The sequence below is a fragment of the Melanotaenia boesemani genome, chromosome 17 (assembly GCF_017639745.1).
Source record: "Melanotaenia boesemani isolate fMelBoe1 chromosome 17, fMelBoe1.pri, whole genome shotgun sequence".
In the NCBI taxonomy this organism is placed as follows: domain Eukaryota; kingdom Metazoa; phylum Chordata; class Actinopteri; order Atheriniformes; family Melanotaeniidae; genus Melanotaenia; species Melanotaenia boesemani.
The window spans coordinates 28,552,006-28,693,998 of NC_055698.1; the positions used below are offsets into that span (position 1 = coordinate 28,552,006).

The following is a 141,993-nucleotide window of genomic DNA, read 5'->3' on the forward strand; positions in this document are numbered from 1 at the left end:
CTTGTACTTTTACCCAAACCCTTACCATTTGGAGACTCATTTTAGCGCCAAAACATGTCAAAGGAAAATATTTAAATATGCCTTAATGACAAGAAAAAGTATCCCTGAAGTGGCTTGATGAATACATATCGCCATGAGAATGTGTTGGATATTTCTGAATATTGTTAGATTGTGCCAGCTGTGCAAACGGAAGCTACATTTCGCTGCATTATGCTGCAATGTCAGTTGCCAAGCTCTATTCTGTTCAACCTAAAGCTCTACTGTAAAGCAAGTACGCAGCCTCTCAAAGCTACTAGCATGACTTTCAGTTTTGTTTACACATAGTAGCTCTGATCCGAAACACTTGAAGTATTTTGGGGCTGATTTGGTGCGCTGTTTACAGGAGATTTCTCTTTCATCAGGTTTTCATATAGACTTCTATTTAAATAAAATTCAGAATGTATTATGTTTTTTTCACTTGTGATTTTGCGATAAGAAATGTATGCCACAATTTATATGTAGCCTTTTGAAATGTACTAATACACTGTGTTGATGAACTGTCACCTGTTAGCATCTCCCTATGAGACTGTTTACACTCATAGTGCCTGCAGTGTTGGCCGGCTCGATGAGCTAAATGTCAAGACAACATTTGGAAACATTTTTTCTATTTAGGATGCTAATTATGAGCTTTTTATATTTAAAACATGTTTAGTTTAAGATGCTGGCATCTGACATTTTCTACGCATATTGTGATGTTTAATAATATTAATATAATATAAAAGTGACTTATACAGCCTTATTTATGCATTTTGTATGTCTTTGTTATTGTATGTTTTACATTTTTTTAACTTAAATAAATTTTAGTTTGAAACAGATGTGACTGCTTCATGTGGTTCAACTTTTACTTCTACATTGATCAATAATTTCCTGCCAACTGGAGCCAAGAGAGGCCATGTTTTTAAAAAAAATGGCATTTTCAAAATTAACCTCTTGTCATCTCAAGAGAACAAAATTGATTTTCAAAAGCTAAAACATGTTATGAGAATAGACACATTTTTATCATTTGTGTGTATTTTATCTTGAACTTGCTGAACTCATCTAGTGATGTTGGAAGGAAATATGTTTTATTGCTTGGCCAGGAATTATTTATATCTAGAACGAGATAGTTAGCCTTTTAAAACCTTAGTTCCCCAAACTGGGGGATGTTTAGATAGAATGGTGCCCAAATGGCCATTTTTGAGAACTTGCCTGAACTGTCTGAACGAAAACCTCTTTTTGTTTTGTTCTGCTTCACTTTATCAGATTTGGCCTGAGCAGCAATAATGTTCACGTACTCCACTATGATTTGATAATGGTTTAAAGCTAGAGCTGCATCATTACAATGGGATGTTCATATTCATCCTAAAAAGGTTTGTATTTATTTAATTTTTTTATTTATTTTGTAACACATATACTGATATTTACACATCTTAACAATCTCAGAAGTTTTAACTTGATGCTCCAAAAGTATTATAAATGGACCTTGTCATTGCAGATATTTTTTTATTTCATTATGGGTATGCACTTGTTGTTTTTGTTGTAAACTGTACATCTTTAAATCAGCAGCACTACTGAACTTTGGCACCCCCTAACGACAGCTAATTCAGCCAATTGCTAATTACATCCTGTCTCATCTCTGAGCGCTCCCCAGCGAGGAAAATGCTAGTCCAGCGTTGACTCTTGTCTCACCTCTTTCTCTCTTTCCTCTCCGTGCTTCTCCCAATAATGTCATCATAGGTTTCTTTGCTGAGTCAGCCATGGTCACAATATGCTGTCAGGTGAATTTCAGGGCTGGAACACTAAGATGTGAAGTCTGGATTCTCAGTCCCAGGACATTACAGAACAGTCCCAGGAATGTGGATAAATGCCAGAGTGCTATCAAAACAAAGCATAGAGTTGTAAGGTTAGAAAATGATATAGTTTTGCTTTAAGACCCAGAATTAAATGTTTCTCTCTAATTATAGTCCTGTGCTTGATTGCATATTTTGGGGTTATTGGGTAGGACATAATGTATATATGGTGAGAACTGTAGTTTTTGGGGAACAATAAAGCACTGAAGCTGCCATTAAATGGCATTATCTGTTAGTCATTTTGTTACAAACTATTCAGTTAGGCAAATCCAGCATTATTCATCCCAAAATTAAAATTAAATTAAATTTAATCAAAATTTTCCATGTTACATACATAACATATTTTCTATCTATATCAATAGACAGGCTCAGTTTAAACTCAATAAAACAGCAACAGAAACTGCTGGTAGTTTACTAGGAAATAACACCCGTTATGCTTCAGTGTTACTGTAAATGTCAACATCTAGTTGCTGAAACTGGAAATCCGCACAGCTCACAGGATTACACAGGACCCATCACACATTCTACACTCTGCTTTTGAGTGGCTGTCTTCAGTCTGCAGGCTGTGTTGTCCATGCAGCAGACCACAGAAGAGAAGGTCCGCCTTTTCTCCCCAACGCAGTCCAACTTGAACACTGACTGCACTCTGTTCAGATATCACACTCCGGTACATAGTACGTCATCTTAAGCACAGAGTGCTCTCATACTGACAGCTGCTGGCATGGTTTTATTCTGATTTTAGCACTTTCTTTATGCTTTAAGCACTGTGTATCTCCTTATGTTGTCTGTGCTTTTAAGGATGCCGCTCCTTATGACTTATAAAATTGCCCCTCTGGGATAAAAGAAATATTGAGCTGAAATTGAAATGCAAACACAACTCTGTCCAAGCACAGCTTAGAAACACACAAGCAGGACGTACAGGCCGCTGCTGTTCACATGTGAACTTGAGTAACACAGAGTCACTTGCATAATGTCGGCTTGTTGACATGTGGCCTCAGACAAATGTTCTCACACACAGACAGATTTTTTTATCCTAACTAATGCCGACCTCTGGGGAAAGACTTGTACAGTATGTGTGGACTGTGGTCACTGTTCCTCTGGGTGTGAGAGGAAAATCCTTTGACTGATTGTTGAGTGAAAGTGGGATAGAAGGACTGAAAGATCAACAGCTTAAAACCGATTACATAAGTGGCACCGTGGCATTTTAAAACCTTCCATTCGAGAAAAACCAATCTAATAATAGACTAAAATGAATTCTTGAAGTTTAAATTTGCATCATTAACCGACGCTACTTTTTTTTAGTTGCTCATAGAGTTTCAATTAACTGGACTTCTTCCTGTTGCAGATTACACTGTTTACTGGAGTTTACTGGTGCCTGTTCTACTATAACTGCAGAAAAAAGTAACAATCAAGAATAAAAAAGATATTATGCTTTACATGAGTCACTATTAAAGATTTGTGTGTATGCTAAACAATTAATATCTGGTAACTATGCGCTGCACCAACTTAACAGAAAGACAAAAATATTACAAACTAGAAGAACTTGGAGATGCAGACTCTGCCAAAGCCATTGTACTTTATTTTGCCAGTGATTGTGGGCATTTTTTTAAGTTAGAAACTCTAATGGCAAAATCATACCTATCTCCTCATAGTAAAGCATTCTTAAAAAGAATCCTGGATCCAGGTGGTAATCTGGATCACCCCCAAAATCTAATCACATGTTCCTTATTCTATTTCTGATATTCCTGAAATTTTCATTAAAATCCATCCATAACATTTTAAATTAGACAGGCTTTATTTCTGGGCAAAGAATGTATTCAAACATCTGAAAGTACACATTAAAAAAACCAACATAAGTATGCTCATATGTATTTTAATGAAAGTAACAACACATGGAGAAGACTACACGCGCCAGCAGATTGCTAATGCACTGCACTGTTGATTGTTGTGAGTGTGGGTGCTGTTTGTAGCTGCTTGTGGCATAGCCTTGTTAGCAAGGACCACAGCGTTGTCAAGGGCAGGCAGAAAGCTCTGGTGCAGGTTATAGCATCTCTGCTGCACCTGCAGGGTACGATCATTTTGGACTAGTTTGTTGTCCAGAATTACCAGGTGCTTCTGTTCAAGCTCAAGATCTTTTCTACAAATTAAAAACAACAGGGATCAGTCAGTGGGGTGAAAGTCTACAGCCATAGCTAGTCTAGAGTGCAAACAGTGTGACCCTTTATGTAAGTGGGCAGACTTACTGGGCGCGCTTCAGCGCAGAGAAAAATCTGTCTGTCATTTTTGCCAGGTCCCATCTCTCTCGGGTGAGACTGATATGAGGCTGTAGAAGCAACACAAAAAAAGTTAGACCATGGTAGATTTCTGTGATCACTCAGAACACTGTTTTTGTTTTTGTTGTTGTTTTTTTTTGTGTGTGTTTTTGTTTTTTTTTAACTTTCAAACACTAAATGGATGTCTGCTGCATCCCCCCTGAAGTGCTCCAGTCCAGTTGCAACCATATTCATTGTAGGACTTACGTGGTCCCGGCAGAGCTCATATCTGGGTCTCTGGTTGAGCATTTCCAGGCAGTGGGTGGCCTGATCCAACCTGGAATCACAGTTCCTGATCTGACTTGTCATTATCTGTATGTATTTTGTCAGATCAGATATCTCATTCTGGATCTGAGGGTTTGAAAACACATACTAAATGAATAATCAGAATTAAAAGTCATTCTAAAGCTAGAAACTGTGTAAAGCGTTGTTTAATCCAGTGGACTGACCCTTTGCCTCTCCCAGTTCAGTGTTTCATTGTCCCTGGTCAGCTCATGGATCTTCCTCCTCAGAGAGCTCTGTGTGCTGCGGCGTAGGTTCTCTTGGGTGTTTTTTAGCTGTAGTGGTAAATTAGAAAAGCATACAAGTGTGGAAATGTTGATATATTCAGTAGTGATTGCCCAAAAATAGATTAAAAACCCAAATCTTGGAATACAGAAAAGCATTGCCTTACATTAACCAGAAATAATTGCAAGTTCCTCCTGAACAATGACGACCCCTTAAATAGGTCATTCGCTGTCAGCCTCAGGGTTTTGCAGTGAGAGTGCCAATCATCATGGCTTACATGGGTGGGCTTGCTTTGAGTAGCAGGCAGCTGGAAACATGGCATGTTAGGGCCATCAGTGATGCATTTCTTGGTGAGTTTGATGGTTTCACATTTGTCCTGAAAATCTCCCAGAAGCTGATGGCGGATTTTCTGCAGAGAACTGGACAAAGGCAGATTATATGTTAATGTGGAATGTTTTCATGTCACAAAATATTATTTAGCAACATCTGATCATCTGCTGGATCCATATGGGCTTTCGTTTAACACACTTCAGTTAAAGTAGCCTAAAACCAAAAATGGTAAATGAAATATCATCACATTGTTCAGGATGATTCTATGAGAAATAAACAATGATCTAGACATTTATTTGTCTGCCAGACCTTAGCTTGTCAAGCAGGACATAAGTATGGTTTTGAAGCAGCTCTCTGCTCTCGCTGGTCAACTGCTCTTCTTTCTTCAGGTCAGAAAGGACCGGGTCTTGTCTCGGGCCAAGACTTGATGAGCTCAAGCTGCCACTGAGTGCCACACAGTCACTCATGAGGTGACTGTACACCTGCGTCTCATGAAGACAGTGCTCAACAACATCTTTCATCTGCAGATAAAAAACAGTAGCAATGAAGTCAAAATTAACAAATTGAAAAAGGTGTTTACTTTTCTAAAAATTAACCTTTAAATGTTAATGCATGTACCTGTTCCACAGCAGAAATTTCTTGGTCCACTTGGCTAATGCACTCAGAGATGTGGGTCTTCCACTGACTGACCTCCATGAGTCGAGATCTGAGGTGCCCCACGGTGTGGTGAATGACAGAAGGGATCTGCATGAAAGAGGCAAAACTTAATTTACCAGAAATCCCTCACAGAGAATAGATCTAACAAATGTAGTAAAAAGACAAAGAAATAGTAATTAAATCAAATGGATGGATCCCCAAATCAAACCTTTCATTTAAAGATATTGTATTAGAAATTGGGTGTTAGGATCAGTAGATGAGAAATACCTGAGAATCATCATAAATAAAGGCAGAGACGATTTTGTTATCGACCGTCTGCACTTGGTTTCTCTGACGCTTTGGCCTGTTGGGCAGTAGATATTGGTCTGGCAGGGCAGTCGGGGTCAGTCTGTTCCTTGACTTCAGCAGGTCCTCATGAATTACACAACCTTGCCTGACAGTACAACAAAACATTTAAGATGCAATGAAAGGAATTAGAATAATTATCTTTTGATATTTTTGATTTTACAATACCGTGAATGTTTTCTTAATAGCTCCATGAAAAAATTAGAAGCACTCACAGAGTGCAGACCTCTGCCAAGAACCAACCCCCCCAAATATTTGGAAGGACTCTGAGTTCTTTGACACGTATGATGGCTGCTACCCAGCTTCACACCTTTCTGTGCTTTTGTGTCTTTTTGATAGCGTGAAGATCAATCTCTCGTTATCTGTGGAACAACCATGTTCATGGCAGCCACCCACAACACAACTTTTCAGCATATTTAGAGGAAACTACGAAAATCAAAGAAAAATCAATGAGGATCAACGGTAAAAATTCAGTGGTGTTACACTTTAGCATTGATTTGTTCTCACTGCTGAAAGACCCGGACGTGGCAAAGTTTATCAATTTTTCTGGATGTTTGCACCTGCCCTGCACCTGTAAGGAATACTTAAAAAAATCCAGGATCCCCTCAGTGACCAAGATCATCCCCAAACTCTAATCATTGTCCCATTTTGACTTCCTGAAGATTTTATCAAAATGCAACCGTTACTTTTTGAGTTATCTTGCTAACAAACAGACAAACAAACCAACACTGCCGAGGTTATGTTTAAGATATATAGTACATATACACACACACACACATATATATTTATATATATATAGATATATATATATATCTATATATATATATGTTTGTGTGTGCGTGTGTGTGTGTGCGTGTGTATACATTTGTACATATCTTTGTCTAAAGACATTAATTCATTTATAAGCCTCGATATTGATACTGAATACTTTTACTCACCACATTTTTGTTGTTTGAAATGAGTTGGATCAAAATTAATGAGGTTAGAGTAGGTAGAAACAAAAACTGGCTCTCAGCTCAAGTGACAGGAGAAAAGAGAAATCTTTTCGAGAAGTTAACTGAATATATAGAATGTGTTGGCTGTCACCGAGGCAGCTGGAATTATATTAACAACCAGCTCAATTACACAAAGAACATGGAACCCTAATGCAGTCACCATGGATACTCTTCTATTTACATACAAATATACATACATGACTTGATATAACATCACAGCCCTTTAGCCTTTACATAACATAACTAAAACTAGAAGCTAAGCCATTGTACATTTTTTTTTTTTTTTTTTTTTTTTGCCAATGACTGTCGGCATGATGCCCCATTTTATTGATTTATGTTTGTTTCCTCTGCATTTTGTAGAAAATGGTTGAACGAACAGAAAAAGTTTATGTAGCCTATTACTGAAAGAAAACTGCAACAGACACTTCATCCTATTCTACATGGGGGCTGTATATTCCAGCTAGACCCAGCACAAGGCATTAGCTAACTAAATCCCCATTTTCACCAACAGGCCCAGATTGTGTTTTTTTTTTTTTTTTTTTTTTTTTTTCAGAGGAAAAAATTGGGAAGTGTACCAGAATGTCCTACCTGAACCGTCCCACTTTTATGGAACCCTTACGCTGGGGTCTCAATCTTACCAACCCAACATAAAAGTTCGGAACTTGACTTATTGCAGTCCATTGATTGGTTGAAAAAGTCATCACTTCCTGTTTGACTGTGCACTAAGAACAAAGCAGCAAAAGCTTCATGTTTAAATACACGATGGATTTAATGTTGTTTAAAGATACATGCCAAGAAGAAAGAAAACAAACTGCTGGATGTCCACCATTCTGCTCCCTGGTTTCTGTGTCACATTCTTCATTATAGTTCATGGCAGGTGTTGCACCACTCTGACATCACGTTATTATGCATCTATTGTTATACAGCTTATACGCTGTCTACTGGGTAAAGGAATGACTGGCTGTGAAAACATAGCAGAGATCACGATTTACTGAACGAAACTGCACCCAAACCATTCCATACCAACCCGGATCTGCTGGTGGAAACGGGGCTTGCGGAGCTGCTTGGGGCCCCAACATCACCAGGAAGCCCTAAGAGTGCTTAAAATGTCAAGTTACCTTAATTTTTTTTTTAAATATTACAAAAATATAATTGAATAATATAGACAAAATGATAATACACACAATAACTTAATTTTTTTTACTCTTCTTACTATTGTTATTTCAACCAGTGGTCGACTTTTCTGACAAATTCTGCTAAGGACCCCAGAAAGGCTTGGGCCCGCCCTGACAACAACCTCTGCAAAAGACCCAATTGTGTTGCAAGCCCCAAAGAAAAAAAATAAATGTCAAACTATTTTATCCATTAGCACAAATTTGTTGACTTGCTTCTGCTTTGGCCCCATAAAGGTTTAGGCCAGTGTTGATTTCAGCTCCCAGAGGGTAAGAGGTGGGGTACACATTAGCCAGGTCACCAGTCAATCACGGGGCAAACATAAAGAAAAATCTGACAAACAAAGATGCATGCTCAATCAATAGAGTAAATTAAGAATTTAATCTAACATGCATGTTCTGCTGTTTTGCTATTTTAACTCCTTTTATTGTGACGTTGAAACTCAATGTTCAAAACACTCACTGTGGGAACTGAAAATAGAGAAGTAACTAATAAAGAAGTGGGGATGCCTCACATCAGTCAGAGACACATGAAACTGAACCCAAATGAAAGACCTACTGTAACACAAACTCTCTTACACACACACACATAAACATGAATGACAGCCTCTGCCCTGCAAGACAGCAGCAGCATGGGGAGGAGTGGAAGTGAGGACAGAACATTTTGGGATCAAAGCTGCAGCTGCAGAAGACATGAAATCCTGCGCTGAGTTGGTCGGACGATCTGGAAGCTGCAGACCACATCAGAACCCCGACTGTAGCGGAGTCAGAGCTCACACTTCTGTACTGCAGGTGGAAAGAAGACTCGGTGAGGAGGATTTTCTGACCTGGGCACCTGCTGAATGAAGAGTAGGACAGAGATTTATGACAAACTTCTAACTGAGGAAAAACACCTCCGACCTGCAACAAAATGACAGTAGGTTGAAGCAGGAATTCCCTCACTGATCCAAAACCAGCATGAGGAATGTTTTCACAAGCTTAAGGGACATTTCATCAATTTTATTTAAAGATATTACATTATTTGTCTCACTGTTTCTGTAATAAGGATGCTAATAGTTTGGGTTTATTCTGAATTAAGTCTTTACGCGTTTACAAAGTTTAGTGAAATATAATTTGTTGACTTTTTAGTTTTGCCAACATTTAGAAATGGGGAGTGTTTATCCGGATAATCAAAACAAACTTTGAAGACAAGAATTTCTGCATATTGCATTAACTAATTATAGTTATTTGTGTGTGTGTGTGTGTGTGTGTGTGTGTGTGTGTGTGTGTGTGTGTGTGTGTGTGTGTGTGTGTGTGTGTGTGTGTGTGTGTGTGTGTGTGTGTGTGAAATAAAATCTAAAAACATCTTATTGCTTTCGCACATATTAACTGTAATAATCTAATAATTGGATACTATGGGAAAAAGGTTCCTATCAAAAACAACAGGAATAACTGTTATTATATAATTAAATAGAAAGAATTTTAGATCTTGGTCAGAAGCTTTTTATTTACTAAAAATAATATATTTTTTTCTTTCTTTTTGAGCCGGGTTGACTTCTTGATGAATGCTGCTGCAGAAAGGAGGGCGTATGTTCAAAACAAACCTCTGAGTTCATGACACACTCGCATAGACAAAACATCTTGTCATTCATCACTCCAGCATTTGTGGCCTGAGAGATTCATTCCCATGTAGAGAACCAGACTATTAATCACTGACAAACACACACCGGTTAACTCCAGTGTTGTGTGTCTAATGTAATATGGGCATTCAGCTGCTCTCCCAGTTGATGGTGTTAGAGAGTTTGATCTTATATAGCTGAGACTAGTGCCTCCTCAGCCTCGTCGTCTCACACTACTAAATCTGACCAAGTGTGAGCATGTCAGCTATGCAGCTCACTGAATATCCTCCCAGTCGTACTACATGGCTCTGGGGATTTCACTGTCGCTGTTTACTAACTTTTCATTTTCTTTCCACTTATCTCTGCAACCCCTAAAGCCAATGTTCACTTGAAATGTTCAGAATATAAATTAAACCATGACAAAATAACCTCATTGAAGCTACAGCTGTGTTTCTACTATTATATTTAAGATTGCCTACAACTTGGGCCAATAATTACTATGAAACACCCTTTAGATATAATAATAGTAATAATAGATGACTGTAGTAGCTTAGGAGGAAGAGCAGTTGTCTTCCAGCCCGAAGGTTGGTGGATCAATTCCAGGCTGCCCTGACTACATGCCAAAGTGTCCTTGCAAGACACTTAACCCCAAGTTACCTCTCGATGTGTGTGAATGTAACAGGTAGTGTAAGACAAGAACCTTAATCTCAGGCCCTGAGCATGCAACAACTGGTATTTTGATAACTGCTGGTGTTTATATATATATATATATATATATATATATATATAGACAGTCCAGATTTCATGCATGGACACATGAGAAAAAAAATACTTTAAACCTAGATTTAAAAGTTTAATCTTCCCCTTGTTTACTTGATTATCACCTTGGTTTAGCACCATAAATATGACCAAAATCAATTATTTACATTGGAATGGCAGCCAAGATAACACTAGAGCTTTATATGCTAACAGCACTTCTTACATAAACGTGCACTTAAGCAGTGAGTAATGCAGAAATCAGAACATGTTTTATAGAGAACAGTGCTGCAAGTAACACTCCAGCAACAGAAAGTCCAGTGTCAGAATCACCAACTTTGAACCAGACCTGGTCAGATATTGAATTGGTGCACTGAGGAATGATGAGAAGGCCATCGTTGTTGGCGACCACTAAAAGGAAGAAACTGTGTGTGATGTGTGTGTGTCGGGTGGGGGGGGACATATAAACTGTGTTTATATGTTTTCATGTGGGCAGATAATTTTGTGTACAAAGCACTGCAATGAATAAGATTTTCTTTTGAGGGACAGAGAAGGGAAAACCCCCTTTTCAAAAATATCTATGTTAGTGTACTTACCCTTGGTCAGTTCTAAGTAACTCAGTAATTAGAGCATGAAAGACTTCAGTTTCCACTTGGAGCAGCCATTGTACATACATTATACTGTGTCTGCTCACACAGGATGGTGCAGAAGGAGGAGGAGGAGGGTGCAATGTCCAAAACAGTAACAGAAAATCTAAAGCCGTTGCCAGAACCAGCAAAAGAGTTAATATAAAACCTTTGTTCATTAACATTTGCAAACTAACTTGTTTAATTCTAGCCAGAAACATTTTTAAGAGATTACAGTAATATTTAATGGCAAAAAAATCCAGACAGATGGTCAGAAAATCCAAAATGCTGTGAGTCAGTACTTTAGAAGCTTGTGTGAACAAAGACTGACTGAGGACTTCATTGTCTGTGTGCACCCTGTTCATCGCTCCAGAACAGCTCTACAGCTCATTAGGGTTGTTCTCTAATGAGCTGAGCTGCCGCCTGTCTGGATCTATAAGGCGACACCTAATCCCCGCTCGGGTCCAGCTGTAGTGGAAACATCAACAGACGACACAAAGATCGACGTGTGTGTGTGTGTGACAGGATTTCACGAGGCTATTAACAGACATGTTTATTTCTGCGGCTAAGTGTTGTCAGCGTTGCCTTGGCGACAATAATTGATGCAACAGTTGTGTTACATTCTCAAACGCAACAAGGGATTAAATTCAGATGGTAAACATGGTAATAAAAACAACATCAGCATCCTGGTTCTGAGTCTTAATGATGTCTCTTTTAAAGAGAGTTAGGGATTATTGTTTAGTGATTGATGTCAGTAAGAGACAGGCCAGTAAACCTGCACACCTGACCCTGCCACGATACCAGCAGGTTCAGTAACCAGGTAACAGGTGTTTTTACATTTCAAACCAAAAAATGTGATGCCAGTTTCTGGGTCACTAGAACCGTGTCGTGTTTTACACGTGTTTGACTACCAAAACTTGCAAGATTATATAAATTGTTTGTTTTTCTACATCCATGCTTCGGATTTTTAGGTTTAGTTTGATTCATGGTAGAATAACAGAGAGTTGCATGTAATTCAATCATGATTCACTCTTTATCTTTAAAAATCTGTAAAAGGCTCCACGTGACCATTATGAAGGATTCTATCAAAGCTATTTCTAAACAGTCTTGTGCCAAATTTTCGTCACCCGCATCTGCATCTGCAGACCGATCGATTCTGTTTTTATTGCGCTTTGAGTCTGTTGTGCAACCAGTTCTTACATATCTCCATTTAATCAGCCTTCCGTCCTGTTACTTTTCCACTTTTGACTGAACTGTGTGTTTCATGTGAGATTGGTCGTAGTCACAAATTGTTTCTTTAATAAATGACGCTCTTATAACAGTGGGAACTTGTGTTATATGAGGAGTTGTTTTCTCAGAAAACATTCCAGGAATTAGTTGAAATGACAGAATGTTATTTTTATTAATAATATGCAACTATAATAAAGATAATTATCAGAATTTATTGGGTTATGGAGAAGGGAAGATTTGTTGTATTTCTTTCTTTTTCTTGTTGCCCTTTGTTCAAATAAACTGTCAAATCAAATTAAAGTTATTACACCACTTCCTGCCACTAATTCAAATAGCTACAGCCACTAATATTGTATGAGTTATTGTGGTTAGTACTTTGTTATGATTAGAACAGCTGTGTACAGAACTGCGCTGGACACATGCCCATCCAAGCAAGCTGCTGAGAGAAATAAAGCTCACATGTTGCTGAAGCAGGAAGTCAAAAGTAAACGATGGTTTTTCAGGATAACTAAAATTAAAAAAGACAGAAGGATGTGTTTTATTATTATTCACAGCAGTTTGGTAGTATAAAAACTCCCAAAAGATTTAACTATTTCTGTCTGGCTAGTACAGAAACACAGAAGCTACACAGATGATTTCAGAGGGGATGAACATTTAGAAGTTACTCTTGTGGGCGAGACCTGTGGTAGGTGCACATAAATGGCCAAACTTAATAAAACCATGTTAGAAGTCCAACATAAAATCTGTTAATTTGAAGAGGTGGAGCTATGGGGAAGAAAGAAGCAGGCCAAGCAGGTTTGAGGTGAACTGTTGTTTGTGTACTTTGAATATTTCTTTCCCAGATCTATCAAGTCTTGTACTCCACGCAAACCCTAATCAGACTTGTGCAACATTGTGTGTCCAGGCTGCCACAAAGCTTCTGGATGAGATGTGCCATTTGACGGCCCAATCTCTAACACAGATGGACACATCGGAGCACTTCAAGCTCATTAAACTGCTAGGTGAAGGCTCATATGGAAAAGTCATGCTGGCTGTACACAAGAAGAGAGGTAAGGAAGTTAATGTGACCTTTGTGGCCAAATGGGGCCAAAATAAAACCAAAAATTGCACATTATCATCTTTCCTTCTGATTCATCAGGGACTCCAATGGCTTTAAAGTTCTTCCCTCGTGAATCCACCTCACTTTTCTCCTTCCTGAGGGAGTATAACCTCTCTCTGTCGTTCTGCACCCACCCATCCCTGACCAGAGCTCTGGGAATCGTCTACTCAACACCTTCACACTACATTTTCGCTCAGCAAGCCAGCCTCTTTGGTGATCTCTACGATGTCATCATACCTGAGGTCTGCAGACATGTGGGCTGAGGTGTTCTGAATAATGTTGCTTAGTTAGATAATGATGAAGTGTAAAGACTAATCAATTACATTTCTTCTGCAGGTGGGTGTGGAGGAGAACTGTTGCCAACGGGTGGTGTCCCAGTTGTGTGGTGCTCTGTCCCACTTACACTCCCTCGGATTTGTCCACAGAGATCTCAAACCAGAGAACGTCTTCCTGTGTGACTCAGCTTGCCGATGGGTCAAACTGGGAGACTTTGGCATGGTCAGCATAAAAAACTTTAATTCAGCAGTCAAAATATGGCATCTCTGAGTTTACAGCAATAACATTTTTTTTACCTTGAGATAAAGTGGTGCACTGATTAATATTTACCCCCAGGTGAAAGCCAAAGGAACCAGGATCCCAGAGGTCTGGTACAGCTCCCCTTACTGCACCCCTGAGGCTGAGATGGCTCGAGGAAATGAGGACAGCTGGAGCGGCAATAATGATGACAATTGTTGCTTTAATCATGACAGGGAGAAGAAGAAGAGAGTTTGGGTGTTTGTGGAGCCCAGTACAGACAGCTGGGCGCTGGGCGTCCTGACGTACGCCATGCTGACCGGCAGTCACCCCTGGGCGGAGACAGCCAGCGACTGCCACGCATACCTGAAATACCAAGAATGGTTTGACCAGGCCAATGGCCCCAAAGACGAACTAGATGTGTGGATGGACCCACACACAGAGAACACAAAGGATGTCACTGATCTACATGAAGCAGGACAAAAGGGCTGCCCCCCCGTAGCGCCTCAGTTTGCGTGTTTCACTGAGTTGGCCTGCTCCTTCTTCCAGTCACTCCTCAACCCGAGACCACAACTTCGAGGACGGCCTGAAGATGCACTGAGTTACCTCGGAGGGGACTGGATAATAGAGAAAGAGAGGGTGAGGCTGGAGGAGGAGAGGAACAAGAGTAGCAGGAAGGGTGCTTTCAGATGCATGAAAGAGATGGAGGGGAGAGGAGAGCGATGAGCAAAGATAGGCTCAGTAAGCACACCCTGCAGCCCATCCTGATAAAAAAAAAGAAAAAAAAAAACACATATTCAAGATGTATTTGCACATACTAAAACTGGTTTCGAGTCTTGTCATTTTCAGTTTTGTTTTTATTTTACTTCCTGTTCCCTACTTCCAGTAATCATTTGTCACACCTGCTTCTCGTTTTGTAATCAGTCCCTCAGATGCTCCAGCTTTTACTTTGTCCTCTGCTAGCTCCTTGTGTGGGTTAGCTGTGTCATCTTTAGTTGTGTCTTTTGTTTAATTAAATCTTTGTACTACCTTCACCTGCCTCCAGTGTTTGTCAGTCCTCCACTTGAGTCACATTCCCTTGTTTCCTGCTGCCTTGATCCATGACAGTAACATGTAGACATTTCTTTGGAGCCAAAAATAAATATTATACCGTTGTTTTTATCAGGTATGACAGGTACAGTTCATAAAAACTATCACATGATTTTCTAAGGCAGTCATATGAAACAATGTTAAAATAATTTTACCATTTTTGAGCCTTTATTACAGCTACATGTTCTACCATACCAACCTACAGTATGCATTACACACTGTAAAGTTTATCTTGATGCTTTTTATAATGCTTATGAGGTCATAGCACACAAATATCGGATGGAAATTAAAGTTTGCAAAGCCTATTTCCAAAATATCAGCATCATTTTATACCTTAATGTAATATATGATTTGGTCTCAGATTTTTTTAAAATTTCATACTATTTTAAAATCATACACAGTAGCCCATAAAGTTAAAATTCAACTTTTTTAACCTCTTTTCATTAAATTATTGTGAGAATGGGATTTGTTCCTGATTGATAAAGCATATGTCTTCTCAAATGTTTCTCATTGCAACGGTCTCAACGGTGACTTTTTTTTTTCATTTGAGAGTTATCTCGAAAGTTCAGAGAATGTTGTTAAAATGATCATTTATGCTTTTATCTCATCTCATATTGATTATTGTAATTCTATTTTCACTTGTTTTGTTAAGACTCTGAACAGACTTCAGTTACTGCGGAGCTCTGTCACCAGACTATACGTCCAGAACAGCCAACATCCCCCCTATTTTATCAAGACCTCACTGGCTTCCCATCAAATTTTGTATTTAGTTTTGATTTTCCGGACGTTACATGTTCAGGCCCCCAGTATATTGCCAACTTGCTGTGTCCCTACTCCTCAGGACGCATCCTTCAGTCTTCAAACCAGAGCCTCCTGAAGGTCCCAAAGACCCATTTTAAAATCCAGGGAGACCTGGTTCTCAAGCTGTAGCTTCCAGACTCTGGAATGACTTGCCCCTGTTCCTGCATGTGGTCGACTCCCTGGACTCTTTTAAAAAGCAGTTGAAGACTATTTTATTCAGGAAGGCTTTCAGTTGATGGTTGTTTTTTATTTCATGGTGTTGTTTGATTGCACCTGTTTTATGTTCAGCACTTTTTGATTTTTAATCTGTGAAAAGTGCTTTATTAATAAACTGTATTTACTACTGATGACTTCAATTAGGCATAAAAACAGGAACGTTTCTAAAAGCAGAATCCTTACAACCTAATGGGTGACTGTGATTTTAGGTTTATATGTTTCTCAGACAAGAAAATAGATTAACTTGCTGCTATGAGCTTCTTTTTTTTCATTCACACCTTCTGTCTTTTTAGTTTTCTTTCTTCTTCTTAATTACTTAAAAATGCTTTTACCAAAGATGGATTTGGCCTCAGGTAAAGAAAAGTCCCAAGATATTCCACTTTCTCCCTATTAACCCAGGTATGATGGCCTTGTTGCATGTTGGTGAGGAAACAGATCAGAATGAAGACTGAAGTTATTGTTGGTATCTAATGCAGCTGATGTATCAGAAACATTAAAACAACTTGCACTTATATTAGAGATGCTTTGTTAAAGTGGCAGTACTGAGGCCCCGCTCATGAGAGGGGCTGTGTTGATGGTCTCTGCATCACTTTTTACTGAATGAACCATCACTTTTTTTATTGTAAATTCCACAGAGATGGCAGGGGGTGATTGAGTACAACACTGATGAAAACAAACATCTCCCACAAGTACCACAACTCTAGAAAAACTCCCTTGTTAAATGGAAATAACATGGTTTATGGGAAATTTGTGTTTTGGAAACCGCAGGAGGCTTACAGCTGTTTCCATCACTTTGAATAATTTAAACCATTAGCTCTGACAGTAACTGGGTCTTTAATCTCTGATTGAAAATGACTAGAAAACAGTGCAACAGTTGTGGTTCTGAGGATTATTTGTGTTTAGTTGTGTAAATTGCTGTAATGCTACCATGTCCATGTAAAAGATATTGTCTGTGGTACACTGCAGCTATATTTGGGCCCAGATAAAGAAGGCTAAAATACATGAAGGGTGCAGTAATGCCCCGCCATAAACATGTCTGAGGTCCAGTTCAGACGCAGACTCAGAGGGTTTTCTGACTTGGCTTTGAGGATTTAAAATATATGTATATATATTTGATTTTCTTCTTCTTTTTTTACTAATGCATACATACTAAACTTTTAGTTGTGGTTTAATATTTTGTTTTAATGCTCTATTTATGCAATGAGTGTATTATATTTAATGCATTATTTCTTAACTAAGTAAATTTGCACTCTGGCCACTTTATCACATCCACCCTGCTAATAACAGGTTGGACCCCCTGTTTCCTTTAGAACTTCTATAATTCTTGGTGGCATTCAACAAGATCTTGGAAACATTTCTCAGAGGTTTTGATCCATATTGACATGACAGCATCACACAGTTGCTGCAGGTTTGTCAGCTGCATCCATGATGAGAATCTCCCGTTCCACCACATCCCAAAGCTGCTCTATTGCAGGGATTCCTCAACTCTGGTACTCAAGGCCCACCGTCCTGCAGACCTTTTATGTTTCCCTGCTGCAACACACCTGACTCAAATTTCCCAGTCAATAGCAGACTGTCTAGATCTTGTCAGAGATCTATTTAATTTGAATCAGATGTGCTGCAGCAGGGAAACATCTACCTGCAGGACAGTGGGCCTTGAGGACCAGAGTTGGGGATTACTTGGATTGAGATCAGGTGACTGTGGAATACAGTGAACTCATTGACATGTTCAAGAAACCTTTTAGAGATTATTTGAGTCAAATATACCAAGAAAACATCTCCCACACTATTACACCACCGGTAGCCTGAAGCCATGACACAAGGCAGGATGGATCTATGCTTTCATGATGTTTCCACCAGACTCTGAGCCTGGCATCTGAATGTGGAGCTGAAATGGAGACTCATCAGACCAGGCAACGCTTTTCCATCTTCTATTGTCCAGTGTTGGTGAGTCTGCGTGAATTGTAGCCTCTGTTTCCTGTTCTCAGCTGACAGGAGGTACCCGGTGTGGTCTTATTGTTGTCCTGTACATGAAATGTGCTATACAAATAAACTGCCTTGCCTTGCCTTATGCTGCTGTAGCCCATCTGCTTCAAAGTTGGATGTGTTGTGTGTTCAGCGATGATATTCTTGGTTGGAACCAGTGTTATTTGAGTTCCTGTTGTCTTTCTATCATCGCCAACCAGATTGCCCATTCTCTTCTGACATCAACCAGACATTTTGGTCCAGACAGCTGCTGCTCGCTGGATAATTTCTCTTTTTCAGATCATTCTCTGTAAACCTTAGAGATGGTTGTGTCTGAAAATCCCAGTAGACAAGCAGTTTATAAAATTCTCAAACCAACAAGTATGCCACTTTTAAAGTCACTTAAAATCCCTTTCTTCCCCATTCTGATGCTCAGTTTGAACTTCAGCAAGGCATCTTCACTTTGTCTGCATGACTGGATGTTATGTGTTGCTGACAATTGATTGGCTGATTAGATATTTGTGTTAACAAGCAATGGTTCAGGTGGACCTAATAAAGTGGCTGGTGAGTGACCATAGCAGTAATATTCCAACCTCCTTAATGTATAGATTGGAAAAACCTTCATGTTTGTATATAATCTATACTTTCAGGACTTTTTAATGCATTAAAATTATGGGTTTTTTTTCCTAACACATCTTTGTCCTTAAAATCATGTTTTTAACACCCGAATCGTACATCTTGACCTTAAGCAACATAATCTGCCTTGATAATATCTCATTAATGTCCTTGTAAGATTATACACCAACGCAAACATAAGTGCAAACACATTCACATGCAAAGACACACACTGCAAGGACCATTAGTAGATATTCCCCAGGTGTTTTCTAAAATAGACGCACGGTTGTAAATATGACACTGCAACCTTTCAGCACCACAAATATGGCGCAGCCAAATGTCCGGCCAAGTCACAAACCAAACACATCTTCTCATGGAACTCCAAACAGCTGGGTACAAGTGGATCAGTAACAAGCAATGGTCAAAGGTTTATTGAATTTTAGTTGAAGTACAGCTGGTAGAAGCATTACAGGACTCCAGCACAACAAGAAAAGAAGAGACAAAATACATCTTACTGAAGCCACTGATGATGATAATGATATCTTCAGTATTTAAATACACTGTTAAAATAAAAACAATTTTTTCTTCTGTTTGTCAGCTAGGTTTGTGTTTTCACACACTAACTTCCAGCCTCTGTTTCTCAGGGTAAGAAGGTAGCAGAGCCAACTACTGTATGATTAATTTGCCAGAAAATATTTGATCTTCAACACTCGCGTGGAAAAAGGAAAGTCAGCAGAGAGGAGGGTGAGGTCAGAAGGAGCGCAGGAGAAGCGGCTGACCACAGAATGCTGAACTCCTGCCCAGTGTAATAAAAACAGCAGAGGTAAAGACAAAAACAAACCCTTACTCTACTCAGCCCCTTTTCAGGATGAAAAAGTGAACTAAGATTCCCTTAGACATAAAAATCTAGCACAGATTCTTAAAAACACTAAACAACATAACCCTTTGTGCTCTTATTCTTATATGTTTATATCTACAGAATTCATTTAGAAGATTAAATTATTAAGAAAACTTCACAGTTTAAAAATAACAACTGCCACTTGATGTTCATTTGTCCATTTAGGTGCTGATTCAAGCTTCACAGTTCCCTTCCTATTCCACCGAAAAGCTTAGGAAAGCTAGGAGTGACATCTCCCAAACCAGGCAATTACAACACAGCTGTCACCCCTAGTTTCCTCTTTTATAAATCACGAGATTCTTTAAAGTGACTTAAAGCATTTAGAAATCGTTTCCGTTTATGTTTGACTGAATTAAAACCTCATGGAAGCTCACTGGTTTCAGACAGTTTCAGAGGAGGTTGAAAAAAGCCCAGTCTGTAATGCTAATAGGGCTGTAAATTGTATTTAAGTGGTTGACATAGTTCAATGTGTAAAGTAAACCCCGGGAACACTTATATTAAATTGGATTCTCTAATATATTTTGACTGTAATTTGTGGGAGAAAGCAGAGCTGGGATTAAAGGGGTGAACGATGGTTACTCCATCCCTCCTTCTGAGGCCTCCTCATTTACAGTATCATACAAACATAAGCAAATATGTTTGTTCTTTTATTTTTTGTTTAGTTTTCTCAAACATGCCTTGTAAATCAGTTTCATTTGGTGTCATATATTTGGTTTCAAGATCAATTTGCTTGCAGAACTCTATGTTGAGTCAAACACACGAGACTGGTCATGAAAAGTTGAGACTATGAAGCATTAAACAGCCATAAGTCCAAACACAAGTAAGCACAAGCCTGGGTTTGCATGCATGTACAAAGAGATACTAATGAGGAATTTTAAAAGGTGCATACAAACATACTAACAAGCCTTTACACACCGACAGACAAGCTGCTTCCCCCTGACACATACACCTGCAGTAAATCATCCCATCAAGCGTTTGCTTCAGGTTACCTGTGAAACTAAAGCGCAATCCTGAGTTACTCTAACCTTTGACCTTTTCGTTCTCTGTCCTCATTTCCCTTTTGCTTACGCTTGCTATGCCTGAATCATCCAAAACTGTCATGAGTCTACACACAATAGGGCTTCTTCCGCCTCTATTCCTTGTAAGTATGAAAGGCGGATTTGAGGATTAAGTCAGCGAAACTGAGGAGAATCTGAGTCATCAGTCCTCTGTATGAAGACTGCTGGATGAGCCCTGGTCTTCGCTGGATCGTATTACTTCTTGTGCTCCCTGTCCTTGAGATTTACCTCACCCGTGAGATCCTGTCTGCCCCCTCCTCACCTAACCTGCCAGCCTGCTCCTCGCCCTGTCCCTTACTAGAATCAGCGACCAAACATCATTGATTCATAATAAATCACTCACTGAGGCTTCTCGTGTGAGCTCTTCCTTGGGTTCTAATCCTGACCGTGACAAAAACAACCAGAGTTTTAAAGTTTGTCAGCTCCTGGTTTGACCCAACAGCTAATTCTTCACTTAATAAACAGGCATATTTTAATGAAGACATCATCTGAGAGGATGAACACCTCCAAGTCATTTCACAAACCACCTTGAGCCAAAACTCATGAATTAGCTAGCTTGTTATGGGGAGACCGTTTAGTTTTTGTGTGACATCTATGCTGGTCTGAGGCGGGGGAAAGGGGCTTTGGCAGGGAGCTGAAGAGACTATTCCGATCCAAACTTTCCTTCTGACATTTCATCTGATATGTTGCGTTAACACTATGTGCCTGAAGTATGCTGGGACTGTGTAATAGTCAGTGCAACTTGAATAATTGGTCTAACAAGCAGACCAGGGGCAGCTATATCAAATAATTATAAGAAACTTAAAAACAAAAGATAAAAGATATCACAAAAACTCCTCGGATTGCTCCAACACCATGTAGCTGCAAACACAAGCTGCTATTCGTATTACTGGAATTGTAAATAAAAGTACTGTGAATAGACTGCATTTATATAGTGCTTTTTAACTCTTCCTAAACACTTCACATTACAACACATTTTTAAGCAGGAAACTTGACATTTAAATTGGAAAACCTTGGGATCAAACCATCTGCTTTCTGAAAGGTGAATGAATCCGATTTTGAATCAGTTGGTTTTGCTTGACTTTATGGGGAAAGTTTTGCTTAAAACCCTGTTAAACACAATCTGATACTTGTGTTTTCCCCCCTGGTGAATACCTTTTCCACTAAAATCCTTTTGACATCTGGACCTTCAGATTCATCTACATTTGTCCAAAAGCCTCATCAGAAATAGTCTCCATGGAAGAGTAGCAATCAAAAGGTCATTTTTAAAGAAAGGAAATAGAGAGACAAAGGAAAAGGGAGACAAGAACTGCAGTGAAAATCGTTAGCAACAGGTCTGATGCAGGGATGAATCCTCCCCAGGCAGACCTCAACATCACTGAAGCAGTGTGGGATCGTCTGGACAGATAACAGAACAAGAAGCAGCCAACATCCGAAGGAGAGTTTCAGAAAGTTCTTTATAAATCCTGGAGAGCTGGGTTTGTCTCAGAGTGTTCAGAATGTGTTTAACAATAAAGCTTCTCAGACCAAATATCGATTTTCATGCTTGATAAAACTGAAACCTTTTGATTTTATATATATATATGTATTTATTGGATGGATGGATGGATGGATGGATGGATGGATGGATGGATGGATGGATGGATGGATGGATGGATGGAATAAGGTATACAATTATATGTAAGTTTGCAGCCATGTTTTTAATGATATTTTATTATGAACTAAAGGAAACTGACCAACCTGCTGATATTGTTTTTTACGTACCTGAAGAGTAAATGACTGCAGCAATATGTCTGTATAAAAGGAACATTTCTGGTGGTGGAGCTCCACAGCTGCATGTGGAAACACACTGGAGCCTCATTTGGATCTGAAGGAGGGAAAACGGATCTCCAGGAATGTGAACATGTCGTTTTCTAACTGCAACACCGTCTCTGGGCACCAGCTCAAAACCTTGTCATCACAACACGGTGCCAATATGAAGATATACTCGTCCATATTTCATGCCGTGCTGAGGTATGTGGCTGTGAAGGTGATGCTAACATTAGATTGACCTCAATCCTGTGTTTGCCATGTTGTCTGGTGTCTAACTGACCTGTACCAGACTAGTGCAACAGATTAGCTGTGAAAGCAACAGCAAGGTCTGATTTTTGAGCGTTGCAGTGTTCCTGTTGTGTCACCAGCACTTCCTCAGGTGATTTGGTATAGAATCTGAAACAGATATTCCCAATTCCCAGATGATGTCAGAATGATATCTTGATGATATTTTTAGTGTAAAGTGAGGTTAATTGTTCCTGGGTGGATTGTTATAAAGCTTCAGTCCATGGAAATAATGCATTAATAAAACTACATGAAACTGAATGAATGGCACATTCTTTCAATATAATGAAGTAATGATAATCACCATAGCTGTTTGGACAACTCAGAAGACCTAAAATCTGGGATAGTAACCCTTTCTCTAGTCTGTTATTTCCTTTCTGAAGTCCACATAGTTTTGTTTCCGGTGTTTGCTGCACATCTGTTCTGAATCTTGCTGATTGCCTCTCACACATCTGCTTCTCCTCACTCATAATTCCCCCGGTACATAAACTCCCTGACATTGGCTCTCACTTGTCAGGTCTTTGTCTTACTTACCATCCCAGTAAATTTTATTGGTTCCCTGTTTGTGACTCCTGCCCCTAAAACATGCTTATTTGAGGTTTGGCTTTTGAGGTTTCTTTCCTGTAAGTTTTATTAAAGACCTGTTGCTTCTGTGCCAAACCCTGAGTCAAGCCACTGCTACAGAAACAACTCCATCCAAGCATTTTGTGAAACTATTATGAAATAATAAACAACTCATAAGCTGGATTTTTATTTTCTTGTGAAACCACAAAAAGAAACGACACACAAATTTATATTAACTAGTTTAAAGGAAATTAACTAGGCTGAGGGGATTAGCGGGTGACAGTACAGGTTACATTGCTCTTGTTTGTTATTCAGCAGTTCTTACTGGAAGTGGACCCTGAGGAGAAAAAAAACTATAGCTGACACCTACAAGAGGGGAAATGAAGAGAGATCATCTATAGGAATTAAATCTGTGACATACTTTGCAAGACCAGAAATATGTTAATTTTCCTGGTGGTAAGAACAAGAACAAAGTTTGTTGTAGCCTGGTTTTTTTATACTAGACAAGAAATCTCCAAAGTCTGTCTCTTTAAACGCCACATGAAGATATTTTCATAAGATAAGTTTTTCACAGCCTCAACCAGCTGTTCCTTAAAACTGTCCCTTCAACTTTGTTGCAGCTTTTACATTAAAAAGTACATAAAAGAACTTAAAAATAAACTAAATCTTTCTAAGACACAATTAAAAGGGTGGAAAAAAAACATAATAAAATTGTAATAAAATCATGTTAAATAAACAAATTAAATCAAAACAATTAAAAGCAGAACGAGAAAAAGTTCTGCTGTGAGAACAAAATGTCTTTTCTTATTCATCATCTCAGTGATGCTGGAAGTAAAAATTTAGCTGTTATCCAACATTTTTAAGTTGCACCTTTCTGGTGTCATTTTAATTTTCCTTATTTGAAACTTCAGGTTCTTTTTTGCAACATGCTTTACTTGTTCAAGGCACCTTTGTTGGCTTAAAGTTGATGACTCTTTTTGATATTCAAGGCCCAACAAATGCATCCTGCCTAAAACTAACAAAACTGGGTTCTTCTCCAGGTTCTCAGGTGTGAGAATTTTAATTGTAAAAAGTGAGGATCCAAAGTTTCAATTTATGAGTTGAACCATTAAATTTGACTCCTAATCCTGGTGTTTATGATTGACGGAAAAGTTCTCTGGAAAGGGAAGCTAACTCCTCAGAGCATGCAGGGGTGTCGAGTGTATTAAAAGTCGTTCATGCTTTGCTGATTAAAAACGACACGTGACAGTGTGTGAGAGAAATGTGCTGCTCTGTGGGTAAGAGAGAAAGAAGTGACCCAGATCAGAAGAGGAATGCAAACTGCAGACACAAATTAGTCTTCTGAGGACACACAAAAAAATTTAATCCATCCTAAAATTCTGAATCTCACACTAAAACTTGTAAAGACATGTCTCTTGTCAGGGCTAAGATTTCCTTTCTGACCTTAAGGACACCAAAGCTCGGCACTTTTTGCATATTTAGTTCATGTAAGCTAACACCAAAAAGCTAAAGATGCCAGAGAAGTGAGGTGATAACAAACTCAGAGCAAGATGAATCGTGGTCTTGATGAAGTTCGAAGAAGACCCTCACTCTCTGTTTCTGTCTGTCAGCAGAGCTAGAAGCTCAATGAAGTCGCGTCCTGACCACCCACAAATTTCCCACTTCTCCGGTGACCATCTCCGTTTCCTCACAAACAAGCTTCATATAGACTGTTTAATGCCAGGATGGAGTCGTAGAGGAAGAATATGAATCATTTTAAAATGTGTGGCTAATGGGAAAGTGTCCATGAGCTCTCTCCCATCCATCTCAAACAGTGTGTCTTAGAACTGGGATTTCCCACTTTTATCAGAATAGTTATTTTTCAGCTGATGACATTCTGTGGTTTAAATGAAGATAATAAGTCCAGTGGATTCATTGTGGTTAACACATGTTTTTGTGTTGCAGATTTAATATCAGTGGATAAAACTGCCAAGTTTGTTCATCGCCCCTCAGTCGTTAATAGAAAAAATTCTCAAAATAAAAATGTAAAATAAAATGTCTTAAGCACATAATTCAGTTTAGTACAGCTGGCTCTTACTGGGTTGGACTTCCTTTTGTCTTCAGAAGATGGATTCAACAAGGTGGTGCAAACCTTCCTCAGAGGTTTTGCACCATATTGACATGACAGCATCACACAGTTGCTGCAGGTTTGTCGGCTGCTTCCATGATGAGAATCTCCGTTCCACCACATCCTAAAGCTGCTCTTCTGGACTGAGATCTGATGGCTGTGGAGACCGTTGGAGTCCAGTGAACTCAATGTCATGTTCAAGAAAGAATCTGATGATCTGAGCTTTGTGTCATGGTGCATTATCCTGCTGGATGTAGCATCAAGAGGTGCTACACTGGTCATAAAGGGGTGGACAAGGTCAGCAAAAACACTCAGGCTGTGGTGGTTAAACCACAACTCATGACTAAACCACAAAGACATGAAACCCCAGCGAAATCTCACTTTCCTTGAGTTGCCTTTTTTTCATCCCCAGCCTCCAACATGATCCATGGTCAGTGACCCTGTTTTGTGTGACTCAGTTAAACTGATCACTCTGTGAAACCTGTGGTGTGTGTAACAGCTTGTGTTACTCATAACGTTTAGTCACAGCTTCTAATTTCCACTCTTACCTGTAGTAAATTTGTAATTTTAAAAGAGCTACTTGGTATTTGCACCAGATTCTAGTTTGGTGTCACCATTTATCACAATCTGCCAGAAAAGGAGTGCTTCACATTTACTGGATTAAATGTGAAAGCATCATTTGAACAAGTAAAGAACAAGACTCCATGTGTCCTTGGAAAGGTTTTATTGCCTCTTTCTCAATAAATTGGTCATAAATCAAGTGTTAGTCCAGTGATTTTACAGCCAAAGGGAAATAAGTGAGAAAAGGGAGACACACTATTTTAGCCAACAGCACGAGCAATGTAAACACAACACATTAGTCAGCAGAAATCAAGTCAGCCCTGTATCTCAGTTCCAGTTAAATACAGTTCATGTGATTCGATCACAGCCAACTTTAAAAATATATGCTGACAAGAAAGTCCCGTAAACGCAGTCTGAATTCACAGTCTTTCAGCACAAAGATGAACATTTCATTTGCTGCCATTAGCACATTCAGTATGAAGCAACACAATCATTTGTTTCTCAGGCTGTCAGTCCTCAGACTGCTACCATTAAATCTCTAACAGCAAACCAATCACTTCAGAAAAAGAGCATTTCTTTTTGCAAACAGGCTACAGGAATCTATTCTTTACAGCATAGTGTCACCCTGTGTTATGATGTAAAGAGATACACAACTGAGGAGCTATAAAGGTCCTGGCTGTCACATTTTGTCATCTTAGATTAGTGTAAGGAGTCAAAGTCAAAGAGAACTGGCTGCAAGAAAGCCAAAAAGTACATTTTCCAGCTTGCCAGACTATAACTTGTCAAAATAAGGCTGATTTTGCTAATAAACTGCAGTTTGCTTGATATTTTCCTCTTTAAAATGTGTCATGATCATCCACTACAGACATGAAACTAATTGCATGTGTAATTTTGCAGCAATTACTCTATTGCACAGCCCAAAATTAGCATTTTTTATTCAGACAAAACCTCAGTTTTGGTGCTGAAACAGACGTTTGACTTTTTGTTGATTCCCTTTATTTTAAGACTTATGGGTTGAGAGGGAATGCTGGGAAGATAAAGCAACATTTCTTCCTCAAACTGATAAGCTTTGTGCTGAAATGGAAACAAAGCAGTGTTTACTTGCCAACTATTTCCACCGTAGAGCTTCCCTACAGTCATCTAAAAGTGAAGTCACTGCTTCTAAGGTCAAAACAGAAGATACCGATGTTGACGCCCACGCCACTACGCAGACATCTTATTTTAAGTTGACAAAAAAAAGATATTAAATTAATCACAATGAGATGCCGTTTACAGAAAAAGTAAAGGTGATCACAACGAAGAACGCCTGCAATTGTTTAAATAGATTTAATCTACAGTTTAATAGAAACTTTGCAGGATATGAAATATTCCTCTTAGCTTATATAAGAATGCTATAAATGTGTTTAAAATAGAAATAAATGATAATAAAAAAAGCTTGTAGGTGTTTGGCAACTGATTTGTGTTGCAATGAAATGTGGCTGATAAGTTCCCCATGGTAAACGTTTCACTGTAAACATAAATCTGCACGTTTAATATACCCAAAAATAAGATTAATTCTTCACAATAATGTCTATGAAAATACTTGACCGTACATATGCCACCCAACTATGAAGGAGTTCAGTAAACCCAGAAAAGCCTGTGATGGTTAGCGGATGATATGATAAAAGGCAATCTGAGCAGGTGGCTGCATCTGCATGTACAAAACATTTAAATGTAACCTCAGTCTCTTTGTTAAGCCCTATGCTTGGAAATAATTTTGTTCTCAAAACACACATTTGGTATAATACATTAATATTTGCATGAATAAGTTTTGAACCAGTTGTGAGCCTGAACATCAGGCTGTAACAGGCCACATTTCAGTGTGTAGGTAGAAACATATCTCACCCACAGCTCTGTCTAATAATCTCATGTTTTATGTAAAGAATTCCAATCACATATTCATTTGCATGATTTATATGACAGCTGTTTAGACAGGCCATTGCTTTCATTTTCACACTATTCATTTAAAAAATAAGGTTGACAAAATGAAAAAAAAATTAATTGCCAATCCTAACATATAATAGACAGAGCCTGACCTTCTCCTTTAACTTATGTTTTATATTTGAACTTTTTCGCTCTATAAGTGCAATTCTTGAACAGCTTATGGAAAGCACTGGTGCGTTGTCTTCAGATGTAGTACTCTACTGGTCCTGTAGGGGGAGCTGTGGCAGACAACCAACCTCAGCCCAGATAAAACAAAGCTCTGCTTAGTTAAAGCGCCACCTGCTGGGAAGCCGATGCAAACACAGAAAAAGAGAAGCTACTCAGGACATTACACATAGCCCTTAAATATCACCAGAGATGGCTCATGTCATTTGATGGCTTTGACTTATTAATGCTTTGTGTTGCCGTCAGGAGGATTTCAGAGAAATGATAAATCTCAGCACGGTGTTGTTTCTTGTCTCTGCTTTGGGATGAGTGTGCGGGAGTTAACTCTCAGTGTGATGGACAGGAAGCAACAGACACGGATGCAGGTGAGGTGAAAATCGCAAGCGACATATCCAACGACGACTCAAAACTGGATCCAGTTGGAGGTGTTCTGAGGTTGTGGTGGAGGTGGGACAGAGCTGAAAACATATAAACTGTGTTAGCTGTGTTTTTACATATTCTGATTATATTTATTCAAAGGAGCAGTTTCAGGTTTAATTTAAAATTGGTTTAATTAAAAGCACTGCTCTGTCAAGACATAAAATCCTTTGGAAAAAATGTTTAAAAGACAGAATAACTGTCATTTTGTGCAACTTATGAGAAAAACTGAAAGCCATTCAAGTTAAAACATGCAGTATTGATCCAAAATATTCTTCATTGAGTGGTGGGCGATATCGTTGTAAAAGGAGGTTTATCACCATGACTAACATTCAACGTTTGTCACACAACCCCAGGAAGGTCCATGTAACCCTGAGGGGTCTAAATCTATTTGGGTTGTTCGATTACTTTTGATTTGGCCTTTTTATAACAACTGTTTGTGTAACAAGTGTGTTTGCCACACCCATGCTCAGTATCCCCTTATTCAGTAAAGCTTCAAATCAATAATCTAACAAGTATTCTTTCACTTTAACCTATTTTATTAACATACTGGGCCCAAAAAATACACAAAAATGATCAAATCTAACAATTTGTTAAAATAAAAACACCACTTTTCCCCCCTTTTAGTTAAACTACAAGATAGAAATTGCAAAGAAATTCAGCACCTGTCCATCCTAGTTTTATTTTTGTATTAAATGAAAACTCTTGCATCTCTGGTTGTACAAGGTCTATCAACGTCAAACAAAAACTGAACTGGCTGTAAGCTACTTAACTCAGACCTATGAATCATTTAAGCACAACAAAGCACCTAACTCACAGGATGAACCAGTGTTGTGTCTACACATAACAATTTAGCAAAGAATTTTAAACTAGATCTTTAGGCAACATTTTACAAGCAGCCTGTCCCTAAAACTACTAGTTTTTCCAATTTCTTACGAGCATCTATAAGAAGATGCCAAAGATACAATTACACATCAAAATACATTAAAAACAATTACTGAAGACAAAAAAGCTTGAATGCAAGGTGCACATACCAAATACTGACCCTCCCATTTCCCTTTCTCCTGGAAGCACATAAATAAATTAGGAGTGGTTTCAGACATTATCAGATGGACGACTAACTCCACACTTACAATTTATCATCACTGTTAGATCCACCTCTCTCGCTTTACATATTAACATTCTTTTTTTCCATTTTATTATAACTATATTTGTCTTTGCAGGACTTTTGCCCAATTTAAACCGGGTGCATGTGCGCCGTGTTATGGCTGTGCCGCAGCTTCCGCTGCTTTTCGTGGCTGTTTTAGTCGATGATTTTGTTCACACTGAGTGTGCTGCAGTGTCAGAAGCACCTTGTCGCAGCTGTACGCTAAACATACACAGCAAGTCCAGTTCCAGAATGCATCAAACTCAGCAGTTCCAATAGTGCTAGACAGGAAATTAGACACAGGAGCAGTGTAAAAGCTTCTGTAATTTTCAAAATAAAAGCCCCCATGCAGATTTGTGCTTCTTGAACCATGAAAACATTATGCCATTAATCAGGCAGGGGGTCTCAATGTTTTTGTTTTGTTTTGTTTTTTTCATCATGGCCGGTGAGATGTTTATCCTTGAAAAGGATAATCACAATATTCTTCATTTCCTGTGATTGCCCTCCACACCTGAGACGCTCCAGGTGTGAACTGACCCGCCACGGAGGTCGGAATGAAACCGTGGCACACAGACTAGGCAGAAAATGTCCGTTATGACTCATTAATGTTGGTCCTTAAAGTCTCTCGTGCTTAATGGGAGAAAATTCTTCTAGCTACGTCGTAAAACCTTCCTGAAGGTCATCACATTGTTACTGGGTGATCATGAACACTTGGTCATGTGAACATGGAAAACACAAGAAATTTGTCCCCTACCTTGCAGGTGCAGAGAAGTCTCCCCAAAGAAGATCTGAACTAGGGTTTGACTGAACCATCGTGTTAGAGTTACTACTGTCCAGCTCCAACAGGCAGCCTGACAGACAGAAAAACAGTCAGAAAAACACAGCTCACAGGCTGACACACTTTCTGCAGCTGGAAGGCTGAAGAGGAAACGCTGCTAATTACCCCAGAAAATGGGTCAGCTGGGCAGGTTAAAGCTGCACAAGGCAGAAAAAACAGCGTTGACACAAAAGAGGGGCTGAAACAGACTCAAATCTCATCACAAGGATTGAAATTAAAATTTTATGCTGCTCATAAAGTCTTGAAAAGCAGAAGTGATTTCTCTGTTGTGTCAGTCTGGTGCAGGTGGATAAGTGTGGTTTCATCTACCTGTCACTGTGCCGCCTGTCTGTGGGACTATGTTGTGATTAGAGGAGCCCGATGAAGGAGGCGGAGCTATTTTGCCTCCTGGTGGTGGTGGGAGGAGTCCAAACCCACCTGAGCCTTGTGGACGGGGCTTGTCCCTCTTTTTACCTTGCTGCAGATGCAAAAAAAGAAAACTTGAGATTTTAAGATAATGAAGAGATGTTGTTACGCAAAGTATTTTACATGTAGATTAAACATTATTTCATGTGTGATTTATCTTGGATTACAACAGGACACTAAACAAAATGGCTTTAAATCCACTTTACTGACGAGAATTCAGAAAAAAAATCTTGATATTTAATGTCTGACAAACTTGCTCCTACTCCTAGATTAAGTGTGATGGTCTGCCCCTCCTTAAAGCCCAAGTCCAGCTTTGGTCCTGAATCTCCAAACTGGGCACTTTTGCGAAGTTCATCCTCCTGTTTCACCCATCTGGAGGTAGCCAGAAACACACACGTACAAACACACACTATCAGCACAGATACATAAATAAACAATCCACCACAGCAGTTTGCAGGACAAAGGCAGCAAGCAGTTTTCTGTAAGCAAATTTTACAAGCTGGTACAGACAATCTACTGCAGACCGTTGCAGTAAACAGTTAACACTCAACTAAAATTACACGAATATGCCGTTTATCTACTGTTTGAAACTATAATGCATTTCTGGAAAAAAGAGCAGCTGTTACAAATTAAATCTAAAGAAAAAAAAGCACAAGCCTGGAGATTTCATTGATTACATTAATGGAAAAAAGTTAACTCTGAAAGTGATTCTGTTTCCCTTTCATTTTTCCAAGTAAAGAAAGTAATCACCATTTTACATTAACCCCCCCCCCCCCCCCCCTTGCTTACTTGAAATGATCCTGCAAAGCCACATTGAAGTCAAAGGCGTCGCCTCGGTCCCCAAAGCCAACTCCAATAAATGCACTACGACCTACACACAAGAAATGAAGGCTGACATGAAAACCAGAGAACTGGATGATGGATTTCAAGGTCTTCAAATGGGAATAAAAACAGAAAACTTTTCTAATATTCACATACTGACCGTTCTCATCCTGTATCCTCAGAACAAAGTATCGGCTGGAGTCACTGACGGTCTCCACTGCAACACCGGGGTACTCCTTCACCGGTGCCTGGGCAAACAGCTCCCCTGCAGACCCGCAGGGTACAGCAAACAGGTTACTAAATAGTTAAACATGTATAAAAACAGAAGACATTGCACTATGTGAAGAGTAATGTGAACTCAGCAGAGATCTGCTAACTCTCAGTGGAAAAGTCAGCATATGCAGTGCTCTCACAGTGTCTGAACCAGTGTTTTAATAAAAAAAGGAAAGCATCAAGCTTTATGTACAGAAAGCAGAAAAGTTCAACCTGAAACTTTGTCCTCCAGTTTAATGTATGCCACTTTGCCCTTTGCTGTTATCCTCATTCGACCGGACCAGTCTGGAGTGTCCAGCTTCCAGTCAGCTGCCCTGGAGACACAAGTTGATGCCAACCATTTCAGAGCTAAGTAATGATCAGTCTGATATCATTATAAGAGGTCCTAAAACTTAAAGTAACTTCTTTAAATAGCTCCTTCTGTCCAGCCAAAAGTCCACAGATTACTGATTTATGATCAAATTAAACAAGAAAAAGCTAAATAATGCTTGCAGGATCTTAAGTAGAACTTAGCAATGATTGTCTGACCTCCTAAGTAAATATATAAAACCCAAGGGGTCAGCGTGGGGGTTAATTGTCTTGCTCAAAGACACTTGGCTGGTAATCAAACCAACAATCTTTGGATTAGAATATAAAAGCTATAGCACCTGAGCTAAGGCCGCATGGTGTCACCAGGAGATGTTGCTATTAAAACACTGGTCGCTAACCAGAACTTAAAAGTCATACTTTTATTGACCTCAACCAGCAACTTCATGCTATGGTTATCCTGGTGACAAAATCATTTGTACAACCAGCTATACGTGTTTTCAAAGAGTAAACATGACCAATTGTCACAGATGTGAGTGAATAAATCAAATCATTTAACAATTCTCTTCAGTTAAGTCTCATAAAACTGGGGCAACTGTTTATTTTCGTCCTTTGCTTCAGTTGATGACCATGCTTCTTTAATGGCAGCAAAGTACAAACTAAAGGTAACAGAGTCTTTGCAACAGTCTGTACTCTCTGGAACTTCCTCTGAGCTTTAGATCCGTGGACTCTGTCATCTAATTTAAAAAGCGGCTAAAAAACATCTTTTTAAACCTGCTTTTGCTTAGCTTTTGTTGTGTTTTTTTTCTTGTTTCTTGTATTTCTTTTGTAAAGCACCTTGATTTTTATCTTCCTAGGTGGTACATTTAAAAAAAAAATTCTTACAATACTATACACGACACTGATATCAAGGGCAGAGGCAGATAAAACACATACTACAAATTAAAATAATATTTTTTAAAAGACAACATGAAAACAGACCATCTCCACAAAGTTGGGTTATTATGAATCAAAATGTTCTTACTCCTGTTTAGACAGTTCAAAGGATGTACAAGTTCCTAACATTTAATATAAAAACATATGGCTGTCATTAAAAAATTAGCAACATTATCAACTGAAATCATAACTGAAGTAAACCTGACATTTGCTAAAGCTGTATCATTAAACATGGGGCTTTAAATGATCCAGCTTTACTGAGGGTTGTTAATGATATTTTCCTGCCTACTGACGCTGGAGATTATGTGGTCCTGGTCTTGCTCGATTTAACAGCCGCATTTGACACAGTGGACCACAGGATCCTGTTGCCACGGCTCCAGAACTTAGTAGGGATCCAAGGTGCTCCATTAGACTGGTTCAGGTCTTATTTGGTGGGTAGAACCATGTGTGTCAGCATAGCTGGCTCTGAGTCTGTTACGGCTCTGGTGTCCTATGGGGTTCCAAAGCTCAGTTTTGGGGCCCTTCCTGTTTTCACTATATCTGCTATATTTTTCCTTCCTATGGCATTTGTATGTCAATTATTGCCTGATTTATCTACCCCTAAAAAAAAAGATGCCTTTTCTCTTACGCCTCTTGTGCCATACCTCCATGACATCAAGGAGTAGATGGCCCTGAGTTTCCTGAATTTTAATGAGAAAAAAACAGAAGCTGTAGTGTTTGGACCGAATGGCTCCAGTGGCCTTCCCCAGTTGATCCGGGCCCCTTGTCTAGCTTTTTAAACCAACTGTCACTAATTTGGGTTTTAAATTGGATAGTGATTTTAAACTATATCGCAAGATTAGATCTGTGATAAAGTCTAGCTTTTTTAACCTTTGTCAACTCGCTAAGGCAAAATCATTTTTAACTGCTCTGCACTTTGAAACAATAATTCATGCCTTCATCACTTCCCAGCTGGATTACTGTAACGCTGGATTACTGTAACGCTCTTGCAGTCTGCCAGTCATCTCTCATTCATCTCTCTAACTCGTCCCAAATGCCGCTGCTCATATTCTGGTTGGAGCGCGTGAGAGAAACCACATTAGGCCTATTTTAGCATCGCTTCACTGGCTGCCTGTGCATTTTAGAGTTCGTTTTAAGATTTTTTCATTTGTTTTTAAATCCTTAAATGGTCTGGCCCCACTGTACCTCTCTGAGCTGCTTTTCCTATATTCACCAGTCCAGCGCCTCAGATCAACCGATCAGCTCATTTTGGAGGTATCGAGGTCTAGCCAGAAGCTCAGCAGGGATAGGGCCTTTGCGGTCACTGCTCCTAAACTGTGGAACTCTTTGCCGCTACAAGTTAGAGAAGCCCCATCACTGTCCATTTTTAAAACCCGCCTAAAGACCCATTTTTATGATCTGGCCTTTGATCTAGCACGAGACTCTTGCTTTCTTGCTTTTATTGTTTTATCATTTTACTGCTATTGTTTGTTTTTACTTTGCATTTTATTTTACTTTAATTAGTTTTTTTTTTCTCTCCTATGATGTTCAGCACTTTTTTCAACTAATGTTAAAACGCTCTATAAATAAAGTTCAGTGAGATGGGGCAGATGGGGGGGGCCCTTATCCATTTTTGCCCCGAGGCTTTTCAGAAGGGGATTCCGGCCCTGCAGTGGCCCACATGGTGGTCATTTTTGGTTTTACTGATAGCAAGTCTGGAGAGCAAAAACGTAAAGTAAAATTACGTTTGAAATTATTCTGCGTTGATTCTCAGTTTAACCGCGTGTAACATCCCAGCTGCTGTCACGCATGGAGAGTGTGGGGCAGAGCTGGCAAATCGCCCATATCGACCCGGCATGATGCCAAATATCCCGGTCACATTTCTGACAGCTGAACAAAGCACCACAGATAAACACACAAGGGAATAAACAGTCTGTCGAAATAAAAACTGGATGGATTTGTTTGTATGTAGTGATGAAGACAACAGAACGTCAAGACAGCGGTGTCACTCCGGGGTTGTACCGACGCACGGGCAGTCCAGCTGAATGCCCGAACCGAACCACACCGAACACTGTTAGACCACACAACACAGCTCCGTTGGCGACCTGCAGGTGTTTCGTTACCTGTATGCGCGGTTTGAAGCTCGTGGTGGGATGCGATAAACGCTGACATCTGGTTTAACGCACAGGATTGACTCGTAGTCTCCCTCGGCCGCCATCTTGATCCCACTGTTATTGATGTGGGAGTTGTGCTTGTGAGTCATTTATTCAGTTCATTTCCAAGGGGGCACTGTGTGTGTGTGTGTGTGTGTGTGTGTGTGTGTGTGTGTGTGTGTGTGTGTGTGTGTGTGTGTGTGTGTGTGTGTGTGTGTGTGTGTGTTTTACGACATAAAAACCACCAGACGGCATTCAAAATGTTATTCATATTTAATGGAAAGAGAGAGAGAGAGAGAGAGAGAGAGAGAGAGAGAGAGAGAGAGAGAGAAGTTTCCTGACATTTCTTTTTCTGTTTTAGAATCATAAATGCATAGATGGTTTACTGATAATCGCAGCGGAAGAAAATTAAATGTGTAAATAAATTAATTAATTAACAGATAAATAAATAAAATGTAAATCGTCAGGGGGCGTGGAAAAGCAGGTGTTGAAAACTGCGGAAGCGGAAACTGTTGTGTCGTGTCGTCTGTTTCCACGAAGATTCCCGAAAGCTACCCATGGTTAGTGCTGCATTTTTACCCTAAATATGCCTGTTTGATAGACGAAACAACACAAGACCAATTATTGGCAGTTTGAGCTACAAGCAGTGGTAGTTGCATGATTAAATAACCCTTCCGTTGGTCCATAATGCGTGCTGTTTAAGCTGACTTTTGCTTGCTTGATAACATCGCTTGGCCGTCAGCCATGTTGACGGCTGCTAGCTGTCTTCGGTCGCTCTCCGAGGTCCTGAAACGCGTATATTGACTCGCCATTGATTTGATACTTGATACCAAAACAACATACAATTAATATGGGTGACACTCAGCATCATGTTGCACTCTAAGTAAGATTTTCCTTTATGTTTTCTAACCCCAGCACCAGCATACTGGCAGCTAACTAGCATGTAGCTTAGCCAAACATAGCTAACTTAGGTGAGGATCTGTTTGTCGCAGTGATAACGTCAAAGTAAAAAGGAGAAACAAGCTGACACCTAGGTGTAGTTTAGCTTTGCGGTCACGCATTTATAATTGTCTGGAGATTGTTGCTCATTGTCAACCGTTGCCTCAGCATCTTTTTATGTTGACTTGTTCCTCCCTGCAGCTGTAGGATCTGATTTCTGACACCCTGACACAAACAAGAGCAGTCAGGAGGGACAGGGAGCAGCAGGATGGACGCTCACTGAGCCACAAATTGCACTCAAGCAACTAAAAATTCGACTTTTACTGAACAGAGGCAGATTTATTTGAAGGTATGTGCATGTGTTTTTATATGTGAACATATATTTGTTAATTGTTTTGTCCCATCACATTACGCTAGCAGTATTGTGTTTTTCTTTACATCAGATTGCGGTGGTTTGATTCTCCACCTCACAGCTGGAAATCATGACTACCTCTATGCTCCGACGGCAACTGAAGAACCTGGTCCAGAACTACTCTGAGGCTGAGGTCAAGGTACAAGGAACTGTTAGGGCTAACTTAGACTGCAGGGAAGTCAGATTGTTTCTTAAATCAGGTCTTTTGGACAGACTCCAGACATCACCAATTTTAATCAGCTGTTGTGGTAATTGCATTAGCATCTGTTACCATTGCTACACAGGTGATGTGACTTTCAAGGAAAAGCCGGAGGCTTCCTCCAGCTTTTCTGATTTGCTAAATTAGGTTTCAAGTTTTTATTCTACAGGCCGTTCTTTATAAAGTTTATCTGGTTAAAATCAGGACATGGCAAAAGTCTTATACTAATCAGCATATTTATTTGATATTACCTCAATTCAATTAAATATTTCACATCTAGCTTCTGTAAGTTCAATTAAGAACAATTGTGGAAATGATAGTCCCACTAAAGTATTGATAGAGTGAAGAGGCTGAAGATCAACTAAAGAAAAAAACATTTTTACAGTATTTTAATGTCACAGTGAGACATTCTTGACATTTGGTTTTTAGTTCTGGATGGGAAGGAATAGATGTCTTTTGCTGATCTAACAAGACATAATATTATTTACCATGATGAAATACTACCCTTCTTCCTCTTTCTCAAACTGCTGCAGTCATCTTTTTTCAGGCTGCCACTACTTAACACTTTCTGTACCTGCATTAGACAGCAGCAGTTATCTGTTTGCTTCTTTTGCAGGTGAGAGAAGCAACATCCAATGACCCATGGGGTCCATCCAGCTCTCAGATGGCTGACATTTCTGATCTTACTTACAATGCTGTTGCCTGCAACGAAATCATGACAATGCTCTGGAAACGGCTGAAAGATGACAGGAACTGGAGACATATTCACAAGGTGAGGGATGGAATGAGATACACTCAGAAAAATGCTAAACTCTGCTCAGATATTGTCTTGAGTAATTTTATCACTGTGGCTATAGATGGTAAAACTTTATGTATCAGTGTGTTAGTTATAACAGATAATTTTCAGATAAATTTGCTCTCAATCTGTTTTTTATTATAAACAAACTGCATGCATGGGCTCAACAATACAAGCTGACAATCCAATGTGTCTGTCTTTTCTTTTTGCTGAGTTAGTCCATCATTCATAAACCACATTCATGCCAGCATTTAGCTGCTGTGACATTTTATTTGTAATTCGTGAGAATGGGTAAAAAATAGCAATGTTCTCTATCAAACAGGGAAATTTTGCATTTACTGTGCTGGAGTTTGCTATATTTAAGAATTTAAATCGCATTTGGTACAGTTCAGTCAGGCATAGAAGTTGTTAAAGCTTAACTAAAATGTACAGTTAACTTCCTCATTGTTCAGGGGGCAGCATGAGATATGTGCAGTACTAAAGATCTTTGCACATGATGGGTAGCATCAATCCTAACATGTAGCACGCCAAAACCACAGGGAGACCATAACTAAAAGACTTAACCAAGCCTTGGTAAAAAACAAAACACAATTCAGACCTCAAGCAATTAAATGAACATGGAACAAAAACATGAGAACAGCACTGTCCACTTTAGAGCGTCTGATAATTTCTCCACTTCATGCAAACCACACACACAAGTCATCATATGAAAGCAGAGATTCTGTTAATTACAAAGATGTCTGTATCATCACTGTGGAGCAAAACCTCAGTGAGCTAGCAGCCAGGCAGCAGCAAACAAAAACAAATCACAACGCATGTCTTGCCTTTGCTGTTCTGTGGTTAAAAGTTATATTCCAGCTCTAAAAACCTCTGCTGCTGTGTTTCCAACAACTCAGTCTTTGTTTGAAATGGTCCATGAAGGTCCTGGTAGTTTCTTTAAAAATGTAGGTTGAATAGTATTTATAGTATTCACTCTTCCTATAATATAAAATCCTGCTGTTCACTCTTTCTAGAACCTCATGGTGTTTCTAAGGTGCATTTGGGGGCTATCCCTCCATTCTCCTGACTCTGACAATTGATAGAGGGTTCAGTTATCAAAATCAGTTGGTGGGTTTCCAAGATATCAACACCTTTATTAAAATATCTGTAAAACTGCTCGGGTTCACATTTTTTAGCTTTTACTTTTGCACAGTTGCTCATCAAACATCACTAATTGGCTGCTGGCTGTACAAGAATTTACCCTCACGGGATAATAAAGATACCTTGAATTCCTAGATGAATCAAGCTGCTATCCTCCAGTTGTGGAGTAATGTGGTGAGATAACCATTTGAATTTTCTACACTGTTCCAGGTGAATTTACTCTGACAGAGTAACACTTGATCTTGATTTTGATATATCTGTAGTACTTGTAAAGACATACTATATATGTTTATTTTGGGTAAAGGAGACAAAAAATAGGCCTTGTGATCCAAATGATCCATTTGCAGATTACATAAATTTTTTAAGGTTATTTTATGAGGTTACAGTTATCAGTGATCAGTTCCACCAATGTTATTACCATCTTTATCTTTTTTACATGAATCATTACTTCATACTGACACAAAGTTTTATTCATTTCATCACTTGTACTGAGTGAATTCCTGAATAACATGGAAATTTAAAGTGAAGTTGTAGCAGTTTTAAGAAGACTTTATGAATTGCCTGTGTAGTTTGTCCTGCTATACTATTTTTTTCTGATCATCTGCTTCATCCCAGTCTCTGACACTGCTGGAGTACATATTGAAAACCGGTGATGATCGTGTGCTGCTGAAAATGAAAGACAACGTTTACATCGTCAAGGCTCTCACAGAGTATCGCTTTGTGGAAAAGGATGGCAAAGATCAGGTGATACTTACCTTCAGATAATGTCCAAGGCAGTCAGCCTTTTAGCTTCCATTAAATGGCTGCACACAATATACATAAAGGTTATCCATTACTGGCACTAAAACATTAATGTCATCACACTTATTTCTAAACTCCAGGTCCGGTTCAAAACAAAAGCAAAAACCGTTTATGCTTTTTAGATTCACAAACACAGGAAACATACAGTTTTGACAACATTTGCAGGGTTCAAGTGAGATTTTTTTTATATTCTACTGAATATAATTATTGTTTTTGTTTAAATATTAGACATAAATATTATTTTACAAGACCTGTATCATTTGGTTGTTTTTTTTGTAAAAGTACGTTTGCCAAGGGGGGAGCTTTCTGAAATAGTTGAGGCCAATTTCCAGTCTAATGTAGCCATCTTTATCTTAGGGTGCAAATGTAAGGGAGAAGGCCAAAGTTGTTCTTGTTCTAATGGAGGATGATGACAAACTGAAGGCAGAGAGAGAATTTGCTGTAAAGACCAGAGAAAAGACATCAAAAGGTGCTGCTGGTAAGCCATTTTTTTTCCTTAAAGGATCACTGCTTAATATTTGTCATTGTTCTAGTTTACCTGTCTAACATAAATCTCTTTTAATTTCCTTCATATCCGTTATGACCAGGCTCATCTGCAGATGATGTAAAGGATCCCAACTACAAGCCATGCTATGTTGCTGGGGCTACAGGACTTCCATCATTGTCCAACATACCTTCTGTGGCTGACCTGACCGCTTCCTTCGAAGCCCGCAAAGAGGAGCGTCTTCGAGAGGAATCTGAAAAGAAAGAGGTGGCGAGAAGGGTGAGTGTATTGCAAGTACAAAACACAGCAATAGCAAATTTACATGGAAGCAGCAATTTCACCAGTATTATCCTACACTGCTGCAGTACTGTTAAATGTTGACTCACATGTATTATGATCAATATTTACTTTAATCTTGTATATCAACACAATAGTTTTGTCATCACAAAAGTGTGTTGCATTGACCAGTTCTCAATTTTTGTATTCTAGGCCAAGATGAGTGAAGATGAGCTTAAATGGGAGGATGCAGGTAAAGGTGCTGACACGAAAGTTGATGCTTGGGGAGGAGAGAAAGAAGAAGAAGAGGAGGAGGAAGGGAAATCGGACGCATGGGGAGCTCCCAAGGAGCCGAGGAGTGATGCTTGGGGAGCTCCTGCCAGAACTGAAGATGCATTTGCAGCAGCAAAAACTGATGAGGACCCCTTTGCAGCTCCAAAGAATGGAGAAGACCCCTTTGCAGCTCCAAAGAATGGAGAAGACCCCTTTGCAGCTCCAAAGAATGGAGAAGACCCCTTTGCAGCTCCAAAGAATGGACAAGACCCCTTTGCAGCTCCAAAGAATGGACAAGACCCCTTTGCAGCAGCAAAAACTGACAAAGATCCATTTGCGGCACCAAAGAGTGAAGAGGATCCATTTGCAACACCAAAAGGCAAATCTGATCCCTTTACTGCATCAAAAGATGACCCTTTCAGTGCACCTAAAGATGCCACAGACCCCTTCAGTGCACCCAAAAACAAAGATGATCCATTTGCTGCACCAAAAGATAAACCAGATCCCTTTAGTTCTTCGAACAATGATCCATTTAATGCTCCCAAGGATGATCCGTTTAATACACCAAAAGATGATCCATTCAATGCGCCCAAGGACGATCCATTCACTGCACCTAAAGATGATCCATTCAATGCTCCCAAGGACGATCCATTCACTGCACCTAAAGATGATCCTTTTAATGCCCCCCAAAACAACGCTTTTACCACCTCATCTGAAGATCCTTTTAACACCCCAAAAGATGACCCTTTCACTGCTCCAACATCAGCTGCCCCTAAACAAGAACCAACATTATCTAAAGATGATCCTTTCACCACTCCCACAACACCACCTAAAGACCTTGTTTCAACACCAACCAAACCTGTTCAAGATGATCCTTTTACTTCACCGACAACACCACCAAAGGAGGATCTTTTATCTACATCATCCATGCCTACAAAAGGCGACCCCTTTGCTGCACCAACAACACCCCCTCAAGAGGATCCTTTCTCTGTAACATCTAAACCTACAAAGGATGATCCCTTTGCTTCACCGTCAACACCCCCTAAAGAGGACCCATTCACAGTGCCAGCAAGCCCACCAAAAGATGATGCCTCAGATCCCTTTAATGCCCCTCCAGAGGCATTGCCCCAAGATGGTGCAGATGCCTGGGGGGCAACTTCTGCTCCAAAGGAAACAAAGAGTGGAGATCCCTGGGGGGATGGAGCAAGTGCCTCTTCACCTCTTGATAATTCTGACCCATTCGGGGATTCAAGCGCGCCAGACAACGACCCATGGGGAGCCCCAGGTAAGAAACAAATGAAAAAACTCTGAAGCATCGTTGCTAATTCTTGTAACATAAGAATGCATCTTTATATTCACATAGTCCATGATCAGTTTTTTTCAACAAGTAGTTATAACAGAGTTTCAGATATAATAACAGCTTAGAAGTTTAATTCAGCTTTAAATACCAATTCATAACAACGTCATCTCAAGGCACTTTAAAGATATAATCAATTCAAGCCAAGTCATTGTGATCCAATTAAAACAAATCTACATTAGTCTGATTAATATGTTCCAACAAGCCAATTCAGGAAAAAAATATTCATCTAAGGAAATTTAGGGGATTGCATTGAATCTTGCCTTTGATTAAACTCCTCATCCTGAGCATGCACACGGCGGCAGGTGACGGTGGGAAAGGGGAAAAAATAGCTTTTTAACAACAAGGAAAAGCTTTGGACAGAACTCAGTTTAGGGAAGGCAGCCATCTGCCTCGACCAGCTGGGGAGACAGGAAAGAGGGATCATCAAGCACCACAACGTTTAGCCAGGGTGACTTGCAGAGAGAGATAAGAGGGTTGCAAGTGACAAACAAAATCAAAAGGATCACAAACAGAAGGAAAAAAAGCAATGTGGCATTTTTATTATGGTGTCTCTGCATGGACAAACAACTCTGTGTGAAGTTTAAAACTGCAGTGCTGGCTTTGTTTGATGGATGCTAGAGAACCGTTTGGGATAGGTAACACCTTCATAGCCACATGGAAGAAGACAGTACACATGGACACAAGTAGTTACCTGTAGTGCAGTCTTTGCTACATATGGGGCCAATGAATCCACTCCAAGATGAAAACAGGTTTATGTCTGGAATTTTGGCCAATGACAGCCACTGTCCATTCACAGCTGTGCTTGGCATTTCGATACCCATCTTTACCACCAGATGGCAGTAAATTTTGTAATTTCAAATTCTTCTATCAGCAGGTGCTAGGTTAGATCAGCAGGAAGGTAACTAAAAACTGCATTTACAGCTGCCTCTGTCGGATCTTGTAATCTATTTACATTTCTAAGAGCAAACAGTTTTGTGGGTGTTGTTAAAAAATTGTTTGTACAGGAACATAATCTGAAACCGCTCTGCATAATAGCAGAAAATCAGAAGCAACAACCAGTCAACTTGATTGCGAGATCAGTTTCTCATACTATCTGAGTTTCAGTGGTTCCCAAACTTTTTGAGCCACGACCCCCAAGATAACATGTCTTAAAAAGTCTTTTTCTCACTGAATAATAAGTAACACGAAATTTAGATTTTTAAAATATGCTCTAGATCAGTGGTTCCCAACCTGGGGTCCGGCCCCCCAGAGAGCACCGGGGGTCCCCTGAGGCTTTGAACATTTAGAGCCATTGTGATCAATGTCCACACATTGTCCCTTTCTTAAGAAAAAGAGTAAGGCTATATTGTTGTACATTTAACTTCGGCTTTATCAAAGGACCGACCTCAGACAAAATACATTACTTGTGGTGACAATCTCACTTTCAAACCATAAAACCAAGCATGGTTGCAGCACAGCGTGGGGCAGGGGGACCCATGGCTTTTTAGTATGAAGTTTGGGGGGGTCCCCAAAGAAAATAGGTTGGGAACCACTGCTTTAGATCATTTAGTCAGTGCAGAATATCTGCCTAGTTCTTGGATGGCAGGAGGGATTGTTAAATGAACATATAGTTAAATGCAAATAATAAAACATCTCTTTCCATAAAAGGAGTTGGTGCTACCTGTGAAAGACTAACAAATAGAGGACAGTTACGCATTAACCCACTGATCTGATGCAACATGTGCATGCTTTTACCTGCTGATCATTTTCAAACACATCAATATTTTTCTTTCTCCTATTAAACATCAAGATAAAGTAAATAAATTAGAAAAATAACTTTTTTGTTTCAGGTCGACATATTAAAATTCCATTTTTGTTTTCTCCTGTTTGAGACTGTTTTATGCTTCATTTAACAATTTAGCTTCAGCTCCAGTCAATGCAGACGATGCATGGGGTGCAACTGCTCCACCTTCAGACTCCTCCCCATCTGGAGACCCCTTTGGAGATGGAGCATCTAAGAACAATGATCCCTGGGGTGCACCAAGCAACACAGGTGGCAGCGGTGCAGGTAAATTCTATATGACTGCCTGAACATATATTTCTGTGATCCATCAATCATTCATATTAACATCCTCTGACTGTCTGCTTCTCATTAGGCCGTCTAAAGCCCCACTATGATTCAGCTCATTAAATTCTGAGTAGACTGCTGACATGTAGGCTTAAACTGTGTGCTTTTGTCTGTGCTTACGTTAACTTTTTAACTGTGCAAAAAGTGACTTGCATGTCTAATTTTCCTCCATTTTTATCTTCATTTCATTTCCATCTTCCCATCAATCAGCAGGCAGCTAACAATCTTAATCAATTAACTTTCTCTCCCGCTTTGCTTTCTCTTCCTCCCTGGCCTGTCCCCCAAAAGAAAACACCTTTTAGAGTAGCATTGGACCTTTATTTTTTTGCAGGAAAGCAAATGTTGCAGGAGGACGATAAATACAGAAAGGCCGCTTCCTTCCTGGGTTCTGCTGGGGCATCACTGGTTGACTTGGACGATCTGTTTTCTTCTAACCCCAAACCCGGACAACGCCCCCTCATCAGCACGCTCTCTGCCCAAACACAAGCCATCGGTAAGGACAGAAAGAGAGCTTCACTCTGGGTGACAGATACCATTTTTGACTTTATGTGGAAGTACTTGTGGCTCACTTGACTCAAAAGGATGCCCAATCAGCTTCGTTGGCTGAGATGCTAAATGTAAGTCGCTCAGTGGGGGACGTTTCAAATGCATTCCACTACAGCTCAGCTGAAGTCTTCAGTCCAGAGAGAGACAGGTACACAGAGAGGGGGGTGCAGACAGTTTTGACATTAGTATAGTATTAGTTTGTATGGAAAAGCTTATTGTGATTGTGATGTTCCTCCCCCTGTGGTCTTGCTGTCATGTATAGATGTTATGTATGTGTGTGTATGAGCATTAGTGACCTATTGTGAAGTAACTAGTGTATATTAACAAGCAACAATTGTCTCACCCCCTCTCTCTGCTCTGGTGCATTTTCTCTTTGCTGAAATACTTCAAACTGTAAATCCCTCCTTCACCCTTTCCCCTCATTTCCCTACCATCCTGTTACTGTCTTCATTTCCCAGGCAATTTCAAAGCTAAGGACATAGCAGCTGCTCCTATGGCCACATCTGGAGCTTTTGCTGAAACATCAGCTTATTATTCCAGCCTAGCACCCCCAAGTGCTGCAATTTCACCTGCTTTTGGTGCTACCAATCCTACAGGTGAAACTCCCCTGTTCCTGCAACCATCATATGCTCTAGGATATGCTGCCAGTATGCTCCAGGCGGTTCCAGAAATTAGAATGGTACAACCTCCATATCCACAAATAGGACTGGGAATGGCGCAATCTGGGAGTAATCCTTTAGGAACTGGACATGCTCTATCCAGTTTCATAGGAGAGAACAACCCAGCAGGAGCAGGTATCTTTAGATCTTCCAGTCCACAAACCACAGGTGGTAGTCTCGTAGGCAGTGGGCTGGATGAGACAATCAACAAAAACAACAATCCATTCCTGTTCTGACAGGTGGACATGTAAAGCTTCTTTCATATATCCAAACTGAATTTTTGTTTTTGAACAAATCAGCAAAGCACTACAGAGGGTACTTCTGCATGTTGTAGCTAGAAGATTACAGATTTCCTTCATGTTGACTGCACAGGTAGCCTCTGGTTTCTGTTCACCATGTAATGAAAATCAAGCCTTTCATTTCCACCTTTTTCTTAATTTCCCATTTATTGGGACGGTGTGTAGCTTGGAGAAACACTTGAAAAGAGATTGATTTTGTCAGTTGTGCATACTTTGACAAGCTCAGCTGTTGCCATGTCCTTCAGTGCACACAAAAAAGCATTTTGAAAACTAATAATTCACTTCCGTGTCTTCCCAGTTGAGATGAGTTTAAGGTTGCTTGTTCTGTCCCAGCTTTTAACTTGAAAGACACTAAAATTACAGATGTGAAATCAGGGGCTACCTGGAAGGTATAAAATATAATCCTTCAGCCCCCCCCCCCCCATGCTTGCATCCCCTCTGTGAAATCTCCTCACATTTATTTAATAAAACATCCATTAATTAGATAGACGGAGCTCATCATGTTATCAAAAATCCACAAAGAAAATCTGCAAACTCCAACAAATCTGTTGGATTTATTTTCCGTGCACAAGTCTGAGAAACAGAGAGCGCCTAAGAGTGAGTGTCTTTGTGAAACCACTGAAGAATTACTGTGTATGTGAGTGTTGTATGGTTCTTTGATGGGACATGTGAAACATTAATGGAAAAACATCACTGTAGGTTTTCATTGAGCGTGCATGTATTTATACAACACGGCCCGTGTGTGTGTGAAGTGTGTGCACGCGGTGTGGATGTGCAGTATTTATCGTGCTGATGTAAATAGTGGAAATAATTACAGATAAAACCTTGAAGTATACTGTATATCGGAGTGTTAGAATCTATTTATTGATCTATTTAGTGATTGAGTTATTGCTTGATTAATTATCGATGCAGCAGCGGCCTCCAGCTCAAATTCAGGTGAACTTTGATGATGGTGTAACTAGCGGGCAGGTTGGCCTGATGTGATTTGGATCAGATTATAACTTCACTTGGTAACCAGCAGTGGCTTTAACTTCCTGGTTTAGGTTTGTCATTCTGGATTCATCGTTATGGAAATGCATCTTATGTGTATGTCCCAACATTAACAAAGAAACAAACTTTTAGCTGCAGCGTTGGCTAAATAAAACCCAAATTTGAAAACTTCTTTATGTGCATGCTGTCTGACTATACACCGTAATGTGTGTGTGTGTGTGTGTGTGTCTGCCCTTCAGTTATTTGATGTATGAGTGAATGATAATGTATTTCAGCACACGCTTCGTTTATGTGATTTCAGACAGCAACGTGAAGCTGATTTAACATTTCATTTTGAGAGTGCGAAGAGTAGCAGGACAAGTTAATAAGCTATGAAAACATCCGCCAATTAAAGCCACTCTGAGAGCAGTCAGGGCCGATGACATTTAAGAGGTCACTTTAGAGTTGTTAGCATTATTTGTGTTTACCAGGGTCATATGTGTCCTGCTAAACGTGGACATTTGTGTAAATTGGACTGAAACACATTAGAGAAGTGTTAGAGTAAAGAGGTGTCAGGATGGCTACACGTCCATGTGACTTATTATTTTTCTGATTTAATTTTGTATTAAATGAATTTATTTTGCTGTGTATTTAAATTAAAAGCTGTGTTGTAAACTGTGACAGTATACAGTACATTTGAGAAATAAAATTATACACAAAGTTGTCAGTTTCATTTTTCTGTTGCAAATTATCTGAATTTTTCTCTCAATTTATTTAATAATATTTTCTTTAAACTTGATTTTAGATAGATGCTGTTTTCTTCATATTCAGCTTTTTTCTGTAGCAAAAGGATCCTGCCTCACGCCGCCACAAGAGGGCCATAAATGCATTCAGATTTGCAAAAGCTTGCATTTGCTGTCTGGACGCTTCATACCAGGGACCCCTTAATCCTGGTCCTTGACGGCTGGCGTCCTGCGGGTTTTAGAAGTTTCCGTTCTGCAACACACCTGATTTCTGCTCAAGCTCTGCACAAGTCTGCTAATTGCAGCCTCTAAAACCTGCAGGACACCGGCCCTAAAGAACCAGGATTGAGGATTCATGTTGTATACAATCCAGAATATCCTGCTAAAACTACATTTTCCTAGTTTCTTTTTTTATGTGCATTACAGCACTTAAAAGATTTCTTTCCTTAGTGAATATTTAACATGCACTGTGAAGACTGTTGAAAACTGAGTTGCACATTAGATTTAATCCTATTTATTTGGTCAATTTCTCCCTTTATCATCTTCAGTTTCATCTATCAATGTTTCAGCATTTTGGTCACGAAGCTGTTTTAGAAACTCATACGTTTGCACAATGTACATTAAATGGAGCTTAAAGACATTTACAATCCACTACAAATATTTGCATATTCACATATTCTGCACTTTTTAGTGATATTGGAAATGAAATTATGAGCATTTGTAGCCACTTGAGATTTTTTGTGTACAATATGATGGACAAAAACTAGTTATTTAACCATTCCATTAATTCACTCATTCAGTTATTTCCTGATTAATTTAGAAGTGTGAGATAAGTGGAAGCCATTACAGAATTGGTAGAGATGTAGGATAAACAGCTGAGCCGGATCTGAGTCTTTCCATTCACTGAGAGAGGAGCTTAGTGTCTAAAAACAGAGAGGAGAGATTGTGAATTTGACAGTTTGTCAGCATATGTGTTACATTAGGACATAATGGTTAGCTGAGTCTTTATGTTGCTTCTTTTTTTTTAACACGTGCAAGTCAGGTTAGATAATCCTGAACAAAAGCTTCTTATTTATAGCATTCCAGTTCCCAAATAATTAAAATAACTAATGAATATTTTTCCCCTTGAGCATGAACCACTTAAGTGATTAAAACCTCTGTAAGCTTGCATGAAATCTAAATGTGTAGCACAAAGGTGACACCAGCCATGGTTGCTGACTTGTAGGCTAAGCCTGTGTACTACAGAATCACAATTTAACCTACAACAAGAAGGTGTTCATAGTAACTATAGTTGTTACTTTCAGCCATGAAAGTCCTACAGTACAAATATAAACAGCACAAATGTTATTTGATTCCACGCTGATAAGGTAACAAAACACTGTGGCTTTGAAATGCTTAACAAGCTCAGTAAGTTGGCATCTATGTTAGCAGCGAGCTTAGCGCCACCACAGCAATGTTAGCTCATTACTACCTTTGTAATAAAATAATGTTAACTCCATCAGATTGGCTCCATTGAACATTTACTGAACATAGTTTACATAAACTGTTGAGTTTGCCATGATAACAAACTAGGACCAAACTGTGATCAGATGTCCTGTAAATAACAGTTTTACCGGGTCAAGTGCATCTGTGCTGATTTAAGAATGTAAGGAATTATCACCGGGCCTGCAAGTATTGGATATAACTTAATTAAAATATCGAGTTTTAAAATATTTAAAATGAATGTTTTCTGTCCTCCTCTCAGTTATTTCAAACCCTTTAGGATTTTTCTGATGCACTAGTGCAGGGATCACCAACTATAGTCCTGTGGATTTTACATGTTTACTTCCTGCAATGCACTTGAGTCAAATTTTCACGAGGTCATTAAGAGGCTTGTGAACTTGACAATAAGCTGTCATTTGAGTCAGGTGTGGTGCTGCAGGGAAACGTCTGAAACCTGCAGCAAAGTTGGTTATCCTGCAGTAGAGTGCAGCACATTGGCCTACCACTCTATATTCAGGAAGAAAATGTACGTACTGTAGTATTAGTTTGGAAAATTTCTCCATGGGTCCAGATGGATTTTTATACAGATTAGAAACCGTTATAATGAGAGCTGTTTGATAAATTTCCATGTTAATCTACAGGTTTTCCAAATTCAGTGAAACAAATAAAGTGTCCAGAACAGAGGGACAGAGCATTTGTCAGTTTAAGCTAAAGATCAGATCTGTTACTAATAAAAAGTGAGTACAGATTTTAAATTCCTTGGATATTATAATGCAGTCTTCTAAGCAGACCTAAGAACTTGAGGTCAAAGACTTGACTTGGCTTGGCATAAAAGGACTTGTGAACATCTATGCTGAATGCCCACAACTCCGTGTGCGAGGTGACAACCCTCTGAACTTTAAAACTGCTGCCCCAGCCTTGTTTGATAGGTGATAGAACTACAAGAAATGCCTAAAAAGCATGGTTGGAATTACGAGAGAGCTAAGGGGAACCTGGTGGAAGCTCTAAAAATAGTTCACTTTAGGGTTACATTTAATTTTTCCATAAGTTTAATATTGTTTCTTTAAAAGAAAGCGTTAATTTGTCAGCATTCTGTGTTAAGTAATTTATTTAATTTATTAAATAAATTTCCAAACAACACAGGTGATCCATTCTTTTTCTCTTATCGTGGGCAGCAGCTTTGTTTGTTAGCTGAATACTTTAAGACACCAAAACAACAACATCTCAATTTGCTGCTTTTTATGGTTTAAAGAACTTTTTGTTATATGAGATGTTCCAGATCGAACAAGCTGCATACAGCAGTAGCACAATGTTTTTGGAAGTAGCCATGTTGTTGACCACATTACATGCACTAATGTATTTGTGCATTCATGTGACTTGTGAAGTTGCAGTGCACGCCTGAAGCTAAGGCTACCCCGAAAGCCCCTGTGTAATTCAAGCCCTGTAAAGCAGTCATTGCTGCACCTGAACCCACTGGATCCACGTCCAGATGAAACCGCATTTATGTCTGGAAGACTTTTTGGCCACTGATGGCCACCGTCCATTCACAACTGGCTTTGGCATTTAAACTAATTTCTATGTCCATCTTTACCACTGAATGTCAGTAATTCATACAAACTGTGCCTTTAAGTTTAATTTGGATTCCAACAAAATAATACAAAAAGTCTCAGAACAATCAGTTTTTCTTTTTTCCAATCGATAACAATATATTAATCACAAATGTTTTAGGCCTCAATAATCATGCAGTGAAAATCTGATACAAGCCACGGTAATTGTAAGTTTTATGTGTGTTGTATATAATGTTTTCAGCAAGTACACCAGAAAAAGAACAGTTCAAAGAAAAATCATCCAAGCAACCCACATTATTACGTTCATGATTGCATGGGCATGGGGGTGTTAAAGCCCATCCCAGCTGTCTTTTAGGGAAATGATAGGCTGCCAGTCCATCAGAGTGGAAACAGTGGCATACACTCAAGCCTACAATCAATTTTAGGGTCACCAGTTAATACAACGTGCCTGTTTTGGGGCCATGGAAGTGATGCAGGCTTAAAAGAAATCATAGAAAGTGTAATTATGCCATGACATTCATGTCCCTGACAAGTGTATGTAAACATCTGACCACAACTGTACAGCTGAGCTGGATTATGTTAAGAAGGTTCAAAAGTCTAAAGAGCAGCATGTACCATGAGATTACAACACTATCACAGTCATCTCAATCCAAGCAGTTCTATACCATGGTGTCAAATTAATCATTATGGGTCAGGAGAGAAGAAAGAAAAAGACCACAGAGATGGAGAAAAAGCTGCGGGGATGAAGGAATGGACACAGTTTGAGGAGCGAAGGGGAGGGAAAGTAACAGATGGACTTATGAGGATTAGAGGAAATCTGGGTGGGTTTCTGATGGAAGCTCACCCAAGACAGCGGAGAGAGTGATGAGAATGATGAAGGATGCTGAATCCATGCTTTAGGGACGCTGGAAGAATCCCAAACTGAACCTCTCCTGGGTTCCCTGATGTGGTAGGTGTGTTTTTCTTTCTTTTTAAATGATTCTTTATCTTGCAATACAAACAGTATCTAGCTAGAAGTTGGACTCTGTAAGCTGCTGCTGGATTTTCTAATCACACGCTTGGGCTGAAAGATTTTGGGCTCATCCTGATGAGATGATATCTCACACGGAAAGAGCAGCAAAGCACATTTTTAGATTTAATTTAGTTGGGATCTTAATATTCTGCTGTTCTTCCATTTTGTATCAGAACTAAAACTAACCCCAAAAATCACCAGCAATATATGTTTAAATGTTTAAGACTAAATTGTCTTAAAGCTGTTTTCCTTCATTATCAAGACTAAAGATTAATTTAAAATGACCCCGTTCATAATGGGAGTTTAGCTAAATCATGTTTAAATTTAGTAAATCAAGATTTGCAATTAACTCTGTTGCACAGTGAAAGACTTATTTTAATTTAAAACATGAATGATTATTTATTTTAACCAAAATTAAAGAGTGTGATCATCATGGAAATGTTTGGGAACCTCAGAACCACCATAAAACTAAATAGGTATGCATTTAATTCATTTTTTGTATCCGAATTAAATTTATCAAATCTCAAATTTAAAGGTGTCTAAAAACTAAAAGCAGCCTCTCCATGTTTGCTCCTAACTCTGGGAATAGAAAGCAAGCCTAACTTGCCTGGAGGGTTCATAGTATACCTGAAGGTTTGAGATGTACTGTGTTAAAGATTTATTAAACAGCAGCAGAATTTTTAAATCAACTCTTTAGGGAGCCAGAATAAAGACCTCAAAACAGGTCTTGGTATGCACCAGAAATGGTCTGAATTTTTTACATACTCAAAGAAGTACAGATATTTAAGGATTCTGGCCCTTTTCCTGCAGCGAGGAGGGATATGATCCACCTTTCTGGTGAGAACCTGAGCAACAGCATTCTGGATCAGCTGCAACTGTCCGACCAACTTTTGTAGTAAACCTGTTAATAAACTGTTCCAGTGGTCCAGTCTGCTGAAATTTAATGCATGGACCAGTTTTTCCAAGTCACTCTGACACATCCATCCTTTAATCCTAGCAATGCTCTCCAGGTGATAAAAGGCCGTTTTTCTCAGAGATTACTGCTAAAAATTCAGCTCAGAATCCAAGATAACGCCCAGATTTCTGGCTTGGTTTGTGTTACTTAACAAAGTAGATTTAAGCAGGGTGCTGATTTTTAGTCGTTCCTCTACTGATCCAAAAAAGAGCAGAATAAAGTAACTACTCATTTATTCCTGCCCTATTTACTAGTCATAACTTGCTTTGTCTATAGTTGTCATACTACATCAAATAAATGTCAGATTCAGGTTTATTTGTCAGCAGTGTCAAAAGCGATGCAAAGCAGAATGAAATAACAAGCATGGCTCCACTAAAAAAGACAGGAATATCTGACTAGTATATACATGTACAAACACACAAATAGGTTAAAAAGCACTTAAAACTTATAAATATCAAGACTATGTAAAATAAATCCCTCTCCCATCTCTCCTGAGAAAAATAAAAGCAGAAAATTAAATAAATAAGCATATATACCTCTGTATAGTCCTTAAAAATACACAGATGTACTATATTCTAGGTATACTCCAAACTTATCTATATTTCCATACATACATACAGTGTACATACATATACACACACACACACACACACACATATATATATATCAACATACAAACATTACATATGTTGTTTGTCCTACACAATTCATATGTGTGCAAAAATATGAGCATGATTGCAAAAAAAGCCATCTGTACTTGGCTAGTGGTGTCCTCACTTTGCACCATGAGCTGATCTGATGGACTGAATTAATCCATCCAAAATTAGTCACTGGTTACTCATGACAAGTTATGAGGGGGGGTTCCAGGCATTTAAACTCGTTTGTGGTCATGTTGTTGCCCCATGCCACCATCACATGAAATGGTGGTGAAATCATCTGGAGAGGAACCTCAATATATATACCACATGTTCCTTATATGTTACATGCAGGTAGAATGCTGAGTTTTAACTGGAGGAGCTGGCTGTTGTCTTTTGGCATCACCATTGAGCTACACATTATTCTATTCAGACATCCCTCTTTGGATAAATGAGCAGATAGGTCAACAACATGATAAACTCAACATGGTCCAACAAGAGGTTAAATACCTGGAACTCTCATCGGTCACTTAAAGCAGAACCTTTTGGAGGAGAGGTTAAATGTCTTCAAAAACCAAAGAATACATCCTGATGCTGATTAAGATTTTAGAATTACCATGACATGGATGACATTGTAAACAAACGTGTCTCAGCCTTTCTTAATGGCTTTATCCAGATGTTTGCCTCTGTCCTACTTTTTTTTTCTTTCTTTTTTTTCTTTTTTAGGTGGTCGTTCAGACTAAGACAGCATGAGAGTTACGGAGCAGTAATCTCGTCCACCTTACACTAGATTAACAGAGATTACCAAACCCAGAGGTGGGTCTGAGATACCAGACTAATCACTCCTCCGCAAGCTCAATCCCTCCCGAAGAAGTGAAGCAGCAGGTTGAAGAACCACGTGTGCTGTGAGGCTGGAAACGATTAGTTGCAAAATCCGCAGGATAAGATTTATAAATCTGTCTCCATCTGAAACGGAGGAAGGGTCATCGAAAGAGAGACTGATATGAAAAGTGACTGATGATGGCGACGTGAAACATGGGCTAAATCCGATGAACCAAACATCTTGGCTTGCTTGCATCCCGAAGAAACAAAGATCTCAAATTGAAATCTTTTAACCTGCTTTGCTTGTCTTTGTGTAAGTGACACTGAGCTGGAGTCCCTCGTGCAACCTTTGGCCTGCACATCTGTCTCCATGTTCGCTATCATTAGAAGTGATTAAAGCCCAGTTATTCATCTTTCTCTTCTCTGCTTCGCTTTGAACTTCGCTTATCGCCTGTTCTCCTTCTTCAAACCCCACCCTCCATCTCTCCACATCTTCCTCTCTGACCTTTGTTCTACTTCTCAAATATCCCTAATCTCTTGCTTTTCTCTTTTTTCTTCCATCATCCATGAATCAATCTCAATCAGCGATTCATCTGACTTATTCCATGTTTGTTATTGGGGTGTGATAGAAAACCCCTCGCTCCTCTGAACCTCATCCTGATTGGTCACCAGTCTGTCAGACTGTTTCCACAACTTTTTGGACAAAACTCAACCTCAAAGTAAAGCTGAAGGACATCCATCAATACTCATCCCCCCCTGCCTAAATTCTCATTCGGCTTTCACCAAATCAAAACGCAAAGATGTTGGAGAACATGTCCAGGAGTAACCGAACCCTCTTGTCCCTGGGCCTCACCTCTTTAGCCCTCACCCTCTCTGTCTGGGCCTTCTGCACCTCCTACTGGTGTGAAGGGACACACAAGGTGGTGAAGCCGGTCTGCATGTCAGCAGTTAAGATGAAAAACTGTGGGAAGAACAACAGCCAGCCATACACCACAGGTGAGGGTGGCCAATGCTGTCAACACAAATCTTCAGCTTAAAGAGAAAAACTTTGCTGCACAGAATATCTTGTGGGAAAATCTCAACTATTTAGCACAGATATTTGCACAATTTTACTTTAAGATCTGTGTCACTGACTTGTTACATGTGAGAACTGTCTGTTTACTTTAATAGGGAAACTAATATCAAGTAATGCGATGCAATGCAGTGTGTTACGAGGCGATATGATATGATGCCATGTGATACTATATGATGTGATCTGGTGGAGTATGACGTGATACATTACAATACTACATGAAACAATACAATACAAAATGAAATGATAAACACAGGTGAGGTATCAGATATGCTTCTGGTCTTAACCCATCACTAAAACACATATATGAACATTAACAGAATTGACTCTTTACATTATTTTTTCATGAGATAATTATTTCAGTCAAAGATGTGAGATAAATGTCCTACTTTTATACCATAGAGCAAATCTGACACTAGATGCAGATCTGTTAATAAGCTGTAATATTATTTTGGCTGTTTAAGGTCCTCACTAAGAAAATAAATAAATAAAAAAAGACTATGGTAGAAAATTTATGGATCAGCATTTGTGCTGTTTTTGTGCCACAATAGATGCATAAACAGCCAAAATATTGTTGTTTTTTTTATCTCAGATTAAGCCACTCTGCAATTATTTGTTGACTTTGTTAAGAGTAAAAGTATCAGTCCTGATAAAAGTGGTATAAATGCACAAATCTAAATTATATAGATAAATAAACAATGAAATAAAGTGCTAAAAAAATCGGGAGATTGATTGTAATAAGCTATTGTAGAAGTTGTTTAACCACCATAGCTTTTAGATTTTCACGTGTTCTTCAACAACTATTAGGATTTTTCTTCTGTTTTAGAAGAGTCACAATATTAGACTAAATACTTGAAAATTCACAAGTCTTTGTGAAAAAAAAAAAAATAAATAAAATAAAAAAACAGTCCATCTTATGGGTTAAATTAGAGTAAAAAGGGGATGCCTAGACCTAAGTCAAATATTTTTTATTGTAAATGTCAATATAATTTAAGGCCAAAATTGTTATTTTTCCTTGTTTTTACACCACATATTTTTAGTCTTTCCATGAAACAGGAAGTTGTTTTTTGTATTTGACAAATTTCAACCAGTCCCAGCATCAGCATAACTGAAATGAATTGTGAGTTATATTCAAGCAGCAGAATGGTGAATAATAAGTGTATATTCTCGAATGCCAAACATAGGATGCAGAAGTACCGTAATCTGATAAGAGTCCAGGCCTGAACACATCTACATGCCCTGCTATAAATCCCCTCAACATCATTCATGAAAGTGTAAGGGGTCAGTCAGTGGTGCTTAAAACTTTAACGTCTATACATTTTTCATGATAGATTTACATAATCCCAGCTTTGTTCTAATCTCAGCGCTTTATGTCTGCAGCTGCATTTTATCTGGATTCAGGGTGCTGCCTTTCGCTCAGTGTTAAGCCTGTTTGTTTCCCTTGTAGTAAATTAATAAATCAAAGATTACTTAAAGAACGTTGTTTAAAGGCTGTGAACCAGATCAGACTTATTTCAGGTATTGTTTTAGGGTTTCTTTGCCCACTTTTCTCATTTTCATTCAACTCTGCTTTTTTAATTTCTTCTCTAAATAGCTTAAAAGTAATCCAGCCATAACAGAAATGGTCCCCTTAAACTAATAAGTGATTCAGCCCAATTATCTCGTTTGGTTCCCTCTTTTACTTCCTACCATTTGACCCATTTTTCTTTGTCCAGAGGCCCCCACTCCAGACCCCAACAACCCAACCTCCAACGTGACGCTGTCTCCGCAGCAGAAGGAAGAACTGGCCCAGATAAGGAAGAGGCAGCTGGCCAACGCCGTCCAGTACATCTGGGAGACGGGCGAGGACAAGTACATGCTGAGATACTTCCACACCGGCTTCTGGCTCTCCTGTGAGAAACACAACGAAGGTTGGTGGCTGAGGGAGCAGATGGTCCACAAGAAAATTGAACTGAACTGAGCTGAATAATACTTTATTAATCTCCAGAGGGGGGTTACATCATGCCAGTAGAAATTCTTAGAAAATATCTGTTGTTAACTAAAAGAAAAGATAGATAGATAGATAGATAGATAGATAGATAGATAGATAGATAGATAGATAGATAGATAGATAGATAGATAGATAGATAGATAGATAGATAGATAGATAGATAGATAGATAGATAGATAGATAGATAGATAGATAGATAGACATTCTTTCATGAAAATATTGCCAGGGCTTAAGGAGTTAATCGACAAAAATATATAATGTCTATATGACATGTGCTAATTATAATTTTAAAATTTAATTTTTATCTTTCAGAGTCAAATTACTTTTTTTATATTTTGCATTTTACATTTACTTAAAAAAAAAAACTGTTTATTCTGCGTCATGTTTGGCACAACACATCTTTACCCCCTTCAATGTAAACTTTTCAGTGCATAAGGATTTGCAGCATAATCCAGTTATAGTACTGCTTATAGCATTGGTTGCATCAAGAATAAATTAGAGTTGACACAGATGGAAATTTCTCATTTTATGGTGCTGAGTTATTATCAAACACAGAGAGCGTGAAGGCAAGAGAGGCTCTATAAACATGACTGCCCGACTGTGTTTGTGTCCATCACAATACTGTCGTCTTCCACTTCCTGTTCAATTTCTAATTTGACTCCTTTCACTACATTTTATTGTTTTCCAATCGTCAAAGACTTTGTCAGGATTTGAAAACACCATGGTTAGGCAGTTAAACACACCATAAAATACTTTTTATGCGAAGGTGCCAGCTGCGCTCAAAAGAGCCTGAAAGGGCTCCTGACCAGGCAGGGAGCGAAAACAGGTTGGGCCTAAATCCTTCATCCTTTTCATGAATGTTTAACCATCATTTCAAGTTTTTTCTTATGTTTTTTACTTGTAAATTGAGGCCAAACAGCCCACCTTTTACATATTTACTAAACTGAAGCGTATGTTTGCTACAGTCCTTGTGAAGCTTGATATCCATCTTTAATTCTGCTTCTCTGAGAGCACAGTGCAGTGCATTATAAATCAAACGTAATATAAGAGATAGAAGAAAATTTAGGGGGGAAAAAAATCCCACACAATTTTATAATGAATCATGGGAATCCCTGCACAGAGTGATCAAAAACCAAAAGCAATCAGTGGCTTGTATCAGTCCAGTTAAAGACTGTGGCCGTGGTTGGCCGATAGGCAGCTGTTCAAAACACATTTTCAGTCCCAAGTTTGATCTTAAATTCATCCCCTCATGGGAAGATGAGTTAAAGGGGTCAAAGCCGGTCTCAGTCATATTTCCAGGATTTATATTCGATACAAACTTCCTAGAATTTAGAGATTACAGCACATGTGCTGATTGTTCATGTTGCCTGAGGAAGCTGATGACTCGAGATGTTTCTATCGGATTGATCTTATTTTCAGGTGACGATCAGGAAGAAAAGTGTCGCAGCTTCATTGAATTGACACCAGGAGAGACGCAAGGTTGGTGCTGTATCAGTTCCTCTCGTCACAAACAAAAACTAAATGTAGAAAATTCAACTTATATTCCAGCAAATATCTCCACATTCAAAGACAGTTAAGTTCAAATTCAAGTGCTTTTTATTTTTTCTTTCCTGATCTGCGCTCCAGGCGTGCTGTGGCTGTCTGTCATCAGTGAGTTCATGTACATCGGTCTCTTGGCGATGGGTTTCCTGCTGATGTGTGTGGAAGCGATGTGCCTCTGTGCCAAGAGGGAAATGAGCTCCCTGAAGATCAACGCCTTCGCCGCCATGTGCACTGTCCTGTCAGGTGAGGAAAGACAATGCAAGTTTTTACAAAATGTTGCTCTTTAAAGATGCACTACAGAACTTTTGAAGATTTTCTCCCCCTATCGATGATTAATTCAGCATCCATATTGCATCCTACCTGTATTCTGAACGCTCTCCAGTCTTAGCTCTTGCTCTGGCCCTTTCTCTCTCTTTTTTCCCCTCCCTTTCTGAATCAACCACACTCAGAACGGCCAGTGTGATGATGTCTGCTTGATGGCCTGTGATGCATTGTATAAAGCTGGATTTATACTTGCGTCTGCTTACGGTATTACGGTAGGGCTGGCTAGCTGACGCTGGTGAAGTGTGCTCTGGCACTTGAGCATATTGTTATAGCGCCTTGTTGCAGTTTCTCTTCCAACTCTGAAAGTGGCAGTAGGGCTGATATCGGCTGGTAAACATCAAACCATAACTTCAGTTCCAGCAGGCATTTCCTATTTTAGAACAACAATGGCGGCCGGCATGGTGCAGTGTTTTCACAAGCTCATGGAAGCAAATGAAGAAATAAGTACAAATGGCTTGTTGTTTTTTAAAAAGGCCAAAAATTCAGCAAGAAGCCCCAAAATCCGAAAAACATATAATCACAATCACAAGGGAGTACTTCCACCTGACAGTGCTTGGTAGCAGAGGTGCACATCAAGCTGCGGACCTGTGCAGTGACTCGCATTACGCAGATGCCATGCGAGTATAAATCTAGCTTGATGTGAAACTCAGTTGCAATGTTACATGGTGTTCTGGGAAAAAATGTTGTGAAGTGCGATTTCTCAGCTTTGGGATGCTTCTGGGTAGCAACGGCTCCAGAAATGTACATAAAAAATGTCATTGTGCCATCAAACAAGTCAGGAATGCAAAGTTTTAAGGTTGGAAAGTTACGTAGTGTGTCTTTAAAGTGGACATCTTTTAGTTTTCTCTGTGATATGTTGTTTTCGGTGAATAAAAAGTTCTCCAAAGCAACAAAGTCTCATGTACAGCAGAGGAAGTTATTTTCTCCCCAAAACTATCCTCTGAAGGGCAATCTAAGTCCTCCAACAGAACCAATCATCATTTGTAAATAACCCTAAATATACCTCATTATTCTGTTCTGTAAAGTACCTTTTCTCCAAATGAAGGAAATGGCCTTTGTTAAGTCTTTTCAAATCATACCAGATGTCGGACAAGTCTATCACTTAACAAAGTCTGCATCATTCGCAGGGAGGGGTGCAGCTGTGGCTATGCAACAGCTAATGCAACAACAAGACTAAAACACATTTCCTGGTTGGGATGAGACAAAAACTTTACAGTCAAATTACAACATGTTATGACAAAAATTGGTTTAAGGTTGTTGCATCACTGGGTTAGGGTTAGGGCTAAAATATATTTGTTTTACAACAAAACTATTAATGTCATGGATGCCATTTTTTATCCTTCACATGCAGTTTCTTTCATGAACATTAAAAGTGACGAATCCTTTCTTATCATTTAGAGTTTATTCTTTGGAGATTTTCAAAATATTGACTGGCCGTTTTGCAGGTAATCCTCATCCGCATTGAATGACAACATGCATAAAAATAACTGTTTTGTTTAGACCAGTATCATTCAAAGAATAGGTATAATAAGTACATTTGTATTAAACTGGCAGAGCTTACTGCTTACTTTAGGATGTTGCTTTATATATAGAGTATCCACATGGCATCACAGAATTTGCAACCCATAAATAGTAAAATCCTGAACCATGTACAATCTTTTCTAACCCTAATGATTCAGTAATGTTGTATAAGTCTTGAAGGTAAAACTGCAATGTTTTGCTTGGTGGACCGGAGTAACCACATGAGCTCCTCAAGCTCTAAATAGTTATATAGTTTTAAATATTGTGGAGTCTTTGCCTTATAATCAAAATAGGTTGATTTCTTTTACTTTCCTCTGCCAGGCATGATGGGGATGGTGGCACACATGATGTACACCACAGTGTTTCAAATGACTGTGAGCATTGGGCCTAAAGACTGGAGGCCACAGTCCTGGGACTACGGATGGTCTTTTGCGTAAGTCGGATTCTGTAAATCCAAAGCAACTGTCCTGTGTGAACTCGAATGTCCCTAACCTCTGTTCATTATACTTTTTATTAAACTAAATTATTTTGTTTAACTTTATTTAGTTTTACTCATTCTTATTTATGTATTTATCTTATTAAACTTATTGTTTATCTCTATTTATTAATTGGTATTAATTAATGTAATATTTAATTGTATTTTCCTTTATTCCAATAATTTTTTTTTTCATGTTTTTTTTTCCTACATTTACTCTGTTTTTATATAATTGTAAATAAATTCAGACATTAAGTGGTGTAAACTTGGGATGCATCAACATTTAAAGTAGCTGATATAAATAAAAAAAATTAATAACAATAAAATAAATAGCTGTTAATAGATTCTGTGAAAGGACAAACTGTAAATATTTTATAAAAAAAAAGAAAAGAGTATTTGGGCTGAAGTTGATTTAAGTATTACTCGTCACAACTTACTTTTATTAATTTAATTGTAGAATCAAGTTAAATGAATTGATTCCATTTGTAACAAGATATTAAAATAAGTTAATCCAAGATCATTTATCAGATTAGTTCAACTCAACAGTCAAACCTACTCAAATACTTTAGTACCAGTTTTATAAATACTACTGGGAAATTCACATTCAGGATAAACTGAAACTTTTGTAATTGCTACCCTATAAACTGAGTTATGTGCTTCACAGCCGGTGTCGTTTACATTTAGACAATGTTGTCTAAGGTTTTGTTCTGAGGGCTGGGAGATAGCTGCTGTACGCAAACATGCTCATCAGCTTTCTGCACCATCTGTGTCTTTACTTGCTGCAGCGCGATGCAGCCAAACACTCGATACTGGAGGTCACCGCTAGGGGCAGTATGCAGCACACGACTCTGGAACAGTGAAAAGACCATCTGCTGGTCACGTTATATTTCCTGTACACTTTTTTGGTAATTCTCAGCATCAGCCATGGAAACGCTTCCAAACTGATGCCAACTGTAAAGGCAGGAGTCACTGTACAGCTGGGAAGAAACATCATAAACAAGCCGGTAGTTGCGGACAAGGTCCAAGAGACATGCTTGAACACTATCTGCACTTGTGTTTACCTCTGACCTTGTGTTCATACTCTTGTTCACACTCTTGTCTAGTGTTCAAGTCAGTGTTGCAACACGACACGTTACCTCGCATCAACATGAGCGGCCTTCATGTTTACCGAATACTAGGAACGTATGGCAGCCATGATACGTACGCAGGCGCATTGCTAACAGCAAGTATATCCCAGCGCTAAGTGCGAACGGTTCAGAGAGAGACAACCACCACCTGAAACTAGTGTTTGTGTTATTCTGGCAGCAGAAATAAAACTGTTGACAATCATCTATTGTTGATGTTTTGTCTCAACACTTTTTGCTGCTGTAAATGTAAAAGCATAGAATTAAAATACTCTATTTCCATGCTACATTATTCTGTTTCATTTCTTCTTTATTAAAGTAGATAAAACCTTCATTGAGTTTAGAAATTTCTTTTTTTGGCCAAGAAAGCATCACAACCACATGTTTGTGATATACCACAAAACAAACACACATTGAAAAACAGTCACATTGACCAAGGGAGTTTTCCAGATTCTTCACGCCATTATACTCAACTTAAACTCCCAGAGATCAGTTTTCTTAATTTCAAATCATTTTGTAAATTATTCCAAGTGAAAGCAGCAGCATATTTAAAAGACGTTTTCCCCAACTTCTGTTCTCACTCTCAGTACCACCATTTATAGACCAGATTGAGCACGAAGGCCATATTGAGTCTGGTGCATTGACTGTGTATAAAAGATGGACAGAGCCTCCGTGACATCACCCGTAGGTTTCTGAAGAGCTGAACTGAATCTCATTGGGTGGTTCCCATCATTGCCATCTTGGCAGCGTCACGCGTGTGTCATTCCCGGAAAATTAAAAAATGGGCAAAGAGGTCGAGCTGAGAGAGGGACTGTAAAGGTGGGGATGAATGATTGACACCCATCAAACTCTGAGCTGCCTGTAGCTAATGGCTAACCGAGCTAACCCGGAGCTAACGGTTGCTAATCAGCTAAAGGAGGTAGGTAGGCTAAAATGATAGAACACTGGCCGAGGTTGCCACTTGTTCTGGTGTCTTGACATGCAGGCAGAGAGATATAAAGGAACTAGGCCAAGGCTAGTTTTATATATTGTTAGCCTCATAGTATAAATGCTTAAGTCATATTTTAAGACTTTGTAGGCAATGATGCACAGTAAATCAACAATATTAGGATTGTTTCACTCAATTCCTCCCCCCCTCCCTCTCTTTCCTTTTAGCCTGGCATGGCTTTCATTCAGTTGTTGCATGGCAGCCGCTGTGGCAACGCTCAACTCCTACACCAAAACCATCATTGAGATGAAGCACCGAGCCAGGATGAGGTTGGAAGAGGCCCGAGCTATCACCAGTGCCCCCTCCTACGAGGAGGTTGTCCAAGCTGGAGGAGGAGGGCTTTACTCAGTCAGCCAGCTGATTCAGCTCGGCCAGCATGGGGCTCTCATGGATCCACTGTGGCCTAGAGGAGTAGGACCAGCCGTTGGACCTCTGACATGCAGTGCTGGGGGAGCGCTGATGGTTGGAGGAGGAGGAATTGGAGTGGGCGGCATGGGAATGGGAGGAGTTGGAGTGGGAGGAATGGCTGCCGTGGCAGGAGTGGGAGGAATGGGAGTTGGAGGAAATGGACCTGGAATGGGAATGGAAGGAGTTGGTGGAGCAATGGGAGGACATGGAATGGGGGCAGGAGGGATGGTTGACCCACATGGCATGGTAGTGGTAGAGGGATGTGGCACTGAAGGATGTGAAGAGTGTGAACGGGAGATGGATGAGATTGATTACGCTCTGCAGGAGGAAGGAGAGGATTCACTCTGTTAAGACTTTTCGCTCTAAAATCACAAGACTTGCACAAACCTTCAAAGATCTTCATTAGTTGTTGTAAATATGAGCCAAAAATGAAAACATTTAAACTCTTTTCAGGAATGCAGAAGTTAGTGGTATCATTTGGTTTCATGAAAGAAATAAGCTAAACCAGGTAAATGAACTAAATTATTTATTAGATCAAGAATAACAACTGAAATATTGTATAATGTACCTTGTAAGCTGTCTTTGGAAATGAGGGAAAAAGGCAGAAGCGAAGTCAAAGAATGAGAAACTGGAGATCTTCCACCATTTTCCAAGCTCAGATATCTCAAGTTTCCCCGTGGTCAGTGAACGCAGCATTAGATAAAGCAGCTGAAGAGTCTCCTTGTTTGTCAGAAGCAAGTGAACTAAAGAAAAAAACTCATTTTAAAAGGTTCATGTACATAAAGAATGTATCAAAGATTATTGTCAGAGCTCGGATGTTTGGACTCAGAAATACTCAGGTTCCCAGGGATAGGTATAAGATCTTTATTGTACAGAGATGAATAATGAGATTGTGCAATCCGGTTTTTTCTCCGCTCAGGGGTCTGTGAACACACAATGTAGAAGTTAGGAGGCAGGCAGCTGAGGAGAACTCTGAGAGGGATTGAGAGTTCACGTACCAGCAGTGGGAATTCAACGGGCGCAGGGTGTGGAATCCAGGGGTTGGAGAAGGTCCGCCAGGGGGAAGACTGCGGAAGGAAAGCTGCTGAACAGAGGAGAGGTAATGGAGGGATACAGGTTGCTGCAGAAGCACCTGAATGAAAGGACCGCAGAGGCAGGGTGTGAATGGTCCGATTGGGGGCAGATATATCAGTCCGTGATCCGAAATCCAATCCTGTTAGACAAGCCAGGGGTCAGAAAGCCAAGTGATCCAATATAACAACCAAAGCAGAGTACCAGACAGGGAGCAGGCAGAATCAGAGTCCAGGTCCAAAGTCAGATCAGCGTCAGGCGGGCAGGCAGGCAGGATAATTCAGGCGGGATACGTGCAGGGAAGAACCAAGACGATCTGGCACTGGAGGAATGTTGCAGAGCTGTATAAATAGGGCTTGGGACAGGTGAAGCGCATCAGCCCTAATCAAGAGCTGGTGGAGCTGAGGCGTTCAGGGCGGCTGGAAAAACTGAGCCACATACCACAGATCATGACAATTATACTTTATTTCACTCAGCAGAATAAATGTTATTTTAACCAGCCTGCATTTTGTTTACTCTGTGACCTTGCAGTGGATAACAGAGCAGCCAAGCTTCCCATGTGAGTTTGGACAAAGAAAGAAATTGATGGACAATTAATAAAAAATAAAAATAAAAATCTTAGAGAATTTTCAACCAATTTTCAAATAGTTTGGTTTGGTAAAAAAAAAAAGAAAAAAAGTCAAGTATACGGTATTCTCATAACAAAAATACTGAAACTAATGCAAAGACACAAAGATAAGAACTAACAGCTCCAGTAGGTCAGTGGCTGTCACAAGACCCTGAAGACATCACTTGCTATACTAGCATGCACCGAGTGTGTGAGGAGAAAAGAGAGGACGTCTTGAGGTTGATGTCAGACTTATCATCCAGTGACCAGCAATCAATGCAAGACCATTCGTTGCTGCAGGTGAAGAAACGGTGACTGAAAGACATTTTGAAGCCGACATGATTGAAAAGTAAACATAACAGTAGCTTGAGCTTGGTTTAAAGGTGAGTATGCTGTGTGCTGCATGCTTTTTAATTTCTGATGAGTGAGTTGCTGAAAAGGATTATCTTCTTTGTGAAAAGATAGCTTTTCACCTTTTATTTTTCAGCCAGCTGCAGAGTGGTCATTAGCTCTGTCGTTTCATTGCAAGAAGATTCTCTGTGTTCTGCAGGTTGTAGATATTTCCCTTCTGCAACACACCTGATTCAAATTAAATGGTTCTCCAACAGCTTATCAACAAGCTCCACACAAGCCTATTAAACACCCAGTGATTTGAGTCAGGTGTATAGCAGCAGGGAAACATGTAAAACCTGCAGAACACAAGCCAAGAGGTGTTAGTGATACCAGGTATAGACAATCGATAGATGGACTTTTCAATCTATGGATATTTTTCCTATGTCATTAAAACCATGCATTTTCACCATTCACTTTTCAGCCAAATCATAATGTTGACTGGACTTCGGGCAAAGTCGTCTTTCAACGTCTTTTCAGCAGAATTGTGCTGAATGGAAAAAGTCTTTTGTAACAGCTTCCTAAGAAAAGTTACAAATAAATAGGAATGTGTGCAGTTATGATATTGTTGAGATAGGAAACTAAACGTGGTGCAGATTTTAAAGCATTGATCTGTTTGATTCTGAGTTTGCATGCCTTTGCCAGTAAAAGTATCTGTATTAGGAGTTTTGCTATTTGCACTGATGACATTTTTAAAAATGTTAAAACTAGGTAAGAAAACATAAGTTTTAGACACACTTTGGTAAATGAACTAAAAATAAACTCAATTTATCTTCTGTGCATGTACAGGAGCATCATTGGGAGCTTTTCACTCGTTTCCACTCACCTCTATTTGCACCTGCTTGTTCTTTACCAACTGGTTCTTCTTCTTCTTCTTCTTCTTCTTCTTCTTCTTCTTCTTCTGCTGCTGCTGCTAATTCATTCAACAAATGAGACATGAAAGTTTATCACAGCCCATCTAGTACTAGAAAGTGGTTTTTCTCAGCTGCTGAGTAAATGTGTCACATAGATGTTTTGTTTTTCCATTTTGCTGATATATGCAGGTGAATTTTGGATATTTAAACAGGAAGAGATTATTTGAGTTTTATTCTTAAAGATGAGAATGTTTATCTGACTAATTTTGGATTGTTTAACATCAGTTCTATCCCAGCCAAGGCAACTTATTTAATTTTTTTATTTATCTAAAGTTTAATTATATGTTTGACTAGAGTTTTAGTCAAGAGATACTTCTAAAACAGCTGTATGTGACTTCCAGCAGGATTTATTGGTGGTCATCCCGTGACATGCCTGCAGCATTTGGTCAAAAACCAGTCATCAGCCCCAGTTGTACTCACCTCTACATTGATTATTTGGGAACCCAAGACTGCCACAGTACATCTGGTAATAAGTACATCTAGGAATAAAAGAAAAAGTGAGGATCAAAGAGGACAGCAGTAGATAGATTTGGATGTTTAGACAGATGTTTTCAGATGCTGGACAGAAGATTATGTCAGTAATCTCCCCAGTCATGGGAATGAGACAGAGAGAGGGGGATTGACATAATACAGGCAGTGAGGCAGAGATAAAGCGACTGTGAGGTCACCGCTCAGTGCAGTGTGTGAACAGTAATTAAAAATGTAATTTAAGACCTTAGATGATACAGAAGTTATACAACAGTCACCATATGGAGAATGAAGGGCTTTATTATCAGTCATAAGTAGGTAAATGTTTGTTTTTAAATGGCAGTCTCTAAATTTGTTTATTTCACTTTCATTTATTTTTCTTTATATTTTGAGTATTATAGAGGATGCAATTTGCTATTAATTAACTTATGTGGTAAGTTACTTAGTAATATTCTGCAATGTAATAAAACAATTCGGTGTTTGTAAGTACTTCTAAGATATTTTAGTCCAGTATAACTTAGTTTAAGTATTGATTAGGTTTGTAACCCTGCAAAATAAAATCTACATCAGAAAGGGATGGCATGAAAAATATTTTATGCCAATTAATGGCATAAAATGTAAATGTAAAAGGATGATTTGTATATTCATTTTCACTTTTATATATCAGGTTTTGTCTAATCAACTAAATGTCATTTGTTAATTTACATACTTTTTTTCATAACAGGCAACACACCAACATGACTTTGGATCAGTGAATTTAGGCCTGCAAATCTGATACTATTTCAGTATTTAATTGCAATTATCCATCTATTATCTATACCACTTTGTCGGTTAAGGGTAGTGGGGAAGCTGGAGTCTATCTCAGCAATTAGGCGAGAGGCAGGGACAGGCCAGCACAGAGAAACAAACAACCATTCAAGCTCACTCCTAGGGAGAATTTAGAGAGACCAATAAACCTAACAGGCATGTCTTTGGACTGTGGGAGGAAGCTGGAGTACCCAGATAGAACCCATGCATACATGGGAAGAACATGCAAACTCCACACAGAAAGACCAACGTTCATACCCCCACACTAAGGTTTAAACTAGTGATCTTCTTGCTGTGAGGCCGCGGTGCTAACCACCATAGGATCAGTCAGAGATCACACTCTGAATAAACAATGAAAAACCAGAAGGCTCAGTTTTATTACAATTCCTTTTGTTTTATTTAATGAATTTACTATAAAGGAAAATCCAGGACCAACACTCCTCGCAATATTCATCACCTAAATATAACATCAACATGCAACACATGGATGAAGTACAGATTCTAAAACACAAAAATAGACAAATATGATGAAAACCATATTGCATATTTTTCAAGGGTTAAAGAGGGAACATCTCTAACAGTTAAACTTAAACTACTGCACATGACCAAGTCATATAAAAACACACGTCCATCGTTCTTGTTTTATATCAACCAAATTTTGAACATTTTAGAAATAAATGAATGTGTTTTTAAATTTTCAGTATCCATGAAGGAAATCACATCAGAAAGTCACATTTTATTTAACTGACATGTATTTTTGTGTGCTTTGTAGCAGATAAACAGTAGTAAATGTGTAGTTCATGTAAAGCTTTGAACATATTTTACAGCTGCCATGGCAACTGTAATTACAGGTAGTTAGGAGGCAGTCAATTTCTACATTTTAGTTTCATCCATTTATTTTGATGCACTAAAAATGATGCACACACACATGCACAGGTAAAAGTGTTATAAAACTAAGCAGGAGATTATGTATCATTAATGTGGGGCAATGAGGCATTATATTTACACCTTCTGTATGTTCAGATCCTGCCAGGTGTCACTGCATTAACACAATGAAGGGTTATATGCAAAGGACTGGAGGGGAGGGAAATGAATTAGTCTCATCGGGCTGTTATGTTAAAGGTTCGTACTGAATCAAACGAAGAGCTTCTTCATTGCTCAATAGTCCCTTGACGAACTCTCCCTCTGTGACTCGGTCTGGGTGGAGAGAAAATATGCATGTTAAAATATGTTTGCAACAGTAAATGATTTCCAACAATTACAGGCTATTAACCAACAACATAATGCTATCAAATCAGGCAAAGGTTCTGTTATGAGAGAGGTGGATGTTTGCAACTGCTTTAACTAGGTTGTCGAGTCATTTAAACAGAAAAGAGAACATACATTCCCTTTTATTTCTAATGTTCTACAGATCAGGACATAAAAAATCATTTTGTTCCTGTCTGATCTTTAAATACAGAAAATACAACCTCAGATGAACAACACAACACCAGAATATTCTGAACAGTAACTGATTCAGAGTGCAGAATCAGTGTGTGAAAAAAAAGTTCATCCCATCATCTTTGAGCTTGTAGAACCACCCTCTTAAAAATTAAATGTTTTCCTGCAATGTTGCTTTGGTTCTGCACAGCACAGCATTTCTCAAGGACCGGACTTGTGCACCTCTGTTGTAGATGTCTCCATATTTAACACACCTGAGTGAAATGAACAGAACTTGACGAGCAGTTCAATCAATCTGAATCAGGTGAGCTGGAGTTGGAGCACATACGTTTAGCCATGCTTCGAAAGATTGACTCACATTTAACTGTACAGTAATTTCCATACATGGAAGAATTCAACTGAAAAACAGCCTGTAGAAAGTGTATGTTTTTGTTTTTGTAATATCTATTTGTTCTGAATTCCATTATTTCTATTTTATGAGTTCTGTAATAGATTTTGTTTGGTTAATTTTGGTCTTCTATCTCATTTGCTTTTAATTATACACTTCTTATCTCAGTCAGTCATGCTTGCTGCTCTCCCCTCACACCTGGATTCAGTTTGCCAATCACTGCCCCTGCCCTTTGCTCCTCATTAGTTCCCTCTCTCTCTTTTTTGTAAGGTCTGACCTGACAAAGAACAAACAATATGCCCTTGTTGTGTTTGTCTTTTGTATGCTCATTGTCTCTTTGGTTGTCTTGGTCACTTTATCTGAACTTATCTGAACACAATAGCATCTTTTATTTGATTCATATGTTAATTTATTTGCACCTGCATTTGGCTCCTTCACTCCTTAAGGCACCACATTCAGATTACATGACATATTTGGTTTTCTCCAAACATGACACTGTGCATTATGGCCAAACTCCACTTTAGTCTCATTGGTCTGAAGGACACTGTTCCAGAAATCCTGTATTTTGTTCAGATGCAGCTTTACAAACCTAAGCTGTGCTTCCATATTCTTTTTAGAGAGGAGGCTTTTTCCTACTAACAAGCTATACCTGTTCAGTCTTTTTTAAGTTGTCTTGTCCTGAACTTCTACATTAAACAGGCTAAACGAGGGCCGTAGACTCTGAGATGTAGCTCTGGAGGTTTTTAAGGGGTTTTTTGTTTTGTTGTAGTAACTCTGAGCATTGCGCAGTCTGACCTCATGGCGAACTTACTGTGAAGATTTGCAAGTGTCTTGGATGTTTTCCACTTGTGAATAATCTTTTAATCTCAATGCTCCAGGGCAGCAAACTGCCAAAATTTCTACTTCAGAGGTGTTCACACTTCCTGGTGATCAATTTATTGAGTATTAGCCAGACATAATTAAGCAAACTTAAAAAAAATACTTTATTGTCACTTTCATAAATGTTACGTATAGTACAAAACAGGTAACATACAATCATTTAAACATCAGATAAAATTTTATGGGGGTTTGATTTTATTCGGGTCTAATGTGTTTGTTTTTCTCACCATTGTCGCCCTTATCAAACGCTTTCCAGAGTTTCTCCGCCCTCTTCTCAGGTGTGTTTTCATCCTCAGGCAGATCCTCCACATCATCTTTGGGAATCAGCTTGAAAATTGCCTGTTAGAACAAAATAGATTGACAGATACTTTAGTTTAACACAGAAAACTTTTATTCATGCTTCACTTTTTAAAATGGATAACTGCAACATTTTATCTGGGCCATTGCGTACATTAGTTTTTACTTATTTCAGGTATAATGGCTTAAATGAATATGAAACATACCACAGTGACTTATTTTGATGGATGCATATATAGGGAAGTGGAACCTTTGCCCCTTTTAATCTTTTAATGTCACGTCTATAAACTGATTATCAACCTCATGACAAAAACAGCAACATGTTGCTGCTGAGGATTAACCCACCGGCTCTTTGTTCTGTGATTATATGAACTCTAATCTTTTAAATGGAAGTCTGGTTGCTATAAATACACCAATCAGTCGATCACAACATTAAAACCACTGACATGTCAGGTAACACTGCTCATCCTTTTACAGTGGAATTTTCCGTTGGGAAAATCTGCATCGAGACCAGTCCCCAAACCTGAAAAGTATAGCTTTTTAAGTCTTTATTATCTTAATTCCTTTTATTTTATTTTTGTTTTAATGAGCTTATCAGAAATTGTAGAGAGAAAAAATTTTACTGGTTCAAGACACGAAAAGAAAAAAATTGATCAACCATTTAGGTTTTGTTTTTTTAAAAAGATTGAAGACTTCATGTCTGTTCACATCATATTTCGTGGTTTTGCTCATACAGCACAATATAAAGAAGTGAAGAGATTTATTCATCACCATGTTTCACTAAGCAAAACATTTTGTTATTTCATTGTTTCACCAAATTCCAAGCATCCCGGAACCATGTTTCATATAAATATATTTGTGAGGTTTTTCTTCAAGCTGGAAAGAAACCTTCTGCAACACAGTTATAAGGTGATTAATCCAGACCATGTACGATTAACGGAGCCAATAAGGTACGATAAGTATTAAACAGGGATTTTGACTGAAAGCTGTCACCTCAGTGTCCCTATCTGTTGTCAAAGTTCAACCGGAAACAAATCCCTTAAAGATCATTCAAAGATCTCCCTGGTGCCCCTAAACTCTCAAAGGTCTGTAAAATTTGGTCTGAAAGTAGCTTTAAATGGCTCTGTTAATAACAGCAGGGGATTCAATTTTCAGTTCTTAATCTATCATGTTTGACTGTTTCCTGCACAGGTTGCTACCCAGCACATATCAACCTCCCATCTTCTTCCTTTTTTAAAATGCTGGAACACCCATCCGTTCGTTATTTTAATATATTGGCTTTAAAGTTGACACAGCAATCATGGCCCATTTCCAACCTGTTTCTCCCTCTGTTTCTGCTACCGGACTCTTTCTGACTAGAGAAATCCATCAGTTTTCCCAAGTCTGCATTCAAACTGAGTACAAGGATGAAGGTGGGATGAGAAGGATATCTGCAATCCGTACACAGATTTGTTGACCATTTACATGGATTAGCCATCTTTTTTAAGAGTAGAAGGAAGATTAACGCTAATACACTCTTACTATCATACATCATGTGACAACTGTTAAGATAATTAACTGTACTGTGACCTTTAAGTATCACCTCAGCTCAGTCTGACCCAATACCAGCTGTGTGATGCAGTGTATAAAAAGGTTCGCAGTCAGATTGATGCAGAATCTTGAAGAACTTAAACTGGTTTTAGAGTCACAGCAATGAAGCCAATATCATACTTTAAAGCTGCTAAAAAGTTGGAGGCTCATAGCAAATTCACGTCTATACAAATGTATAGAAGTATGATATTGTGTATCTTAGTTTACATCCACTAATCACTTTCACAACAAAAAAAACTCAAAACATTCAACTGTTTTTTTAGTCTCTAAACAATATTTATATATATATAAATGAGTATCCCTTTCGCCAAACTTACTGTACAGATTTCTTTGACCTCCGACTTGGTGATGTATCCATTCTTGTCCACGTCAAACAGTGAGAAAGCCCATTCCAGTTTCCTGGTGGTCTTCCCCGTTGATGTCATGTGGAGGGCAATGATGTACTCCTTAAAGTCCAGTGTGCCATCATCATTGGTGTCGAAGGAGCGGAAGACATGTTGGGCATATGTATTGGCCTCACTGTCAGGGAAGAACTTGGTGTAGATAGTCTGAAACTCTTCTTTGGAGATGCGGCCTGTTGGACACTGCTTCTTAAAGTTTTCGTACCAATGATAAATCTCAGTCTCTGAGAACTTGGTGCTGAGCTTCAGGTCCTCGAGGATCTCCTTGGAAACAGAGGAGCTCTTACTGTTACCCATTATTGAAGATATATGTTCGCTCTTGAGGTATAACAAGTTGAGGATTTGTGGCCCTTGGCTCTTCTGTGGCACTTACAATGTGCTTTTACTTTAAGGAGTTACCTCCTCGTTAAGTGGCAAACAGTAACTGTTCCTGAGATATGGCTGTGATACTCCTCCTGATCCTGGTCCTATCCTGCAATTCAGCCCACAGACGCAAATGCTGTGAAAAGAGCAGAAGCCATTTGGTAAGCCAATCAACCGCAAGTAAAACCAGCAAGAAGTGTCAAAGGTCATAATCCTAGGTTTATCTTGTTTATCTGGGAGTGAGGTGCTGTACGTCAGACAGTTTTGGCATCTCTGTAAATCTTGGCTATTTTCAGACCAAGCTAACTTGAGATTGGCACAGGAGAGGAAGAAGAGACATAATTCCTGACTGATTAGTGCAGAAGGTTGTTATAATAAAATACTAGTTGATTTTTGTTGCTTGCTTGTATTCATATAATCTGACATACAGCTGTCTTCCCAATGCTTGTGCAACTGGGACTAGTCTGGGAATAAATACTTTTAAGAAAGGAAGAATTTTCTCTCTTAATGATGAATCTCACACATCAGTGTGATACTTTTGCAAAAACATTACCTTATAAAAGACACAATTAGAGCCTTGTAGTTGTGTTCCAACAAAAAAAATAGAAGATAATACCTAAGTTTTACACTAATGCGCCAGCTTCTTGCATATTAACCAAGTGAATTATTGTGAATCAACCCCTGACAGATTCTTACAGAATACATCAAAATAAACTAAATAAAAAAAGTCAAATAATGTGAAAAAAGAAGAAAAGCATATCAGAACATGTCCAGCATCATAGCAAGCAGGATGATGGTCTGGTTTCTGTGTTGTGTCAGATTTTATGGATATAAGGTTTCTCTTAATAATTAAGTATTATTCTTTATTTTTAAATTAGTCTATTATAGAATTAATTAATTACTTTATTAATTATTAGACCTGACAAGGGTGGTGGGGGCAAAAGAAAGAAGCGAGTAAACAGAAGAGAAAAAGACCGTGAAGAGAAGACGAAGGTAGCAACAGCATCAGCTGTTCAATCTAAACAGACAAAAACCAGACAAACCAGCTGCTACAATTTAAGGAAACAGAAAAAACATCTGCAATATCTATAAGAAAAACAAAGCTGACAATCATCAGGAGCACCTATGAAAATACAGACAAGCTGAAAAAGTAATGAATCATAACAAAATCAGCAACACAAATTAACTGTGGCTGCTGGTGATTTAAACCACATGACACCACAGTGACTGTATCTGTATGCAGGTTGGGGCAAAAAATCCGGCATGATCAGTGATCAGTAATCGTGCAAATGTGACTGGGCCAGTGCAAAGAGGCAGACCAGGGGACCACCAGGACCCGGGAGATCAGCAGACACCTCAGAGTAAAAGTCCCAGCTTTTTGTTTGTTTTTTCCTTTCTGTTTTGCATTTTATTGTTTTCCTCAAAATCAATTTTAAAAAACTGAATCCAAAGCAAAAACCAAAATTGTGTCTATTTCTGAATATGAACCCTCATTTTGTCATGCAAATGAAGTATTAATGAAGTTCCTTCTAGTGTCTCTTTTAGATTTGCATTTTGTCAGGCAATATCTTTTTTGATTTATTACAAACACTGCCCAATAATTTCAGGGGCTGACCCATAAAATTAATTTAAAGTATGTTCATCCCCTTTAAGACAAATACTGCCTAAAATCTTAAAAGCTTATTATTACCCTAGATAAAAAAAAAATACAACGATAAATGATAAATATATATATATAAATTCCTACTTAATAAAACAAACAAAATTGCAGTAACATCAATATAAAAAAGCTTATAATGATTCAATTTTCATCTTAATGACAAGACAAGGTTCTTGGTAAACTGAAGAAGTGATTGATATCATCGGGAGTCGATATTAAATAAATGTGAGTCTAAAGTAAATCATCCAACAACTAAAAGTGATGCTTGGATCCTACCTGTGTGACCGGCAGAAGAGCTCAGGGGGAAAAGTGATGATCTGTCTGTGAGCAGCAGAGGAAATCTGCCTCCTCCTGCTGAGATCCAGTGATTTAGTTAAACTGAATCCCCCCCAGAGGCGGAGCCACTGCAGCATCCATGTGAACCCCAGCTCTGAGATAAGAGGTTAATAAAATTGCTGACAATCATATCTTTCCATGAAAGACGTTACATGTAAGGGAAATAAAGGTTTTCAACAAGCATATTTGGTATGTTTTATTGTTTTTGATCAAAGAGTTGAGAAACAATCATTTAAAAGTTGTCCTGGCCTTCATTGTGGTCAGTTCAGGCAAAAACAGATCTGATAATTGAAGTTGATGTAGAATAAAAATGTTAATTTTCCATATTTTTGGACATATGAAATAAATCACACATGGCAACAAAAATTATACTTTGTGAACTAAGATGCTCCTCTTGACTGTATTAACCCTCTAAAGCCTGACCCATGAAAAAATGGTAAGAAAAGTCCATTTTTTTTATATGAGGTCTTGATTTGGCCCTTTAACAAAATATGCCTAATAAATAATCATTTTTTCAAGGGGATATCTACCATTTGTTACCATGTGATGGTTTAAAAATATTATAATGTGGTTTTCTGCTTCTGGGTATCTATTAGGGGACAGAAGACAAGTATCAGATTGTGTTCAACAGGATTTTGAGCAAAGTTTATACCATAAATTGAAGCAAAATGTCTCAGAAACTGTATGTGACAAACATGTCAGGTGGAGCTCTTATGGGTTAGTGTTCATTTGAAATGTGCTGCTTGTCTTCGTGTTCATTGAAAAGACCTAAAATTAAAAAATTAGAAACATGTTACAAAGTAAGACATAAACGAGGTAATAGATTTCATAAATATAAAATTACAAGACTGCTTTAGAAAACTATTATTATTGGTAATAACACTGATTATTTTGTTTATTTATTCTTTTACAGTTTGAGGTATTTTGGGATGGCTCTTACAAATCAGCTTGTAAGAAAAAGAAAAATAAACCTGATCAAATGAGGTGACTCAGTAAAAGCTCATTGTTTTCCAAGATCTAGGGTGTTGGGTCAGGCCAGGACTCAGCCGCTTAAATCCAACAAGTGCTGGTGGGAGGAGGACATCCCTGCCGCTGTCAGCATGAGATTAAAATGTGCTTAACTGGGTGTTTACTGCTGAATGCACCAAATGCTTTGCTGTGACTGAGCATCTATACAGAAATAGACTCACACTTTTAGGTGTGAAAGCTAGTGGGAATAAAGCCGATATTGGTGCCAAGCAGTCATGAGACATTTCATTTCCTAAAACCAGAATCTAAACCAAGACAAATGAAACAGTGAGTCATTCTTTCAGTTTTCCCAGATCCAGTCAGCTCAGAATCTGTGTTATTCAATCTCGCTGCTAGAAACAAGGGACCAGCAGCCATCCTCTGCATGCACTAGTTTGATCTCAGATGGCGCTGCTTTGTTTTTTCTAAATGCAGGACCATAAGCTCTCTTTCCTAACAGCTGAGCTCTCTTCTGTTGTAAACAACACAAGTTAATTCCTGGACCAAAGCATTGAAACCTGATTTTATAAAGCTGCCTCTGTCTTGGCAGCATCCACCACAGCTCCACAGGTAATTTGGATTTCCCATCTCACAGCCAAGGCTTTTCAAAGCTCTATCAGAGAGGATGGAGAGGCAGAAGTATTTTTAGTAAAATAAATCCTATGAAGGGACTTTCTCATACCAAGCAAACATGCAAAGATGCAGAAATACATCCTTAACTAATCACATTAGCTTTCCATTCACTAGCAAAGCAGATGTGAAGAAATGTTTTGAAGAGTTGCAAATAAAACCAAATTATTTTAAAATGTTTCCACTGACTTGGTCTCAGGGTGGCAGCAGCAGCACTGGCTAAATCGGTCCTAGCTGGAACCTGGAAGAGGCTGTTTCATAACTGAAAGGAAACTTTGAAAGAAAACAACTCGGTGGACATCCACATGGGAAAAACTGAGAGTGCTTTTCTTTAGGAATTGGGGAATCTGGGAATACTGGGATAATATTATTAATAAATCTGGAAAGATGGCAGGCCTGGGCATGCCCACAGGAGGAGCGGGACAATTCCTGATGATCGAAGTCCAAAGTGGCCTGATTCTTCGAAAAAAATGAAAGGTCGAAATGACATATGGTAAAGTGGGAGCGGGAGGGGTCATAAAAAAAGAAGACATTTGAGGAAGGGGAGGGCAAAGGTCAGAGAATTTCAGACATTGCTTGGTTAATAAATGAGTGATACAGGAGAGTGGTGTGTTAAAAGCTGTAAACTTTAATCTGAACATATGATGATCACTAGCTGAAATTCTTGCTGTAATAATGACCCTGGAACTAGCGGCTGTCAACAGTTAGTTCTAATGTCATTTGTTTTGACTGGTTTTGATTTTTTTTTTTTTTTTTGTTTGTTTTGATTTTTGATTGTGATTTGCTTTGAGAACAACAAATCACACAGCATGTGGAGAAGAATCAAAACTTTGACTGGCTACAAGGTTAAAAACACTCAGGTTAGTCAGGACATTCCTGATACCTTGAACAGTTTTTTTTTGTTTGTTTGTTTTTTTTTTTTGGTTTTTTTTGCCTGCTTTAAAAAAACCACACAGACCAGAGGGGCTCAGCTAGAGGAGGAGCAGACACTCATCCTCCAGCACCACCAGGGGAGATCAGTTCTTAAAGGGATTGACACCACCGAGCAATCTGGACCAGATGGGGTGCCTGGACACATCCTTAAAGTCTGTGCTGACCAGCTGACCGGGGTGTTCACTGATATATTCAACCTCTCATTACAGCATGTCTTAAAGACACCACCATTGTCCCTCCACCCATGAAGACAGCAGTCACCTGCCTAAATGACTACTGTCCAGTTGCCCTTACACCTGTGATAATGAAGTGCTTGGAGAGAATGGTATTATTACACATCAAAGATCTCATCCCTGCAGACCTGGATGGACATCAGTTCGCTTAATGCCGAGGATGCCACCTGTACTGCTTTTCATTCAGCCCTGTCCCACATACACATATGTAAGGATGCTTTTTATGGACTTCAGCTCCACTTTTATCACTGTCATCCCCCATAAACTGTTCACTACACTCCCCAACCTTGGACTGCCTGGCACACTTTGTGCATGGATTCTAGATTTCCATACCAACAGACCACAAAATGTCAGGATAGGAAATCAGACATCATCAATGTGCTGCAGGGTTGTATGCTTAGTCCAGCCCTCTTCACCCTTTTCACACATGACTGTGTTCCCCTACATTCCTCCAACAATTAAATTTGCTGATGATACCACCGTGGTGGGACTTTTGGCTCAGACGAGTCCTACTGCAGGCAGGAGGTCCTACATCTGGCTGAATGGTGCACTGAAAACAGCCTGGTTTTGAACACCACTAAAACAACGGAGGTCATTGTACACTTCCAGCCTGGTGAAAAAATGCTCAACATTCAGGATTCTGGTAAGAGCAAGGAAGGGGGGGCTCTGCATCTGCACACATAATAACTTGACAAATAACAGTATCATCAGACAGCCGCTGTTCTCCTGATCTGGAGTCCATGTCAGTTATTTGTTGTCCCTTCTTCCTACCAAGAGAGATTACAGTAGTTCTTGTCCATACGTTTAGGTTTCTTGGTGCGCTTATCACTGCAGTCCTCCTGTGGGTGGCAAACACATCAGCAATTATCAAGAAGGCCTAGCAGCAACTGCATTTCCTGAAGAGGCTCAGGAAAAACAACATAGACAACATAGAAAGCTGCTGGAGACCTTCTACAGGGCCTGCATCGAGAGTCTTCTCACATACTGCATTTCAGTGTGGTTCAGCAGCTGCATCGAGGTGGACAGGAAGAGGCTGCCGAGAGTGGTGCACATAGCATAGAAAATCGTTGGTCGCCCCCTCCCCTCACTGGACTCTATCTACAACACTCGCTGCTTAAAGAGAGCAAGGGACAATGCACAGGACAGTTCACAGCCAGGCCGCCACCTGTTTGAACTACTGCCCTCTGGTAGATGCTATAGTTGTAAAAAGTCTGGGACAAACAGACTTAAAAACTATTTTTACCTTAGAGCCATTACCCTGCTGAATGCAAACACGCACTGTTCCCTCCGACCTGTTGTTTATGTAGCTGCTACAATGCACATGTACTTTACATTTATTCCATTATCTCAGGTTAAGGCCAAGCTTTTAAATCTTGTACTTATGTATAATGACAATAAACACTGATTGATTGATTGAACAAAGACTCCTTTCCCTGAAAAGGCTAAAGCCTTTTCTGCCACATCAGGTGCGATAGAGAGCATCCTCTGCCACTGCTGCACTGTGTGGTATGGAAGCTCCACGGAGAGAACAGGAAGGATCTGGCCCGGGTGGTGAGAACAGTGCAAAGGGTAGCACGCTGCCACCCCTGGACACTGTGTATGCCGACCAGCTGCAGCAGAGAGCGAGGACCATTAGCACAGATGCCACTCACCCGGGGGTTTCCCCTGCCATCTGGGGTGAGATACTGCTCACTAAAAACACACACTACATGGTTGAAAAACAGCTTCTTTCTAAGAGCTGTATCCTCTAACACCCACTCCCTCCTAAACACACACACACACACAGACCAGAACTGAACTGCAGACTAACAGTTGATGTCTGGGGCAATACAACACCAGGGTAACTGCAATAATAACATGCCGCTGTTTGTACTGTTGTTGATATTTATTGCTGCTCTTTATTTTTTTTTTTTTTAATTGCTGCAAATGTTTTTACTGCAGCTACTCTTTTAATATTTATATATTTGTGAAACTTGCTGCTTCATGTGAGAAAGGCAGAAATAATTTTATTGTAGGTAACTACAATGACAATAAAGCTTCTTTCCTTTCAAATTGTTGCTGTGGGTAGTTGTAGTTCTGTTGCCTCTCTCATCAGCCTAAACATAAAGCTGGCTATTCCAACCTTGGATAAATAGGAGGTCATGTATGGGATTGCCTGGAATACCCATGAAGTTTTAGTTACTATTGTGTGCTGTGTTAAACTGACAGGTGGCTTTTTAAATACGTAACTCAGAAACAGCTGTAAACTGTGCCAATAAGGAACATTTTATCATCCCAGGTTAAATGTTGATGAGAACTTTTTGACGTAATCAGTGTGTCAGTGTTTTTATCTGGTTGCAAATGATGTGATTTCAGCTTTTTATGCTTGTTGGTCTATATAGAAAACTGAGCTATGGGGATTATTTAGCCTGTGTGTGTGTGTGCACATGCGTGATTGTGTGTACATGCATGCAGAATATTAGTTGGGGTGGACTGGGTAAAAAAAAATTTGCATGTTAGCTTAAATTTTTTATTTGATTTCTCTCTTAGATTTTATAAAGACACTTTCTCTTTTAGAAGAATTTGGGTTATATTAAACCCTTTATTTCCAGCATTAAAATAAGGGAAAATTAGAGGAAATCGATGGAAAAAATAAAGATAATGCAGCTTAGTGACTTCCTCTTTGATACTATGTCACACTTCATTATCATCTTTTCTAAAGTAAGAACTTATTGGATTAGTGGCTCTGAAAATAAGTCTTCCCACTCACTCTCACCTTTAACCTATAACCTGGTAAAGACTAAAAGGTCTAGCAAAGGGAATCCTCTGATTTACAAAGAAGGGGATTTATTGGGAGGAAGAGAGGGAGGAACTCAGGGTAGGGATGCTGGGCAGCGTAAGGAGGATTTGGTGGCACAGCAAAGCTGACAGTGAGTCAAAACAAACAAAACCGGGAACTTCCTGCATAGAGCTGAGACATTGATCAAAGCTCTTTGGCCAGACCTAAACGAATCTATTTCTAGAAAAACTATGTTTAATCTACAATCCTAACAGTTAAGTAAGGTAAGTTCAGGTCAGCCAGAGGGTAAAATAGGAGACAGTGAGCATAAGAAGAGGAGGCTTTTCTGTAGGACGTTCTTATTTAAAGAACTGAATGGTTTCGGACGCTGTTGACGCTCCTGAAAGCCTTTTCAAGGTGATTCCTTCACAGACATTGTAATGGATGGTCACTTATTTTGTGACTAAGTAGTTTGTTATAGTTAATTAAAATAAGTAATCTTACAGTTAGTAATCTAAATACTCTGTAGCCCTGGATATGATAAACTCTTTCAGAATGAGGTGAGCTTTAAAGCAAATTGGGAGGTTTCTCTCGAGTCCCTCATTAGAAGCAGGGAGGACTGGTCATCCATTGGTTTCCTGCTCTGTGAATGGTCTACATTTTTAACATGAATCTTTCCTCAGAGTGCAAGTTTGTGTTGCAATATACACTGACAAAACAAAAGTAGACATAAAAACTGTTGTAATACCAATTATCAGCAGATCTATTTGTTGCTACAGGTGTCTAACCACTGAAAACAGTGTTTAAAACCATTTATGTTGTTCAGAACATGGAAAATAAATGGTCAGAAAACACACACACATACACACAAAACCGCAGCATTTAGATGAATAACTTCTTCTTTTGCAGGAAAAACTATAATAAGTGTGCAGCGTGTACGTGTGGATGATTACTGGTGTAATGTGGTTGCAAGTCAGTGGTGAACAAACCAGTCTGCTGCAGGAGGAGAGAGAGAGAGAAACGGGAATTTCATGTTAAAGGCTGCAGCTTTTATAGCCGGATGCACCAGGAACAAGTGCATTTGGCTGGGAACCACCTGTCTGGCATACCTATAAGTAAATTCAGTAAAATCTGTGACGATTATTGACTGAATGTAACAAAAATAATTTATTGATCGTGTGACTGTCAAAGTGGTCCATGGTTTACACTTTCAATAGTCAGCAGGCAGGTTCTGCTCCAGAGGGAACTTCTACGTGGAGTGTGTATCCCTCTGCAGGATAAAGTGGGAATAGCTTAGACACAAGGATAGTACACAACAATTTGATATTAGTGGAAATAAGCATTCATGTGCATCAATATCTAAATTTTTTATTTATTATTCCACTTTAATCTGACAGAAGCTGGATGCTTTAATCAGAAAAGTTTACCTCACGTTCCACAAGTTAGACTTGACTTGCTTTTAATGTCGGTGTACCCGAATTCTGAACTAAAAGCTGCATCCCTTCAAGTTATTACTTTAAAGAATGATGGTCTGGGTGCCATATGGTGCAAAAAATAGCTAAATAAAATTTATTTATTTATTATCAACATGCTTTAGTAAGTGAGGGTGATCATGGTCACAGGATAGGATCAAGAATGAAGAGGAGACGAATGGATTTAGTCTCTACTGGAGAGGGTAAGTTTAGCTTGCTTTGGAAGTGGAAGGAAATTATTGTATATATGTAATTATTATATATATATATATATATATATATATATATATATATATATATATATATATATATATATATATATATATATATATATATATACAGGCCTGGATGACAGGTGTTGCTTGAAGGAAGGTGAACACAGTTTTTTCACCGTTTATATGTTCATATTTGTTTGATCTTGTGACATTATTTATGACATTATGTTGATTGATTGTGCTTGAAAAGAGCAGGATGTTTTAGTTGAGCTTGCATTTATCATTTTTAAAAAATAAACATCTCCACTAGACTGAAAAATAATTAGGAATATGAGAATAGTACTTTAAAGGATTTCTGTATGCATGAACATTTATTTTAATCAGCTACAGCCACAACTTTAACTCACTTGCCTGCATCTGTGGGATCTCTCACCAGCAGCTGAAACACTTATTTATTATTAAACCAGAATATAAAGATGCTCAGGCTTATTCTTGGCGCTGCAGCAGCTCTGCTCCTCCTCCCAAGCCTTCATGTTCAGTTCCTTTTAAAGATGTGAAGATTATTCTGTCTCCTTTAAAGATGGAGTCAGAAAAGCTTCAACTGGGACAACAAGGACATACATTGTTTATGTACTTTCTTTGTAAAAAAAAAAAAAGAAAAAAGACGTCTGAATAAAGAATCTCAAATGATAAACTGATGAATATTTGAACATTTGATTTTCATTTTCAGGATTTTTTGGGCCTCAGGTTTTCAGTTACAAACAAAGGTGCAGCATCAGAATGTCGTTTATGTTGGTTCGCTTATTTACACATTGTTGTAGAAAAATTAATTATTAAGAGTCTGGAATGAGTTAAAGTATAACAAAGTTTATTAAAGGAAAATTAACAAAGACAATTACTTGTAAGCAATGAGAGTGGTCGTTTTGACTCGCACAAAGTCAGAAAGAGACTCTGAGGAGGCAGGAGAAAAATAAAAGGTTTACATTTCTGTTGGAAAAACCCTCCGTCCTCGAGACCTTGCGCAGACACCTGGACTGGCACCAAAACACCCTCACACAGTCGTGTCTAACCAGCCTGACCAAAGAGCTGAGGAAAGACCAGATAAAGGTCATCTTACCCTCGTAGTGAGCTTAGAAACAGAGCAAATGTATTTGAAGAGAATAAACCTTAAAAGTGAATTAAAACATGATGTGTAAAAATGTACAATGTAAAAAATAGTAATATAAAGTGAAACATAGTAACGATGAGTATATAAATGTAATATGAAACTATGATTAGTATGATTAGTGTGAGCAGATAAATCGTATGTGTATGTGTGAAGCATTTAAAATGTACATGAGCATTATTTCTTCTACAACATGCATTTCCATTTTCCCTCTGGGATTAATAAAGTCTGTTTCATGTCATTTATTTGGTTTCACCAGCGGTTGGTCGCCCCCCTGTTGAGAAAATAGAAAACAGAAATATTGAAAACTGTAAACAACACAGTTTGAGGTTTAGTTCATTCTTTCTCAAGAAACTAACGTCTTCAGTCTAAAACATCAGATGACAACATGACTAAATGTGAATTCCTCTGAAACACTAACAGTTTTAGGAGGTTATAATCTGATGATGTATTTACGTCTGAATCAAAAGGGGGAGATGAAGTGTCAGAAGCTACAAAGAAAACACTTTCATGTTAAAAAGGTAATATTAAATTTTTAACATTTTCACAGTTGTGTGTATCTGATTTAGAAAAAAAAATACTTAAAACGTAAAATAAATGTCACAAGAAAGTAGATTAACATTTAATTATAAATACTCAGTTTGATTTTCTTTAACCCTGAAACAGAAAAAAAAAGCCTCTAAGTTATTTTTCATTCAGATTTTATTAAAGCACACACGAATAAATTCTGCTTTCTGCATCAGTCATATAAAACATTTTAACTGTTTGCAATCTTAAGTACAAGGTAGGGCTGGGCGTTTTTTTATTTTTATGAAAATCTGGATTTTTTTCCATAGTTAGTTAGCAGCAGACGTAGCCCTCCCTCCACACCAGAACGGTGTTTGTCTGACAGATTTTCAGTGAAGTGACCTTTTACTTATGCCTGGGACTCAGCTGTGCGTTTAACTACAGTGAGAAATGCTGCTTTCTATGAGATGCAGAAGTCAACTCTAGTTAAGAGACAACCTTCATCAGGGGAATTATTCCTGCAGTGGATCTTGTATGAGAAGGATCCAGATGGAAAGAGATCATGGATGCATTGTGTCGCACATTTCTATGTAAGATATGAAGTTGTTTATATGGAGGAAAAGCTATGACATTAGCTGGCATTCACCTATATAAACAAATAAATGTGTAAAAGAAAAGAAAAAGAATCGATTAAAATTGGAAATTGGATTTGGTTATAAAAAATCAGAGATTTTATTTTTAGGCCATATCGCCCAGCCCTAGTACCAGGTATTAAATAAATTATACCAGCATTCACTCGAACATCAGGATGTTATATAGAAGTAAAACAGGCTTTATGCCATAAAACATTTTTGTTTCTCACCATTACTTTGGCTTTTCCAGCAACAGACTCCAACAACACCACCAACACCTAGAACCAGGACGACCAGAAGCACAACACCTTCGATAACAGACCAGTGAGGATACCTGTAGAAACTGAAATAAAAGTATTCACACTGTTAACTCCATGTTTATCTACGGATGATGTTTATCTACGGATTATGTTTATCTACACTATTTTAGACGTGAGCTTTTTAGAAAAACAAATGGAATAAGGAATAAGACAAAAATAAAAGATGCTGAAAAAGATTTATTGAATAATAAATGTAAACTTGTAACAGAAACATCACCGTTTAACTTTTACTTATTAATATTTTAACTGCTGCCCTGCTGAAGACTTTAATAATGTATAAAACTATAGTTTGTTACTACAGCCTGCATGGAGGGAAAACATTAATAAAAAAAACAACCTGTCAAAAGAAAGTTGAGGGTAAATGCAAATTCTGTGTTAAACACACATGTAAAGATAAAAATATTAAGACCTGAGATCAGCTCAGGATCACCTGTCACTGGCTTAAACACACACACACAGAGACAGAAAACACAAATTAAATAAAGTTTAACTCCACTCGACACAAAAAAAAGAGAAAATAACTGATAAGTTACAAAAAAATAAATGAAAGTGAATACATGTAACATTAATTTGAATAGAATTTTGTATGTAAGTTTGAATGTCAGCAGCTACTTTAAAGTAGAATAAAAACATTAAACCTTTGGAGGTAATTGAAATTAATCTATAATGTCGTACGGTTTCTGATGAACCTGCCCTGATGATCTGTTTTAATATTCTCACATTTAAGACACTATTATACAGAAGACGTTAATAACTTAAGACTGGACTGAATCATCTAGAACAATCTTCATCCTCATCAGGTCAAAGTGGAAAAAAGTGATCTGGGTCATAAAAGACCAGATAATAGACACATTATTTTTTCTTGAGTTTAATTTTATTTTCTTCCGTTTTGCTATAGAGTCTATTGTAGAGCAAAGAGGACTTGATAATATTCATCATTTATAATATTATTGGTCTTGTTAAGATTTTGTACTCGTATAGAAAATGAATGAAATGAGGGGAAGCCGGAAAATTAAAAGGAGAAGACATTGAAGGGCTGGGAATCAGTGCGCTGAGTCTTCTTCACACTGCTTTTTATCACTCATGTTTTTAATTAGATGTTGATCATCTTTGTTTTGTACTGTTCAAAATAAAATAAAAATTTCTTACCATCCACCGGCTTCTCCGGTCTGGTGATCATATCCTCCTTGGCACCAGAAAGCTGGAACACACACTCGTACTTCGTCCAGTCTTCAGGTGTCCCTGATGAAAATTCCAGGTCAGAACCTATTTGGAAGGTTCCATCATCGTTGGGGAGGATCTCTCCTCTGTCCACCCCCTCATGAATCTCCTCTCCATCTTTCCTCCAGAACATTTCGGCTCTGTTGGGGTAGAAACCTGTAGCGTGGCATCTGATCATGGAGGAGGAAGGTTTCTGGAGGATAGACACTGAAGGAAGCTCTGGAGAATAAAGAGAGATTTTTAATTTTTTTTAATTAAAACTATTTCAGTTAAGTTTTTTTAGGCATTAAAAATGTTTTCGTTTCACGTCGCTATACATGCCACTTTGTTGAGTATAATTTGGGTAAACAGAGAAAAAGATGAGGAAACTGTGACTGACAGGTTGGATAAAACTTCAGCATCTTTCATTAAACTGAAACAGAAATATGTTATTTTACCTGTTCGAAGTACAGAGCTCCTTCCGTAGTTCACATACTTCTTCAGCCACTCTGGGCATTGCTGAGTGAAATAATTATAGTTATATTCAATCTGAGCCCTGTCACTGTCCCACCTATGTTTGGTAATGATAGCTTGCGGTTTTGGAGCAATCCATGTTTTTGTCTTCAGGTCAAATGCTACGAAGTCTTCACCATCATAACCATACTGATTAAATCCATTAACCTCTCCAGTCTCATCATCCCACTCACAGCCATACATCCACTGAAAGACGTGAACACCTGTAAGAAAGAGAATAATACTGAAGAAAACCAGTGAATCCAACACAGTCACTTTTTTATTGTCTATATTTTTCCAGCCAGGAAGTTGATTGAGATAAAAGAGCTCATGTTCCAGGTCAAAGTCCCACCATAATCAATAACCTGTTACAGTCCTTTACCACAGAAACAAAGTTTATCAACACAACTGAGGGTAATGTTGCCTTTGTGTGATTTCCATGAACACACACACACACACACACACAAGTAAAGGGGAGTCTGTACCATCTGACATAATTAATTGGATTAAATTGGTTGGAGATCTTTATTAACAAGCATTAAAACCGTAAACTGTTTTCAGATTTAGCCGGTTGACTGTGGATGAAGTCAGTAACTTAAAGAATAGAAACATTTCTAATGGTTATCTAATGTCAGCAGTAAGGTGTCACATAACAGAGACGGAACCAGAAGGTGGAAATATTATAAATTTCATGTATTATTGAGAGCTGGTGCTGAATGATCTCTCTAAAAACGATGTTTAAATTAAGTTAAATTAAATCTGGTTTTATATCAGATAGACTGATAGAGCTTCCTTTCAATTACTTCACCCCTTTAAATTAATTAACTACTTTAATTTCAAATCTTTATGTAAAATGTTTTGGTATTACCATGCACACAAATCTAGTTAAATTTACATATGTGGATGTTATTTTAATTTTCTTTTTTAATGCTTAATAAAACAGCTGCGATATTAAACATAAGATTCAAAAATTGTTTAAAGTGCGTGTGTGCGTGGGTGGGAGTGCACGCGCGCGTGTGTAGCTTGATGTTTAAGGGCAGAAACATTTCTGACAAACTTCTTTACTCACCTTCAGTCTGGCCGAAGCGCTGCTTGGCGATGTCAATGTTAGCTTTGAAGGTCTGCTCGGTACCAGAGGATGTCTGAGTCTCTCTCTCCCAGTACTCTGGATCTACATTGTTGGCCATCCAGTCCTGTTTGGGAATCACTTTCTTGATGTTACTGTCATAATAATCAAACTGTTGCCCATCCAGCACTCCCAGATTGATAAACTCTGGGAAGCCAGGAATTCCTGACGATGCCGTGTAGAAGTACATCAGCGTATGTGTCACTGTGAAACAAGAAAATATCATTAGGCTATTATTCATTTAAATAAATTTCTGTTTTATTTTTAGAGACTCCGGTTTAAAAAAATAAATAAATAAAAACTCACTAGCCGCCGCTTGGTGAATTCCCAGAAGAATCACGCTCAGGACAAGAAACATCTTCATTTCGTCTTGCGGCATCTATAGCTTCAATAAACTAAAGTTTTAACCGTCAATAAGTCCAGGAGACGAACACAGGTCTCCCACTAACGCCTGTGATGTGCCATGCACGAAAGAGTCGGCTCTGAGTGAATCAGAGGAGCCGGCTCCCAGTTTTTTTTTTGTTTTGTTTTGTTTTTTTTTTTTTTTGTTTTTTTTTGTTTGTTTGTTTGTTTGTTTTGTTTTTTCCTTTTGCTGTGCTCAGCCCCAGCTCTGCCCACAGCACTGCTTCGTTTGGATTGGCCTGCATGGACAGAGGGTCAATCACATGTGAGGATATGGGATCATACCGTTATGTAGACGGTGCTACGCTGCAAGTGAGACAGCAGACAGCCAGTAATCTTATCATCAAACCCTACTCACAGAGGGGGGAACCGTATCAGTCCATCCAAGATGAGGCATCTTATTTTTCTCAATGTCAGCCTGCACTGAGGACATTAATGCTGCTTTAAGTTTGGTTCTCGTTCTTTTTGCCTTTTTATGTTTATGTTTGTTTCTGTTTTTCCTTTTTTTTTTTTTCAATTTTTTCAATTTTTCAATTTTTCAATTTTTTTTTTTTTTTTTTTTTTTTTTTTTTTTTTTTTCTTTTTCATTTGTTTGCTGTTTTTACGTTACATTACGTTGACGCACATGCGGTTTAGGGTTAGGATTAGGTGCAGTCGTCAGTTTGCACTACACTATGCTGATCTGACAATGTTTGCTAATCTGACAGAATACCGGTTCTTCTTTGGGAGCCGAGCCGAAAGAGCCGGCTTTCTGAAAAGAGCCGAACATCCCATCATGTCTGACCAACAGAAAAATCCAACATCAGTCAAACATCAGCCTCCCGTGAGCCAATGGAGATTTAAAAAGAGCGAAGCGTAACTAATATCTGGGTTAAATCTTCCCATAAGGTTGTAAATGAAAACTGAAAGTATGCTGTGATCATCTGGAGTCTTTATAAAACAGAAGGGATCAATGCCAGTCTGAACAGGTCTCATGCTGTGAAATGTTGGGTCATTCATGTTTTTAAAGCAGTTGGGGTTGAAGACGTTCAGTGGAATCCTGTTTTTGTTAGTAAATTTTATAACAGTCCTAAAATGAAATAGTCCTAGAGCTCCCTCCAGCGGTCTAATTCTGTATTACAGCATTTATTTATCACCGTGGACAACTATATATAGAATAGAATAGAAATACTTTATTAATCCCTTCAGAGAGCCCTCAGGGAAATTTGGGTACCAGCAGCAATACAACACCAACAGTAAAGCAGGACAAGCACAAGACGCAATATATACAGGTACAAAGCAAATAGAGGCAAATAGAATGCAATAAATATAACAATAATAACAATAAGATAAGTTAAATAAAACAATATAAACAAGCATTGCACACAGTAGAGGTGGTACAGATTCCCATATATATATATATATATATATATATATATATATATATATAATGTTGAAATGTTTTTCAAAGCACAAAAAGAAAAAGTGTTTGTATATTTACAAAAGAACACAAGTTAATTCACTTTTACAGTAAGTTTACAATGTTTTAAGTTGAGTGCTCAGGAGCGTGTAGTCCACTGGATTGGACGTTTGTAACTTTAAGAAAAAAATCATATTTGGGGGGGGGGGGACATTTTTTTATGTCCTGAGAATAAAGAAGAAGAAGCGTAGCATTTATTCAAACAGTTTGACTCCAATAAAAGGATTTGTTGAAAAACACAATAGACTTTGCCTCAGGAACTCTACTGAGTTACCTACATTATGCTAACCATGCAGAAAAGGCAATGAATGATGGAAGAATAAAGGATGGTAAGAAACCACGGGCAGTTTTTGTAGTGGAAGACATTATGTATGGGGAAACTCTAAGGGGAGGCGCAAGAGGTCGAGGCCAAGGCAGATTCAGGGGCAGAGGATGAGGACAGAGAGGACGGGTTGGACGGCAAAATAGCAAGAGATGCTGGAGAGGGAGACAGGTGCTACACTTGTGGAAATTTAGGACACTTAGGACATTTAGGACAAAACTGCCCAGATTCAGAGCAGGCATGACTGGACAAAATGAAGGAAGAAACAGAAAGCGATGAGGGGTAAGTAGAGGAAGAAATTCTGAACTTGGAAGAGATCCTTTTTACAGCAGCTGAACATCCATAAATAACATTGTTGGTTTTCAGGCCAGCCAACATGTACAGTAATAAACAACACTTAAAGACATGAAGTTCTCACATAACTCTGATTTAGTTCGCTGTGCAATTGGAGACCTGCAAAAGATGAAACTGACGCATCCACTCAAAATAACTGACCCTAACACTGGGAAAATACATGTAGACTCAAGTGTTTTCATCCAACTGTCCCATAAATCTTCTGGGACTAGATTTCATGTTCCACTTAAAAGTAGGTGTGTGCTGTGGTCGGCTCTTCGTGCTGTTCTTTTGTCCCTGTTATGTTATTTCTCAAGTTATTTTAAATCTTACAGCTCTTAGGGAAGCAGTGGAGAATGACCACAGCATCCAATCAAATCAAATCAAACTTTATTTATAAAGCACCTTTCGTGCCACAGGCAACACAAAGTGCTTTACATGATTAAAACATTTATGCGTGTTAAAAACAAAACAAATTGGATACAACATAATAAAAACACTCACTAAAGTATTTAACACAGCTGCACACACCAAGCAGTCGTCACACTCGTCACACACACACTCACTCATGTTTTCATCATTTCGACTACTCAGTACTTACTCCAAATCCTGACCTTAAACCAAACCTGAGCTTTATTCTCCTTAAGCAAAACATTCAATGTCAGTCTGACTCTGTAGTCAGCATGCAAGTAGACAAATGCTCACCGCCTGTCATGCCCACACATACATATTCACGCACACACACGCACACACACACACACATTTGCCATTCTGTGCAGCAATAAACAGTTCCACCTATCCGATCCACGTAAATGACCAAACACTATATTTTTTCCACAGGAGCATGTACATTCAGGTTGTAACCACCCCTGAAGGTTTTCGTTTGGACCAGAGAAAGCTACGCTCCTACTGATGATTTGGTTAGCATTTATTTTGTCACAGCAATCAGCAAATCTTCTTATATCACTTCCACAACCAACCATAAATCACCATGAAAAACTAAAGAAAATATATATATTTTATCAATAAAACAATGACATATATGAAAGGAAAATACAATAAAATAAACAATTACCGTGTGTGTCTTCTGACCAAACATTCAGGAGGGGTTAGTCCATTTTTCAGAGCATTTTCTTAGCATCAGACACATCTCGTGCAGTCTGATTCTAATCCGTTCTCTCTTTTCTGAAGCATGGGTCCCTCAGTTGGCTTAACTAGCATGTATACAGCACATGCTTTACATTTCTTAAACTTAAATACAAATAATATTCACCCCTCTGGGACAGTTACACAGGCACACACACAAATGAACAAACCAAAGATTGGCAAGAATTAACGAAAAATGAGAGAAAGTAATAAACTGAAAATCAGAGTGCCAGATTTCTTTCTAGGTCTGTGACACAGAGGTTGTAGAGCAAAAGCCAAAAACGTCACTTAGGACAAGAGGTTGTGTCATGGCAGGTGTGTGTGGCCGGGAATCTTATTTCAGTAAGTTTGCATCTCATTTTAGATTTATTCTGCACAGAGACACAATATAAATGTTTTTTATTCTCATTCCAAAATTCTCTTTTCTGGATCAAAAAATTCTTCAGCATGCTTAAGAATTTATACATTTATGTAAAAGTACAGAAAGAAAGTTGTTAAAAAAGTTGTTGAGTGTTAAAAAAGAACGTAAACAAAGTCACATTTTTCTCATAGCCGTAACAATTCATATTAAAAGTTTGTTCTATGGGTTTGTTTAACAGAGTATCTAAACCAATGTAGAGGAATAACACCACACAGTGTTGTTAGAATGTGTTCATTTACCTGGACTTGTAGAAAGGGTAACCAATCAGGCATCAGGATCAGGAGGCTTTGATGGGAAAGGGTTTACAGATAAAAGAAATTCATGATGCACTGCAGCACAGGACCATGAAATAATTAATTAAATAGTGAAATAATTATATATATTTTTACATATATTGTATTTTAATGACTTAATGAAGAAAGGTAGGTGCAATAAATAGTAATAGAATTCTAATCACTATTTTGCTATGGCAAGGCAGATTTATTTGTATAGCACATTTCATGTACAAGACAATTCAAAGTGCTTTACATAAAACATAAAAACATTACAGTAAGGTGCAGGGGAAGAAAAAAAATTACAAGTGTATTAGAAAAACAAAGATTAAAAAAAATTTTGATTACATAAAAACAGAAAGAAAAAACTCAGATAAAGAAAAAAGTTAAGATTTCAGCGTAAAAGAACGAAATGCAGATCTGGACTTCTAAATAAAAACTACTGAAATGCAGCAGAGAACAGGTGGATCTTCAACCTTGATTTAAATAAACTGAGTGTTTCAGCTGATCTGAAGCTTTCTGGGAGTTTGTTCCAGACATGTGGAGCATAGAAGCTGAATGCAGCTTCTCCATGTCTGGTTCTGACTCTGGGAACTGATAAGAAACTGGAACCAGATGACCTGAGGGTTCTGGTAGGTTCATACGGGGTCAAGAGGTCACTGGTGTATTTTGGTCCTAAACCATTCAGAGCTTTATAGACCAGCAGCAGAACTTCAAAGTCTATTCTCTGACGAACAGGCAGCCAGTGTAAAGACCTCAGAGCTGGACTCATGTGGTCCACTTTCTTGGTTTTAGTGAGGACTCGAGCAGCAGAGTTCTGAATAAGCTGCAGGTGTCGAATTGATTTTTTTAGTTTGACCTGTGAAATGATGTAGATGAAAGCTGGACTAGTTTTTCCAGGTCCTGCTGAGACATCAGATCTTTTACCCTTGATATATTCTTAAGGTGATAGTGGGCTGATTTTGTAATTACCTTAATGTGTTTCTCAAAGTTAAAGTCTGAGTCCATCAATACACCCAGATTTCTGGCCTGGTTGGTGGTTTTTAGTTGTATAGACTGAAGCTCTGTGGTGACACTTAATAATTTCTCTTTGGCTCCAAAAGCCATCACCTCAGTTTTGTTCTTGTTTAACTGGAGAAAGTTCAGACACATCCAGTCATTAATCTCTTCAATGCATTTCCCAAGAGCCTGTAAGGGGCCTCGATCTCCTGGTGACATTGTAATATATATCTGTGTGTCATCTGCGTAGCTATGGTAACTAATTTTATTTTTCTTTATGATCTGTGCCAGTGGGAGCATGTAGATGTTAAACAGAAGAGGCCCCAGGATGGAACCTTGGGGAACTCCACATGTAATTCTTTTTGCTTGTACAAATAATATAAAAAAACTTCCAACTGTCTAACTGTACACATACATCATCGTCATCATCTTCATCATGTGTCTTATCCTCTGTGATCAGCTAATCACCAGTGTCTGCATCCTGGTGGACCTCCATCTCTGCTGCTTGCTGTGTCTCTTTCCTCAGCTGATCCCGTCTTCTTCATCTTGCAGAGCATGCAGCGTTTGTGGGTGTAACTAACGTGTGTCCTAGAAGCAGGGATGGTGAACCATCTGGGTCAGCCATCATTTCATAAGCTGGTCAACCTGCAATCACAAATTTGCTGCTATTAAAAAACTAGTTAACAATGGATGCTTCCATCTTAACCAGTTAACCATCCCATCAGATCTCACAGAGCGCTCTTGGTATTAACCCATATCAAATTTCCTCCCTCTTTGTAGTTTATAAGTGAAGATAGCCAATGTGAATATAGCAACATTAGAATGCCAAATAAAGCATATTCACTAACATTACACAATAAAAACAACAACAACAACAAAAAACTCTCCTACTTGCCTTCATGAAAATGCCGAGAGCAAACACGCATTAAGGGAGATATGGTGTTGACAGTGATGTCCTTCCGTCTCACTGCTGTGACCCAGGCCACCCAACGCCTCAGTTACATCCACAACCTGTGAGAAACTGAAAAAATCTAACATTGTGGCCTACTTTTGAAATGTGAAAAACTCTTAATTTAAAATTAAAATACACTTTAAAAAAACTAATCTTAAAGATAATGAAAATATTGACAGATTCATTTCTTTCTTTTTGCTGTTCTAATCATTTTTAGGTTGTCTTTTTTTTTAATCAATTTTTGCCTTTCCCACTACATCCCTCTTTATGTCAGCATCCATTACTGGGCTGATTATGCTAATTAGCGACTTCTAGACTTTTAGGACAGCAAATAGCTACTTTTCCTACTGAGGAGTTGGCAACAGTGGTTGCCAGATCAATAGCACTGTCTAGAAATGGCATCTACCCGTTACATTCCTCAAATTAAAGCGGACCAAAAACGAAGCAGGATGAGGGTGAACATTGGTCAAGCATTTAAACGTTGGTGCCGACTGAAGGAAGAAACGGGGCTTAGAAGTCACGCGGAGGTTGCCACTTTCCTCCTCGACAGGTAAGTAATACGTTTTGTAAATGCTAATTAATGGTCACCCTTACTGTAACGTTTTTAATGCTCATTAATGCATCATTACAAGCCGGTATTGTAAACTTGCACAGGCGTGTTGCAGCAGGTTTGTCCATGTTCGTTTGTGGTGAGTTTTTTCTTCTTGCAATTGTTTTCATTTCAAGCTGCTACTTAGTAAATACGGTTAGCTTTCCCTCCTCCATACGTATTTTTTGAGTACCTGGCAACTAGTAGAATCTAAGGTTGGCGCGAGAGCGAACGAGTGTGAGTGCGACACCTACTGGTGGGAGGAGTTTAAGTTGTAGAAGAAGAACTGCTGAACAGACATGACTGAACGGACGAAAAGGAGAGAGATGGAGAATCAGGTAACTGGGATCAAAGTGGGCAGATGTCTTGCTCGTGGTTTAACAGTAAATGTGTGACTTGTTACAAAGTAAGTTACATAGTTATAGTAAGTTATATGTAAGGGATAATGCCCGACGAGGTGTCCATTATCCTAAATTAATAGACGACGCGGAGGGCATTTTCCCGCTTATACCAAGGTCACTTGCGAAAGAAATAAATATTAAATCAGTTATTATTACGTTAATGTTGTTATTCACCGTTAAAATCCTACGTTATTCAGTGGACTATTTGGTGTAAATATATATATATATATACACACCAAAGCTAACAACCTGTAAAAAAATGGTATGTCTACGGCCCACTGTACCATTAAAAACCGTTTTCTTTCAGCCCTGTTGTCAGCACCGTTATTTCAGTGTCATTGGGTTTACTGTAAAGCGCATGTATCACTATATGCTGTTGCCAGATATAACTTGATCATTCTCCCTCATTTACAATTTTTTTCCTAAATTTCAGGTGGCTAGTTAAAGACGAATTTAGCTTTAAAAATTTACGTTTAAGTCACACAGAATTTTACATTTATTTTCGCCATGGCAACCTACTCATAAGACGCCATATATATCTGACCTAAATAAATAAATAGATGAATTAATTATTCATTTATTCCTTGAACTGTTAAAATATGAGACTTCACCAAAAAACAGTTAATAAAGTCACATTGTGACAGTAACATTTAATTTAGCGCAGCCACGCTGAAATCGTACAGTTTATAATGTACTAGAACAATTTTTTGGCCTTGACCAGTTAAGAAAGGGTATGCCAGATGCCACAAGTTTTACAAATGATATATGCAGTAATATTCTTTTTTCTGTAGTGGAGGTGTGACTGTTTGCTGCCTCAATTTTCCATTTAATTATTATTAATCTAATAACGATACGATGAATGCGGTGAATTGCCATGCACATCTAGCTAGTATTTTATTATTAAATAATGTGGGAGTCAGTCTAGCTTTAAGGTCTTCTACAACTGGTGAAACCTGGATGTTCTTCCCAAGTTCATAGATCTTTAGTTATAAAAGTTGACACAGATTTGGTGCACATGGTTGACAGCACCTTGTTATGTTGTAACGTGGAATTAAGGGTGGCTGTGTTCAGAGAGGTCGAATACATTGTACAGTAGAACAAATTTGTTTTTATTTGTAATTTTGGACACTTTTTCAAGTTTAGGCTTCCTGTTATCTTGTACACTCTAATACTGGGAGATGAGGGAAACAAAAGATAAAAGGTTATTTAAGGTTAGTTATTTAAGATTTCAAGTGACAGAGAGCAAGAAGGTCATGTAGAGTTTTGAAGAAAATACAACATTACAAAGATTGTCTGCTCTAAATTATAGTAGCAGAAAGGAAATCACTATGTTAGAACTTAAGATAAATTGAAAGTGAATGCAAAAATTGCATTGTTGGTGTGTCTCTAAATTACATTTAAAGTATGTGCTGGGAAACCTTTTGGTCAGAAAACATTCATGTGGAGGGTTTGTTAACAGGTACCACCCACCTAATTGTTATTGCAGGTAAAAAGGCCCTCTCCTCCCTCACTCTATAAAGAAATCAGGATTGTTATTACTATTATCAAGGCTTTTCAAGTTAAAGAATACATAGCATGACTTGTGTTTTCTGCTGTCTTGTTTAGAATGTGTTTGAGGACCCACCTGCTCGACCAGAGAACAAGGCCGCACAGAAGACCAAATTTATCCTCCCTCACTGCAGTACAATCAGAATAGGCCGGGACATGTTCATTCTGGCTGCTACCTTATACGTTGCTATGTCAGTGCACAATGACCTGACCTGCAGCATATCTGCAATCAACGTTGTTGTAGAGATACTATTCATCATAGGTTTGTCCTGTTTAGAAACAGTTTTGACGTAGATATTAATTACCAAGTCTGTATGATGACCATCTTTTACAATAACTAAATCATCGCCTCTCCTTTTTTTTTTACTGCTAGACATCATTTTCAATTTTTGCATCACTTTCATCTGCAAGTCAGGCCAGGTAACCTTTCATGGTCGACAGATACACATCCATTACCTGAACACATGCTTCACCATCAACCTGCTGACAGTATTGGCTGTTGACCTGCCCATTGTTGTCAATGCCAGCAAGGTAAGTAGCCAAGTGTTTCTTTTTAAAGCAGCCTGTGCTTTTTATAATTCATGCAAATGACTTTCAAGAAAAATTTTTATAGACTTTGGCAGAAACATGGATGTAAGACCAAAAAAAAAAACACACCTAAAATAAGAAGTGCAAACTTTTAAGAAAACTTTTCAATGGTGGTGTAAATTAAAATCTCATGATTAGTGTGTTGTCCATTAGCAGCCGTCTATTACTGTATGCAATGGCTGCCCTGGCTGCTTAAGCATTACAGTCAATAATGTGTTAGAGACCAGGCAGGCTGGAGTGAAGAATAGTCTGCAAAAAAGATAAAAAAAATAACCTAAGACTGGTAGGAGAACTTACAGACGTAGGACCTTGAACCTGTACAGACCCATGGAGTTACAAGAAATTCAAACATCTTAACCCATTATTGAGCAAAGAATCATATTTGTACATTTCATTGGACAAACAAATGCCTCTGCATTCTGTGTTCTCCACACCAATCATCAAAGATCAGACTACATTCCAGCTTCTCCACTGAAATCGGTCTTCAGCATAAAAATGAGAAAAAATGGTGCTACTGATTACTTACTTTTGATATTAAGCAATGTTTGAAATAATGCAAAGTTCACAGTTGAATCAATTACAGCAAGTTGAACAGCTGAGCAATCACCATACTTTCCAGATGGTATGAATTTCTTAGCTTGAGAATATGTTTTGTTTTGCACCAAACATGTGCAGTGTTACTTTTGATTCAGAAGACATTTTTCCAAAAGCCTCTTACTTTTATATTTGTTTGCAAACTTTTATTCAACTCCAGCTCTTGGACACCAAAGGGTTTTAGCATATTTACATTTCCCTTAAATGTGAGCAATTTCTGTGAACACATACACTTTTTTTCAAAGGTTTTCTTTAGATTAAAAGTTCAGGATTCTTGATGACTTCTTTCTGCATCAGCTGACAGTTTCTTGGATATACAGCAGTGTCTTAGGCAGCCACTTCCGAACAAATTATCAGTAGGAGATTTAGCTTTTAATGTTTGGTTCCAATAATTTGGAGAGCTTTGTAAATCCCCAGGCTTAATGGCATCTTAGCATTTTTACTGTTTAAATCTTGACATGATTATACAGCAATTTAATAATCAGCCTTACATGTTGTAAGTTCCACCAGATTCTTCTTAACTATTTAAAGTTAACTCTTAATTAACTCTAACTCTTAACTCTAAGAAAAAAGCAAGAGTAAAATGTTTCACATACACAAATAAAGTAGTAGAGATGGTCTATTTAAACACATTTTTAATAAAATTAATAATCATCACTTAAAAATGTGCTTTACCAAATCCTAGAACAGCCTCTGAAAGGGTGGGTAGGTTCTAACTGTGATTGGTAAAAGAATTAAATTAAAATTCTCCTTTGTTTGCTGTTCTATTTCCTCAGATGTCTGTGGTCTACCTGTTAAAATATGTGCGTCTGCTTCGTTTGGTCTTGCTCCTGCAGAAGATAAACCACCAATCGCAGTGTAGCTCAACGTTCTCCATCCTGCTCATGTATGCTGTTGACGTCTGGTGCATGGCTTGCATTTGCTATATTATTGTCAAGATGCATTCCTTCAACTGAGATGTTGGTGTGTGCTGAGAAGATTATACCAGTTGTTTTCCTAAATCCACAAATGTTTACACATTTCTTTGATGTTAAAACAAATGTTTTCTAAACAAAAGTTATCATGAGACTAGACTTATTCCTTTCAGCACAGCAGGAGAGCTGTTGATAATCGTGCTCCAATCAGCAGGAAACTATTGGTGGGTTACTATTCCAGCTGCCTTAGTCAGTATGAATCTGGTGATTTACATCAGAACGTGGCATGTTACATTATTGTTATATTAAATTTTGCATCTGTGATTAATGCAAAACCTAAATAAGATTTACATGCTGTGCATCTTTCCTGGTGTATAGCAGGAGGAGGTGCCAAGTTGTTGTGGTTGTTTATGGATCTGTACCATGCAGCCGACTTCCCTGACTGTAAAATGAATGAAGTGTAAACATGTGCAGCGTTTTCTTTATTACTGTGGGAGAAAGCAATCATCCAATCCACCAAGCAACCCAAAACAAGAGTGAATACTAACTGGACAATATTGTATTTTAAGTAGTAGTATACCACTACTCTCAAACTGAGGTGTGAAATATACAAAGAAAGGCAGCAGATTAATGAATTACTCTTCCTATTTTTATTAATTAACCCATAACTAACCACATGACCATGGTGCGGTGCACGATGAAAGTTTGCTCTGATCTTCCTGCAGGTGACAGAAGTCGGAGGAGAAGCTTTTGGATTACGCTCGGCTGAGCTACAAGACCATGGATGACGAGATGCACGACGAGAGAAGGTGCAGAGCATGAAGAAGACTCACAAGCTGCTCCCGATCTACAGGTTCAGAAACTGAAGAAGTAGAAAAGCCCGTGTTTGGGGGGCTTTTTTCTTTCTTTTTTCTTTTCTGTTTCTGTTCTTCTCCTTCTATGTTAAAGAAAAACAAAATGTTTGAGTGATAGGACAACATGCCGCATCACATGTTTTGGTTGAGATAGTTTTTTTCCAAAAAGCTGCTTGTTTCATGAAGTTGAGAAGTTTTCATTTTCGCATGTGCAGCTGTTAGTGAAAGTAAGTTGTTTTTGTTTTTGCTCGTCTGGAGCTGCTTTTTTATGATTCTGTGCAGGACTGAGATGTTCTATGTTAACTTAAATGTGAGAATATTATTCATTAACTTGTTCTTGGCTGTAAATTTTCATTTTAAAAGAAACTGACTACATTTGAAGGATTTTTGCTCTGAGGTTATAATTCCAGATGTTTTGTTTTCTATTAAAATGTTTCTTTATTTTTCTAATGACAAAAACATTTAGTCATTTGCACATTAAAAAACATTTCTTGAACAGTTATTAAAAATGATTAAAAAAATAATTTGCTACTGTGTCTCATGTTTAAGTGATGGTTCTTTACTTGAATCTCATGTCTGAAATTAGATGCTAAATGTTACACTGCGTAACAAAGAAAATGTGTTTTTGTTTATTAAAGTTTGAGTATATATGAGTGCTGAAGTCAAGCAAATACAAACTAACAAACTAGTTACATTTCAAACTTGTAGATGTTTTATTTCCTCTTAAAAAAGCTGACTACAGCAATAGTTTTACTGATCTACATCACGTGACCGAGACAGCCATTGTGCAGTACCAGTTGAAAGTTTGGATGCACTTTTCCTTTAAATTTAATGCAGACTATCCCAGCTGCTCCTAGGTGAGAGACAAGCTACACCCTGGACAGGTTGCCGGTCCACCACAGCTCCACACAGAGAGACAAACCACTGCTGGGGTGAATTTAGAAGCATCAGTCAGCCCAACAAGCTGGCGTACCTGGAGAGAAGCCACGCACGCTGCACACAGAGAGACCCAATGGAGCTTCATACCAGGAATAGAAACACTGTGCAGCCCATAAACGTTACTAAATCAAAACAAATGTGTAATGACAGATTTAGCTGGTGTTGAAATACTGACTTTGTATCATCTACTGCACTGCTGCTGTCAGACTACAGCTCCCTCTAGTGTTAGAATGTAATAATGCACAACATTTATCAACGTGTGATTTTTAACATCTATTCTCCACTTTTCTCATTTAATACATACACACACACACATATATCTAGAGATAGAGAGAGAACTACAAACACTACAGTAATAGCAGCTAATCTTGGTAATAGATAATATATGATGGAAAAAATATGCTGACCATTTACAGTAGAGAAGATCAAAAGTACATGAACAGCACAGCTACAGTTTGACACAATTTTATTTGAAAAGAGTAAAAGAAATTCAAAGCATACCACTTATTTATTATATTTCATTCCAATAATAATAAAATAAAAACACTGCTTGTTAATGAACATTACCAGTTTAACTTTGTAACAGGATGACAGGTAAAGATCTAACCTACAGCAGAAATGTTTCTGTCGTTGATATAAATACTGACAAACTGGATCTTCTCCAGACTCATACAATGAAGCAGACTCTTCCTCCTCCTCAGCGGTGGCTGGTGTATGTTCGGATTTTCCGGCTGAGGTTGCGTGCGAGTTGGTCGACGGCGGTGCTGATGTGTCCAAGCTCCTTTTTCTGCGTGAGGCCTTCGATGTTGCCGCTGTACCACAGCACCCATCCGGCAAGAGACGCAACCACGAGCAGGACTCCTGCACAAACAGCTTCATTATCAGGTCTTAAAATTCACATAAACAGAAAAATAATGTGCCACCATGATTATGTTTTAACATTAGAAAATAGAAATGTCAATGTAATGTTATATCTTAAAAATAAAAATAAACAGAAATCCTCAGGAGAAAATACAGTAAAAGTACAGTTCAGATAAAAATTTCATATATAAAAAAATGTGTTTTCTACCTGCTTTAAAATGTTTTGAACTGTGTCTGATCATCTTGCTTTTTCCTTACTGTTGATGTTTTCTCCTGCTGGTGTTTCTATTTTATCCGCTATTGTATTTCCTCAATGCTGCCTTATATTCAATAGCAATTAATGTGCAGTTAAAGGAATAAACTGCAAAATACAATCCAAGTTCCAAATAAGTTGGGCTGTGTAAAAATGGAAACACAAACAGACTGTAATCATTTGCTAATAAACCAATGTTTTGTTTCCAATAGAACATAAACAAGATATCAGATGTTGAAACTAAAACATTTTACCATTTGTCCACAAATGCTGGTTAAAGCTCTACCATGTAAAGAAGCCATATGTGAACATGATCCAGAAACAGCTCCGTTTTTGAGCCAAAGCTCATTTAAAATGGTCTGAAGCAAAGTGGGAAACTGTTCTGTGGTCAGATGGATGAAAATCTGAACTAGTTTCTGGAAAGCATGGAGGCCGCGTCATGCAGATTAAAGAGGAGAGGGAGCATCCAGCTTGTTTTCAAGGGAACGGGTGAAAAGCTGCATCTCTGATGGTATGGGGTTGTATTAGTAACTATGGTGTGGGCAGCTTCCACATCTGTGAAGCTCCATCAATGCTGAAAAGTACATGGAGGTTTTAGAGCAAGATCTGTTCCCATCCAGACAACGTCTCTTTCAGGGAAGACCTTGCAGATTTCAGCAAGACGATGCTGAACCACATCCTGTATCCATCACAACAGCATGGCTTCACAGGAGAAGAGTCCGGCTGCTGAACTGGTCTGCCTGCAGTCCAGACCTTTCACCAATACACAACATCTGGAGCATCATGAAAGTAAATATCAAGCAACCAAGGTCCAGGACTGTAGAGCAGCTAGAATCCTGCATCAGACCAGAATGGGACAACATTCCTCTCCTAAAACTCCAGCAACTGGTCTCCTCACTTCCCAGACGTTTCCAGACATGTTAGAAGAAGAGGAGATGCTACACAAAATTAAACATCACCTGGAACTACTTTTTTTTTAATATGTTGTTGCCATCAAATTCAGAATGAGCTAATATTTTCCATGAAAGTTTTAATAATTAATATGTTGTCTATGTTCTACTGCAGACATCTTCAACAGGGGGTCTGCAGAGGTGCTGCTGAGGGGTCCTGAAATTATTAGTTGATTAGACCTGTTTAACATTTTTCCCACAAATTTAAATACACATTAACATAGTATACTGAATGGATAAAAGAAAGCCAGAAGATGTTTTCTTTCAGTCAGGATTGCACACATTCAGTGATACACCGGGACTAACTCAAGCTGGGAACCAGTTCACACACAGCACAAGACCAGTCTAGGCATGTCTCTTCAAGCCTCCTGCACACTAAGATGAGGACCCAACCCCAATTGCAATAATGAATCTGCACGTTACATGCTGACTCTGTCAGTTTCCCCATGATTAGCCGAGAGTCTATTCACTTACCAGCTGACTAAGATCCAAAAACACAAGGAGGCACACAGCGATATTATTATTTGGAAAGAAAATACCATTGTAAAATAAATAAGCAAGACACATGAAAAGCAAACAAACAAAAAAAAAAAACATAATTTACTACACCCAGGAATCATGTGCAGTCAGATCCAGATATTCCTGCTAAAACCCTGCATCTCTGATCCACAACAGTCAACTTCTGAGGCCAGTAAATTCTAATCCCACCTGCATAAACATTATAAGCAAAATGGATAGTTCTGTAACTCAATCAAAAAACTCCAGAAGCACAAGATATCTTCCACCATAGAAACCACCAGTAGCATAGCACCACCTGCTGCTTATTTTTCAACTGATACGGGTGCAAATGAGCGAAAACCTGAAACTATACAGATAATTATCTTAAGTTTGGATTTAACTTCAAGGAGACAGATGGCATTGAATTACCAAAGTGTGCCAAATGCATTGCTCCAAGTTCCTAGTTTAAAAAGTGGACTAATCGCACATGTAAAGGGTGTGAGTCTGCAAGCGATGTGGTTGCACTACATGCTCCACAAGAACTCACTTCTTCCCAAAGACATGAGAGCTGAATTATCAGATGTTATACCTCAGTCAAGAGGAGAGCTTTGCAAATGACAGGGCTTAGAGTAAAAAAAATCCTGAGCCTGAACTTTTCCGGTGAGCGGAGGTGCAGTGGATCTGATGCATACACACTATAGGCAAACAACTTCTGGCATTGTGCTTGGCATAAGATGACCTACAGTTTAAATGTGAATATTAGAAAGTAAAGGTAATAATGTTATAAGGACATGTGAAACTCAGTCAGGCTAATTAATTTAAATTATTCATTTAGCAATCATTTAATTTAGTAAAGGGCCATTTATGAAAAAAAAAAACAGTTACAGAGCAACAATGAACTTTAGATAACATTGTCATTTTAAATTGCAACATTTCCATCATTTTTGTTCAAAACAATATCAAATTAGGTTATAGAAAACACAAAATAAACATATTTAATACACTAAACTACAAGTCAGTTCAATTAACAACAACAGCAACAAAAAAGTTAAAGTGCTCCAAGACCTGATTAAACTGCATAAGAAATGGATAGAAAATAAATACAGTTTACTTCAGAAACTGACAACTGCTAAACTGAAGCCTCCAGTGCAACCACCACAGCTCACTGACATATTTTCTTTTTTGTCTTGTTCTATTTCTTCTTTCTTTTTTGGTTGGGCTTTGACTCCTCTCCTTTTTAACATGGATCAGTCACCGGGGCCGCAACGTCAGCTGTGGCTGTTGCTCCCAGCAAACGACTTGTTTGTTGGACCTCGAACTGCTGCTGGGGTCTACTTATGCTGGGCTCACACCAAACGATTTTCACGGTCGCAGACTAAAAACGGAAGTCTTTAGGAAATCTTAGGCTGGGCTTATACCAGAAGACTTTTAAAAGATTTGCAAAAGACTGAAAAACTACCAGCTCACATCTAAAGACCAATGTTTGGAGTCTTAAGTCTCAGCCTAGTCTCAGACTGAGATTTAACAAAGACTGTGAATATAGGGTCACAAATTACAAGACTGCAGCTAGATTCTTTTAGCATTTTTTGTGACATATTGGACAGTTGATATGGAACAGGACTGATCTGCACACAGTAAAGCAAGCAAGGGGAGAGTCTCCCTCCAGGAGGGAATTACACATCATCATTATTAAGTGTGGCTTTGCATCTCCACCAGGTGTTACACCGACTCATCAGAATCTGGAGGGAAGAATGAGTTTTTATTCTCTTATTTGTTAGATCATTATACTGTAACACAAAAATAATCCACAGCAGACATTTGCTTCTAATAACCACCCGCTCCTCTTTCTGGACGGTCCACCGACAACGTTTCATCACCGCTTCTTGTTCGTCTTGTTTTTTTTTTTTGTTTTGTTTTTAGTCTGCGACAGTGAAAATCGTTTGGTGTGAGCCCAGCATTATGCTGGTCTCAACCACTATCTCCATATTTATTTATTTACTTTTTTTCCCTGAATCATAGTGAAAAGCTGGAGATCCGGCACGGTGCCGGAATACTTTAAGCCCTGCAAATGTGTGCCTCCTCATCTCTGTGAAGGTGAAGAAGACACTGCACCACTGCACCGAACCACTTTGATGGCTTTCACATGGAACAGTTTTGTTATGTGAGCTGGAATTATGCACATCTGTCTGGAGGTTTTTAATCCACTAAAAGTGCACAGTGACCATGTCTGGCTTACCAAACTCACATAGCTTAACATTTTCACTGAGCTAAACAAACTTACGGTCACAGTACACATGCAAATTAGCTTTTTGATGGTTCCTAATCCATCTTTCCACCCGTTTGGGGTCCCTGGCCTGAAAAACCTTGAAGATCTGAGTTCTAAAATATGGGTTGATGAGATTTGTAAATCATTACGTTCTGTTTTCATTTACGTTTTACACAGTGTCCTAATTTTTGGGGGGAATTGGGGTTATAAGTGAAAATGACTCAGGTGTACATCAATAATTAGCTCATAATCACATTAAATCATAACTACAAGAAGAGTTAGAGAGAACATAACGCTTAATTTTGTCCTTTTCAAATTCTAAGGCCAAATTTTCTTCAAGCTGCCTTCTAAGTCAGTAACAGTTGACACTTAACTTAATGTGTGATTTTTGCATTTTCAGTATCATGTTTATTGTTTTATATTAATTGTCAAACTGTGATTTCAGAGAAGATTGTTTCCAGCACCAGCAATCAACTCACATAAAATAAACATAAATTAAGAGAGCTCTATTATTTCAGTGTTTTTTTGTTCTTTTATAATGAATAGAAATGATAATAAAGGAGAAGTGTGAAACACAGCCTTAGAGACGTCCATCTTTCTCCACCATAAAGAAAATACCTCTGTCTTTTTTTCTGAATCATTCAACAAATCCCTCCACATTATGATCCAAACTATAACTTTTGCCACAGTTATTACAGCTGTGATGAAGCACCACCATCGACTTTTTAAATCAACCTTTTATACTTTTATAGGTATTTAGCTTTGTGAGGACAGCTCTGAGCTGCAGCAACATCTTCCCTAATGAGATGAATTTATAATTATTGTCCATTTTTTCTTTGTATCTGTTTTATTTTCTGATGTTCTCTCATATTATATCACTGCTCAAACAAAGCTGAGTTTCATGTCTTCTAGGATTGATGTGCAATATTATCAACCCTAACTGTGAATAAAAGTTCATATAAAACAGTACTTTAGATTTTCAGCACATTGACACAAGGCTCATAATGTTTCTTCTGTGTTTTTGTATAATTACAATTAAATCTTTGTTAATTCAGCTGAAAACAAAATGCATCAGAAATGATAAACCGCAGCATCTCTGAACAAATAACCTATTTGAGGACAGAGGTCTGGAAGTTGGAAAAGGCTGATAATAGGTTTGCAAATTAAACTGTGTGACTGTTTGAGCCTACAGGAGGAAAAGCAGACAACCCAACCCTGAAACACAATGTACAACACATCATTTTAATTACAAGTTGAGACAAACCTACCGCTGTAGACCAGCAGGTCCCCATAATCTTGTCCATTTATTTCCAATTTGGCAAAGACTCCCACCAACAGAGCGGATCCACCCAGCAGATCCATCATCACGGCAAAGGCCAGCGCCAGTTTACAGTGGGACAGGCCGTCACACAGCCCCATGCTGCAACTGGGAGGGAGGAGAGACGGTTAGAAAACCCAATGCCAAGACTGCAGGTACACAAAATCTAAACAAACCACTGTGGTGACAGCTGTTGACACACATCCAGTCTGCAGAGGGGGAGGAACTTCTCAAATCTTCTAATAAACTTTTAATCCCAAACTGTACAAACACTCACTTTCAAATCAACAAACACAAATATTATAAGCACAAAGCAGAAAAACAGCCACTGTCACACTGGTATACATTACTAAGAGGAGTATAGGCACAATTTCACTGTTGTACTTTAGATTATTTAGTCCTGGGGTGCGGGCATCAAGGCAAAGGACGCCAACAGACTGAAGAAACTGATCAGAAAGGCAGAGTCTGCTGTCAGCTCTAAACTTGTCACCCTGGAGGAGGTGGTGGAGGAGAGAATGCTGGCAAAACTGCTGGCAATCAGGGACAACCCCTCCCACCCCCTCCATAGCACACTGGACAAGTTAAAGAGCAGTTTTAGCAGCAGACTGATCCAACCCCGCTGCTCTAAGGAACGGTACAGGAGATCGTTCCTTCCTGCTGCAATAAGACTCCATAACTCATCCACCTCTGCCAAAGCCATGATCACACAACTGGACTAAGCCAACCACTGAACTTACTGCAACCTATAACTGTCGCTTGATATTATATATCATATAATTATACAATATTTGTATCCTTTGCACATCCAACATTCTGTATCATCTTTGCACATCCTTTATTTACATAGTCATATTGACATATTAATATCTGATAGCTAGTTTCATTATTACTGCCACTGCACTTTATCTGCCAATCCACTCTGTATTCATATTTTATTTATTTCTAATTTTATTACACTCTGGATTTCTATCTTTATTTTATTTCTACTTCTATTCCACTTTACTTATATTGTATATTTTACTTCTATTTTTTATTCATAGTTTATGCCACGTATGACACTGGACTACTGTAACAAAGCAATTTCCCTTCGGGGATAAATAAAGTTGTCTGTCTGTCTGTCTGTCTGTCTGTCTTTAGCTGGGCTGGTGGCCAGATGTTCTTCTAATGAATTTACCTCAATTAGTAGATTAATAAAAAAAAAATGCAATTATATTTTCTTATTAAAATTGATTATTTGGGTTGCAAAACAAGGAAAATGAGCTCTGTCACAAAATTCATTCAACCCGATAAACATCTCAAAATGAAAAATGGTGCGCATATCATCAGTATGTTGCCAATATTTATTAATTAACTCATGCTTTCAGTCATCTTTGTATGCCTATTATTGTTAAGCATCATATTTTAAAAGTTGTTTTCCCAGAAAATGTACATTTGTAAAGTTAATGATGCTGTGACATAAATGGGGTGCAATAAAACCCACTATTACTCAGATGTGAGGAGAAGACGTGTAAAAGAAGAAAAATATTCTAATTTAATCATCCAAGTGATCCCTAATGTCCCGGCTCACTGATCCCTAAAAGAAAAGGAGGCCTTTACCTAAACAAAAGGAAGTGGGGAGGACCACAGAGGAGAACAGGACAGGACCTAAAAGTGGTTCAGTTTGTAAAACATCTGCATTTGTTAATCCATTTAAAGATGATATACACATTAAGTGTGTTTATAATGTTTTTACAAGCTACCCCCCTGGTTATTTATTTTATTTTATGTTCTCACACAGACTTTGACTCAAAAACGTAAAGATGCCTGAATTACAGTGTTCCTTGTGAAGATTTTTAAATTTATAATAAATTAAGAATTTAACTTAAATGATTTTCCAGGAGCAAAACCAATACAACAAGAACATTAAGAACTGATTTAAGATGGCAGTTACTACAGAAAATGATGCATTTCAGAAAGAAATAAAGAAAGTCTCTGTTATTTTAATGTTTCTCCTTTTCTTTCCGTGTGGGTGCTACATGAACTCTTTGCTTTGAAAATAAACTAATTATATAAATTCATTATGTATAAATAACACCAAGGATTTTATGTACATTAATTCAAATATAACAATGAGACTGTTCTGTATTCACACGTGTGTATAATCTTTGCACATGTTACTATAATATCAGTAAGATTTCATACATTACAGTTTAGTTTTTATTTGATTTTTTTGTTTATCTGCTCATAAACTAAACTGCTGGAAAGTTTTCTACAGATAAAGCAGATCAGCTGTGTTCACTGAACGAACATTTTTATCTTAAAATCGTTTTAAAATAACTAAAAAAAAAAAGCTTAATTAAACGTAACACATTAACTCACTTGTTATTGTTGAACTTTCGGCGATATAAAACTTCTCACTTTATATTTTCCTGTTTTTTCTCGAGTTCTTCCTCTTCTTCCGCATTCACCTTCCTCACCTTCCCACCCACCTGCGGCCCGCCCTTCAGGTGTCACTTCCGGTCGAAATTTTGCGGCTTTCGAGGTTAATTGAGAATTTAGCTTTTCATCTCCGAAAGATGATTTTCCAACCTGCACTTTCGCTTTTTCTTTGTCTTTTGTCTTTTTGGACTCTTTAAGTATGATAAAAATTCTGTACAGCAAGCTTATGTTATTAATTTATTGATTATTATGGCCAAATTCTTTCTGCATAAGTGTAAATTCTCACAGCATAAACCTATTTTCTTAATGTTTCACAGAATGTTTTTGTCTAAAACTTTAAAAACAACTGGCAACACTAAGACTAGAAAAACTGTTGCTGTCTGTATTACATTTAACTGAAGTGTCTCTTGATTTGTTATTCATAATTTGTAGTCTTTTCTTGTATCTTTGTATTTGCTACCCCTAGATTTGTTTATTTATTTATTTCCTCTTTTTTCTTTTTTTTTTGCCCGTTTGTTACACGCTGTATTCCGTGTTGTCTGTTTGCGCTGTTTTACTATTGTAGTTTTTGATATATCCACTTTTATTATTTCATATTTGTGTTTGCTATTTTGTGAACTTAATAAAGATTGTTTATACACTGAGTTTAACAAGTAAACGTGTCATTCCTGGGCTATTCGTGTTGTAATAAATTACTATACAAAGTAGGTTTTGGGGCAACTTCCTTTTGGTTAATTTATTTCTTCCCATTTGTATCGTTAGCATTATTATTATTATTATTATTATTATTATTATTATTATATAAACTGCAATGGTTAAAAAAGAGAAACGGTTCAGCACTAATTTTTTATTTCCGAGGTACAGTGAATGCAACTGCACTAAGGAATTTTCATAGTTTTGTCATCCCTCAAAACAACAAAGAAGAAAAACAAAATGATTGTTAAAATGAATTAAATTAAATTTTAAGTGCAAAACGTATTTTATCGTAACATTCAGTAGTTTGGGACTGATAGAGAACAAAGACTTAGCAACAGATATTTTTTTTTTTTTTTTTTTTTTTTTTTTTAGAAAGCTTGCACGTCAGCTTGTAACGAAAACGACAGCGATTGGAAAGGCTCTGTTCTGCGCATGTGTGACGCGAACAAACTTGAGTGTGGTACACCTGTTGAGGCCACTTATAATCAGGTAATTGCTGCTGCAGTCCGTGTGTTGTCTCTGTGGAGCAGCAGCTAATTTCAGCCTGTATTACTGAAGTATAAACCGCGCACAGAAGGACGGTAGTAAAAACAGATAACTGCGGACATTCAGGTTATTACCCATCATTACCTGCCAGAGTCTTCAGCCATGAATCCTCCAACCAACAGACACGACACAAGTCCGCCAGGTAAGAGCAACTCCCTCACCGCGTGGCTGCTTTTCTGTGTATTGAAATCACCTCTGTGTTTGTCATAATTGGCTAAGTTTTGTTGGTTAAAAAAAACTCATGAAATGACGGAAATTTGTGTTATTCTAGTTTTAATAAATAAATTTTTAAAGAGCAAATCATGAGAAAATGAGATAATGGACTTTGCTGTGTAACTGCTCCATTAACGACATGCTAAAAGCTTTATGCTCCATTAATTTAACACACTTTCTTTGTGTTTTGTGTGTAATGTCTGCTTTCTGTGCAGTTTAGTTTTGCAAATGCCATATTAAACTTACACACTTTCATTCAGAAGCAACTGATAAGCAGTAATTAAGCTTCAGTAATTAAGCTGCAATTCTGAGACTCCATATCTGACGAGAAAGCACACATATCACTTTAGCAGACACATCCGTGCACAGTATGAATGTGGTGAATACAGGAGATCGTTCTCTGATGAAGATCCATTTGGGATCTTACAATCCCTTTGATTCTCTTCTAAGTCCTTGTTTCTTCTTTGAGCACCATTGCTTCTCTCCCTGAGAAAAGGCTACTTGGAGCTAATTAATGCTCATCATCAAATGCTAATCAAACACTGAGATGATCTAATATTTCAAACCATGTAGAAAAAAATACAGTCATCCAATTTTTAGTCGAGGTCAGAAAATGGCACACAAGAATTTAATTGTGTGAAATAAGTCGCGAGGGGAGGGCTTAATGGAAGTTTTTCTAAATTACCTGCAGTGACATTTGTTTCATCTGCAGTGACCCACACCTGTAACTGACTTAATTACCTAATTAGGACAACTGAAGTAAAAAAAATGCAGGAAAAAAATTTAAGTTTTTTTTTTTTTTGTCATTGAAGTAAGCAAAAAATGTCATGTAGAAGACATAAAAATGCAAACAGATAATGATGATACCATCTTTATGAAAATAAAAAAAAAAACCCAGTGGCTGCTTTTAAAGTGAGGTCTTGCTTAAAAAATATCACAGGATATTAGTCACACACTGAATCAATATTGCATAAAACAAATGGTTGGAAAACACTTACAAAGAGGCAGTGATGCATTTTGGGTTAGAAATGCAAATACAGGCAAATTAACACCTGACTTTGGATAATCTAATGTTAATGTGTGTATACCTTCAGTAAAACTTCATTATTCCTGCTCATGCTCCAGATTTATGCTCCATATATGTGTTAGAGAATGTCACTTTACTGTGTATGGGGATGTTGGAACACTTGTGTTAAGATGTTTGTTGGTCCTTTTTAGAGCCAAACTCTGCTTGTTTGGAATATTTCTAAAGGAATTCATGCAAACAGAAGCAGACCAAACTTCTCTGAGATAGGGGAGTCATTACATTGTGTCTGCTCCATCTTTACAAATGTGTGCTCTGTGCTCTTTTGGAGAGACTGGTTTGCCTTCCTGAGGACAGGTGGAGACATTTAATCATTCTGGGAGCTGTGCATGACAGTTATGGAAATGGTTTAGAAACCAATGTGTTAAAATAAGAATGTCTTATTAATTTAGCCTTTTATTCATCATGAATGCATGTGTGGTGTTTTTGTGGGGGATTTATTACTATTAAAATGTCTCCTTTTGATAATATTGATCCGTATGGGAAAACAAAATGCTAATAAAAATGCTAAATATGAAAACTGAGAAAGAAAGAATCAGGTTAGAATAAACTAAATGCAGAATTGTCATCTAATTCCCTGTTTTCTTTTTCATCTGTTAGAGCACTACATGCCCCAGTCTTCATCATCGTCATCATCCTCAGCAGCAGCTGGAGGAGATGGTGGTGGTGGAGGAGGAGGTTTGTATCTGGATACCTATGAGGTCTCTTTCCCCCTGGAGGAGAGTGTGGAGCGCCCCCCTGCCTATCACATGCACCACGGCCAGCAGATGATGGAAGGTGTGTTGCTTCTACATCTTAGCATAGTATTTTATTTTTTTTAACTGTCCTGTCCAGCAAGCAGAATGATAGTCTGGTTGCTGTACTGTGCTTAACAAATTTGCTTTGCCATAATCTGATTCATTTACTTTGAATCGTGGAATCTATGTAATCTTGCTGGACCTGACCAGAAGGGACAGAAAAAGCGAGCGAGCCCCAAGCCCGGTCCACACCACCACCCCCAGCCACCCCCCCACCCCACCCACATGCGGCACACCAGGTACCCCCCAGAGCCAGCAGCCCATCAGCCGCACCCAGGGGGAACAGGGGTGTGAGAGGTCCCCATTACCCTCCCCGTTCCTGACTGTTTATGAAGTGTGTGTTTTTTGCAATTAAAAATGAGGGGCAGTGACTACATTGTGCTGAGAGGCCTCCTAAGTGTCCCCGCCCTCCATGCACTGCATGACACGCCCTCCAGATATTTGTGTGTTGTGTTTCTTGGGTTTGGTGTCTTAAGTGCAATTAAAACTGAGAGGCGAGTTACCACAGGGTGTAGCCGAGGAGGCCACTTAAAAGTTTAATAGTAAATTTGATGTCTTTTTTATACTGTGAATGCAATGTCCAAAGGACTTTGTTCCAGAAGTCTTGTGATTTATTGCAGCTTTTTAAACCTAAGCTGTGCTGCCCTGTTCTTTTCAGAGAGAAATGTTTCCCTGCAACCCGTCCAAACAAGCCACACTGTTTTAATCGTTTTCTGATTGTCCTGTTATGAACTTTAACATTTGGGTTGGCCTTGCTGGGAGGTCCACTCCACTCCTGGTAGTGGTCTTAAATGTTTTCTTCATGTGAATAGTCGTTCTCTCTGTAGAACGATGGACTCCAAATAGTTTGGAAAGGTCCTTTTAGCCCTTCCCAGATGATGGGCAGATTGATTTTTTATTATGTCTTTCCTCCTGGGCATTGTCTTATTAAACATTTAAGTGCAGCATATCAGTAAACTACCAAAACGTCTGTTTTTATAGAGGCGCTCATGCTTATGATGACCAGTGGGTGACCTGCTACTTCTATTAATTCCTGTGGAAGCAATAATGATAAACTTGCAGCGTTTGCAAGTGCAAGATTTCATGTTATTGTTGTTCATCTGATGTTTTTCACCCAATATTAAGGTTTATTTTATGTTCTGAAATAAGAAAGGAGGTGATCGCTTTTCCACTGCACTTTAATGATGCTTTTGATATCCTAAATATACCTTCTTTAAAATTAGAATTCTTTAAGATTAGAAATATGTCAAAACAAAACTTGATCTCCTTTTGATCCTTTTTGTTGTTACTTCTTTTCTCACTGTGAATATTCTTAGCCATGTTTCTAAACTCTTGTCCTTGATTTAATGTGCATTTATCTAATTTTCCCTCACCTGCAGAGCCAGTGGTGCAGGAGTCTCCTCATGCCTCGTACAGCCCTTTCATCCTGGTTTCTAACCTGCGGGCTCACCTGTACGTCTCTCTGGAGAAGAATGCCTGGCTGCAGAAGCGCATTGAGGAGCTAGAGGAGGAGCGAAACTTCCTGCGCTGTCAGCTGGACCGCTTCATCATCAGCATGAGGAATCCAGACAGTGAGGGCCGGGAAAAAAAGACGAGACATCACGCTTTTTTATTTTCTTTAATTCTAGGTGTCATTGTTTTTAGTGACAGAGTGGTGTGGAGATAACCAGCGGGCTGTCAAGGCCCAGCCGGCCAGCTCTCCATCCCCTCCCTCCCCCATGACCACCAGGTCTGGAATGACCCTGAAACGCATTCAGGGTACAGGACCTCGGAGTCGCCGTAACATCGCCATCCCTGGTGAGGAAGATGCTGACAGTTGAAGATAAAGTTGTCCTTTTGTCTCATCTCAATCACCAAAGTCTAAGGAAAGAAACCTTGTTTTCATCTTTCTCTTTTGGTGGGCGGGGGGCAGTGAAACAAGAGTTTCACCTTGAAGAGGACAAATACTACACTGAGGATGAGTACATGGAGGAGGAGGAAGATGAGAACGAGGACGACGATGAGGACTCAGCAGTGGAAAAGGGGTCGAAGAAGAAGGGCAGAGGGCGAGGCGGCGGAGAGCCGAGGATGAAGATGAGAAGGATCTTCAGGATCACACATGGGAGGGAGAGACAAAGAGGTGAGGTCATATTTTTTTATTGAACCTTTATTTTACCAGGCAAAACATTAAGAACAAATTCTTATTTACAATGTTTACCTGGAAAGTTCCAGCACTTGTAGGACAGAAAAAATGAAACTATAATTTGCAAGCATGTCAGTGGATTGTTGCACCGTAGTAACAAAAGGGGAAAATGGTCTTTTTAACAATCACATGTTTTCCTCAGATGTGAATAAAGAACGATGTCTGTATGAAAGATAAAAAAAAAACAGGTCTTGCTTTGATCTGTGGGTGGCCGGCATAATAGGCCTTCCCTTTGAGGCCGAACCACATATCTTTAGGTTTTCTTTTGGGTCATGTAACACAGCATGATGGGAGCTCATCATTTTCTAACGTAATAATAAAAAAAAATTACAATAATTAATTCTTACTCAGAAACAGGTAATTTACTATTAATGGCAGTTTGAGCCTGATTAATGTAACAAAACCACTAAATTAATGTCACTTATGTTACACCTCACCTTCTCTTCTCATCTTCATCCTGCATCCAGTTAAAGACCCAGATGGGGTTCTGATTCGTTATAAGAAGATCCTGTCCACCTATCAGAAGGTGAGAAGTATGTCCCGAGCCTTCCAGATCCACGGAGTGGACCGAAACACCATGGCCTCCACCTCGCCGATCGCAGAGCTGCTGCTGGTGGCCCCAGAGAAGGTGAACTTAATCATAAAAAAGTAAAGATCCGATCCATAATCTTTTAAATGATCCTGTTTATTATGTGAGTACTTCAATTTGTGATCTGGTTTGTTATTTAAAAATGTTGATAAAGTTAGAGTTCATCAGCAGGAGTAGTTTAACTTTCTTTTTACACCAAATAAGTAAATTTTGGGAGTATTTACTTTCTCCTAACAGTGTCAGCTCTGTCCCTTACGCCCCTTTTTTGTGCTGCAGCTGAAATTTTGAGAATATGATTACACTGTAGGCATGTCATGTTCAGCACAATATTTGTCTAGTTTTCTAATTGTGTGCAACAGAATTAAAGATGGAAACTAATGAGACATGTCTGCTTACTGATCGGAACTTTATTAAGTTAACATGTTAACTAACATGTAGTGCAGAAGCACTTGAAACCAGATGATTTCTATCTAAGTTGATGGTGTTTAGTGTGCAGCAAAATGGGATTAAACTTCCAAACTGCTGAATAAAAACAGGCCTGTCACAATTTAAACCTCATCTTCTGAAATGTAGTTATTAGAGCTGACTGAGAGGATTTTCTATAGATGTTAAAATAGTTTCCATTCACTTGTTTAATAACCGAAAGTAAGGAAAGTGTTTAAGACTCGAGTGAGAAGTTTGGAATTTAAAGTTGATAGTCTTTGTTTAGAAGGTTTTATAAATATGCATTTTAAGTAGTAGTATACCACTACTCTCAAACTGAGGTGTGAAATATACAAAGAAAGGCAGCAGAATAATGAATTACTCTTCCTAGTTTTTTATTAATTAACCGATAACTAACCACATGATCATGGCGCGGTGCATGATGAAAGTTTGCTCTGATCTTCCTGCAGGTGACGGAAGTCGGAGAGTTCGAGGCCTCAAAGGAGAAGCTTTTGGATTACGCCCGGCGGTGCTACAAGACCATGGATGACGAGACGCATGCCAAGGTGCAGAGCATGAAGAAGACTCACAAGCTGCTCCCGATCTCCTACAGGTTCAGAAACTGATGAAGTAGAAGAGCCCGTGTTTGGGGGGCTTTGAGTTTATGTAGACTGTTTTTTTCTTTGTTTCAGTTCTTTTCCTTCTATGTTAAAGAAGAAAAACAAAATGTTTGAATGGTAGGACAACATGCCGGATCGCATGTTTTGGTTTGGATAGTTTTTTTTTTTATTATTATTATTATTATTATTTATTTTTATAAAAAGCAGCTTGTTTCATGAAATTGAGAAGTTTTCATTTTTGCATGTGCAGCAAGTTGTTTTTGTTTGTTTTTGCTCGTCTGGAGCTGATTTTCTTTGATTGTGTGCAGGACTGAATTATATATATATATATATTATAACTTGTTATAATTCCAGATGATGTTTTGTTTTCTATTAAGATGTTTCTTTATTTTTCTTATGACTAAAGATTTTAGTCATTTGCACAATGAAAAACATTTCTTGAACTAAGAAATTAAAAAAATAATTTGCTACTGTGTGTGAATCACATTGTCAATCAGAAGATGCTAAATGTTACACTGCGTAACAAAGTAAATGTGTATATTTTAAGTTTGAGTATATATGAGTGCTGAAGTCAAGCAAATACAAACCAACAAACTAGTTACATTTCAAACTTGTAGATGTATTATTTATCTCTAAAAAAAAAAAAGCTGACTACAGCAATAGTTTTACTGATCTACATCACGTGACAGAGACAGCCATGTGCAGTACCAGTTGAAAGTTTGGATGCACTTTTCCTTTAAATTTAATGCAGACTATCCCAGCTGCTACTAGGTGAGAGACAAGCTACACCCTGGACAGGTTACCGGTCCACCACAGCTCCACACAGAGAGACAAACCACTGCTGGGGTGAATTTAGAAGCACCAGTCAGCCCAACAAGCCGGCGTACCTGGAGAGAAGCCACGCACGCTGCACACAGAGAGACCCAATGAAGCTTCATACCAAGAATAGAACCACTGTGCAGCCCATAAACGTTACTAAATCAAAACAAATGTGTTTAGGTGGTGTTGAAATACTGACTTTGTGTCATCTACTGCACTGCTGCTGTCAGACTACAGCTCCCTCTAGTGTTAGAATCTAGTAATGCACAACATTTATCAACATTGTGCGATTTCTAACATTATCTATGCTCCACTTTTCTCATTTAATAAAAAAAAGACCCACTTCTTTGTAACCTCTAAATTAAAGCAATTTAATTGAATTTTAAACCCCACAATTATTATGCATTAAAATTGGTTCCAGAAAACTTGTTATAAGTGGGAGCAATGGTTAAAAGGAATTGCCTAAAAAGTGAGAGTAAACCGTTTTGCTCTATTTAACTTTATTTCATTTTACATAAATGAAAATTTTCCTTTTTCTATTATCATAGATTAGTATTTTAAACATGAAGGAAAAACAAAAATGTAACAGGAATACAAAGAACAAATTTTTGTTTAGAAAATAAAAGTCATGCAAGTAGACAGGCTTTATTTACATAGTTTTTCTGGTCTTGTTGACCACTGAAAGGACTTTTAACACCACGGGCTTCATTTTAACTTAATTTTTTTATGTATTTATTTTGTTTTTCAGTCACGCACACATCAATAAATTCATCACAGGAAAACATGGATTTTATGTCTTAGCCTATAAGACAGGGATTAAACTTCCAACCTCAATACTTACACAGCCAGGACAGCTGTTGCTCAGAAATTTAAATTTATTTACCTCTCCCTAAATGAGGACTCAGTATAATACATGCTATATTCACCATTCCAACACGTCATCCCTGTCCACATCGGAAGAAGTTTAAATTTATTAGATCCTCCCAGACTGCAAAGACTGTTTTATGGTTTAATGGAAGCAAAAGATGCTGGAGTCAAATTTCTTGCTTTTGTAAGCAATAAAGTTAATTCTGGTTCTGAAAAGACAGAACTCATCAGTTCATCCACATTTACTCACCCATCCATAGTTTTCCTGAGACAATAGAAATCTCAGTGTTTTCTTTACTAAAGTAGAAATTCATTATTATTATCATTACTATTCATTTTATTATTGCTAAAGGCACCACATAGCAATTGTCTATCCTAAAATAGCCGAGGTATTCTTATATACTGTACCCTGAAGATAACCACGAAAATACTATACATCTCGGATCTTTTGAACCATTGGTCTCACCTGCATTCTGCACAGCCAAAAGCTATAAATAAGAATAAAATCATAGACACAAAGCATCATCTGAAGAACATAACATAGTATAACATAACATAACATAACATAACATAACATAACATAACATAACATAACATAGCCCATTCATTTATTTATTTATGTTTGTATGCAATTGTGTGTGCATGAACTTTGCAGAAGCATTTCCCACACTTACTCAGACAGTCCTTTGTTTTGCTGTCCATCATTAAAGGCAGAATTAAAATGATCTCTGTCCATGATCCGTGGCAGCTGCAGGCTCAGGTGGGTTTGGCTTGTGTGTGATTTGTATATTTTGTCTATGAACTTAAGTCATGTGGGGTTGTGGAAGGGTGGAGACACGCCTGCACAAGAGAGTGTATGTTTGCCTTTGTGACTTGTAACCAACCGGCAGGTTAATATAGCATTATGGGGATGTACAGCTTTTATGGAAATATAAACAGAAGAAATATATCACCTCTAATGTTGGTGTTTGTTTGCCTGTGCAAAAGCCAACGATCCAGTAAGTCACAGGGCAGAATCAACAGTAGAGTAAATAATAGCTGATGGTTGATTTAATACAGTTTAATTTTGTGAACAAGACAATGTAAATATATTAACATTGCAGCACCAAGTAAATAAGTTACCACCACTGATGCTAAATTATTTTTGTGCTCATGATCTATATTTTATACACAGTGCCAATAAATCTTTAATATATTCTCCCTTATAGGGACGAGTAAAGCACTCAGAAAGCTCTCCACATTTCGTTATGATATGTCTTAAAATGTTTGCAGCCATTTTTATCCTCATCAATCCACAAAATATGTCAAAGAAAAAACTTATTTTTTTAGTCTACAAGCTTATAAACTAAAATGCCCCATAATCACTTTTTACAACTTAGTTAAAGCAACTTCAGCCTCAACAGCAGCCTTAAGTCTGCCTGGGAATGTTTCTCCAAACTTGTCCCACTCTTCTTTGGTCTTTTTCTTTTTTCATGGGTAAAACTTTAAAGTTCAAGTGAATGTGGAGTGCCAGCCCACAGCCATCAGGTCTACTCATGCAGGACTTTTCAAGATGGCTTCCAGTGTTTTTCTTGATGTTTTAGATTTGGATAGCAGCCTTTTTGAAATGCTAACCTTCACCGCAGCCTGACTCTTGTTAAACAGGTTTTTAGACAGCTCTCAATGTTTGTCTCTCCATCTGTTTTTTAGATGGAGAAAAGAAAAGAAAACATGATGGGAAAGTTGCCCAAACAGTTTAATATTTATTTCATCTGACCTGTCATAATCTGTGTTTTTGTTTTTTTTATGGTGTCATGTTTAGATCTGTTTTGCTTCTGCTTCCTGTCATTAGTGCACCTGGTTTGATTTGGCTCATTCACTTCACCTGTTTTTCATTTAGTCTCTGCCACTCGTTCATAGCTTTCATGTTTAGTTTAGCCATCATAGTCTTCATGTAATCTCAGTCTTGCTTTCATAGTGTTTTGTTTTTGTAAGGTAAGTTCTTGTTCATTAAAATCTTATCCTGCATTTGTCTGCTTCCTGCTTCATAAGCCCGCATTTGGGTCCATGCAACCCTGACAGGACCTAAGAGTTCGATTCTCATGAGCTGGGAGTCATTTGGGTGCTTTTGACTGGTTGATGGATTTCAGCACCGAGGGTTCAGTTCAGGTCAAATGACTTTATTTGTCCCCAAAGGGCTTAAAAAAAGCTACAGCCTAAAACATAAATCAACACACAAAATTGCTGCACACATCATTCAAAGATTAAGAACATATTATTTATAAGGTGCTTGTTAGATTATAAAATGCACTTTTTAGATTTGTGAGCTTGTTCAGCATTGAGGTTCTGGTTATTTCATAGTCTGCTGATTAGAAAAGGTGGTAAGAATTTAAACTGGCTGCTCAGTCTTGTTTGAGCTCACTTTACCCATATTCAGCATTTCTGTTCTGCAAGTAATAGAATAAAATAAGAATAATAACAGGTTATTATACACTGCCTGGCCAAAGAAAAAGTCACCACTCAAAAGTCACACACTTAATATTTCATTAAACCACCCTGAGCTTTGATTATGCAATGCCACAAGATTTATTTCCATCCTGTGTTGTATTCATTTTTCTCCAAGATCTTGTATTGATGGAGAGTCCGACCACTGAGCTAAGCCTTCTCCAGCACATCCCATTCTCATTTGGAATCAGGTCTGGACTCTGTGGTGGCCAATCCATGTATGTCTCCTGCTTCCCGAACCTCTCTTTCACAATTTGAGTGTGATGAATCCTAACATCGTCATCTTGGAATATCTCTGTGCCATCAGGAAAAATGGAAAAATCTGCTTATTCATTATATTCAGTTGTTAGCTCACTTCATTCATTGGACACATAATGTTGCTGAACCTAGACCTGAACCTAGACCAGGCCAACTGCAGCAACCCCAGATCATAACACTGCCACCACAGGCTTGTACAGTAGGCACGATGGCTGCATCACTTCATCTACCTCTCTTCCTACCCTGATGCTCCCATCACTCTGGAGCAGGGTAAATCTGCACTCATCAGACCACATGACCTTCTTCCTTTACTCCAGAGTTCAATCTTTATACTCTCTAGCAAATTGAAGCCTTTTTCTCCAGTTAGCCTCACTGACTAGTGGTTTTCTTAAGGCTACACAATCACCTTAGAGAGATGCTTGATGCATGCTAATGATCTGACCCTCCTCAAACAGACTAACTTCACGGCCACAAAATATATCTTTTCCACATGGTTGTTTAAGAAATGAGAAGCTACTCATTGCATCAGGTTATTAAAAACATTTATTTACCTAAATACTTAAATAATATTTGTATTTATATAATATGTTATTTATATAATATATAATAATTTATATTATTTATATTTATACTCCTCCACAGTCTCTACTGACCCTCTTTAAATGATGGCGGTGAATGCCTCTGCCAGCTGCCTCTGTCTGGGGGAAAGGTTTGCTATTATCTCCTTGGTTTTACTTACATTGAGCACAAGGTTTTCACACCGTTCCACAAAGTCCTGCATAGCAGAGCTGTGGTGTTGAGTCTGGAAAGATACCATGCACAGGAGGATTGTACCATCAACAAATGTGACAATTTGACTGGGCTGATGTGCAGATACCTTAAGACCCACTCCAGGCATTTTTTCAACAGTACAGTGTAAAACCACATTCTGCACACATTACAAAGACACCGCTGAGAAAGAGGAGGACACTGCACTTTCTTCCTTTGAATGTGTTGCAGATATGATGGATGTATATTGTTACATGAAATTTATTTGACATTTATTGGATTTATGCCATGCCATTAAGCCAAATTAAATTAAAGACTCCCTTGCAATGATCTATAGTTTCTTCTTTTTTACTGGATTTTTTAAACTGCTCCCTGTTCCAAACTGTTTATCATAATTAACTTCATTTCCCAGAATAGCCTGTGGTTAACAGGGTTGAGGCTCTGGGTAAACTAAAACTCCAGTTTACCCTTTAACCTCCCTTTAATGTCCAATCATAGCGCGAGTTACGCTGGAAGTAGTAAAACCAGCCTCGCTTGATGGACAGCAAAGTTTGACCAATAAAATGCGTGGTAAAACTCAGTGGACCAATCACGTACAAGATAGGCGGGACTCCTTTCCGACAGGGCATCGGAGGAGGAGGTGTTCCTGGTAGCCATCTTGGATGTGCGAAGTGATTGTTTGACGAGAAGAATTGACATTTTTTTTATTTTAGAAAAGAAGCTTTTATATTGAAGCGCTGAAGATTTACCGCAGTGTGGCGACTGAGGAAATCAATCTAAACTTGGAACAATCCAGGTAAATTAGCTACAGACCAAGAAGTGATCATTTTATGTGCCTTTTCCCTCTTTCTATCTCTCCTCTCTCCCCTTTCCAAATTGAGTCTCCCACATCAAATAGCGCAGCCGGTGGGAAGCTGCAGCTGTCGACTCTGACAACAACTTATATACTATGATTTTTGTTTTAAAACGGAAAAGCTTAGCTTAATCTGCAGAACCGCGGGTGAAATGTTAACTTAAGTACCCAGTTTGTTTTGAAGTCCGTCTGCTCGGATGTTGGTGCTCCCAGGCGCTGATGATACCCGCATTGTTTATAAACATCCCGGGCTTGCAAATACACGTCCCTCGGTGTGGAAACAGCACTGGATGTTTTACTTAAGCTTCCTCCGAGAGCCCTCCAGTTTTTTGACTTTGCTATTAAATGCTGGAGAAGTAGATAATGAGTTAGTCCGAACTCATCTGATCAGTGGGAATGTGTGCTAGCAGGACGAGGAGGCTATCTTTAAATGTGAGCACCTGTTTAAAAAAGTAATACTTGAAGCCAATATAACATGGTTTGTTTGTTAATATCATACAACAGTGATGCATTTTCAAAACTATGGCATGCAGGTGAACTGTATTTCATCCTTTAATGTTAATGTTTATCTCCAAGGCTGCTGCAAGCCATATCAGTAATACAATGGGTAGTTTATTAAAAAAACAACAACAAACAAACATAGCTAGCTTATGCTGATTTACATCAATAAGAAAGTACGTAACCATTTCCATATGTGTTGAGCTATTCTAAAAAACTATACTCTGCATTGCATCTTCATGTAAAGAACCATGAGGCGTGAAGAACCAAACAGAAGAGTGACTGGTAAAAAATGATTTATTCTTACCCAGTCAGCTTGATAAGGCTAAAATGTGCATTATTTTACTAATAGATGAGTGCATCACTGCTAACTAAATTTTGTCCTGCAGCCCTGAGGTGGAGATTGTGAAAACCCCTCTTTTAAAGGCTTTATTGCAGTCCTGATGCTTGTTCCAGAAAGGAGGTTCGACTAACTAAGTCTAAAAAGAAACTCCAGGTTAATTTACTCTGAGTTTTATATAGACAAATCTCCTTCATCGCAGAAGGAGGAAGGGGATAGTGAGGGGACACTGTCTACTGGGATCGACACATTTATGGAATTATGATTTCAGGTATGTGTGAGGACTTTTCTCACGGCTCGACATACTGTTGCCTTTCTAAAAGGTTCTGTGTTGTCAGCATTATAAAGAAAGGTCCCATTTACAAAATACATTTAAAAATATTGCAGTGCAAAGTACAAATCTTGTGACGTCATCTCATGTCCACGGTGTGTCACGTTGTATGTGAGCGGCTGGAGAATCCTAGTGCAAAACGGTACTGTTTGATGAGCTATTGAACAGAAAATAAAAGCACATCTATTCAAGTTTTGACATTTTTTTTGTTAGATAAATGATTGCATATTCATTCAGCTCTGAAATCTCTGGTATCACGCTGCTATTGACGACCCATGTCTGGCAGCTGCTATAGATGGGAGGAGACAGGTAGAAACTCAGGGTTTCTTTATGGTTAACCTGCCAGCAAGGAAGTTCACTTCATGGAGTCTGTTACCATGGTAACATGCTCAGAGAAAGACATGCTTTCTGGAATGGAAAACCCAGAGTTTCCCTCAGCTCAAGTTCAATATACTCAGTTTCAGCATAACCCGGTTTATGGAACAGGCCGCTGTGTGTCACGGTGTGTTAATGTTGTCGCAGGGTGATAATTGTATACTAAATGTATAATAAGCAGTTAAACTCATAACAAGCGTTATTTGCTAAAATATTCTGTTGTATATACTTAAATTGGAAATGAGACCATTTCTTATTGTGAAGACAGGGTTATATAGTGACATGCAAACATATTAATATTTAGAATATTACTAAATTTTCAAGTATTATAAAAAAATATTTGGTATCTGGTTATAGTGGTCCTCTGAACAAGTACACCAGTCTCTGCTTTGCAGCTTTCCAGCTCCTTCAGGGTTTCGGTTGGTTTGGTGGTTGACCCTCAAGGCTGATTTTATATCTTTCTATAATTTTTTTCCTGACCTGTTGAAGTAGAGCCCTACTAATTGATCAGCCGGCCTATTAAATTGTCCGATTATAGCCTTTTTCAAAACAACGCTGATTGATTCAACGCAGATATATTCTTAATTTCTCATAAAAGGGAAATGTCATATGTCGGGGTCGTGCAGAATGATGTTGTTGCACTGTTTGTCAACTAATGAAGCTCTCTCATGCTTTTCATTTACGTTGCATTGCTTAAGTTGTGCTAACCTAGCTGATATTATTCCGTCTGTTTATGTCATTGCTGTGATTATCCCAACCTAGCACAGCTTTATGTAACAGCTTAAAAACCAGTAACTGCAGAAATAACGTTAATTGTACAAAATATTAAAGAGTACAGAACGAGTGTTCATTACTCCATCGGCTGCGTGTTGAAACACATTTAAGGAGGAAGTGATGTGAACAGAGAGGAGGGGAAAAGTTAAACTGTCATGATGTCCTGTCACTTTTAGCTTTACTTTGTCTTGTTGGCGTGTTGACATCTAAAGAAAATGTCTCTGGTTTTCATTTTGGTTCATATAAGTCATGATATCATGGCAAAGAAAATAATGGAGTAGAGAAAATATGATTTGACATTAAAGGGCATCAGAGGGCTGCATAAATAATGTTTTGTCAGTAGAATACACCTACAGTCTAAATCTAAAGATAAATTCATCAGTACGACTGGTAGCTATATTAATGCATTTTCCATAGAAAGAAAAATTCACAGTGCAAATTTAGAATAGAAATACTTTATTAATCCCTTCAGAGAGCCCTCAGGGGAAATTTAAAATAAATAAAATAGAATCTATTTTATTCGTATATTTTTTTTAAAATTAATCAGCCGATTAATCCGTTATCAGAAATTTTCTTTCTGCCAAAAATCAGAATCGGCCTAAAAAAATCCAAATTGGTCGGGCTCTAGATAGGAGAACACCTTGGTCTTCATAGAGTTGCATGATTAGTTGTTTTGCGGACTGGGGCCTTTTAAAACAGGTGTATATACTGCATAGTGATATTAGTTGGCACTTTAATTACACACAAGCTGACCATATTTAACAAATTATGAGGCATGAGTCATTTATAGCACCAGAGCTTATTTAGAGTTTTTATAGCAAAGGGGGCAAGTACTTCTGCATGCACTATTTTTTTTCCCATAAGGCTTTTAAGTGTGTTTCCATCTTTTTAATTTTTTTTTACCAATTTGGACTATTTTGTACATGTCAGTAACATAAAATGATTTTTAAAAAGCATTTAAATGGCATCTAATGACACAAATAAATGTGGAAACCATTGTTGTTGTTTTTGTTGGGATTATTTTTGTCCTGCAGTTTGTTGGATAATAATCAATGCAAAGTAAAAAAAATTTAATGCAAATTGTAACTGTGAATACAACAGTAACATAGCTGTGAAAGCTTTGGTTATTACTACCTTATCCACCTATTTTATTTGTTGTTCTTAACCTAGACAACAATCATCTTCCCAGAGCATTCCACTCTGTAAATGATGCTTTAAGTCAAGTTTTTACTGAGAAATAGAATTCATGACTTTAGTATAAATTCTTACTGTATGTAGGTTAAAATGCATGTAATTTGAAAAGCATTCAATTTAGGTAAAGCACATTTTAGAGGATTTTTGCTGTCATGTAGGATTACAGAGATGTTAGATAACAAGTCTCCAGGATAAATGGAAAAAGATAAAGCGTCTTCCAATAAACAGTCATGAGTTTTTGTAACAGACAAACAAGATTTAGCTTAAATTGGAAGTACTGTTAGCCTCACAGATTCCATTATAGCTAGTTTTACTAAGGATGTGTGCAGCTTCATTTTTCTCATTCATGCTTTTGTTTAACAGCTTGTGTCTCTCACAGGTCCACCGCTCAGTCTGACCTACTGCCATGGCGACCCTTAAAATGGACATGACATATATTCCTCCCTTCAGACTTACTGGAGATATGTCTCCTCTGTCTGTTCCCTCTGACTTGCAGTGTGACGTTGAACACAGTTAGGGTCGCTTTCTGGGTCAAGAGGATGAACTTTCCAATTGGAAGCATGTCTGATCCTCCAAGCAGCAATTTTTCCTGTGAAATTACGACCTCTTTCTGTAGGACTGAATGCATAGTGGAAGGAAGGCTTCTGGAGAATCTGTGTATTCTCTGTTTGTTACTGAGAAAGGAAATATTAAACTGCCTCATTGGGGGCATGTTTTATATTGTAAGATGCTGTTTTTTACCATATAAACAAAGCCCACATTATGGTCACAAATCACAGTAATTAGTGAACAAAAGCCATCATTCAGAAAAACAGATTTTACTTGCTTCTCTTTAAATTGTGACGTCATGGCTTTGTGGTCTTCCTGTGGAGTCTATTGTTGCTTATTACAGAAAGTACATTGTGGAAATGCGGTTTGAAAGAGGCACTTAAGAAATCTCTCTGCTATTTATTTATCTCTTCTACCAATGCAGCTACTATTACAGTGATGTGTCTTGATTGTGGATTGCATCTCTGGCTTTCACATGTCAGACCCAAGGTGTGTGTGCAGATTCAGAACAGTAAGTTAAAAATCAAAGAAGTAGAACTTAATTTCAGATGTTTGAGGTTGATTTTAGAAATTAGAGCAATTACAGAAGTGAAAACATTCTTTATTTTTCAGTTATATCTATTATATTTTAGATTTTTTTAGTTTAAACATTTAAAAATTGAAAAATGATTAACTTTTATCACTTTGAGGATAAAAAAAAATACACAAAGACCGGTGTATTTCCAAATTCAAAGCGTTAGAGAAGAAAAGTGTTCTAGTATCTGGACTGTAAAGTGAGCCGTCAATCCAGAAACATCTCAACATTTAAGCAAGCAACAGATTTAATCTGAAGCTGCATTTTCACATATTTTTCTAACAAACCCTTAGAACACACGTGCATCAGATACACTTCCATAATCTGTGTTTTTGTGAATAAAACTGTCAGGCGGAGGCGGTTTGAGCAGCGTTATACGTCTGCAATGAACAGAGGAGCAGTCTTTAACAGGAAACAAACAAAACTACTCAGTAAGGTTGGCACCATTATGAAATCTTAGTAGATCATTACTTGTCAAACAAATAATTGCACTTATCGCATTGAAAATAATTCACCAAACTCATAAAGGTTTCACATGTGATGATGTCATTAAAATGTCATTAACTCCTATTGTTATTACAAAATGAATTATTAATTGTGGCAGGCCTGCTTGTTGTCTGCATCCAAGGGAAGAATGGAGAGTTGGAATCACTGGATAATGTCTTTGTGTTGAGGAGTGTTGAATATGTTTATTTTCTGCACACGTGTGATCAGCATGGCCTCTACATTCAAACTTAGAGTAGATATTTCCATCTGTTTGCAGTACACAAGTCTTGAATCATTAAATGAAATTTCATGCAAATAATTGCAGTTTAAATTTTAATTGTTGTCCTAATAATAATAAATAGACCTGAATTTGTACACATTTTCTGGAGAGTTAAACCACCTGCTTCAATAAATGAGCTCTGACCCATGAACTCACATGACCGGTCAGGGTGTCCTCGGGCGTTTGGCACAACCAGGCTGGCAGGACATTATGTTGATGCTCGTACTGAGTTCTGGAAAGTTTAAAGTCCGAGACAACACTTTGCATTCTTTATTTTGACTCAAGCTGTTCTATTTCTGTCTTTGCCATGTGTGCCTTATCGTCCCGGCGTCGGCTGCAGTTGTTAATAGTCTACATGAACGCCTGCAGCTGCGGTTTCCCGACAACACTGCAGTATAATAAGATGATGTTTCACAAGCACAGGTTTCAACCTCGTAATGAGACGACTATATCACCAATTAAGATTTAATCCTGCAAGTTAATCTGGCAACAGTTTGAGGAAGCCATTAATGGACTTACCTGGCCAATCTGATTAAAGCTTGCTGGGATACAAGAGCTGGATGATCATATCTCTTCTGACTGTGTTAGATCAAATTAAAGTCCATCCTGAAACAGTCATACAATTTCTTTGTTTGTCCAAAGTTGGTTTGAAATCTGAATTTAAATTGATGGTATTCACAAGTTAAATTAGATTAAAAATACATTTCAGATAGAAGTGCCAAAGAAAAAGCAGCATAAATTAACTTTATCAGTCACCTAATTAAATCTGGGAGTTCTGTATTAAAAGTAAACTCATATCACAGGATGCAGAACCACATAACTGTTTCCCATTTTCATGGGCTGTATATAGATATTAAATCATTTAATGCCCATTTCATGTCACAGACTTTCTTTGTTGTTTGAAATTTATTATATAGTATAACAACTCATCCTTGATGGATTAGCTATAAATTGTTGGACTTATCTGTTTCACAAAAGTTGAAAAAAAAACAAAAAAAACTGAACTTAGTACCTTTTGGGGGGTAAATATACGATCAAATATGGTTATTTAAGCTCCAAAGCTAACTTTTAACACAGAAAAAAGCAGCTTCTAGATATGATGCTAACATGCACAGAATTAAAACATCCTAAAAACAGTGAAAGCTGGTGAAATATTCATTCATGAGAATTAATGATTCTATGTTTAGGTAGAAAATATGTTGTTTGTATTGATTAATTACGGCTAATTCTCGGGGTTTCATAATTCTGTGTGGAAAATTTCCAACAAATCCAGTGAAAAAATGAGCAGCTGGTAACGCTCAGACTGATGAAGAAGTTATTTAATTTTACTTAAGGGGGGGTAAACTTCAGAAAGTGATAACTAAAAAAGTATTTGAAGAGACTGAAGTTCCAGATGAATTTTTTAAGAGAAAATCCATGACATGATCTGGGAGAGTGAGCGAGTTGGCTTGAAATGACCCAGCAGCTTTCAGAGTGCATGTCCCTGATCCAGAGGCTTTAATGGTGTCAAAGTCATCTGTGGTGGCGGTTTAAAAGCGTGTGATCTTCACCCAGGACACAGCTGAAGCATGTTACTCAGTGGAAATGGGGCATCAAATTTAGACTTGTTCAGTGCTGCCTGTTGAAGTTGCATGTGATCACTTTTTAAACCTGAACCTACAAATGATTAAATTTCTCCTCTTATCCTCTCGTTCCTTTTCCTGCAGTGAAAGAAGGCATGAAGACATCATCTTAGTCATCAGTCATGGCCGATAAAAGGAAACTTCAAGGTGAGGCTTCTGACTGAGCATGCATGCTTGTGTGTGTGTGTGTATGTTTCTGTTTTCCATGAAACATCTGAGTTGATGCAATAGGCAGAAGTTTTGTTTTGTGTCTGGTTCAATTATGATACTGAAAGAGTCACAATCACACAAACATTTCAGAAACTCTGATCTAGTTTACTGTAACTCCATAAAACATTAAGCATCTGTTTTGGATTTAATTCAAATCACACTTTACTGCTGCTTTGTTAGTATGTGTGTTTGGGGGGATTTAAGTTTGATGTCTTTCTGTAATTTCACCTTGTTTAAAAGAGAAGCAGGACTTGTAAACAAAAGTCACATGCACTCACAAGCAACTTGTTTATTGAGTTGTGTAAGCTGTAATCCCGCCAGGTTAGAGGTTTTTGGCTTCAGATGGAGTCACAATGTGTTCACCAGTCTTTACCTTCTCTGACACAAATATGATCACATGAAAAAAATTACGAAAGAGGTGATTTTTCTCACATTTGGCTTTCTGTGATTTGGTGAATTAGGTCATTTTTTAGCATTTGTTCTGTACAGTCATCATGTTTTCATCTTGTAAAATCAGCGATTTTTAGTTTTAATCAATGCATGCTGTAAAAAAACCATTTATGTTGAATGTCTGAACACATTTCTTCTGATTTCTTGTGCACCAGCTAGACTTGTGTGTTTTAGAGGAGGGGATAAAGTGGCCCATTCAAATATTAATACTGTATTGGTTTAATTGATCTCACTCTTGGTTTATAACTAAACCAAATCAGCTTACAGATTAACAACCTTAAATCATGTCAAATTAACTGCATAATAGAATGAGCTCATCACAAAGACATACATTTGTGAACCTGCATATACAATAAGATGCCAAATAGACACTACACTATGCTACAAGAACACATTTAAAAGTTAGTTTGGCTTGTTATTAGATTTTAATACAGCATGAAAACCTAAAGAGAAAAAAATGGCAATTTAATAAAATGATGCAGTGATATAAAAATACATACATAACTATTCAAAATTAAATGTACTGTAAATAAGATTGATGGTTTTTATTAATTTAAATAAATATAGAAAAGTTTAAATGATCTATTTATTTATCTATTTAGGAGTTGCCAGTCAGTGACCTGACAGACCATTTCTGTAGCATCTGGAGACAATTTTCTTTTTTCCCCTTTGGCGTTCCCACCGACGTTTTCTTTCGTGCTGGATAGCGTTAGCTAACACTCCACACCCTCGGCTCTGCATCATTATCTTTCTATTTACAAAGCCACACTTAGAAATTTGACTGTGATTGCTTAGATTTTTCTTTTTAGGGCAGTTTTTGACCACTTTCGTCTTCATTTTTTTGGTTTATATTCTTCTCCATAACGTTGGCTACAGGCCAGTGGCTCGCTGAATGTCTTCTTTTGCTTATTAGAGCTTGTTAAACAACAGACTGATGCATTACTGCCACCAAGTGCTGGGAAGCTGTATTGTAACTGAGCATCTCATGGACAACAGTAATAGCACTTGTGTCTTAAATTAATAACCTATATGATTCTCTGGTTTTTGCAGCCCACAGGTGAAAAGCTGAATTTTGTGGACCTCTAGGTAGCGATCGAGGCCCAAGCATGTGTTAAGAATCAGTTTTAGAGGACTGTTAGTACACTGAATTTAAAAAAAAGTTAAAATGCATTTAATCTTATAAGAGCATGGGTGCTATTTGCTATTGTGTCTTAAATGTGCATGTAGAAATCATGTCAAGATGCAGTGAAAGATAATTATCAAGTATTTTTATCTATTTTAAAATGTTCGACTGCAAGCTTGTGGTTGTGGTGCTGTCTGCAAGTTGTCTGACTGAGAATGGTGTCCATATTTCCCAAGTATGTTAAGGTTTCCATTTGTTTTCCACTGTTTTTGTTTGGTAGAAATGATATTGTGGGCAGAGTGACTTTGGCATTCATGCACCCTGGCAGATATGAGGCTGACACACAGATACCAGTGTTGAGCATGTCAGGCCTCAGTCAGACGTACTTTGTTTCTCATGGGAACATTCAGGATGTGTCTCCTGACTGCTTCACTGCTCTCGCTCTCTTATGCTTTCCTTTAAAAAATGTTTCGACTCTACAGCTGCACCGATGAAGCTGATGTTGACTGATGTCTGGAGCGGCTCAGATGACAATGCACCCAAACCGCCGACAGTCACCACACCAAGCCTTGTAACCCAACCCAGACCTCTGTGTGAAGACAGAAAAGCTTGAGGCTAAGCTGTGTCCCACCGATATTTAGTTTGATGTAATTTTCAAGTGGCATTTGTCACCACTGGCTGAAAACACCCTTTCTGGCAGGAATTAGTGTTACTCATCCCTTCATGTGCGCTTTTCTGGCTTCTGCTACCGAACAACAGTCATATTAAAAACAAAACACACGTATATGTCTTCATAAAGATGAGCTCAAACACCAACACTGCTCTGGCTCTGTCAAATTGTAATGTATTATTACAGAGGAGATCATCTAAAAATAACACTCCTGCTGAAGTATCCCAGCATCAAGGCTGTTAAAGACCAGACTTGAACTGGAGTTTGTTCGCACAACTTGGCTAAAACTTTTCTCTCTCTCTTCTCCACCCAAGTGATTGAGGAAAAAAATAGATTCATCTGAAATGATGTTAAAATATCAAGAGGTTTGGTAACAAGCAGCTGTAAATAAAGAGAAAAGATTCTTCATTGTCCAGAAAAAGAAACATTGAGTAGACTCTTGTCCAGTTATCCTCAATTTATCCTGTGTTCTCTAAAGCTCTCAGTCCTATAGCTTAGGATCCTATAGTTTCCATTTAATTCTCTTCCATTTTCCATCGATCCTTCATGTTTTCTTTTTTCTGCTGTGCAGGACTTTTTCATAACACAGTCGAGTCTCCCTGGAAGTTTATGTGCCAGCGTCACATCAGTTTTTAGGCAGAAATAGCTGTTGCTGTTAATGAATTAAAATCACAGCTCAAAGCTGGCATCTAATGAATAAAGCTGGGGAATAAGCTCTTAAAAGGAAAACTACTATTATAAAATAAATGCTATAAAAGCAGTTTGTGGTTTCATGGAAGCTGCCTAACAGAAAATGAACGTTGAGTTGGAAACAAGATGACTAAAATTTAAAGAAAAGAAAACATTGGTGTGTGAAAGCATCCATGTGATCCTGATCCAGGTCAGAAATTCTATAATTAAACTAAAAGTAGCTTCTTCCTGGTACCCCGTTATGTAGTGAGAAAAAAATCTGTGTCATATGATAAAGGTCGGCTTAAATCTGGGGCATGTTGGTGATGACGAAGCCTAAATCTTGATGCGTTTGTCCCCTCCTGTCACTTCTTAATTTGTTTTGACTCCTCTACCATCCATCATATAGTATTTATGTAGCTGCAGTTTTAAGATTCTGGGAATTACTGCCTCTTATGTTATTCTTGTGTGTTTGAAGGGGATGTGTGTCACCTCTCGCTCACAAGCATAATGTGCCTTTTACGATATACATATTTCATGACATGTCAGCTACGATTTATATGTGCTCTGCTTTCATGGCGTGTTTGTTGTTTTTCTCCCTGTCTGATGTAAAAGCAGGATCTCCAGTGGCCTGTTTTGAAAGCAGGTTACTGTGTTGAGCAAAATCTATCAAACCAGCAGCACTGAATGGAGATGTAGCAGAAAAAATGAAAGTGCTTCTTTTTCCTATTCTTTCAAAAGCAAAACAAGTTTTAAATTTCTTTGCTAAGTATTATATTTCCCATAGACTCGCATTAGTCTTATTTCATTATTGCATGTTTAAATTAATTTTCTACTCTTTTGTTTCTCTCCCTTTTTCAGGTGAAATAGATCGATGTCTGAAAAAAGTAGCGGAAGGAGTGGAGCAGTTTGAAGACATCTGGCAAAAGGTAATAAACTGTTGTTATTAAGGATGCTTAATATTTATTATTTATTGAAGAGTCCAAGACAAATGAACATAACATATGCTGATCAGCCGCAACATTAAGGGGGCATTCAAACCAGCCCTCCTGATTCAAATCCTAGTTCGTTTGCTTGGAAAGACCAGAACTTTTGGGGAAGCGTGAATGTGCAAACAAACTGATGCACATCAAAGAAGCAAACTCTGGTCTTCTCGCAAACATAGGTCTCAGTTTGCTTCATGTGAACCAAATACAGGAATCAAACTACAGCACACAGGGAATTGTGGGTAAACGCAACCAAAAAATATGCACATGTAAGGCAATAGGTTGCTTTGGCCAGGAGAAAGTGCTCGCTGTCAGATGTAGAAGAACTCTGTAAAAATTCTGATATGTTAAACCCAAGACCGCTAGGATCTGATGCAGCTCCATGTTTTGCTTGTTTGTGGTGGAAACAGAAGTTGTCCTACATTAACCAACAGATGAGCCAGTCTTCTTCTTTATTGTGTTCTTCTTGTCTCCTCCTTCAGTAATTCTTGAGGCAGCACCTCTGGCAAGGACGGGAATATGGTATTCAAAAGATCTGGTTCGTTTGACTAAGTGCAGTGTGAAAGCAAACTTGGGCTGGAAGAATGTTACATGTTAGTAGGTGTGAATGAAAACAAGTGACAGTACAGTGAACTAGAAAATTTCTGAAGAAATTGTGATGGGTGCTAATGCAGCTGCTGCTGCCTGTGCCCCAGTGTGGCAGCCATTTTACCAAGACTGAGTACCTGTGGTTGACACCAAAGATCCTAATGTGTGTGGGAGGGGCTGCAGACAGACACTGATATGTAGACACACCTACACAACAATGTATGGTGTGTGTTTGTGTGTAATTTTTATCTTTCTATGACCTTCTGTGTAACTTTTTATGACAAGTTTAAAACACCCCTCAACTCCAGAGTTGAGGAGAGAAGCATAGAAAAAATTAGTTCTAATGGAGCAAGGAGTGGGTGTACCTGAAGCCCTGAGGAGATTTGAGAGAAAACTTTACGACCTGCCACAATGATGATTGCGCTGGATGAAAGCGATCAAAAATCCCCCTGTTTTGATATGTAATTTCTATGTACAGAGACATGTTTGGACGTGAAACACACTTGTTTGGGGAATTTTCAGAATAATTTTTGGGACAGATTTAGAGTGGGTGATGTCTTACGGCGTTTTGTTCGGGGCCGTTTTAGTCAATGGTTTGGTTTACACCGGGTGCGCCACAGCACGGATCAGAAGCGTCCCAGAAGTGTGTTGTTGCGGCGCTCTGCTAAATTTACGTGCTGAGTCTGTTTGTGACGCTTCACGCACCCAGAATGCGTCACTTCTGCAGTTCAGAAAGGGGCAGACAGGAAATCAGACACGGGAGCGGTGTAAAAGCGTTCGGTATTTTTCAAAATAAAACCCCCCATGCAGATTTGCGCTGCTGAACCATGAAAACATTACGTGTTTAACCGGTCAGGGGGTCTCAGTGGTGTTTTTGTTGTCATCATAGATGACGATATGTTTGTGCTGGAAGTGGAGGATCACAAGATTCTCCACCCCTCCTGTGATTTTGTGATCTCGCGGATCCTGCTAGGTGGACTGCACTTGCGGGTGCTCCACACCTGACACGCTCCTGGTATAAAATGCCATTCCACACAGGTCAGAACAAAACCGGGGCACAGCCATAACGTGATGCACCCCGGTGTCATTCCGCCATTACGCTAGAGTGAAGAGGATTTTGGGCAGTTTTCAGACTTTTCCTAAAACATAACCAGTGATTGTGTCAAAATCATAAAAGATATGAAAATGTTCTTTAGTCAGTAAATGTTTTATCTTTCGTGACATGTTTAAACTTTGAATGGTGTTTCTAGGTGAATGTATAGCTGAGTTGTGGGTTCCAAAGTGACCTGGGCCTTTGGCTCATTTCAGCCAAATCCCATTCATTTCAGTGGGACCAAAAATCGCAGTTTTTTGCAAATTGTGTAAACATTGTTAAACTTATATAAGGAAAAATTCAAAACACACCATTCCCGATAGACACACATTTTGATATAACTTTTGTGGGGGTTAAGTTGAAACTGCGTACAGAGTTAGATGCCAAAGTTTTGAGACGGATGTGGGAAAAGTTTAATAAGATCGCAGAATAAAGGCAGATAGCAATATTCCAAAAATTTTAATATTGTACTAAACTTAATTTATTTCAGTAATTCAACTTAAAAAGGTAAACTAATATATTATATAGACTCATTATATGCAAAGTGAGATTTTACAAGCATTTATTTGTTATGACTTTGATGATTATGGCGCACAGCTTATAAAAATAACCCCCAAATCAACGAAAAGGTTCAATGTTGTAGCCTCTAAGTGCCAATCAAGGCCAAACAAAAATGTGGGGAAGCTTCACAATGAGTGGCCTGAGGCTGGAGTTAGTGCTTCCAGAACCACCACACACAGACGGATCCTGGACCTGGACTTCAAATATCATGTTCCATTTGTCAAGCTGTTCCCGAATGAAACACATCAGAAGCGTCTTATCTGGGCTAAAATATTAACTGGTCTGTTGAGCGGTGGTCCAAAGTGCTCCTTTCTGATGAGGCAAATTTTACATCTTGTTTGGAAATCAAAGCCCCAGAGTCTGGAGGAAGGATGGAGAGGCAACAGCCCAAGACAGTTAAAGTGCAGCGTGAAGTTTCCACAGTTTGTGGTGATTTGGCAGCCATGTTATCTGCTGGTGTTGGTCCAGTATGCTTTATTAAGTCCAGAGTCAATGCAGCGTCTACCAGGAGATTTTAGAGCACTTCATGCTTCCTTCAGCAGCTTTTAGGAGATGCAGAAATGATTTTTTTCAGCAGGACTTGGCACCTGCCCACACTGCCAGAAGAGCCAAAACCTGGTTCACTGACAAGGGAATACTGTGCTGGATTGGCCAGCAAGCTCTCCTGACCTGAACCCTGTAGAAAGTCTATGGGACTTTGCCAAGAGAAAGATGAGACACATGAGACCGAGCAATACAGAAAGGGTTGAAGGCTGGTATTGAAGCATCCTGGTCTTTCGTTACACCCCAGCAGGGCTACAGGCTGATAACATCCATGCCACGCCGCATTGAGGCACAAATTCATGCAAAAGGGCTTAAACCAAGTACTGAGTTCATATGCATGGCTATACTTTTCAGATGTTCAACATTTCTGTTTTCAAAATCTTTTTTTATTGATTTCATGAGGTTTTCTAAGGTTTTTATTTTTGGGTTTTCGTAAGCTGTAATTCATAATCATCAAAACTATAATAAATAAATGCTTCAAATATGTCACTTTGCATGTAATGAGTCTATGTAATATAATAGTTTTCCCTTTTAAGTTGAATTACTGAAATAAATTAAGTTTTGCAGAATATTCTCTTTTTCTTTTAGTTTCACCTGCATGTGTGCCTTAATGCTTTCAGTGCTAACTCGGCTCATGATGTTGGAGCGCAGTGCTCTGATGGGAAGCCTGCTGCTGGTATTCCCAGCACAGCATGCCAAACACATTCTCCTACAGTAGCAGCTTTCCCAGCAGGACAGCACTGGGACCTATAAAAACGGCTCAGAGAAGGCTCGGACACAACAAAGAGTAATCCCTATCTTCAAAGACCCCATCCCACAATATTTAGAGGAATGACACCCTCAGATGTTCTTTGCATGGTCAGAGCTCTTTTAGGGACCTAAGATGGGCCTGCTTTTGTGCTGCACTAGTTTCTCTAGGATTCTATAATTTCATTAGTTAAATAAATTATACTATTAACACAACAGGATGCACAATACTCATGACGCTTATAATAAATTCAGTGGATGCAGCAGAGCCAAAGTCTCTGAGAACAGATCAGTTCTGCAAATAAAGAGGTTGAGACTCATAGGTGCTTTAGTTAAAGATCCCAGCTGCACTTATTTCTCCATTATATCCCGTATTTATGGTGCTTTTTGAGGCAAAATCTGCACCTTTGTCAGAAGCTTGCCTCACCACATAAATGCATTCATTATATTTGAATCACTTTTCTTTCTTTCTTAGTTTAATTTCCACTTCTCTTTTCCTCCTCACTTAATCATGTTACAGAAACATAATTTCTTGTGAAATCAATTTGACAAATCAAACTCAAATATCTTCATTCTTCTTTTAAAAGCATGAGCAAATTCTTTTAAACCTTATACCAAATGACAGCAAATAAGACAGCAGTCTTATTATTTTTTTTTTTTAATGTTAATTTAATTTAGAAATGAGGGGGGTGCACTGTGGCTTTTCTGGTCCAGAACTTGTTTGACCCTTCATTTCTTTTTTTTTCCTTTCAGCTTCACAACGCAGCCAATGCGAACCAGAAGGAGAAATATGAAGCAGACCTCAAGAAAGAGATTAAAAAGCTACAGGTAAGAAAAGTGAGACTATTGAAGCTTGGAAATATGATATAATTAAGAGGCACTTTCCTGTGAAGAAATGGAGCAGCAGTTAAAATTTTAAGATTGCTGTTTTAACCCAGATCTCAGCCCATATCTCTGCTGCTCCACACGGTTTGGCTGAAAAGCTGATCCAGTTTCAGCCGTCCAGCTGAGTCCTCAAATGTTGGGTTGTCTCAGGGAAAAAAACAAAGTGCTTGTGAGTCCTTGTGGGAGCATTTGGAGTCTTTTATTGAGTCGGTATACCCATTAACTTCCTTTCAGTGCACTGACCTTGTAGCATTACTATATGAGGGAACTCTGGGGAAACAAACTAAAACCACAAATCTGAACCATTTTGATCACACTCACATTTTATAGCTTCTCACGTCCTGTGATTTGTACGTTTTCACGTGGAAACAACTTCACCCAGAAACTAGCTCTGGTTTCGTCATCACAGAGCCAAAAGGTACAGAATGGATCTGTGTACAAACAATGGTGGGTCAGTGATAAGATAAGCATGCAAACACTCAGCAATAATAAATAAAAAGTCCAGACTCAACCTTTGAGCTACATTTTGCAACCATGTTTGGAAACGGTGCAAAGAAGCCTCCCTCTTTGTTTGTTGTTGTGCATCGTGACATCATGTGAATCATGGGGGGAGAGAGGAGCTGTCTGTGAGTGAAATTAAACAAGGACGTGGTCATCAGAACATCGAGAGATGAAAACTCTTCTTCATTGGCTGTTTATCTATGTACACTCAGTGAGTTTTCAATTCAATTCAGCTTTATTCCTACAGCACCAAGTCACAACAAAGTCATCTCAAAGCACTTTACAGACGTAATCAGTTCAAGCCAATTTATTATAATTCAATTAAAACAAATCCACATTAGTCCAATTTATAATATCTGTCCTTATACAAGCCTATTCATAAAAAATAATTCCCTAACTTAGAAAACAAATGGATTGCACAGGATCTATTTGCATCAAATCAATAGTTTTCTACTGTCAGTCTGGCTTTCAATCAGTAACCACCAGGCTGTTTATGACAAGGATAAAATCAAAACAGAGATGCCTCATGCAGTTTGTTTGTCTAAGATATTGCAAAGAAACAGCATGATGTATTTTACACACCTCTCAAAGCCTTTCTTAATCTACAATCTTTACAGGTGAACTTAATTTGAGCTTCTCCAAACTTCTGAATGCACATGTACAACTGTCCAACGTGTGATTACTTATTGTAGAACATGTTGTTCTCTAACATGATAAACTACTAAAAATAAACATAAGAGGTGTCTGAACCATGAATTAATCACTAAATGTTCCAGTTAAAAAACACTGTTAGCTTATTTTGTTTGAGATGAAGAAATTACTCTTATATGATTCTACTTATTGTCCAACATTCATGGTGTAATATCTCTGCAGCATCAACTGTTTGACATTTTCTATAAGTTAGCCCTGAAAGTGGAATATCCCCAACTTTTTGTAATGTTTCAGCATCATGAGGAAAACTAGATAATTATAGAGAGATGATTTTTTCATAAATAATTAAATACTGAAATTAATCAATATTCCAATAAGTAAATCAACTGTAAAATAAATTCAAAATAAATTAATTGAAATCTACAATTTCAATATTTATTTATTTCCACTTTTTTTATTCATAATACTTTATTTCTTTATTTATGTATTAACACTTATTTCTAAATAGAAATACCATAATAATGTATGTTTTAACAAATAAATAATAAATGAAAGCATTAATAAATAGAAGTAATACATAAATAAATGAATATATTAGATACATTAAGTGATGTAAATAAAAGAAGTGTAATTAAATAAGTTATCCAATGAAAAATGTATTTTATTAATTTATTTTGTGTGTATGTTATGGCACATTTATTTATTCTATTATTTATTCACTTCAGTATCTATTCATTTAATTATGAATTAAACAGCTCTCCTTTGACAATATTTGAGACTAAAACAAGACCAAACACTAAGCGCAGAAACAGCATGAAGCGTTAACCACGTAGGAAGTGAAACGCTGCCAGCGTGTGTGTGCAGCCTGCTGGAAACCAGGACCTGACCCTCAGAATACACTGAAATGACCATATAAATCATTGCAGCCGAACACGTTGTGAAGCAGAGCTGTTAAAGGGATTAATCAAATGAATTCCTTTCTAAAACACCAAAGTAGGTGCTTCTCAAAGTCAAGAAAGGATCAGTAGTGGCTACTTTTCCAGTAATCCACGTCATGAAATCTCATAGGACAGCTCTGGATCCTTTATGTCTTTGGTACAGTTTCTGGATGCTGACATGATCGCTCAATAAAAATTAGATTTTTCTAAATGCGAAGTATGAATTTACTTAAATGTTGATTATTTCATTTAGACATGACAGAAGTCAGATTACAGACCTCAAGTCTGACCGAGTCCGTAATCAGTTAACGGCTGTTCAGAAACTGCTGAAGTTGACTCGAGCTCTGAAAATGACATGAGATAGCTTTCTGATGCCTACAGGTTGGAGGTGTGTCGCTTGTAGAGTGTTAAATATCATCTAGCTCAGCTAAAAGTGTTTAATGTGTGTGCTGCCATCTCAGCGTTGTCATGAGAACCAAACTCCAAGCAAAGCCTGCATGCTGCATGTAGACATAATGTTCACCATCCATGACCGTTGAAGACGAGTCCCTGCTTGCTTTATAAGAGTTCACTCATGTGTTTGTTTCTAACCCTCCCTCCCCCTTCTTCTTCCTCTGGTCCTTCAGCGTCTTCGAGACCAGATCAAGACGTGGGTGGCATCCAACGAGATCAAAGACAAAAGGCAGCTAGTAGAGAACCGCAAACTCATAGAGACGGTGAGTAGGAGCTGATGCTAACGCTCCCTCTCTGACCTGTGTGATTCTGGAAAAAAGCAGCAGCTGATTTAACACTTTGCTATTTTAAAACACAATAACAGGAAAACTGTCAGTTTGGCTTCTGCCACAGAGCAGTGGGGTGAAAAGGACAGTTCGTCTGTTCAGTTTATTTATTCTACAAAGTTTAGTTCATGTTTTTAACCTGTTTTTTTCTGTTTGAGAGAAGATTTGGGAGGGCAGTCGATCTGTGGTAAATTTCGGTTGAAAATAACACAATATAAGTAAAATTTGGAGATTGTGAAAAGTAGTGGAATCAGTCAGACAGAGTAGTTATCCCACCTATAGAAAGCTTCATAAAGAGTTTTACCTGTTTAGCTTTAATGATCTGGTTCATCCTACTTTTGTAACTGTTTTCATAAGACTGTTATTAACTCTAAACTATGCAAAAAAAAAATGTATTATTTTATTTGTTTGACAAAAACTGGACACGTCAGTCTAAACAATATGGGAAAATTAAAGCCCTTAAAAGTGGAATAAACCAGAACATGGAGCTGGAGGGTAAATAGTTCCTGTGTGTACATGTTAAAGTTGGCACAAATGGGCCTAGGTCTGCCACATAAGCTCTACAGCTGCATGTAGCTTGCTTTATGTTTTATAAAGTGTAAGTACACGTTGATAGAGTGGAATTTCTGATATAAATATGGATTTACATATTTGATTTTATTTCACTTTATTTAATTTAATATTTGATTTAATTTAATATTATCTGATCTAATTCTGTTGTTTTAATTTTCATTTTTAGTTTGTTTTCTTACATTTTTGTAATTTTATTAATTGAAATAATTTTTTTATCAATTTTTTTATAGATAAATCTTGATAAGTATTGATTTACCTGTGACATACTTCAGTCGATATCATGTGCCCTTTTTGAAAATACTGGAACATTCAGCAGAAGAAGATGGTTTCACCAAAAATAAAAAAAGATTCATTTAACCAATAATGTTTCTTCTTAATTCAATACATTTTCACATTTGTTCATAAATTTGCTTCATGATCTTAAAACAGGAGTTTAAATGTGTCATTTCCGAGTTCTCAGCCTGTTTCTGTTTCCTTCAGGTGGCTCCAAAAAGAAAAATTCTGCCCGTTTAAATTTGCATAAGCAGACAAAACAAACATGGCCACCTTCAGGAATATCACCACTTTATTTCACCTTAATTACTTAGATTAAAGAGCTGAACCCCAGAGATGCTTATTATGGCTGCGGGAGCCGTGGGAGCTGGTTAGATGTCTAACACCTGTTCTTTAGTGTTGCTGCTCCGCCTGTCAGGTTTTTTATTTGCCTTTGATGACGGCTATTGAGATGAGTTAAATATGAGCCACCTGTCTGCACAGTGAGGAGAAAAATTGACTCAGCAGAGCTCCGTCTCATCTCCATGAGGTTTTTCTTGTTTAACCCCACTCTGCTCGTCCTGTTTTCCTGCAGTTTTGTTGGTTTG

At 38.3% G+C, this 141,993-nt stretch overlaps 11 protein-coding genes across 20 annotated transcripts in view; 6 read left to right on the forward strand and 5 right to left on the reverse strand.

The window, feature by feature from the left end:
• Window positions 1–3,735: 3,735 nt before the first annotated feature.
• LOC121628011 (tektin-2-like) lies at window positions 3,736–7,099 on the reverse strand. Of its 2 annotated transcripts, none has more exons than XM_041966904.1 (9): window positions 6,958–7,099; window positions 5,942–6,107; window positions 5,636–5,761; window positions 5,327–5,538; window positions 4,854–5,106; window positions 4,630–4,737; window positions 4,388–4,531; window positions 4,112–4,191; window positions 3,736–4,005 (listed from the first exon to the last, which is right to left on the reverse strand). In XM_041966904.1, the coding sequence occupies exons 1-9, from the start codon at window positions 6,960–6,962 to the stop codon at window positions 3,771–3,773; spliced, it is 1,329 nt and encodes a 442-aa protein (XP_041822838.1). In that variant the 5' UTR covers window positions 6,963–7,099; the 3' UTR covers window positions 3,736–3,770. The 2 variants fall into 2 exon arrangements, with proteins under 2 accessions (XP_041822838.1, XP_041822837.1); XM_041966903.1 differs by having other exon boundaries at window positions 4,388–4,552.
• A 1,756-nt stretch (window positions 7,100–8,855) lies between these two features.
• Window positions 8,856–15,042, forward strand: si:ch211-171h4.3 (serine/threonine-protein kinase SBK1). The gene is made up of 5 exons (XM_042012522.1): window positions 8,856–9,102; window positions 13,301–13,445; window positions 13,535–13,737; window positions 13,832–13,993; window positions 14,108–15,042. Exons 1-5 carry the CDS (start codon window positions 9,097–9,099, stop codon window positions 14,732–14,734), a joined length of 1,143 nt encoding a protein of 380 aa, XP_041868456.1. The 5' UTR covers window positions 8,856–9,096; the 3' UTR covers window positions 14,735–15,042.
• Window positions 15,043–26,125: 11,083 nt separating this feature from the next.
• On the reverse strand, window positions 26,126–35,522 carry necap1 (NECAP endocytosis associated 1). The gene is made up of 8 exons (XM_042011942.1): window positions 35,374–35,522; window positions 32,243–32,343; window positions 31,917–32,021; window positions 31,724–31,805; window positions 31,198–31,306; window positions 30,839–30,986; window positions 30,446–30,542; window positions 26,126–28,585 (listed from the first exon to the last, which is right to left on the reverse strand). Exons 1-8 carry the CDS (start codon window positions 35,511–35,513, stop codon window positions 28,531–28,533), a joined length of 837 nt encoding a protein of 278 aa, XP_041867876.1. The 5' UTR covers window positions 35,514–35,522; the 3' UTR covers window positions 26,126–28,530.
• A 348-nt stretch (window positions 35,523–35,870) lies between these two features.
• Window positions 35,871–47,386, forward strand: LOC121656794 (epsin-2-like). 4 transcript variants are annotated; one of them, XM_042011938.1, is made up of 11 exons: window positions 35,871–35,963; window positions 36,544–36,691; window positions 36,786–36,893; window positions 37,570–37,725; window positions 39,505–39,633; window positions 40,048–40,168; window positions 40,278–40,453; window positions 40,664–42,008; window positions 43,984–44,130; window positions 44,522–44,683; window positions 45,195–47,386. In XM_042011938.1, the coding sequence occupies exons 3-11, from the start codon at window positions 36,825–36,827 to the stop codon at window positions 45,629–45,631; spliced, it is 2,742 nt and encodes a 913-aa protein (XP_041867872.1). In that variant the 5' UTR covers window positions 35,871–35,963; window positions 36,544–36,691; window positions 36,786–36,824; the 3' UTR covers window positions 45,632–47,386. The 4 variants fall into 4 exon arrangements, with proteins under 4 accessions (XP_041867872.1, XP_041867874.1, XP_041867875.1 ...); XM_042011940.1 differs by having other exon boundaries at window positions 40,048–40,159; XM_042011939.1 differs by lacking the exon at window positions 35,871–35,963 and adding an exon at window positions 36,119–36,286.
• Window positions 47,387–54,680: 7,294 nt separating this feature from the next.
• On the forward strand, window positions 54,681–64,049 carry LOC121657241 (germ cell-specific gene 1-like protein). Its single transcript, XM_042012651.1, has 7 exons — window positions 54,681–54,876; window positions 56,668–56,862; window positions 58,362–58,421; window positions 58,569–58,727; window positions 60,651–60,762; window positions 63,084–63,358; window positions 63,545–64,049. Exons 1-7 carry the CDS (start codon window positions 54,681–54,683, stop codon window positions 63,673–63,675), a joined length of 1,128 nt encoding a protein of 375 aa, XP_041868585.1. The 3' UTR covers window positions 63,676–64,049.
• A 4,204-nt stretch (window positions 64,050–68,253) lies between these two features.
• Window positions 68,254–74,958, reverse strand: LOC121656641 (recoverin-like). The gene is made up of 4 exons (XM_042011745.1): window positions 74,876–74,958; window positions 72,493–73,075; window positions 70,516–70,627; window positions 68,254–68,778 (listed from the first exon to the last, which is right to left on the reverse strand). The coding sequence occupies exons 2-4, from the start codon at window positions 72,871–72,873 to the stop codon at window positions 68,693–68,695; spliced, it is 579 nt and encodes a 192-aa protein (XP_041867679.1). The 5' UTR covers window positions 72,874–73,075; window positions 74,876–74,958; the 3' UTR covers window positions 68,254–68,692.
• An 8,073-nt stretch (window positions 74,959–83,031) lies between these two features.
• LOC121656631 (major histocompatibility complex class I-related gene protein-like) lies at window positions 83,032–88,122 on the reverse strand. The gene is made up of 6 exons (XM_042011736.1): window positions 87,954–88,122; window positions 87,591–87,851; window positions 86,467–86,745; window positions 85,958–86,248; window positions 84,719–84,831; window positions 83,032–83,623 (listed from the first exon to the last, which is right to left on the reverse strand). Exons 1-5 carry the CDS (start codon window positions 88,024–88,026, stop codon window positions 84,767–84,769), a joined length of 969 nt encoding a protein of 322 aa, XP_041867670.1. The 5' UTR covers window positions 88,027–88,122; the 3' UTR covers window positions 83,032–83,623; window positions 84,719–84,766.
• A 6,414-nt stretch (window positions 88,123–94,536) lies between these two features.
• LOC121656638 (potassium voltage-gated channel subfamily H member 8-like) lies at window positions 94,537–99,534 on the forward strand. Its single transcript, XM_042011741.1, has 5 exons — window positions 94,537–94,880; window positions 96,549–96,753; window positions 96,865–97,022; window positions 98,450–98,665; window positions 99,300–99,534. The coding sequence occupies exons 1-4, from the start codon at window positions 94,842–94,844 to the stop codon at window positions 98,627–98,629; spliced, it is 582 nt and encodes a 193-aa protein (XP_041867675.1). The 5' UTR covers window positions 94,537–94,841; the 3' UTR covers window positions 98,630–98,665; window positions 99,300–99,534.
• A 1,295-nt stretch (window positions 99,535–100,829) lies between these two features.
• Window positions 100,830–108,999, reverse strand: tmem238a (transmembrane protein 238a). Of its 2 annotated transcripts, none has more exons than XM_042011746.1 (3): window positions 108,885–108,999; window positions 106,477–106,634; window positions 100,830–101,241 (listed from the first exon to the last, which is right to left on the reverse strand). In XM_042011746.1, exons 2-3 carry the CDS (start codon window positions 106,625–106,627, stop codon window positions 101,078–101,080), a joined length of 315 nt encoding a protein of 104 aa, XP_041867680.1. In that variant the 5' UTR covers window positions 106,628–106,634; window positions 108,885–108,999; the 3' UTR covers window positions 100,830–101,077. The 2 variants fall into 2 exon arrangements, with proteins under 2 accessions (XP_041867680.1, XP_041867681.1); XM_042011747.1 differs by having other exon boundaries at window positions 106,477–106,628; window positions 108,885–108,997.
• A 1,087-nt stretch (window positions 109,000–110,086) lies between these two features.
• Window positions 110,087–116,442, forward strand: LOC121656617 (coiled-coil domain-containing protein 106-like). The gene is made up of 7 exons (XM_042011709.1): window positions 110,087–110,328; window positions 112,084–112,260; window positions 113,660–113,851; window positions 113,925–114,077; window positions 114,193–114,399; window positions 114,930–115,090; window positions 115,945–116,442. The coding sequence occupies exons 1-7, from the start codon at window positions 110,289–110,291 to the stop codon at window positions 116,098–116,100; spliced, it is 1,086 nt and encodes a 361-aa protein (XP_041867643.1). The 5' UTR covers window positions 110,087–110,288; the 3' UTR covers window positions 116,101–116,442.
• Window positions 116,443–121,936: 5,494 nt separating this feature from the next.
• LOC121656608 (CCR4-NOT transcription complex subunit 3-like) overlaps window positions 121,937–141,993 on the forward strand; it is a 42,023-nt gene continuing 21,966 nt past the window's right edge. For 4 of the 5 annotated variants that reach the window (XM_042011685.1, XM_042011688.1, XM_042011687.1 and 1 more), the window contains exons 1-5: window positions 121,937–122,086; window positions 129,251–129,313; window positions 133,150–133,217; window positions 137,560–137,634; window positions 140,408–140,497. In XM_042011685.1, the coding sequence (XP_041867619.1) occupies window positions 129,289–129,313; window positions 133,150–133,217; window positions 137,560–137,634; window positions 140,408–140,497 (258 nt within the window). In that variant the 5' untranslated portion in view covers window positions 121,937–122,086; window positions 129,251–129,288. The remainder of the gene's footprint in view (window positions 122,087–129,250; window positions 129,314–133,149; window positions 133,218–137,559; window positions 137,635–140,407; window positions 140,498–141,993) is intronic. The other variant, XM_042011686.1, reaches the window with a different exon arrangement.

What these genes read in the sequence shown, in the direction of transcription:
- si:ch211-171h4.3 (XM_042012522.1), top strand. An exon ending in GGCTGTACACAAGAAGAGAG is followed by an intron (nt 13,446 to 13,534) that starts GTAAGGAAGTTA and finishes CTGATTCATCAG; the next exon opens with GGACTCCAATGGCTTTAAAG. An exon ending in AACTGGGAGACTTTGGCATG is followed by an intron (nt 13,994 to 14,107) that starts GTCAGCATAAAA and finishes ATTTACCCCCAG; the next exon opens with GTGAAAGCCAAAGGAACCAG.
- LOC121657241 (XM_042012651.1), top strand. Translation starts at nt 54,681, where the DNA reads ATGTTGGAGAACATGTCCAGGAGTAACCGAACCCTCTTGTCCCTGGGC. An exon ending in GACACCAGGAGAGACGCAAG is followed by an intron (nt 58,422 to 58,568) that starts GTTGGTGCTGTA and finishes TCTGCGCTCCAG; the next exon opens with GCGTGCTGTGGCTGTCTGTC. An exon ending in GACTACGGATGGTCTTTTGC is followed by an intron (nt 60,763 to 63,083) that starts GTAAGTCGGATT and finishes CTTTCCTTTTAG; the next exon opens with CCTGGCATGGCTTTCATTCA.
- LOC121656631 (XM_042011736.1), bottom strand. Translation starts at nt 88,026, where the DNA reads ATGCCGCAAGACGAAATGAAGATGTTTCTTGTCCTGAGCGTGATTCTT. An exon ending in GCGCTTCGGCCAGACTGAAG is followed by an intron (nt 86,746 to 87,590) that starts GTGAGTAAAGAA and finishes TCTTTCTTACAG; the next exon opens with GTGTTCACGTCTTTCAGTGG. An exon ending in GAGCTCTGTACTTCGAACAG is followed by an intron (nt 86,249 to 86,466) that starts GTAAAATAACAT and finishes TTTATTCTCCAG; the next exon opens with AGCTTCCTTCAGTGTCTATC.
- LOC121656638 (XM_042011741.1), top strand. Translation starts at nt 94,842, where the DNA reads ATGACTGAACGGACGAAAAGGAGAGAGATGGAGAATCAG. An exon ending in AGAGATACTATTCATCATAG is followed by an intron (nt 96,754 to 96,864) that starts GTTTGTCCTGTT and finishes TTTTACTGCTAG; the next exon opens with ACATCATTTTCAATTTTTGC. An exon ending in TTGTTGTCAATGCCAGCAAG is followed by an intron (nt 97,023 to 98,449) that starts GTAAGTAGCCAA and finishes CTATTTCCTCAG; the next exon opens with ATGTCTGTGGTCTACCTGTT.
- LOC121628011 (XM_041966903.1), bottom strand. An exon ending in AAATTTCTGCTGTGGAACAG is followed by an intron (nt 5,539 to 5,635) that starts GTACATGCATTA and finishes TTTTATCTGCAG; the next exon opens with ATGAAAGATGTTGTTGAGCA. An exon ending in ATGAGCTCTGCCGGGACCAC is followed by an intron (nt 4,192 to 4,387) that starts GTAAGTCCTACA and finishes TTGCTTCTACAG; the next exon opens with CCTCATATCAGTCTCACCCG.
- tmem238a (XM_042011746.1), bottom strand. Translation starts at nt 106,627, where the DNA reads ATGGGGCTGTGTGACGGCCTGTCCCACTGTAAACTGGCGCTGGCCTTT. An exon ending in GGACCTGCTGGTCTACAGCG is followed by an intron (nt 101,242 to 106,476) that starts GTAGGTTTGTCT and finishes CTGTTTGTGCAG; the next exon opens with GAGTCCTGCTCGTGGTTGCG.
- LOC121656641 (XM_042011745.1), bottom strand. Translation starts at nt 72,873, where the DNA reads ATGGGTAACAGTAAGAGCTCCTCTGTTTCCAAGGAGATCCTCGAGGAC. An exon ending in AGGTCAAAGAAATCTGTACA is followed by an intron (nt 70,628 to 72,492) that starts GTAAGTTTGGCG and finishes TTGTTCTAACAG; the next exon opens with GCAATTTTCAAGCTGATTCC. An exon ending in GTTTGATAAGGGCGACAATG is followed by an intron (nt 68,779 to 70,515) that starts GTGAGAAAAACA and finishes CTCTCCACCCAG; the next exon opens with ACCGAGTCACAGAGGGAGAG.
- necap1 (XM_042011942.1), bottom strand. Translation starts at nt 35,513, where the DNA reads ATGACTCACAAGCACAACTCCCACATCAATAACAGTGGGATCAAGATG. An exon ending in GAGGATACAGGATGAGAACG is followed by an intron (nt 31,806 to 31,916) that starts GTCAGTATGTGA and finishes TCTTGTGTGTAG; the next exon opens with GTCGTAGTGCATTTATTGGA. An exon ending in GACTTCTCTGCACCTGCAAG is followed by an intron (nt 28,586 to 30,445) that starts GTAGGGGACAAA and finishes ATATGTTTTCAG; the next exon opens with CTCTGTCCCACCTCCACCAC.
- LOC121656794 (XM_042011938.1), top strand. Translation starts at nt 36,825, where the DNA reads ATGACTACCTCTATGCTCCGACGGCAACTGAAGAACCTGGTCCAGAAC. An exon ending in ACTGGAGACATATTCACAAG is followed by an intron (nt 37,726 to 39,504) that starts GTGAGGGATGGA and finishes GCTTCATCCCAG; the next exon opens with TCTCTGACACTGCTGGAGTA. An exon ending in CGACCCATGGGGAGCCCCAG is followed by an intron (nt 42,009 to 43,983) that starts GTAAGAAACAAA and finishes TTAACAATTTAG; the next exon opens with CTTCAGCTCCAGTCAATGCA.
- LOC121656617 (XM_042011709.1), top strand. Translation starts at nt 110,289, where the DNA reads ATGAATCCTCCAACCAACAGACACGACACAAGTCCGCCAG. An exon ending in ACACGACACAAGTCCGCCAG is followed by an intron (nt 110,329 to 112,083) that starts GTAAGAGCAACT and finishes TTCATCTGTTAG; the next exon opens with AGCACTACATGCCCCAGTCT. An exon ending in TGGGAGGGAGAGACAAAGAG is followed by an intron (nt 114,400 to 114,929) that starts GTGAGGTCATAT and finishes TCCTGCATCCAG; the next exon opens with TTAAAGACCCAGATGGGGTT.